This window comes from Nicotiana tabacum, chromosome 8, assembly GCF_000715075.1.
Source record: "Nicotiana tabacum cultivar K326 chromosome 8, ASM71507v2, whole genome shotgun sequence".
NCBI lineage: Eukaryota > Viridiplantae > Streptophyta > Magnoliopsida > Solanales > Solanaceae > Nicotiana > Nicotiana tabacum.
The window spans coordinates 23,810,193-23,954,371 of NC_134087.1; the positions used below are offsets into that span (position 1 = coordinate 23,810,193).

Here is a 144,179-nt window from a genome sequence, read left to right on the forward strand (position 1 = left end):
AATTAAGGATCCTGATACGAGTCTACTAGATATAATATCTGGTACAACTGTTTGAAGAATATAAAAGTAATAAGATAAGGGAGGCACGAGGGTTGCGGATGCCAACAACTACCTCGTAGTCTCCGAAAACACTGCCTGGACTAGGAGGATCAGCTCTCAAGAGCAGACTCTGCGATGCCAGAATCTACACACACGGTGCAGGGAGTAATGTGAGTACTCCGACCCAGTGAGTAATAAATATAAATAATAGTTGAAGGCAAGAAAATACGTAAAGGCACGAAACAATTCTATATCAAGCAGTAAAATCACTTAAAGCAGTAAATCAGTGAGGAAGTCAAATGAAATTCCTTTAAACCAAGTAAAATAGGAAATTTAGCAGGTAAATAACAAGTAGAAATACGCCCCTTGGGCATAGTAACAATCGCTCAGAACAGTATCAGCCCCTCGGGCTCACTCTCAGATCATGATGGGTACCCGCGCTCACTGTGGGTGTGAAAACTCCGGAGGGGCCCCTTACGGCCCAAGCGCTATATCAAGCCACCTCGTGGCATCATCTCTCGGTACTCGGCCTCACATCACTCGGCACTCGGCCTCACATCACTCAAGCCACCTCGTGGCGTATAAAAGTGTCTCAGGCCTTCGACTTCATATCACTCAGCATATCCTCACATATGGACCTCGGCCTCACTCAGTCCAAAAATCATCACAAGCCCCTCAGGCATTAGTAAAACAATAGTTCTCAGCCCAAAACATCATTTAGAAATATCATTTAAGTTTCAAATATGAGTAACATCGGCTGAGTTTGTAAAGCAGTAAATATCAACAGGACTGAGTTCAAGTAATAAGTCAAAACAGTGCGGAAGTAGTGATAAAATCCCCGAAGTATTCAAATAATTGGCACAAAGCCCAAATATGGCAATCAGCCCAAATAATGATGATAACAAGTAAATTTCAGTCAAATACGCGGTAAAATCATCGATCGGGACGGACCAAGTCAAAATCCCCAATAGTAAACGACCCCACGCTCATCATCAAGCACGTGTCTCACCTCAACATAGCACTACGATGTACAATCCGGGGTTTCAAACCCTCAGGACATCATTTACAATTATTACTCACCTCGAACCGGCTACAACTCTAGCTCGCGACGCCTTTGCCCCTCGAATTGGCCTCCACGTGCGTCGAATCTAACCAAAAGCAGAACGAATACGTCACAATATGCTAAGGGAAAAAAGTCCAAGCGAAAACAATCGAAAAAATATCAAAAATCCCGAAATTAGCAAAACCCGAGCCCCAGACCCACTTCTCGAAACTCAGAAATTTTCACATCATTAGATTCCTTATCACCCCACAAGTTCATACATATCAAAAGTTCTCCAATCCGACCTCAAATGGTCCTTCAAATCCCAATTCAAAAGTTCAAAATCCCAAGCCCTAGTTCTTCCATTTTTAGCTTAAGTTCCATGAATTTCTAGGTTAATTTCACAGTAGAATCATGTTTTAGGTTCAAAAATCTTACCTCCAATCAATTCTCCTCGAATCCTTCTTTAATCGCCCTCAAAAAGCTCTCAAAATGCTCAACTATGGAGGAAAATGACTCAAAATCGCGGATGAAATAACTTATAAACTTCTGCCCAGGTCTGACCTTCCTTCTTCGTGAACGCGGTCAACCTCTCGCGTTCGCGTAGCACAAATTTACGTTGACCAACTTTTACCTTACGCGAACGCGACACGCCAGTCACGAATGCGATGCATCTTCCGCCTTGACCTTCACAAACCCGAGACACCTGATGCAAACGCGAAGAGCAAATTCCACTGGACCCCAAATCCTTATACGCGAACGCGGAGAGCCTCATGCGAATGCGAAGCCCAAACTCCTATCCTTACGCGAACGTGAGACGCCTCTCGCGAACGCAAAGGCTTAATTCTGGCCTTCCTAAAATTCTTCTACGCGAACGCGAGGCTCCGCTCGCGAACGCGAAGAGATAATTCTCTGCAATAGCTGGGCAGATTTTTCTACAACTTTCAAACTCCAAAATGGTCCGATTGACCATCCGAAACTCACCCCAAGCCCCCGGGACCTCAACCAAAAGTACCAACACATCCTAAAACCTCATTCAAACTTGTTCCAATCATCAAACACCTCAAACAACACCAAATCCATCAATTCACATTGAATTCAAGCCTAAGTTTTCTAAAAACTTCCGAAATACGCTTTCGATCAAAACCCCAACCAAACCACGTCCGAATGACCTGAAATTTTGCACACACATCAAAAATGACATAACGAAGCTAAAACAACTCTCAAAATTTCATTCCGATCCTCGGATCAAAATCTCACCTACCAATCGGAAATCGCCAAAATACTAACTTCGCCAATTCAAGCCTAATTCTATACCGGACCTCCAGAACCAATTCCGATCACACTCCTAAGTCATAAATTACCTCCCGAAGCTAACAAAACCATCGGAACTCACATCCGATCTCTCTAACACATAAGTCAACATCCAGTTGACTTTTCCAACTTAAACCTTCTTAAAAGAGACTAGGTGTCTCATTTCTTACCAAATCCACGCCGAACGCAAACTAATCAACTCTATCACATAAAATGAGGATAACGAAGCATAAAGAAGCAGAAATAGGGGAAAACGGAGCGATGACTCATGAGACGACTGGCCGAGTCGTCACAGTTTTTGCATACAATAATTATCATCTATCCAATGACATGTAATTCTCAAATAATCATTTCAATTAACAGCATGGCCAATATCAGAAGTTAGAAAAACTCTACAAGGAAGGTGTCTAAACAAATAACGTATGTATATTTGATATTGTCCATGAAGTCTAAAGATATCAGATCTACAAGTACTTCTAGGGATACCTTTAAATAAAGGATTGTAAATCCTTTGAATATACATAATAAGATATGATGAAGAAGCAAAAGAAAAAGATAGACAACCCAAAGCAATCATTTTTGCTAACTACTCACGATCCTTCATTTTATCATATTTCATAAGACCTCCAGTAGAAGGGTTTAAAGTTGCTTGATTTCCATCTCCATCAGAGCCCCATTCTATAGGATGCTGAATTCTCATATGTCTACTAAGTGTCTCAGTTCCCCCTAATTGTCCTCCAGTCTTATGTTTAAAATTATCATTACAAAGTTTGCATTTAACTCTATCAGTACCTTCTATTTCGTCAAAAAAATTTCAAACCTTACTTCTTTTTCTCCAATTACTAGTCGGGGCCACAGGTGGTCTACTACTAGCACCACGACCACTACCCCTGCTACCAGCTCCAACACTACTAGGTGTAAGTGGTATCTCATCTTTCATTTCTAATTCATTATCTTCTATACCGAAATCTTCCTGGAATTGTTCATAATCTATATTATTATCAGGTAATGTTTCAGAAATATTTGTAGAGTCATTTAAATTACTACCAGATGCTGAAGTACTACCTCTTTTTTTATTTCCTCGATTAGTAACCTTATTACAAAATCTTTTTGCAGCATTAAACATATTGTAAAAATTTAACTACAAGCAACAATTAAATATGCAAATAAAATAGTAAATAAGAGAAAGAGTTGGAGGGAGTGCACCGAATTCGGCAATAAAATGAGCACTTGATGATTTCGCAACTCCAATATTACCACGAAAAAACGTCAATTATTCCAATTTTGAAGTTCAATTGTTCAAACATCAAATAATAAATACTACGATAAATTAAATTCCAAAAAAAGAAGAGCCAAATAGTTGATTGCACTTTAGGTGAACATTGAAGAATGAGAGAATATGAGAATTGAGAGATGAGTGAAGAAATGAAGAAGAGGGGGATGTATTTATAGTTTTTCAAAGGGGTGTTAATTAAAAAAAAACCAAAATGGGATATTTATGAAAATCTGCCATTGGGCAACTACCATAAAAGCAGAAGACCATTGCCAACGATTAGAAATAAGGCCCACTATTAAAAAAAATAAAATAAAATAAAAATTAACTAGCTGTTATACCGGTCTGGGTTGGGCCGGTTAACCGGTTGAACCGTAAAAACCGTTGACCGAGTTTGACCGGTCCGGTTGATCGGTAGAATTTAAGTAGACGGACCAACCCCTCTACCCCTTTAACCCAGCCCCACCCGGCTCCCTTGTACTGGTCCGAGCCGGTTTTGGTTTTAACCGGTCTGGGCCGGTCCGGTTACGGTTAAACCCGGCCCGTTAGACACCCTTAAGATGGAGTGGTCCAAGATATTATAAATTACTTAAGAAATTCGTATAAATTCGATTAAATACAAGTGCATTTTCTAAAATATAAGATGCTCCAACAAATACTTGCCTCGTCAAACCGTGGATATCTTATTTGATTCTGAAACATGATGAGTCGCCCGATTTTGAAACTAGATTTTCCATGTTGTCAAGTTGTTTAACCAAAAAATAGAATTTTAGTCAAAGCTAGAATTTAGAAGAACACGGGTTACTGATAATCGAAAGAATGTAGAAATTGGCTTTCAACAATAACAAGATGAGCAGAAGAAAGCAAAGTAAATCAGTATATTCCAATAGTCTTCTCTGTCCTTACAAATGTTCAGCATTCTCCCTTTTATAATGGTTTTGGAGATATGTTTATTGCTTTTGTCTTAATAAGGCAATTATGAGCAATAAATGACAATAAAAGAAACGTTACTCAATCATTTACATTAAATACAAATTCTCTAACGTATTCAGTATTTAATGTATGTTAAATACTGAATTTAGACTCTCATGCGCTGTCAGATTCATTTCCTTGATTCTTCTTGATCTTTGAGCTTTAAATGATTTAAATAGGTACGGGCGCCAAACTATTTGAATAACTGCCCGTGCCTCTTTCATCATCTTCTCTCGTATCTGTTGTTGCTCGTGCCTCTTGGCTAATTATAACTCTTTCACCATTTGACTAATCCACGTGTCATGACACGTCACCTCCAATATGCAAACTTTAATTTTACCCAATACAGATAGTCCCCCCACTTTCTATTTATTTATCAATTAAATATTTGGGAAGTGGTTTTCATTAAAAAGGGAATTTATGTCATCATTAATGCTATGACAACATGGACGCTTCAATTGTCTCTTCTATTAAATGCTCTATACACGTGTCATTCTCCCATCGGTTCTGCAGTTTTGCAGCCTTTTTTCAAGGCTTTTACAGCTCCACTATTCACGAAGAGCTAGTTGCCTTTATTATAGGCTTTCCATCATTACGCTTCTTGCCTTTGACGGTCGTTTTCTCACATAAATATAACCTTTTTCTCCTGTCCTCTTCTTCATAAAGTTTTATTGAATACTTTACTCTTCAATACTGTCCACTTCTTCTTTAATTCGACCTTCTTCATCATGTCTTCTTCAAACCCTAACCCTAGAAGAGTTCCTATCTTGGATAACTTCCCCAATGCCCCTGTTAGACATAGAAGGGGCAGGGGTGACAAACTCCGTAGTTTAGGATCTGCCCGTGGCGGCAGTTCTTCTGCTGGTTCTTCTACTCAGAAATCATTTTCTAAGGGTAAAAAAACTTCTGAACCTTTGCAAGAACCTTTGATAGAAGAGATAGTTCCTAGCGACTTATCTTTTACCCATGATAGAGAGTCACTTCAAAAACAAGTTTCTGAGTTGAGTCGTGCTGATACCTACCCTACCATGATTACGGAGGTTTTAACCCCCATAGTTTGTAACGATTGTCATTGGAATAGTGACTTCCCAATTGTTGTTCCTAACCCAAATCAAATAATTACTTCTTATATGACTCATTTTTATTTCGTTTATACTTATCCCTTTACTCTAGGATTTAAACCAACCATTGATCCAGTAATTCTTGATTTTTGCCGTTTTTTCCAAGTTTGTTTAGCACAAATCGGCCCGCTTGTTTGGAGAGCTGTGGCTTGCTTAAGACATTTATCAAACAAGGCTGGTGTTGATTTTACTTTCCCTCATCCAATTCATCTTTACTCCCCCAGGCTCTTTCGCATCGGTGTTTTTACTTTAGTAGCCAGGAGTAAAAGGGTTTTGGTAAGCCCAAAAGATGATAAGGATCGTGGCCGGTATGCTCGATTTGTAGCTGCCCCCACTGTTGGTTTGGTGGGTGAATAAAACGTTCTTTTTCCCGAGAAATGGAATTTTGCACGTAAGTCTTTTATTCTTCTCGTACCTTTTTCTTTCAATTTTGACAATTTTTTTTTAATTTTCTCTCCCTCTCCTCTTTGTAGCAATCATGGGAGCTGTGGATAAAGTTCCCAACTTTCGTGGTTGGGTAGAGAAATTATTGAAGGCCGCACCTATGGAGGCCAGGTCTTGGAAATCTATTTCCAATCAGTACGGTTGGAAAGTGAAAACTCATGGTAAGAGTTTTTTTTTCTCGTATGTAAAATCTTCTATTTATTGCCTTAATTTTCATCCTTCTTTTTTGTTAGGATTTTCAATTCGAGGCATTTCTGCTAAAGCAGTTGCGGCCTCTCGAACCTCTACAGGAGCTCAACCCACTTTAAATAGAGCTCAGGACATACTTGTGAAGAGGAAGACCATTGATGAAGATTCTGATGAGGAAGATGAAGATGACTCTTTGATAAAGAGGCCAAGGGCTAGAAGACATGTTATGTTTGATGATGAGGCTGAAGTCTCTCCCCGTGCCTCTTCTGCCAAGCTTGTTCATCTCGTCTCTGATGACGATGTTACCCCCCAAGATACTCGTGAATCCACCGACCAACTTTTTGCTAGTGGTTTTGATAGTGGTGATCTCGGGCCTGTTTTAGATGAAGTGCCTTTATCGTCTTTTTCATCACCCGCCCCTGTGATTCCTTCTTTACCGGCTGTAAGCACGTGATTTTTGCTTCACGGACAATCGCTCCAAAAGAAAATAAAAATAATGACAAATGACTTCGCTGTACAATTTTTCGATTTTTCCGTGACATGTGTTATTAGTCATTTGTAGGTCTGTCCATTTCGCATCTAGTCATTATCAAACAAAATACAAAAAATATGTGTCGTTAAAAGAAAATTCAAAAAATATAAATATATGTGCATCGTTCGTTCTAGGTTGTGATTTAACTTACTTAAATATTTTTGTGATAATTGTGTGAAAATGTTACATTGTTGTTGATTTTAATTTCATTATTTTATTATTATTTCATTTTTGTTTAAAAGAAAAAAAAAAGAAGCAAAAGAGTGAAGGAAAATCGGGTTAGGCCCAGGAAATGAAACAAAGAATGGGCCCAAACCAGCACAAGTCCGGTCCAAACTAGGCCTGTCCAAGTACGAACCCAAACGACGTCGTTTCAGGGACGGTTAATCTGAGCCATTCATCTCCATTGATCCAATGGCCCTTATTAGCCCTCATGACCCGACCCATTCCCATTTTAACCGACCCCCTACTTAACCAAAATGGCACCGTATTGATAAGCCTCCCCAATCTTGACCATCGATTGTGATCAATCCAACGGCCAGGATTGAGTCACCCTCCCCGTATATAAACCTGACCCCTTACCCCCACGCCCCAAGCCACACCCCCCCTTCAACCACTGTTCACCTTCTTCCCCAGGACCCCTTTCCTCTCAAACCCCTAGCAGCCTAGGTTTTTCCCCCGTGAGCCCGGTAACCACAGTTCCGATGACCACCAAAATAACATCCCCGATGCACCCAACCACCCTGAACACAAATCCGTTAACCGTTCACCTCGAATCAACCCGTAGCTTCTCGAATCTTCAAACGAAGATTCGAGCAAAAACCAGATCTACACCGATTGACCCCAAACTCACACCACAGCCCCTCCTGACCTCCCTCACCCCCTGAGTGGCTTTGGTTCCGTTCGAATCTGACTGGAATTGAACGGTTCCCAAATCGAACCTCAAGAGCCCTAAGATTCAGATCTATGGGTTTTGTCCGAATCAGTGGCAGGATCAAAGCCTAGCAGACTTTTACCGAAGCGTTCTCAGTTGAGAACGCTTCGGTTAAAGTCCGTTAGACCCCAAAATCACCTGGCCCGAGTTCGAGCTTGTGTCAATCTTAGTTTCATTTCCCTGAGGTATTTTTCCTTTTTCTTTTGTCCTCCTAAAATCTATCTGTCGTTTATGTTCTAGTTTGTTTTGTTTTGTGACTCGTCTGTCCATGTGTGTATGTTTTAAGTTAATGATGAATGTGTTTGTTGGTTTTATTTGGTTGTTTGCTGTATATTATAGTTTGTATAGCCATCTAAATAAGTGTCGTCAACTGAATTCACTTGAAAGATTGAAAAATCAGGAGTCTGCATTTCAGTACGATTATTGTGCCTGTTTCTTTTATTTTATGATGTTGTTTGTAAGCCTGATATAGGAGCACGTCGATTATAGTGTATACCCTTGACTGCATATTGGATCAATTAGTTGTGAGTTGGTCAGGCTTGGCTCTCAATGTGGCCAACTCATACCATCTGATTGGCACCCCTGTTTGCTTAAAGTTTGAATCATTGCCTGAACTTAGGCAGAGAATTGGCAATTAGCTTTAGAAATCTAACAAATCAGCCTGAAAGCAGTTTGAGTTTAATTAGCTAGTAGTCAGGTATTGGCTGAAATCAGAGAGGTTTATATACTAACTACTAAGAGTTAGGATAATACAGTAATATGCAAGGTATAAGGGTAATCTTGGCATGAGACAGGGTCTGATTAGGGGATAATTTCAGAATATGTCAAGTGGTAATTAAAATATGATTAACCTAGTGCCAATGGGGAACAAGACATAAGAGCATGGGAATTTAAAATGAATACTAAAATGAACCCATAACTCTTGATTAAAGAAAGCCAGGCGTGGGGAACAAAGGGCTGACATCAAAAGATGCTTAGGCATGGGGCTTAAAGGGTATGGGCAGTCTGCCAATTGGCAGGGCAGGCAGCTTAGCTGCACTAGGTCGATTAGCTTATAAATAAGCTGTTTTGGAACATAAGAAAGGGCTGGAATTTTGAGTCTTGAGGCTGGAAAACTTTTAGTCTGAAGAAAGGTCTAGTGAGTTTAAAGAAAACTGGAAAACATAAGGTAGTTTCCAATAAACACTGTAACCAAACACTGTCTGAAAGCTATATAAGAATCCATATTGGTCAAGCTGTCTTGGCCAAGTTCTGTTGTTTGCACTGACTGAGTTGCTTGTGATTGTTGAACTGCTGGTGTTGCTGCATTGAACACTCTTTTACTTCTGGTGTTTCATTACTCTTTTTCTGGGATTACTGGTTTGGTACTCGACTATTTGCTGGTCTTCTTTGTTCTGGGAAATATTGTTGGTTGTCTGAGGGTTGTGGAAAACATTTGGTTTGGTTTGTTGCTGTGTTGTTGCTGTGAATCTGCTGTTGCTGTTGTTTGCTGCGTACTACTCAGCTGATCCTTTTCCTTCTTCTTCTGTTCCTCTACATCAGGTACACAACCAAGGCACTATCAAATGTAATTGGAACATTGAGCATGAATGCAAAAAGAAAAGACCTGAAGTTGATTTTGATACATAGATTGTTATATTAGATATCATGTACTGTATGATAATTTTCATTCTTGTGTTGACAATAGAAGCAGCCTGTATGCCCAGTGTATATCAATATAGGTTAGCTAAATGGTAGCTTACATATGTATGCTGATAGGTGATAATATGCTCAATGAAATAGGTTGCATCTCAGATTTAGTTTACTTTGCAGTATATGCTGTAATGTATGCCAAGTATGAAAACTGTACATCATGGGTTAAGTTCTTCCTTTTCTGAATTAATGGTCTCATATAACTAGTAAACCCCCTGTTAAGACAAAGAACACAAAACTTGCAATCTCAACCTCGTGAAGGTCGAGTTCAGGTCAAAACAGGCCAAGCAGGCCTGCTTCGAGCAAGCAGTGGCCCAGATTTGGCCCATCACGCATGGGTTGGATTTGGGCCCGTGATTATTTATTCGACTGACTGTGCACGTAGCCTCGTTCCTGATTTTTAAGCATTTCCGAATTCTGTTATAAATAACTTGCAAACATTTAATTAATTAGGACTATCTACCGCTTTCAATTGATAGAGACAAACACGACAATAAACGTAGTTGCTATAGGATATCCTTTAAAAATAAGAACGAGATGAGCCTCGACGAAAATAAACAAAACGCGCAGGCTGCGGGGCCCTCGTTAAACGTATGGTATCGAAGCATTCAGTTTCCAGGATGGGTCGTTTAGCAAATCTCACGGCCCTCCCAGAATAATAACGCGATAGTCTCTTTAAGCGCGTATCTAATAATTTTACCTTCTTAAATTCGGGTACGCATTTATGTGACCCAAATCCGAATCTCGACGGATTCGAAATGCGTTTCTAATCACGGGTACATTGATTGTGACGTGGTTCGAAATGTATGTCCATGACGTCGTAAATTCCTTAAAAAAAATAAGAATGAGATGAGCCTCGCCCAAATAAAAATACAAATTTGCGGGGCCCTCAGTAAATATTTGCTTTTAAAAATTGTTTAGACTTCGGGATGGACCGTTTAGTAAAATTCCACGGTCCTACCCAAAATAAATATGCTAGTCGCTTTAGGCGCGCCTTTAATAATTTAATTTCCTTATACTCGGGTGCACATTGATGTGACCCAAATCCAAATCTCAACGGAGTCAAAGTGTGTCGATGACCACGGGTACATTGATTGTAACGCGGTTCGAGATACATTTTATAACGTTGCAATTCTTGATAAAATAACGGTAAATGATAAAAGCGGTTGAAAGATAAAGTTTACACATAAGTTCATATTGTTTTAAAATCAGATAAATAAGCCAAATGTAACAGTTGAGCGACCGTGCTAGAACCACGGAACCCAGGAATGCCTAACACCTTCTCCCGGGTTAACAGAATTCCTTATCCGGATTTCTGGTACGCAGATTGTAATATAGAGTCATTCTTTTCCTCGATTCGGGATTAAAATTGGTGACTTGGGACACCCTAAATCTCCCAAGTGGCGACTCTGAAATAAATAAACCAATCCCGTTTCGATTGTCCTTTAATTGGAAAAAACTCCCTTGCGCCCCTCGGGTGCGGAAAAAGGAGGTGTGACAGCTCTGACGACTCTGCTGGGGATATGACCCAGAACCACTGGTTCAGGGTTAAGAATTCGAGCTTAAAATAATTGTTATTATTTGGCTTTATTTATTATCTGATTTGTTTTTACATGTTTGAGCCCAAGGTGCTAAATGCTGCTTTTATTGCTTTGATATTATTTGAACTGTACATATAAACTGTGCCGAAACCCTTCTCTTCTCTCTTGAGAAGCGCACGCTGGTCGTGGCTTCTTTCTGTTAGTGTCATATGCCAAAATAGAACGAGGATTCGGAGGAGTTGCAAAATCGGATGGCCTTTTGGTTACCGGTACACAGCTCCCATCCTTGGCTCGAGTTGTCCGCTCGGGTAAGCCAGGTCTAGAACAAACACCTAGGTTTTACAGCTTAGCATAACATAACTTCATGCCGGATCCCTAGTAGGAACGCTTATTTACATCACGTGCATTTGACTTATGGGACTCAGCACAGGGGCTGGGTCCGTCTAGGATAAGCAACCTGAGAATAAAGACCATCCAGCTACATCCTGTTTGCTTTATGCATTTACTTGTTTCAAGGCTTGCATGCTGACCGGTTTCTGAATATCGGGAATGTTTGAAAAAGGAAGAGGAATAACGGTTAAGGGGTTAATTATTTATTCTTGAAAAGTCACAAAAAATGGTTAAAGCTCTGCCAAAATTTTGAAAAAAAATAAAAATAAAAAATAAAAATGTGTGTCTTATTAATTTGTTTTAAAAAAAAGAGAGTCTTTGATTCATTTCTAAGAGAAAAATAGTGTGTCCCCAAAATTCGATTTATGCCTGAACTACGTCAGTTTGATTCTCGCAGGGTGCAAGATACGTAGGCAACCCCCATCGGGCTCAACTTGTTTTTCAAAATATAGGTACAACCCAAAGAACGAAAGTTTTTAAGGTGACATCATACTTTTCGGAAACAACCAAATTTCGATTTTTTTAGAGAAAAAAGGGTGTGTCAATTTGGTATTTGAGTCCAATGAGTCTGGGTCTTTGCTTAATCACCCCAATAAACATGCAGAATGAGCATAAGTCCAAGTTTGCCGGTAACAGTTAGAAGCAAAATCCCTCTGGAAGTGCGATTATGGTGGGAGGATTTGGAAAGATCAGAGCAAGACAAGATCAAACTGCACCTGGGAGGTTTGGTTGATTTGTTGAACGTTAGGTTTCGGTGCGACATCATAAAGGCTTTGGTTACATTTTGGGATCCGGCCCACAACGTGTTCCGTTTCTCGAATTTTGAACTCACCCCAACCTTAGAAGAAATGGCGGGTTACATGGACGTCACTGAAGGTTTGAGACATAAATACCTGATCGCTCCAAGAGCTGTGAATTCACACAAATTCATGGATCTGTTGAAGATAAGCAAGGGAGTCCCGTACGCTGAACTAGATAGAGGTTTTTCTACCCTACAATTCATATACCAGAGGTATGGGAGCATAGGAGGATTTAATGATCCAGAAAGTGGTGTTTGCAGCAAGGGAAATCTGGTAAAATGGAATGAGCATAGGCGGTTCGCTTTTATGGTGGCATTTTTGGGCCTTGTGGTGTTTCCCCGAAAAGATAGAAATATCGACCTGAAAGTGGCTGGGATCGTCAAAGTCCTAATTACCAACGATAAAAGCATCCTTGCTCCTATGATAGTGTCAGAATTGTACCGAGCCCTCACGGCTTGTAAGGCCGGAGCAGACTTCTTCGAGGGGTGCAACTTGTTATTACAGATGTGGATGATCGAACACTTGTGTCACCATCCTCAGTATATGCGCTACATGTCTACAAATGGGGGTTGCATCGAGGGTTATAACCTAAGGGTTTCAGGTTTCCGATCATTGGGAGGGTTTGAAGAATGGATATCCTATCTCCGGGTCATCACCGCAGATCAAATAAACTGGACTTTGGGTTGGCTTTCTGTGGAAGAAATCATATACATGCCCGCCACTGGTCCTCACTTCCTTTTGATGGGACTCAAAGGTATTCAACCTTATGCCCCTTACATGGTGATGAGACAGTTAGGAAGATGTCAAGTACTACACCCGGACGAAGATCTCAGCACTTATGCAGTCGAGGTCAGTAGTGACGGCCAATTTCCTGAAAAGACAGTTCGTTGCATATGGAGTGAATGCCAGTACCTGACGGCAAATACTCGGGTAGGTGATGTGTCTAGGGGTGAAGTCTCGCCGGCCTATCTCGCTTGGCATAACAAGAAGAACATTGTGAAATGGCCAACCAAACGGCCTCACCTCCAAGATTTTGTTGAGTCATTGCAAGAACAATGGGACTGGCTCGCAAAAGAGGAAGGTTACCTGGTTGAAATCAGGAAGCTGAAGCGGCAAGTTGAAAGGATTGTATTCGAAAACAACGTACAAGTCGCCCAAGAGCAGGCTGAAAAAGACAAGTTAGCCCAAGAGAACCAAACCCTGAAGGCCCGCCTTCGCCAAGCCAGTAAAAATAACATCGACCGACAGAAGCGTTGCTCCGACGAAAGATTGATAGCCAGTTTGAGAAATCAGGTCATCCAGAGCCAAGTAGAATTAGACCAATCAGAGGCTTGCATAGCAAGGATGAGGGTCAAATGGGCAGAAGGTACAATGGCCCGGAGAAAGCGCCTACAGCAAGTCATGAGGAATTGTGAACTGAGCGTCAAAGCAGCAAAGGAAACAAATTCCGCTTTGCAAGAGCGGATCTTCAAGCAAACACAAGATGCCCAGGCCGACCGGAGACGCTATTACAATGCAATGACAAGGATGGAAAGGCAAATGGATATATTCCAGGATCAGCTCGCCACCAATGCACAAACGCTAGGATTAAAAAGCCGACAGATAAGGCAATTGTTCGCAAAAAGGGACAACATTCGAGCAAGAATTGACGAAATCGGGCATTACATCTACCTAAAATGTTTGGCATGCGAGCAAACACCTCGGGAAACCCTCATTGCTTCTATCATGGGCTGCGTCCACCGGATTATGAACGAGTTGAAGAGCTTGCAAAGAGACCTTACACCTAGGGCCGCGAAAGGGCCGAAAGATGCCTCGTGGGTCCCTAAGTTGGAAAATTAGTTGTTGATCGAGTCCTGGTCGTTTTGTTTGTTGTTTCCCCATATGTTGTTTTCTTTTCCTCAAACCAAGTTTAAAACCGTGGAGTCTGTACTGTTGCTATTTTGTTTGAAGCAATGTGTAATAGCAAATTTTGATAATGAAATTAAGTGACTCCGGAAGAATTTCTATGTGTCTCTACTTTGAGGCAGAACTACGCCTTGTCTGATTCACGCGGGGACGTGATACGTAGGCAATCCCCATAAGATTTGACCACTTTTAATAAAGAAAGAAAATAAAGTACATAATAAAATAAAACACAGAGTTTCCCAAAATACTTTAAAAGGACGAATGAGCAAACCGGGAAGACGCATGTTGTTTGAAGCAAAACATGTAGGAACAGTTAACTGCATAGGTGCATTGCATCCTCTATGTGTTATGGTCAAATCTTTTAAACTCTAACGCTAACGAAGTTTGTTGTTGTCTGATTCAGACAAGTTAGTTGTTAAAGAACTCTGGCAACACACTCATACCAAACCAGATCCAAAGGACCGGTAGCAACAAACATGACTACTTCAGAGAATAGTAATGAGGAAGAAAGGCCAATGAGCCAGTTGCTAAGAGAAGCGATGGAAAAGATTGAAAGGATGGGACTAGAGATGAATGCAATGCAGCTAGCCCTAGCCAAAACACAAAAGAGCCCTGAAACACTGGGACACATACCGGAATACCCTCACTCTGGACCTTCCACAAGCCGTCCAAATCCCCTTTATCATCAAGAAATAAGCCCTCATGATTCCCAAGCTCCACCACCCCATCAACCTCTCCCAACACCCAATATTCCCATTTTTGTGGGACCAACGTCAGCCCCTTTGCAAAGAACGACCAGTGAGCCATTGTTTCAGGCTCACGATACACAATACTATCCCTCTGAGCCTACATTCCATGCACCCGAGCCTCAAGCTTACAATCCACATGTGGAAGTGCCGGCAGAGATTGAAAAGCCGGCTAAGGCCCCTGAACAGGATGAAGTGCTGAGAAAGTTCAAAAGCCTGGAGCAGTCCTTCAGGAACTTACACGGGCTGGGCAACCAAGTCAGCGTAGCATACAAAGATCTGTGCCCTTTTCCAGACGTCCAACTCCCGGTTGGGTTCAAGATGCCTAAGTTTGATTTATATGAAGGACACGGTGATCCCATGGCACATTTGCGGGGATTCTGTAGCAAGATGAGAGGGGCAGGCGGCAAGGATGAGCTGTTGATAGCTTATTTTGGCCAGAGTCTGAGCGGATCTGCACTAGAATGGTACACCAGGCAGGATTCCAATAGGTGGTATACTTGGGATGATCTGGCTCAGGCTTTTGCAGGTCATTTCCAGTACAACCTCGAGATAGTCCCTGATCGCCTCACATTATTAAGAACTGGGAAGAAACCCGGGGAAAGTTTTCGCGAGTTCGGGTTCCGCTGGAGAGAGCAAGCAGCTAGAGACGATCCTCCCATGAGAGAGGGAGAAATGGTGGACTATTTCTTGCAGACGCTGGATCCAACCTACTTTGGTCACTTGGTGACAACAGTTGGAAAATCTTTCAACGAGGTGGTCAAGATAGGGGTCATGATAGAAGAGGGGCTGAGGTCTGACAAAATCTTGAACTATTCGGCACTCAAAGCCACAACCCAGGCTATTCAAAGCGGCACGGGAGGTGCGCTGAGAAGAAAGAAAGAAGAGGTTGCCACGATTGAGGCAGGCAGTTGGTCCAGGGCTGGCAGGCCGCACTACAACCAACCCAGACCGCACAGGTCGGAATACCCATACAACCCACCACAAAATTTCTATCCACCTCGAGAACCACATTGTTCTGTACACCAAGCCCAGACATACACTCAGCCTCCCGTTCGCCCACAATGGCGCGCACCGGCTTCCTAGAATATATATGCACCACCACAAAACACATATCCTCCACCGAGGGCATATAGAAACCCTTCAGGGGCAGGCTTCCGAGGAAATCCAGATGCTAGGAATGACAGGTTGCGGAAGCAGAGAACTTTCACAGAGTTGGGAGAAACCTACACCGCTTTGTTCCACAAGCTGAGGCAATTGGGTTTGGTTAGTCCTGTCCAGACTCGAGAACCAAATCCCCCACCTCAGAACTTGGATCGATCAATCAGTTGTGAATACTGTTCAGGGATGCTCGGGCATGATACCGAGAAGTGCTGGAAATTAAGGCATGCCATACAGGATCTTATTGACACCAATAAGATCGAGGTCCAGACACCAGAAGCTCCTAACATCAACCAAAACCCACTGCCAGCGCACCACGAAACTCACATGATTGAGTTGGTGTGTGAGGGAGGAGAATTGAGAAAACCCTCACAAACAGTGATGATGATCCAAGCCGCCCCGAAAGAAGTCTCAACCAGTGGAGGAACGAGTGTACAGTCGCAGGGAGAAGGCGTCAAGTCGGTAGTGATATTGGGAAAGAGCCCGTCCGCCATAACAAGCAAACCCGAGCCAAGCAAGTTGGTAATACCAGGGATCCCGCCCACACCGGCGGTCGTGTTGAAAGGGGTATGTAGAGAACGGGTGACCATAAAGCCTGTGGTCCAGCTGCCGATGATTGACAGCAGGGCTGTGCCTTGGAAATATGAAAAGGCGGTGGTGATGTACAAAGGAAAACAGGTGGAAGAAGTCAGTTGTGAAGCGCAAGGGCTGACTCGATCAGGTCGATGTTTTGCTCCGGTGGAGCTAAGAAGAACCAACTCAGTTGCAACCAAGAAACCTGTGTCCGAAGAAGAGGCTGAAGATTTCCTAAGGAAGATGAGAGCACAGGACTATTCTGTGGTCGAACAGCTGAGAAAAACATCGGCCCAGATCTCACTGTTGTCATTACTGATCCACTCTGAGGAGCATCGTCGGGCCCTGCTGAAGATATTGAACGAGGCTCATGTACCCAGTGAGATTGCTGTAAACCACCTGGAAACCATTGCCAGCAAGATTTTCGAGGTGAACAGGGTAACATTCTCAGATGATGACCTGCCGGCAGAAGGTACGGAGCATAATAAAGCTCTATACCTAGCTGTCAAATGTGAAGACTCGGTGGTAACTCGAGTATTGGTGGATAATGGCTCAAGCGCCAATATTTGCCCACTATCTACCTTGAACCAGTTAAAGATCGACCACGGAAGAATCCACAAGAACAGTATCTGTGTCCGAGGGTTTGACGGAAACGGAACAGCCACTGTAGGGGATGTTGTACTTGAACTGACCATTGGTCCAGTCCTGTTTACCATGGAATTCCAGGTGTTAGACGCCACAGTATCTTACAACATGCTGTTAGGACGACCATGGATTCATGCAGCCAAGGCGGTGCCTTCCACCCTACATCAGATGGTGAAGTTTGAGTGGGAAAGACAAGAGGTCGTGTTACACGGCGAGGATACAACGTGCACCAGGGGCGGAGCAATTGTACCTTTCATAGAGACTGCTGATGACAAAGGTCCTTGGGTCTACCAGATTTTCGATACAGGGTCGGCCAACAAAATTTCTGAAGGAGAAATCATCCCGCACCCTAGGGTAGCTGCCGCAACAGTCATGATGGTCTCAGAAATGCTGGGTAATGTATTTGTGCCGGGAAAAGGCCTGGGAGTCGAGCTTCAAGGGATTGTCCAGCCTGTCTCCCTTCCTAAAAATCTGGAAACTTTCGGATTGGGGTTCAAACCAACCGCAACAGACAAGAAGCAAGCGCGAAAAATGAAGAAGAGGGTCTGGTTTCTGCCTAAACCAGTGCCACGCCTCTCAAGGTCTTTTGTCAAAGCAAGTGCCAAGGGGTCACCGGTCCCGAAGATTCTAGGACCTTTGATCGGTATAAATGAAGACTTGAATCAGAGTTTTGAGAGGCTATTCGCGGATGTCAGTATGGTGGAAGCTGGAGAAGGTTCTAGCAGAGCAGAGATACAGTTTGTGGGGCCTGAGGCCAAGACCAACAATTGGACAGTTACTCCTCTTCCTGTCCGAGGGGAGTCTTGGTAGTAGGCTTTGATTTATGTTTTGTGTGTTTTGTTTTGTCCGGATTATTCAAGGGTGTAATCCAAATTTTACTTTCGATTTTGTAAAAGTGTGAACCCTTTTATCCCGCAAGTTTAATAAAGTTCTTTTCTTTTGTCCCATTTTAATTTTGTTTTGTTCTTTTTCTTTCTGAACAGTTCTCTTTTTACTGGTTCTAATGACATGGCATGCACAGCGGATCTTCGACCTAGTCTAATAAATCAATCCGAATCTGACTCAATGATGCAAGAGGTCGTTTGTGATGATGAATCTGAATGTGATGAAGGTGAAGCCTTCGAAGAGATAAACCGAGAATTATGCCAATTTGAAGAAAAACCCAAGCCTAACCTAAATGACACTGAGGCTGTAAACCTAGGAGACGCTGATAACGTCCAAGAAACCAAAATCAGCATCCACATTGAGCCGAATGTCAGGGAAGAATTGATCAGAACCCTCATGGAATTCAAAGATGATTTTGCATGGTCCTATGACGATATGCCTGGATTGAGCACCGATTTAGTGGTTCACAAATTGCCCACTGACCCGGCATACCCTCCGGTCAAGCAAAAACTAAGGAAATTTAAAACAGAAATGAGTGTAAAGATCAAAGAAGAAGTAATTAAGCAGTTGCAAGCAAAGGTCATTCGGGTCACTCGATATCCCGAGTGGTTGGCCAATGTGGTACCGGTCCCAAAGAAGGATGGAAAAATCAGGGTGTGTGTCGACTACCGCAACCTCAACAAAGCAAGTCCCAAGGACAATTTTCCGTTACCCAACATTCATATCCTGATCGATAATTGCGCTGGGCGCGAGATCGGATCCTTTGTGGATTGCTATGCGGGTTATCATCAGATCCTAATGGACGAGGAGGATGCTGAGAAGACAGCATTTATTACGCCATGGGCAACCTACTGCTATCGGGTAATGCCATTCGGGTTAAAGAACACCGGGGCAACGTACATGCGAGCAATGACTGCTGTGTTTCATGACATGATACACAAAGAAATCGAGGTGTACGTCGATGATGTGATCATCAAATCTTGGCGTCAGGAGGACCATGTGGCAGACCTAAGAAGATTTTTCCAAAGACTCCGGAGGTATGATATCAAGCTTAACCCGGCCAAATGCGCATTCGGGGTTCCATCAGGAAAGTTGCTAGGATTCATCATCAGTCGACGGGGGATTGAGTTAGACCCATCCAAAATTGAGTCCATCCGAGATTTGCCACCGCCAAGGAACAAAACAGAGGTAATGAGTTTGCTGGGTAGACTCAATTACATCAGCAGGTTCATCGCTCAACTCACAGCGACTTGTGAGCCCATATTTCGGCTGCTGAGAAAGGATGCTGCGGTAGGTTGGACGGCAGAGTGTCAGGAGGCTTTCGACCAAATCAAAGGGTATCTGTCTAATCCACCCGTATTGGTCCCGCCTAAGCCCGGGAAGCCCTTAATTCTTTACCTGACGGTCTTGGAAGATTCATTTGGTTGTGTACTGGGGCAACATGATGACACAGGAAGGAAAGAGCAGGCCATCTACTATCTTAGCAAGAAATTCACAGTGCATGAGGTCAAGTACACTCAACTCGAGAAAACATGCTGCGCCCTAACTTGGGTAGCTTAGAAGTTGAAGCACTACCTGTCTTCATATACTACTTATCTCATATCCCGTTTGGAGCCATTGAAATATATCTTTCAGAAACCTATGCCCACGGGAAGGTTGGCAAAATGGCAAATTCTGCTCACAGAGTTTGATATCGTCTATGTAACGAGGACGGCCATGAAAGCCCAGGCGCTGGCAGACCATTTGGCAGAAAATCCCGTTGATGAAAAATACGAGCCCTTAAGAACGTATTTTCCTGACAAAGAGGTAATGCATACAAATGAGTTGGAATTGACTGAGGAACCGGGTTGGAAGCTTTTCTTCGATGGAGCTGCAAATGCGAAAGGGGTCGGAATAGGAGCAGTACTCATTTCTAAAACAGGACGGCATTATCCTGTTACAGCTCAACTACGCTTCTATTGCACCAACAATATGGCCGAGTATGAGGCTTGCATTCTGGGTCTGCGCTTGGCTGCTGACATGGATGTCCAAGACATCTTGGTCTTAGGAGACTCGGACCTCTTGGTACATCAAATTCAGGGTGAATGGGAAACACGAGATCTAAAGCTCATACCACACCGACAATGCTTGCATGATCTGAGCAAGCAATTTCGATCGGTGAAGTTCAAACACATCCCGAGAGTTCACAATGAGGTGGCGATGCCTTGGCCACCTTAGCATCAATGCTGCACCACCCTGACAAAATGTATGTCGATCCTCTACACATCCAGGTCCGTGATCAGCACGCCTACTGCAATGCCATAGAAGAAGAAGCAGATGGCAAACCCTGGTTTCATGATATCAAGGAATACCTCATAATGGGGATATATCCAGAACATGCCTCTAGAGACCAAAAAAGAGCCCTTCGGCGTTTGTTGAATGGTTTCTTCCTCAGTAGAGGAGTATTGTACAAAAGAACCCCGGATTTGGGATTGTTGAGATGCATAGATGCCAGTCAAGCAACGACGGTTATGGCAGAGGTACATGCTGGAGTTTGCGGGCCACACATGAGCGGATATGTATTGGAAAGAAAGATCCTTCGAACAGGGTGTTATTGGCTCACCATGGAACACGATTGCATCACTTTTGTGAGGAAATGCCATCAGTGCCAGATACATGGAGATTTGATTCATTCTCCGCCAACAGAGTTACATACGATGTCAGCACCCTGGCCGTTTGTGGCATGGGGCATGGATGTCATTGGGCCCATCGAGCCGGCAGCATCCAACGGTCATAGGTTCATCCTAGTGACCATTGATTACTTCACCAAATGGGTTGAGGCTAAAACCTTCAAATCAGTAACCAAGAAGGCAGTGGTGGACTTTGTTCACTCCCATATCATCTGCAGATTTGGGATCCCAAAAGTGATCATCACGGATAACGGTGCAAATCTTAATAGCAGCTTGATGAGAGAGGTATGCCAACAATTCAAGATTACACACCGCAATTCCACCCCATATCGTCCCAAGGCGAATGGAGCAGTCGAAGCAGCCAATAAGAATATCAAGAAGATACTGCGAAAAATGGTGGAAGGGTCCAGACAATGGCACGAGAGATTACCCTTTGCTTTGTTGGGTTACCGCACTACCGTCCGAACTTCCATAGGCACAACTCCTTATTTGTTGGTGTATGGAACTGAGGTCGTAATACCAGCGGAGGTCGAAATTCCATCCCTCCGAATTGTCGCTGAAGCCGGGATTAATGATGATGAATGGGTCAAAGCTCGATTGGAACAGTTGAGCCTGATAGATGAGAAAAGATTGGCAGCAGTGTGCCATGGTCAGCTGTACCAGAAGAGAATGGCAAGAACATATAATAAGAGGGTGCGCCCCAGGAAGTTTGAAGTAGGGCAACAGGTATTGAAGAAGATCCTCCCACATCAGGTCGAGGCAAAAGGCAAATTCGCCCCAAATTGGCAAGGGCCTTATATCGTGACCAGAGTGCTGTCCAACGGTGCTTTGTGTTTGACAGATGTCGAGGGAAGATGTGTCGACATGGCTATCAATTCAGATGCAGTCAAGAGATATTATGCGTAATTTCTTTAATTATGGCAATTTTTGGTTTATTTGTTTGTATTTGGCATTTGTTGGATAATGAGATGACGGAGGCAATTCTTTCTTCTATCCAAACACTTTTAACCCTTGCTTACCCCTTTGAGCCTTAAGTAATTCTTTCATACCCCTCTTTTGGAATCACTAATGGAAAAGACATGAAAAAAAAGAGAGAAAAAGAAAGGAAATGAAAAGAAAAAAAAAGAAGAAGATAAAATCATAAGAAAATACAAAATCGTGGGAACTACGTTTGGCCTGATTCCTCAAAGAGGATACGTAGGCGCCTCACGGCTCGGTCATAGTATGCATCATAGTGAATAATAGGATGCATAAGGTACATAGTGTGCATAATAGGCACATTGTGCGTAACGCACATAACGCAACATAAGTGTAAAAAACAAATTCCCCAAGCAAGAAAACTAGGGCAGAGGTTATGTTTTAAGTTCCAACAAAGATTTGATTCCAAAAGTTGTAGCACACCACCCATCAAATTATTTTCAATTTCATAGCCTTTCTTTAACTCCACACCAAAACCAACATCAACGTCCAAAAGACCTCCCGATCAATGTTCAAGAGATGTCGAGTCAGGCAAATGAGGCCGAGAATAATACACCGATCCCCAGCAAAGAAGAGGATCGTAAGACTGGGAATGAATTGATGGTCAAAGGAATCTCCAGAAGAGAGGGTCGTATCTACAACGCCCCGATTCCTCGAAAGAAATGAAATGAGAGAGTCTTATCGGTGAAAACCTTCACAGGCACCGAGAGGCGATGTAAGATGAGGGATATGAAATGAGAGAGTCTTATCGGTGAAAACCTTCACAGGCACCGAGAGGCGATGTAAGATGAGGGATGTGAAATGAAAGAGTTTTATTGGTGAAAACCTTCACAGGCACCATAAGGCGTCGGGAGATGAGAGAAAAAAGAGAGTCTCATTAGTGAAAACCCCTCGAAGGGCACTATGAGGCGACAAGACAGATCAGAAAAGCTACCACATTCGAAACGAAATGGACACTCCTTTATCATCCCCAGCAAGTCAGACCATCGGGCAAATCGATTGATACAAATAGACTGGGTCGGGAATCTATGGTGCACGTCATGATCACGGGAACCAGTCATGTCCTCCAGATAAGTTCTTCTGAGTTTCTTCTCCCCACCAAATATGGGTTCAGAAAGATTTTCTCCTTCTAGCTTTTATTTTCTCTTCCTAAAATTTGTCTTGAAAAGAATTTTTCAAAGCTTACTACCAGAAACCGGTGGGGAATTCATCCAATGCAGGATAATACAAACAGTCTTAGAAGCCGATCCCAGGCAATGCAGTGATCGTGCCCGACAATTTTGGAGGAAGTAAGCTCCTAAAGGGAGTGGTTTCGGGAGTTAAAAGTAGACTCCCACAGAATATGCTTAAAGAGAAAGCAAAAAAGGGATTAATTGAAAGCCAATCCCCAGCAGGCTAGAGGCCCCCAGCAGGCAACTTTGCCCACTAATCAATTATGGGACATAGAGCAAGAAAAGAGAAGAAAGGAAAATCATCCGCCAGAAAGGCACCCTCTACCACCACGATGAAAACTAATTAAATCCTTTTGTCTGCTGTAGGAAAACAAAGGATTGATGATGGCAGCAAGATGCAATGCCAGGGAAGTCACCAAAACCGGGGCAGAAAATTTTCTGCCGATTGTCAAAAATTTTCTCGGAAGAACGGGGAAACAATTTGGAATACTTTTAAGTTCTAGGTCGCCCACCAGTATAATGCGGGAATACATTTAAGTTCTAGGTCGCCCACCAGTATAATGCGGGAATACTTTTAAGTTCTAGATCGCCCACCAGTATAATGCGGGAATACTTTTAAGTTCTAGGTCGCCCACCAGTATAATGCGGGAATACATTTAAGTTCTAGGTCGCCCACCAGTATAATGCGGGAATACTTTTAAGTTCTAGGTCGCCCACTAGTATAATGCGGGAATACTTTTAAGTTCTAGGTCGCCCACCAGTATAATGCGGGAATACATTTAAGTTCTAGGTCGCCCACCAGTATAATGCAGGAATACTTTTAAGTTCTAGGTCGCCCACCAGTATAATGCGGGAATACTTTTAAGTTCTAGGTCGCCCACCAGTATAATGCGGGAATACATTTAAGTTCTAGGTCGCCCACCAGTATAATGCGGGAATACTTTTAAGTTCTAGGTCGCCCACCAGTATAATGCGGGAATACTTTTAAGTTCTAGGTCGCCCACCAGTATAATGCGGGAATACTTTTAAGTTCTAGGTCGCCCACCAGTATAATGCGGGAATACATTTAAGTTCTAGGTCGCCCACCAGTATAATGCGGGAATACATTTAAGTTCTAGGTCGCCCACCAGTATAATGCGGGAATACTTTTAAGTTCTAGGTCGCCCACCAGTATAATGCGGGAATACTTTTAAGTTCTAGGTCGCCCACCAGTATAATGCGGGAATACATTTAAGTTCTAGGTCGCCCACCAGTATAATGCGGGAATACATTTAAGTTCTAGGTCGCCCACCAGTATAATGCGGGAATACATTTAAGTTCTAGGTCGCCCACCAGTATAATGCGGGAATACATTTAAGTTCTAGGTCACCCACCAGTATAATGCGGGAATACTTTTAAGTTCTAGGTCGCCCACCAGTTATAATGCGGGAATACTTTAAGTTCTAGGTCGCCCACCAGTATAATGCGGGAATACATTTAAGTTCTAGGTCGCCCACCAGTATAATGCGGGAATACTTTTAAGTTCTAGGTCGCCCACCAGTATAATGCGGGAATACATTTAAGTTCTAGGTCGCCCACCAGTATAATGCGGGAATACTTTTAAGTTCTAGGTCGCCCACCAGTATAATGCGGGAATACATTTAAGTTCTAGGTCGCCCACCAGTATAATGCGGGAATACATTTAAGTTCTAGGTCGCCCACCAGTATAATGCGGGAATACATTTAAGTTCTAGGTCGCCCACCAGTATAATGCGGGAATACATTTAAGTTCTAGGTCGCCCACCAGTATAATGCGGGAATACTTTTAAGTTCTAGATTTTGGAATCAGTAACCCCACCTGAAGACGGAAGGTTACAACAGAGGTCCCCCAAGAAGTATACAATAAAGTCCCCAGCACCAAGAAGCAGACAACTGTAGAGGCAAGCGCGCAATTCAAAAGGAAAAGGGAACGCGTCTCAAAAGAAGCAGTTTGGGAACGTTATAGCATGACCAACATAACAATTTTGATAAGGGAAGCCATACCACTGGAGAGGCCATTGAAAGATTTAAAGAAGAAAGCCATGTTCCCAGCAAATCAAGCAAAGTGATGAGAACAGACATTCAGAAAGGGTGAAGTACCAGCATCATCTCCAAAGTTCACAAAATAAGGGCATCAGAGGAAAGCGTAAGCCGACAAGAAAACAAGGCAACGAGAACAAGTTGAAGATAGAAGAGATCTCACACTCTAGCTTAACTTCTTGTTTTTCCTATCAAGAACAATGTAACAAGGAGATCAGTGAGCAGTAGCATCCTACAGCAGCATACAACAGCGCACAACAACAGAAAGCACTACAGTCACACGGTAGTCCCAGCTACCAAAATTTTCCGAACTACATTGACCTGATTCCTGTTCAGCCCAGGATATGTAGGAAACCTCTGAAGCAAAGGTTCGGTCAAATCTTTTTCAAAAAATATTTCACACGGAGTACTCGGACGAGCAAAAATCGTCCGCTTTATCTTTGCGCGAAAACCCTTCGTGTCTTCGGGCAAAGAGGGGCAGCTGTAAGCACGTGATTTTTGCTTCACAGACAATCGCTCCAAAAGAAAATAAAAATAATGACAAATGACTTCGCTGTACAATTTTTCGATTTTTCCGTGACATGTGTTATTAGTCATTTGTAGGTTTGTCCATTTCGCATCTAGTCATTATCAAACAAAATACAAAAAATATGTGTCGTTAAAAGAAAATTCAAAAAATATAAATATATGTGCATCGTTCGTTCTAGGTTGTGATTTAACTTACTTAAATATTTTTGTGATAATTGTGTGAAAATGTTACATTGTTGTTGATTTTAATTTCATTATTTTATTATTATTTCATTTTTGTTTAAAAGAAGAAAAAAAAAAAGCAAAAGAGTGAAGGAAAATCGGGTTAGGCCCAGGAAATGAAACAAAGAATGGGCCCAAACCAGCACAAGTCCGGTCCAAACTAGGCCTGTCCAAGTACGAACCCAAACGACGTCGTTTCAGGGACGGTTAATCTGAGCCATTCATCTCCATTGATCCAATGGCCCTTATTAGCCCTCATGACCCGACCCATTCCCATTTTAACCGACCCCCTACTTAACCAAAACGGCACCGTATTGATAAGCCTCCCCAATCCTGACCATCGATTGTGATCAATCCAACGGCCAGGATTGATTCACCCTCCCCATATATAAACCTGACCCCTTACCCCCACGCCCCAAGTCACACCCCCCCTTCAGCCACTGTTCACCATCTTCCCCAGGACCCCTTTCCTCTCAAACCCCTAGCAGCCTAGGTTTTTCCCCCATGAGCCCGGTAACCACAGTTCCGATGACCACCAAAATAACATCCCCGATGCACCCAACCACCCTGAACACAAATCCGTTAATCATTCACCTCGAATCAACCCGTAGCTTCTCGAATCTTCAAACGAAGATTCGAGCAAAAACCAGATCTACACCGATTGACCCCAAACTCACACCACAGCCCCTCCTGACCTCCCTCACCCCCTGAGTGGCTTTGGTTCCGTTTGAATCTGACTGGAATTGAACGGTTCCCAAATCGAACCTCAAGAGCCCTAAGATTCAAATCTATGGGTTTTGTCCGAATCAGTGGCAGGATCAGGGCCTAGCAGAATTTTACCGAAGCGTTCTCAGTTGGCCCGAGTTCGAGCTTGTGTCAATCTTAGTTTCATTTCCCTGAGGTATTTTTCCTTTTTCTTTTGTCCTCCTAAAATCTATCTGTCGTTCATGTTCTGGTTTGTTTTGTTTTGTGACTCGTCTGTCCATGTGTGTATGTTTTAAGTTAATGATGAATGTGTTTGTTGGTTTTATTTGGTTGTTTGTTGTATTCCCTTGTTATACAGGTGGGCGCCTAATGGTAAAGACATGAAAAATGATATGCCCGCATTATACTGGTTATAGTTTGTATAGCCATCTAAATAAGTGTCGTCAACTGAATTCACTTGAAAGATTGAAAAATTAGGAGTCTGCATTTCAGTACGATTATTGTGCCTGTTTCTTTTATTTTATGATGTTGTTTGTAAGCCTGATATAGGAGCACGTCGATTATAGTGTACACCCTTGACTGCATATTGGATCAATTAGTTGTGAGTTGGTCAGGCTTGGCTCCCAATGTGGCCAACTCATACCATCTGATTGGCACCCCTGTTTGCTTAAAGTTTGAATCATTGCCTGAACTTAGGCAGAGAATTGGCAATTAGCTTTAGAAATCTAACAAATCAGCCTGAAAGCAGTTTGAGTTTAATTAGCTAGTAGTCAGGTATTGGCTGAAATCAGAGAGGTTTATATACTAACTACTAAGAGTTAGGATAATACAGTAATATGCAAGGTATAAGGGTAATCTTGGCATGAGACAGGGTCTGATTAGGGGATAATTTCAGAATATGTCAAGTGGTAATTAAAATATGATTAACCTAGTGCCAATGGGGAATAAGACATAAGAGCATGGGAATTTAAAATGAATACTAAAATGAACCCATAACTCTTGATTAAAGAAAGACAGGCGTGGGGAACAAAGGGCTGACATCAAAAGATGCTTAGGCATGGGGCTTAAATGGTATGGGCAGTCTGCCAATTGGCAGGGCAGGCAGCTTAGCTGCACTAGGTCGATTAGCTTATAAATAAGCTGTTTTGGAACATAAGAAAGGGCTGGAATTTTGAGTCTTGAGGCTGGAAAACTTTTAGTCTGAAGAAAGGTCTAGTGAGTTTAAAGAAAACTGGAAAACATAAGGTAGTTTCCAATAAACACTGTAACCAAACACTGTCTGAAAGCTATATAAGAATCCATATTGGTCAAGCTGTCTTGGCCAAGTTCTGTTGTTTGCACTGACTGAGTTGCTTGTGATTGTTGAACTGCTGGTGTTGCTGCATTGAACACTCTTTTACTTCTGGTGTTTCATTACTCTTTTTCTGGGATTACTGGTTTGGTACTCGACTATTTGCTGGTCTTCTTTGTTCTGGGAAATATTGTTGGTTGTCTGAGGGTTGTGGAAAACATTTGGTTTGGTTTGTTGCTGTGTTGTTGCTGTGAATCTGCTGTTGCTGTTGTTTGCTGCGTACTACTCAGCTGATCCTTTTCCTTCTTCTTCTGTTCCTCTACATCAGGTACACAACCAAGGCACTATCAAATGTAATTGGAACATTGAGCATGAATGCAAAAAGAAAAGACTTGAAGTTGATTTTCATACATAGATTGTTATATTAGATATCATGTACTGTATGATAATTTTCATTCTTGTGTTGACAATAGAAGCAGCCTGTATGCCCAGTGTATATCAATATAGGTTAGCTAAATGGTAGCTTACATATGTATGCTGATAGGTGATAATATGCTCAATGAAATAGGTTGCATCTCAGATTTAGTTTACTTTGCAGTATATGCTGTAATGTATGCCAAGTATGAAAACTGTACATCATGGGTTAAGTTCTTCCTTTTCTGATTAATGGTCTCATATAACTAGTAAACCCCCTGTTAAGACAAAGAACACAAAACTTGCAATCTCAACCTCGTGAAGGTCGAGTTCAGGTCAAAACAGGCCAAGCAGGTCTGCTTCGAGCAAGTAGTGGCCCAGATTTGGCCCATCACGCATGGGTTGGATTTGGGCCCGTGATTATTTATTCGACTGACTGTGCACGTAGCCTCGTTCCTGATTTTTAAGCATTTCCGAATTCTGTTATAAATAACTTGCAAACATTTAATTAATTAGGACTATCTACCGCTTTCAATTAATAGAGACAAACACGACAAGAAACGTAGTTGCTATAGGATATCCTTTAAAAATAAGAACTAGATGAGCCTCGACGAAAATAAACAAAACGCGCAGGCTGCGGGGCCCTCGTTAAACGTATGGTATCGAAGCATTCAGTTTCCAGGATGGGTCGTTTAGCAAATCTCACGGCCCTCCCAGAATAATAACGCGATAGTCTCTTTAAGCGCATATCTAATAATTTTACCTTCTTAAATTCGGGTACGCATTTATGTGACCCAAATCCGAATCTCGACGGATTCGAAATGCGTTTCTAATCACGGGTACATTGATTGTGACGTGGTTCGAAATGTATGTCCATGACGTCGCAAATTCCTTAAAAAAATAAGAATGAGATGAGCCTCGCCCAAATAAAAATACAAATTTGCGGGGCCCTCAGTAAATATTTGATTTTAAAAATTGTTTAGACTTCGGGATGGACCGTTTAGTAAAATTCCACGGTCCTACCCAAAATAAATACGCTAGTCGCTTTAGGCGCGCCTTTAATAATTTAATTTCCTTAAACTCGGGTGCACATTGATGTGACCCAAATCCAAATCTCAACGGAGTCAAAGTGTGTCGATGACCACGGGTACATTGATTGTAACGTGGTTCGAGATACATTTTATAACGTTGCAATTCTTGATAAAAATAACAGTAAATGATAAAAGCGGTTGAAAGATAAAATTTGCACATAAGTTCATATTGTATTTAAAATCAGATAAATAAGCCAAATGTAATAGTTGAGCGACTGTGCTAGAACCACGGAACTCGGGAATGCCTAACACCTTCTCCCGGGTTAACAAAATTCCTTATCCGGATTTCTGGTACGCAGATTGTAATATAGAGTCATTCGTTTCCTCGATTCGGGATTAAAATTGGTGACTTGGGACACCCTAAATCTCCCAAGTGGCGACTCTGAAATAAATAAACCAATCCCGTTTCGATTGTCCTTTAATTGGAAAAAACTCCCTTGCGCCCCTCGGGTGCGGAAAAAGGAGGTGTGACACCGGCCCCTGTTATTTCCGTTCCTTCTTCTACTGCACTCACCTCTTCTCCGGCTCCTCCTTCGATTATTCCCCCTCCTATTGTTCATCATATTGAAGTTGGTTCTACTAGCAGAACTACTGCTATGAGGAGCGTGACTATTGAAGTTCCCGCCAATAACAACCTTTTGAGAAAATCTGGTGAGGCAGACGTTTGGCTTAAGCCTTTGATTGACTCAATTGAAAAAGAGAAGATGAATAGCCATAGCTGCTTGACTTTGATGAACGACATTCTTCATGCCACTTTGAAGGTATTTTCCTCCTTAAAAAAAATTCTTTTTCTCTTTACTTTTGGATTCTTACTTTCCTTCTTCATTATTTTCAGGCCAACCTTATTGGTACAGAGTTGATGGGCAGAATTTCTCTTTTAGAGAAGGTGGCCCGTGACTCTGAGAAAACAATTCTTGAGGCCGAGAAAATGACTCATGAAGCTCAACTAGAAGCGGCTAATTGGAAAGGGCAATTTGATAGTGCACAAATTGCTATTGAAGATATGCAAGAGAATAGGAGTAACATGGAGCAGCAGGAGCGTGCATTGACTTTGGAATTGGCAGTGGCCAAGGCTTCTTCAAGCCAAGCAGAGAAGGACAAAGAATACCTTGAATCTTCTTTCTCAGATCAGCTATCTAAGGCAAATGAAGAGATTAAAGAATTGAAGGCACTTGTGAGTCGAAAGGATGTTTATGAGAAGGATCTTGCACAGAGCTTGACTCAAACGGACTTGAGGGCCTCTACTGATAAAATTTGTGCTTTGGAAAGTTCCAATGCCTCTCTTCAAATCTCTTTCATTTCCACCTTAGTTGAAAATGAAGAGCTCAAAAGTGAAATTGTTGTTTGGGAAAGAGACTACGAGCTTCTCGAGGATAAAATGGCTGTTGAGGTAAGCTGGACTTTTCTGAACTCTCGCCGTGATGCCTTAACCGAGGCTAGCCAAGAGAACTTTAATTTAGAGTTAGAATTGGCTAAAGTCATGGAAACTATTGAGAAGGCTCAACAACCACTGGACTTTCCATCTCCCGCAATTGAGGCTCCCGTGGTTGAAACTCCTGAAACTGATGTAGCCTTAGTTCAAGTTCCTGAAGTTGAAGCTACCGTGGATCAAGCTCCCGAAGGTGAGGCTTCCGTGTCTCTTGCTCACCTCAACGATCCTGCTGTTTCAAGTCAAGTTGACACCGTGCTTGTGGCTGCTCCTTCTGATGTTGACACCGTTATTTCTGATGCTCCTGTCTCCCAGTGACCAGTTTTTATATCTTAACTTTTTTCCCCCTCTTTTTGGAAGATAATGATCAAACCCTTAGTTTGTTTTTAAGGGTTTTTTTAGAAGGAAAAAGTCCCCAGGTCCTATTATGGGGCATCCATATAAAACAATTTTGATGACTAAGTTTATACTTAGTCTTTAGATTTTAAATATATTAAGAAGTTTTTATTACTTCTATTCATTCTATTATTGCCTTTTATATTTAAGGACTTAAAGAATAGCTTACATTTTTATCATTTGAAAATGCTCTATGATTAATCTCATGACTTAATAACATGAGTTTTATAAAAGATGGCCCTTTTATATTTTCGACACTTAATGAAGAAGACGTCTCAACTTCATAATGGTGTTATAATACGATGAAAGGAATAGGAACATACATATTTTGTTTGAAATAACTTTGACAGGTTTTTATTTATGAACTTTGACAAGTTTTTGAATAATACTTTACATGTATTTGGATTACATCTATAGCTTTCTCGTAACTGTTTTTCTTGTAACAGATTTTTACAAAAGAAAAATGATACACACAAGGTTTTTCCTTATGGTTACAGTCATTATCCTAACTCCATGTATTAGGAAGGGTTTGAGAAGTGACTCTGTTGTTCTCATGAGAAGAACACTATGATGGATGAATTCCATAGCTCTTCATTGCCTTAATGGGAAAGAACACTATAGTGAATGCTATGAATATCGTAACTTCGTAACTTTTGCTCTGCACTTGTTTCTTCTAAACTTGATTTTTTCCTCAAATCTTTGCTTGATTTTCACACATATGTCTGTGTATATTATGTAGTCACCCAAGTGTTTGAGCGTTGAAGTTTGAAGCCTTGAGCACTTGTTTGTTTCTCTCATCTTGATCCTTTTCCTAAAAAGGAAAAACATACAGGACTCGGAGGGACGATTATAGATGAAGACTGCATAACCCGTTTTCATTTCTATCAGAATAATTGTAACCCTAGGCCAGGAATTTTGGGTTACTCCATGTGCCTTAAAGGTCGTGACTCATCATTTAGTACGGGCTAGCTTTTTGCCTATCATCTAAAATTGTTAGTAAAATTAATAATTCAAAAATAAAATTTAAAATGGTTATACCTGACCGTGGGTTTTTCTTAGAAATAGTATCTCTTCATGAACAACATTCCAATGTGAAGGCAGTATCTTGCCATCCATTGTTTCCAGTTCATACGCTCCCTTTCCTGCAACATCACTAATTCTGTAGGGTCCTTCCCATGTTGGACTTAATTTCCTTGAGTTAGTTACCTTTGTAGATTGAAAGACCTTTTTAAGTACGAAGTCCCCAATTTTGAAGAATCTGAGATGCGCTTTTCGGTTGTAATATCGTTCAATGACTTGTTTTTGTGCTGCCATCCTTATTAATGCAGCTTCTCTTCTTCCCTCGAGTAAATCAAGATTGACCTGCATCTCTTCGCTATTAGACTCCTCCGTTGCCTGCATGAACCATGTGCTCGGCTCTCCTATCTCAACTGGAATCAAGGCTTCGGCTTCGTAAACCAACAAGAATGGTGTTTCACCCGTACTTGTTTTAGCAGTAGTTCGATATGCCCATAAAACCCCAGGTAACACTTCAGGCCAGTTACCTTTTGCTTCTCGTAAACGCTTTTTCAAATTGTTAATGATAATCTTGTTTGTTGACTCTGCCTGCCCATTACCCACTGGATGGTATGGTGTTGACGTAATCCTTTTAATTTGCCAGCTTTGAAAAAATTCTGTGACCTGAGCTCCAATAAATTGAGGGCCATTATCACATACGATTTCCTTTGATACGCCGAATCGACATATGATATTTCGCCAAATAAAATCTCTAACTTCCTTTTATTGCACCTGTTTGAATGCGCCTGCCTCTACCCATTTAGTAAAATAATCAGTGAGAACAAGCAAAAATTTTACCTGTCCTTTTGCTTGCGGTAATGGACCCATGATATCCATTCCCCATTTCATAAATGGCCATGGTGCAATGACCGGATGTAACAATTCCGTAGGTCTATGCATATTGTTACCGTACCTTTGGCATTTATCATATTTGGCCACGAAACTTTCTGCCTCTTCTTCCATTTTAGGCCAGTAATAACCTGCCCTAATCAAGGTTCTTATCAATGATCTGCCACCTGCGTGATTCCCACAATGACCCTCGTGTACTTCTCTCATTACATACTCTGTTTGCGAAGGTCCAAGACATCTTGCTAATGGACCACCGAACATTTTACGATATATATTGCCTTGTTTTAAGCAGTATCAAGCAGCTTTTCTTCGAAGTGCACAAGCCTTTCTCTTGTCATCAGGAACGGTTCCATACTACAAAAAAGCAACAATTTCGTTCCTCCAATCCCAAGTTAAATTATTAAAATTTACCTCGTTAACATCAGGATCAATAACTGAATGAAATAAATGTATCACTGAGGCATTTGCATCGTTTGCCACATCGGCCGCGGATGCGAGATTAGCTAGGGCGTCTGCTTCAAGATTTTCGTCCCTGGGTATTTGTCTAATTTTCCAATATTGAAATTATTTTATCAATTCCCGTACCTTTTTTAAATACTGTTGCATCCTTGCTTCCCTGGCTGTATAAGTCCCCAGCATTTGATTAACTACGAGTAGTGAATCACTCTTGATTATAATCTAATTTATGTCAAGTTCTCGTGCCAGTTCTAAACCTGCAATCATAGCCTCATATTCTGCCACATTGTTAGTTATGGAATGACATTTAATAGCTTGCCGAATGGTTTCACCCGTAGGTGGTACCATTACTATCCCAAACCTGCTCTTCTCACGTTAGATGAGCCATCAGTGAATAAAGTCCAAGTTCCTAGGTTGGCTCCATTGAACACCAGTAATTCTCTTTCTGCTTCTAACTGTATTCTCTGACTAAAATCAGCCACGAAATCAGCTAATACTTGCGATTTTATAGTAGTTCTAGGTTGGTATGCAATTTCGTATTCACTTAACTCTATTGCCCGTTTACTTAACCTACCTGATAACTCATGCTTATGTAGTATGTTACGTAAAGAGTAGGTAGTTACCACAACGAGGATGACATTGAAAGTAAGGTCTTAACTTCCTAGATGCCATGATTAACGCAAGTGCAAGTTTTTCTAATTGAGGATACCTCGTTTCTGCATCTAACAAAGATTTACTTACGTAATAGATAGGTGATTGTTTACCTTGCTCTTCTCGGACCAAAACAGCACTTATTGCCACCTCCGAAACAGCAAGGTATAAGAGTAGCTTTTCCCCAGCCTTTGGTTTTGCCAATAGAGGCAGATTTGATAAGTACGTTTTCAAATTCCTAAGTGCTTGTTGGCATTCCTCATTCCATTAAAAATGATCCTGCTTTTTAAGAGTTGAGAAGAATTTAAAATACTTCTCTGATGATTTAGAGATGAATCTTCCCAAAGCCGCAATTCTCCTTGTTAACCTTTGAACTTCTTTTTTGTTTGTAAGTATATCAGGGATTTCTTCAATGGCTTTAATCTCTGGTACGTTGCACCTGCATTCTTTAGACCAAAGGGATTTACTTTATAACAATAAGTCCCCCTGTCTGTTATGAATGAAGTTTTTTCTTCATCTGCCGGATCCATTTTAATCTGATTATATCCTGAATATGCATCTAGAAAACTTAACAATTCATGACCTCTCGAATGGAACAAATTTTTAGCAATTTTTGGACTTCTTCTTGAATCACCTGATTCTTGAAAATTCCCTAATTTCTTTTGCTTCACAGGAGTATATGACGGATCTTTATTTAGTTTATGAGTCATCACCTCCGGTGGTATTCCTGTCATGTCGGAGTGGGACCAAGCAAAGCAGTCAATGTTAGTTTTCAAAAATTCGATTAACTTACCTTTCATTCCTTGGTCAAGATTAGCCCCGACATAGACTTTTTTATCAGGCCACTGAGCAAACAACACGACAGGTTCTAATTCCTCTATCGTTGTTTTGATGTCTTCATTCTCTTATGGTTCTTGAATGGTATCAGGTCTTGAGTCTACATCTGTTCACACTTGTTCAGTTGAGGTCTGTGTTGTGGTGTCCTCAACTACCTTCTGTGATTGCTATTTGCCTTCATTTCTAGTGCTTGTATCTGCAACAGAATTAATAGCCCTGGATGTATGATGATCTCCGCGAATTTGACAAATTCGCCATGGCGATAGGAATTTGATAACTTGATGCAAGGTTAAAGGAACAACATCCAGTTCATGGATCCATGGTCTCCCCAGAATCATGTTATAAGCCATCTCCATGTCTACTACCTGGAACTTTGTATCTTTGACGACCCCTTCAGCAAAAGTGGTGAGTGTTAATTCTTCTTTTGTGACGACACTGGAATTATCGAATCCAGATAGAGTATGCGCCTTTGGTATTATTTTCTCTTCAACTTGCATCTCACGTAATACTCTTAGCAAAATAATATTCACGGAACTACCTGGATCAATTAAAACTCGTTTCACATTAGCATCAAAAACAATTAGAGATATTACCAGTGCATCGTTATGAGGGGTTAATACGCCGTCAGCATCTGCATCATTGAATGTAATATTGTCTTCTTCTAGAACCTGCCGCACCCGTTTCCCTTGGGTAATAGTTACTTTGGAAACTTTGTTGGCTGCAGTATATGATACACCATTGATGCATTCACCCCCACTTATAACATTAACAGTTCTTTTGGGATAGGGGGATTTTGAGGCTCCTGCCTGTTTTTCATATAAGCTTGCTTGCCTTTCTCACTGAATAACTCGGTGAGATATCCTTGTTTTAATAAATGATCAATCTCACTTTGTAAAAATCTACAATCTGCTGTTTTATGTCCATGGTCATTATGGAACTCGCACCAATGGTCAGGGTTGCGCCTGTTTGGATTAGACCTCATTTCCTTTGGCCATCGAACCTTATCTCCCATACTCCTCAAAACGGCTACGAGCTCAGAAGTGCTGACATTAAAGTTGTAACCTCCAAACCTCGCTTTTAAACTTCTATCATCGTCCCGTGACTCATAATAGTTTCGCTCGTTCCTGAATTTCGATGAGGAACCTGCTTCTCTGTGCCTTGGCTTGCGATCATGCCTTTGGTCGTCCTGTTTTGATCGTGAGTCTTTTCCCGCAGGTCCCATATAAGGCTCGTACCTGTTTTTATCGGACCTTTTGTCGGTCTCTGCCCATCTCGGGCGTATATTTTCTTCTTTTTGAGATCGTGGCAGAATATCTTCCTCAATCCTCAACTTCGTACTATACCTGTTGTAAACATCATTCCACGTTGTAGCTGGGAATTCACGAAGGCATTCCTTGAGCCTCCTTGTAGCTTCCGAACTTTTTTCATTCAAATTGCTTGTAAAGGCTATAGCTGCCCAGTTGTCAGGTACACACGGCAATGTCATTCTTTCACGTTGAAATCTGTGCACAAACTCTCTAAGCAATTCTGAATCTCCCTGCTTGATTTTGAAAATATCCTCCATTCTTTTTTCCACTTTTTGAGCTCCCGAGTGTGCTTTGATGAAAGAATCTGCAAGCTCAACAAAAGAATTTTAGAATTTTCAGGTAAAAGAGAATACCATGCTAATGCTCCTTTGATGAGTGTTTCACCAAATTTCTTGACTAGAACCGATTCAATCTCCTGCTTAGTCAAATCGTTGCCCTTTACACCCGTTGTGAAGGCAGTCACGTGGTCTCGTGGGTCTGTTGTTCCATCATACTTTGGAATATCAGGCATTTTGAACTTTTTTGGGATTGGGAGCGGAGCAGCACTTGGCTTCCAAGGTTGTTGTGAATACTTATCCATGTCTACCCCCTTGATTATAGGTGGCACCCCAGGTATTTGCTCTATGCGTTCACTTTGCTCCTTAAGCTGTTTCTGCGAGGTTAGTACTAAAGTTTGCAAATCAGAATTAATTGCATTACCTGGTTCTCCCTCCTGTGAGTTATTGGGGGTTCCACCACTGCCTGAGTTAACGAGCCCGGAACAAGGGTTTTCTATAGTGTTATTATTTGGAGTAGGTGCAGGTGTTGCAACAAGTAACCGGTTAACAAGTGTCGCAACGGCTCTGTTGACATGAGCAGTAATTAATTTCTGCAAAGCTTCATCAGCGGCTTCCATGTTTTGAAATTGAGCATACTCGTTTGTTTGAGATTCATCAGGAGAACCCTCGCGAGATTGTCGTGGAGAATCTTGCGGAGCAGGAACTTGAATGTTGATATTTTGTGGATCCCCCTGACTTTGTTGGTTCTCTTGGTTTCCTTGAGTATTGACATAGTTAGTCGACATAGTTGATGCAACAAGGAAGGTTAGGTGAAAAGAAAATAGATTATCAGATTCCCGGTAACGAAGCCAATTTGTTTAACCAAAAAATAGAATTTTAGTCAAAGCTAGAATTTTGAAGAACATGGGTTACTGATAATCGAAAGAATGTAGAAATTGGCTTTCAACAATAACAAGATGAGCAGAAGAAAGCAAAGTAAATCAGTATATTCCAATAGTCTTCTCTGTCCTTACAAATGTTCAGCATTCTCCCTTTTATAATGGTTTTGGAGATATGTTTATTGCCTTTGTCTTAATAAGGCAATTATGAGCAATAAATGACAATAAAAGAAACGTTACTCAATCATTTACATTAAATACAAATTCTCTAACGTATTCAGTATTTAATGTATGTTAAATACTGAATTTGGACTCTCATGCGCTGTCAGATTCATTTCCTTGATTCTTCTTGATCTTTGAGCTTTAAATGATTTAAATAGGTACGGGGGCCAAACTATTTGAATAACTGCCCGTGCCTCTTTCATCACCTTCTCTCATAGTTGTTGTTGCTCGTGCCTCTTGGCTAATTATAACTCTTTGACCATTTGACTAATCCACGTGTCATGAATTTGGACTCTCATGCGCTGTACTATTTGAATAACTGCCCGTACCTCTTTCATCACCTTCTCTCATATCTGTTGTTGCTCGTGCCTCTTGGCTAATTATAACTCTTTGACTAATGCACGTGTCATGACACGTCACCTCCAATATGCAAGTTTTAACTTTACCCAATACACAAGTGTCAACTAAGCTGCTCTGACCACTCAATTAAAAATCTTAAAAATCCTACTTTCCCACATCTAACGGCACGTGAAACCTTAGCTAGACAATGTACACAAAATGCAATGTGCATTTGTCGCGTACATATTGTGGATAAATTAAACAATCACACTAATATTAATTTATCCTAATTTGATGGACATAAAATACCTAATTAGTACTTGTTTTATTGTGATAAAACGCTAGTTTAGGAGACTAACAATATTTCTACAAAGAGAGTGAATACAACTCGAATCACTAGTCGGTGAAAATCCTGTAGTGGTGAGCAATAAACTGATTTTCTCCAAAACATGCCCTTGTTCATGTACCAGATTTGGCAACTACAACCCTTCTAATTTTTCAAAACGAAATTTTAAATTAAAGAGTTACTCGGAATACTGCCAATATATCAATATTGAAAACATGCTCAATGCAAAAGCACTGTACTTGTTCATGTAAATTAAAGAGTTAATCGGAATAACTGTCAATATATAAATATTCTTGGTTTATTACTCAGGAGATTTGGCGAATGTTAATAATTGAAACAACTTATTCATCAAACTGTTGAATTTAAACATGTAATTAATTCTTATGGAATAATTTTTCAATTAGTAGGTTTACATTTTTATTCAGAACACTGTCAGTATAAAGTACAAAGTACGAATCAAATAATCTTGTTAATAAAATTCCAAGTCTAATCAAATACAAGTAATATGAAATGAAAAGGACAATAACCGATACTATTAATTACGTTATTCAAAAATTTGATTAATTGCTGGTATCTCATCTAGTACGGGTTGTCGCGGGAAACAACAGACCGCCGTTCACGGCGGCAGCGTGAAACCCGACGGTCCTGCACTTTATTCCACTCGTATCCTTTGACGGAGATAACCACGCCGGCGAGTTCGCCGACGGCATGATATTAGTTGTCCGTTTGTACGAACCGAGCCACTTGTTCTGCATGAACCGGTGTTTTCTCCACGGAGGAATGTGAAGGCCTCTGCTTTTCAACGACCGTCTCGCGGCGTCACTCATTACTCTCAATATCTGCTTCAAGTCTTCAATTTTGCCAACAAAAACCTTCGGCAATGACAGTAGTAATTTTTCATACTGATTCGTCGGCCTCGCGATTTCGAACTCAGCTGCGAAATCGAGATCGACGAAGTAACGAGTGACGATCCGATTGGCTGAATCTAATCTGATAATATCAATAAACTCATAGTTTCCGGCTGCAAGTCCACCGGAACTCTCCCATTTCGCCTTGCATACCGCCGCATTGTAACCAAAATTTCTCAAATATGCCATTACATTCCTCTGGAGTATCGATTTATTCGATTTTGCACATGAAAACACTTCCAATGCCTTAGCAATACAAGACGCCAATACATTACGGTACAAATCGAGATCGCTTTGGAAAATAGACTTCGGAGTATCTTCAATCGTGTCCGTTGATTCATACCTTGATACGTCGGTCTCAGAATCTGAGTCATTTTCAGGTGACTCGTTTTGGCCATTGTTTTCAGGATAACCGAAAACGAGATCGGAAAAACTAGGAGAAGCGACATCATAATCGGCGTGAGCGCTGTGTTCGCTTCCGCTGCTGAAGTAACCGAGTTCATGTTTATCACAGCCAATGATCTGAGCCTTCACCTTTTCGTCTAACGGGTCAGTAACTCGCTTCCTCCTGCTAAAACCAGAATACATTTTTGTTCCTTCAATAATTAGCAGAACAGAATTAGCTAGTGCAGTTATTTTGAAAAAAGATGTTAGATGTTTGGGGATTAAAAAGAGGAAATTTAATTATTGAAATGCGAATATTCTAATGAAAGTACTCGAATTAGAAAAGAAAAAAGTAGGAGTGGATAATTCAGTTTTATATACTCTGTTTAAAAAAGAGGGGAATGAGTCATGGAACAGGAGGACGAAGAGCATATCCTACAAGTTTATTCACGCATATGCTACTTTGATTGAACGCGTATAAAGTTTCTTGAAGAATGGTTTAGCACGAGAACGGCACGTGATACAACTAGAGGCAGAATGAGTCTATGGCTTCTTACTTTCGATACTGAGTGCTGTCAAACTTTTCTATAAAAGCTTTATTTGTTCCGATATTTTTTGGTTGCTATAGTAAAGTGTTGTTATAAAGGACATATCATCGGTTCCGAGAAAAATATGACTTTTATAGTAAATGAATATTATATAAGAATGTTGTTATAGAGAGGTCTGCATGTATAAACTTATTAAAATTTTAATAAATATTAGATAAGAACTCATAATTATTAGAGTTTAACGAGTTCAATGGAAGTTTAAATCTATTATATTTAAATTTTGGATTCGACTCTGTATACGCTACTCATCGAGAGGCTAATCGAATGCTTAGCTAGAGAGCTAGGGGGTACTGCCTTATTTGTGGTATGCCTCTTCAAGAAGTCGAAAAGGTGATGGAAGAGAGAGAGACAAAGGGGGTAAAGACTAAAGAATACGTAATTGATTATATTGTTGCATGGATTAGATTTTGGAGAATGGATTTGGATTGAAACGGAAAAATGTTTAGTCTTTAATTAGATAACTAACGGGTCAAAAATTGGGATAAACATGTCTGGCGTAGTGCATATATCATGGCATGGCTGATTTATGCACACTAATACTAACGGAGTCAAGAATTTTAAGGTCGGAGTACTCAACTATGTAAATATAAGATTGTTATTATTCAAAGAGCATATCAGGGTGGTCATGACTTGGGTTACAAGAAACCGATGGTCACGAGTTATGTATCTCAAATTTTTTGATGTATCTGGTATAAATGTACAATCTAAAAATCTTGAGCTAATTAGAAAATATTGTTGCTTTTCCTTTGAATATGAGATTACGAACTGATTCTGGATACACATTGGTTATGCGTTCCTATACACTATTTGAAACTTTATTATCCTTAATGTCCATGTTTAGCTAATTATTGGATATAAACAAGTTTTGTTTATAAAATATATAAAATCTACTTTAAAAGCTCCCAAATCCATTATTTGCTCCTTCAATCAAGAAATTTAGTTAAACTCTTTTTCTTTTTTTCTCTTCTCTCCCCTTTCTCTCCGGATCTTCCATTATTTTAAACTATTTATCTAAAACTAGAAAAGTGCCAGTAGTCCCCTCTTCCTTTTCCTATGTAATATAAGTCCCATAGTCCCCTCTTCCTTTTAACAAAAGAAACCAGAAAAGTGTAATATCTATCTGAACAATATTGCCATCACTCTATTGATTCAGTTTGAGACGATAATACAAACAACAAAGGCTGAAAACTCTGATTTTCTGTACAATCCGATACTACCAACCCTAGCCTTTGGCAAGAATTTATCTTTGCAGTAGCAGTTGCAAAAATGCAATAACATAGCAACAGAAAATAATATTAACAAGAAGAAATGAAAATTACACCACCCCCTATTCTGTTTCTTAGTTGAGTTGATGTAATGCCCAAGCAGAAACTTAATATGTACAGGGGTGAAGGTCAATAGAAAACGTTTCAGTAGCATCGCTTTAATCTTGAGATTGTCATGTTTCATTAAGATACAGTTGTTGCTAATTCTTCGGGCAGACATGATATTAGGCTTCTCCTAAGACAAAATGTACAGCAAAACCAGGGAAAAGTTAATATTCAAAACCAGATACAAATTTCTACACAGTTAAATACAACTACAATATCATACACAGTGGCGAAGCCACATATTGATAAGGGTGGTCAACTGACCACCTTTCGCCGAAAAATTACACTGTTTACATAGGTAAAATATTACGTTTTCGAAGTATATAACACATATTTAACACCATTTGTCGGAATTTTTTCCACTTCTTTTAAATTTGAACATCCTTGAAGAAATTCCTAGCTTCGCCACTGATCATACAACTTAAATATAATTTTTATATAAATTTTATACAATATTTTTTGTATATTTTGTATCTGATTATACATAGTAAAAATAAATTTCATACAACTAATTATATATTATACAACTTATCTACAACTTTCACACATTATTTCTACCCAGTTATATACAACTACAATATCATACAACTTAAATACAATTTTTATACAATATTGTTCAACTTTTATACAATATTTAAATAAAAAAAATATAAACAACATAATACAATTTTTCTACAATTTTACTACAACTTTACTACAATTTCTGTAGTATAATGTATGTCATGTCTTCTTCTTCTTCTTCTTCTTCTTCTTCTTCTTCGACGAGTTTCAATCTGAAATTTAGCCAAAATCAAGTCCAATCTTCACCAAAACAACCTCAAAATTGAGATATAAACTCCAAATAATATTCCTAATTGTTTACAACAACACCCAATCCAAACAAATAATGGTTTTTGAAAACCCAAATTCGAATTCAAAGCTACAAAGATTTTTAATGTCTGTCAATAGTGGAATTGCTGCTCTCTTTTCCTTTGCTTTACATTACTGAAATTAGGGATTGAGAGATAGAGAGAGACGTAGAGAGAATTCCCAATTGTTTGCAACAATACCCAATTCAAACAAATAATGTTTTTTGAAAACTCAAATTCGAATTCAAAACTTCAAAGCTTTTTAATGGCTGTCAACGGTGAAATTGCTGCTCTTTTTTCCTTTGCTCTATATTACTGGAATTAGGGATTGAGAGATAGTCAGAGACATATATATATATATATATATATATATATAGAGAGAGAGAGAGAGAGAGAGAGAATAAGGATGAGAAATAATTGATTCCTAAAATAAAGGGATACTCGTTTAATTTTTAAAGTGTATATAATTGGTAAATTTATATATAAGAAGTAATTAAATTAAAATTTGAGTTGGTAGGGTAATAAAGTTTCCAATAGGGTATAAGTATGTAAAATTCCCATATAATAATATGGATTCGAAACTCGTTAACAAACTTTAAGCCCAAACAACAAAGCAAAATTATTTAGTTGCCACACAAGCACTAGGTCTATCATGGGCAGCTTTCCAGCCATGCCGCACGACTCCTTGGACGCACCCCATGGCGTCATGGCAAGTCTCCCAATGCCCAACGCCATGGTCGGCCTCGTGGTCTTGGCAGTGCCAAGTGACAAGCGCGCATGTGCCTCTGTCGCCCCACTGATAGCCCACGCCAACGCCCAGCGGCTGGCAGATGCCACCAGCGCCGCGCGCATAGACAATGTCGGGCGCACAGTTCATGATGATGCCAACAGCGCTGCACGCACAGACAATGCCGTGCGCGCAGATCCTAATGCTTTGCCAGCGGCCAGCCGCAAGCTGACTCCAAATAGTATCGCGCGCGCCGACAGCACCGCGCGCACAGATCCTGATGCGAAAGACAAAGTTGCTGCCAACGGACCTGTTTTCTGTCTTGTGAAAAATTAAGTCATTTTCATTGTAAATATAGAGTAGTTTTATTTCATATACTTCCATTATGTTTCTCTAGCTTAGTTAAGTCTAGTTTTGTAACTTTGGTTTATTTTTTTTAAGCATTATTAGGGAGGATCAAGCATTCAAAACATTCTAGCAAGCAAACATTTCTCTGTTCTAGTGTCACTCCCCCTTGACACCGCGTAGCCTTTTGTAATAGCTTTCATTAATGCAATCAAGATTTCATTCTCAATTCTCATTTCTGTTCTCTCAATTGCTCTTGACATTGGTTTTTCCGTACGACACTGACAATCTCATCTAGCGTACGGAGGGGACCTCAGTTGGCGGACAACGTCGTTTGCTTAGCCTTACGTCGCCCTTCCAAGGAACCTCAGGAAGGCGCCACGTAACAGTTGGTATCAGAGCCTAGGCTCGACATCGGACGAGGGAACACATATGCCATCACCACCATTTCTGACCATGGTGAATTATGGGGAGCGCATCACGTCACTAGAAGAAACGGTCGACGTACTACGACCATCGTGGATATGGTACCTGATGTAAGCACCAACCTAGTGCAAAGGTTGGACGACCTGGACGCAGAATGCGGCAAGCAGAAAATGACATTGCAAACATCAGTCGTGACTCTGAGGATGATCGGCAAATGGCAGCCATTGAAACTGCCAATATTTATGGCAAATTTGAGGACCTCCAACAGGAGCGTGCCGACGATTTAGCCTATCGAGAACAAGAGGCAGACAGACTAACTGCCATGCAGCAAACCATAAACGACTTGACAAGCCAGCTCAATATTGTCAATTTTGCCCTACAAAGCCTACTTCGAAGAGGCGACAACCACATTAGGGGTGCAACAAACCTCACCCCCATTCTACAAAAACTTAAGATACCGGAGCCAAAGCCATACGACGGATCCTGGGATGCTAAAGAAGTGGAAAACTTCATCTTCGAAATCGAACAATACTTCGATGCCGTGGGCCATTTGGAAGAATCCAAGAAGGTAGCGACTGCTGCCATGTATCTTCAGGGCGATGCCAAACTTTGGTGGCGGGTCAAATACGAAGTCATCAGGGCTGGCGAAGATACTCTCCAGACATGGGCAGAACTGAAGGCCGCCATACGCCTACAATTCTTCCCCGAAAACGTGGAATACAATGCACGGAGAAAGTTACGGGATCTCCGCCATACCAGGTCAAGGCGGGAGTACGTGCACGAATTCTCCGGACTCATGCTAAACATACGTGACATGGGGGACAAAGACAAACACTTCGTATTCATAGAAGGTTTGAAACCTCATGCCCGTATGGAACTACAAAGACAAAGGGTAGATACCCTGCCTAAGGCAATTCAAGCTGCAGAATGCCTTGGTGATTATCACATGAAAACTCAGAATGACATGCCCCAATCGCCTGTCCGAGGGGGATACAACGGGAACCATCCTACAATGGTGGTCCAAGCAAAAGTGGGGGAGATCAGAGTACATCCAAAACCAAAACTCCTTCCTCAAGCAGCAACAACTCTGCATCCGTCAACAACTATCATATGAGAAAGCATCCTTCAGAATGCCGTCATTACCGCGGTGCACATTGGAACAATTACTGCCCTCATACAAAGATCAATGCTTATCAGACTGCTGAGGATGAGACAGACTCATCAGACACATTAGATGCAGAACCACTGGGTGCCTTTAATGCAATTGTCGGCTCCTTCTCAGATGTCTTAGTGGGGGTCAGTGCTGGTTCTCCTAAGAAAAAATCCGGCCCAATCATCAAGAAAAGGAAGGAAAAGATGGACAAGATGCCTCCTACACAAGCGAGGACCCTAATGTTCGCCGAACTAAAGGTGAACGACAAACCCATTTAAGCACTAATAGACACGGGTGCAACCCACAACTACTTAGCTTCAACTCAAGTAGAGTGCCTTGGTCTAGCTGTGCAAAAGAGTAAAGGCCGAGTCAAGGCCATCAACTCACCATACCAGACATTGGGTGGAATAGCCATAGGAGTCCCAGTGAAACTTGGCCCATACAAAGGAAGCATCGACCTGCGCATCACAATAATAGATGACTTCGACATGATAATGGGGCTGGAATTCATGAGGCAAACCAACACTATACCGGTACCATATGCCAACATACTATTGATGATGGGAGAAGACAGGGCCAAGCCGTGCACCATACCATGCACTACCAGAAAGATCGCCGCTGAAAACATCTCGGCCCTACAATTAGAAAAAGTAGTCAACAGAAATGAACCCCTGGCTCCACCTACCCTTCGCAACAAGAATCAGCCATTATGTCATCGACCTCAAAAGACTGGTGACGCCCCTCCGCGTGTGAAGACTTTTCAGCCATGCCACAAGGACAAGTCGTAGCACTCATCACAGACGGGACCCTTGCAGTCATTACATGTCCTAGAGAGACTATGGGAAAGTGTTTCCCTCAGCTTCATCATAGGATTGCCCCAAGTCAGGAATCTTGCCTCCATCTTGGTTGTCATAGATCGGTTTTCAAACTATGCAACCTTCATAGCAGCCCCACAAAACATATCAGCAGAAGATATAGCTCGACTCTTCTTCTCGCACATTGTTAAACATTAGGGCCTGCCCAACGACATAGTTAGTGGATCTGACTCACGCTTCACCAACAAATTTTGGACCCATATCTTCAAGTGCTTTGGGTCAACATTGAGTCACAACTCAAGCATCCATCCACCATCGGATGGCCAGGCAGAACAGTTCAATGACATGCTGGAGGAATATCACTGCTACATTGCAACTGGATCACAAAAGCATTGGGTGAAGCTTTTGGATGTTGTTCAACTGTGTTTCAATTCTCAAAAGAGCCCTAATACAAACAAAAGCGCTTTTGAAATTGTTATCGGACAACAACCGTTTCTCTTGCAAATGGTGAATGCATCAACCATGCCGAAATCTCCTCGAGCTACCAACTTCTCGAGGGAATGGGAGCGCAATTTGGAGATAGTGCAGAGCTATCTCGTCAAAGCCTAAGAGCGGGCGAAAAGGCTGATCAGAATCTTTGCTTTGTCCAACACCAAACAAGAGACAAAGTGATGCTTAAACATCCCAAGGCGGTACTTGTTTGCATGAGAGGACCCATGACCCTCGCCTATTGCAAAAACACATTGGGCCCTTGTCCATTGAAAGACGCATTGGGAAAGCCACATACCAGGTTTCCATCCCAGCCTGGTGAAGATCCATCCAGTCTTCCATGTCAGTCGCCTGAGATCTCTTCGAAAAGACATGGAACATCATTCACAAAGCCAACTCACAAGACAAAGGGGAACAAACCTCACAACCAGCAAGAGCCTGATCAATCATCATCTTGCAGGTAAGGCTCCGAGGACGTCGCCAACTCAGGTGGGGGAGAATGTTATGGGCAGCTTTCCAGTCATGCCTCATGACCCCTTGGACGCACCCTATGGCTTCCTGGAAAGTCTCCCAACGCCCAGCGCCATGGTCGGCCCCGTGGTCTCGGCAGCACCAAGTGACAAGTGTGCATGTGCCTCTGTCGCCCCACCAATAGCCCACGCCAGCGCCGAGCGACTGGCAGATGCCAACAGCACCGCGCACACAAACAATGCCGGGCGCACAGTTCATGATGATGCCAAACAACGCCGCGCGTACAGATAATGCCGGGCGCGCAGATCCTAATGCCTTGCTAGCGGCCAGCCGCAGGCTGACTCCAAATAGTGTCGTGCGCGCCGACAACACCGCGTGCAGATCCTGATGCAAAAGACAAAGTTGCTACCAACGGACCTGTTTTCTGCCTTGTAGAAAACTAAGTTCTTTTCATTGTAAATATAGAGTTGTTTTATTTCATGTATTTCCATTATGTTTATCTAGCTTAGTTAAGTCTAGTCTTGTAACTTTGGTTTATTTTTTTTAAGGATTATTAGGGGGGATCAAGCATTCAAAACTTTCTAGCAAGCAAACATTTCTCTGTACTAGTGTCTCTCCCCCTCGATGCCGCGTAGCCTTTTGTAATAGCTTTCATTAATACAATCAAACTTTCATTCTCAATTCTCATTTTTGTTCTCTCAATTGTTCTTGACATTGGTTTTTCCGTACGGCACTGACAATCTCGTCTAGCGTACGGAAGGGATCTCAGTTGGCGGACAACAACCGCACTAACATCGGTTGCTTAGCCTTATGTCGCCCTTCCAAAGAACCTCAGGAAGGCGCCACGTAACAGGTCAAACGGATTGGAACTAGGCCTAGGATGAGTTGGTTCATGGGAAATTCGTGCAATGGAGAATTTACTTATGTAAGGAAAGAAAAAGAGGGGTTTCTTTCATTTTCATGAACTATAATATATTTAATTAGTGAAAATCACCTTTTTATAGAGGTTTCATAGATTTCTTCTGCCTAATTGTCCAATTAGTTCATTTTCATTTTCAAATAAATGTCATAGAATCCTGCTTACACTTAACATTGTATTGGATCTTTTCCTGTTGTGTCACATTTGCTCTTTTCTAGTAACTTGCTATGAATGTGCAGACTTTCTTAGGGATGTCATTGTTTTTGGCTTGATCGGCCGAATATGTAACTTGCCTAATTTCATCACTCAATCACTTCACACATGTATCGTAATCCCATTTAGACTGGCCCATAAAGCTTGATGGACCAAAGTCCAGCACTATGTTCACGTTCTGTCTCATTGGAAGCCCATTAGGAAGTTGAATAATTCTGAAAAGAAAAGAAGATTTTAACCCAAATATCCGCCCATTCAAACACTTAAACTAAAAATAGCCGGTGAAGGTATAATATATGCATAATTTATATATTATATATGTATAATTATGTATAATTTATGTATATGACTAGAAAAACTAAATAATAATTATGGCCAGCTATTTGTGAAAAGATCCCTTCTGAAAGTTGACTCATCAACCTCATCAAATTGTTTATTGTGCAGAATTGTGTAATTATTTCATCTAAAAGTATATACTATACGTAGTTAACTGCCTATACTTTTAGATGAAATAATTACACAATGAATTATAGTTTATACGTTAATTATATATAATTATAGACATATAATATATAAATTATGCATAAGTTATACCTCCACCGGTTATTTTTAATTTAAGCGGTTGGGTGAACAACTATTTGGATTATTATTTATTATTTTTAATTGCTTCATTATGTCTTTAACAAGTCCTTTCTGCCTGCTCTAGTACAAGGTTGAATTATGTAATTGTCTTATTTAAAAGCTTAGTTGTCAGAGAAAGTATACTTATAATTAGTTAATTATGTCTTCAACCTATTGTTCTAAACTTGCAACTTAAATCCATGTCTAAAGAACAACATAAGGATAACCTTAGATAAATCAATAATTTTGGTTGAACTAGGGGTGTTCAAATCGAATCGAAAAGTCACACTAAATCGAAAAATTAAATCAAACGGATTAAAAACATCAATTAAATTTGGTTTGATTTTGTTTGGTATTGAGTAAAAAATCCTGGACTAAACCGACATATAAATATTATATATATATATATATATATATATATATATATATATATATATATATATATATATATATATATATATATATATATATATATACATACTTTTAAGACTTTATATAGAATTTTCTTTTAAAAATATCTAAAAATATTTGGGATCCTCTAATGAGATGTAATATTTAATATTACTGTATATTGCATCCATTTTTATTTACTTTAAATAATGGTTTGATCATCACTTATTAAGTATTATAGAAATGCATCAATCTCTTTGTTCATCCATATTCATATGTCAAAATTTATTAAATTCTTATATTTTTTTCGAATTTGAAATGTTATTTCGATAATTTTAAAACTAAATAGAACATATCATTACTTAGGTTTCATAAGAATTTTTATGTTTAATTATTAAACTCGGTTAATCTTAAAACCGTACATTTGCGAAAAATTATTGTTAGACCACTAAGAAAATAGCTATCATGTATTGCTAAAAAGAAAATCTCCCATAAAAATACTTAATAGATCATATATTTGCCAGTTTTTTTTCAATTTTTAGTAAACATGTATTCACTTGTCAAAACTTTACCTATAAGTTTAAAAAGTAAGATTGAAATAATATGTATATAACAAAAAAACCCGAAAAATTCAAAAAAAAAAAAAAAACAAGAAAACGAACCAATTCAAATCGATATAGCTGATTTGATTTGATTTTTATGAAAACTAAATTAACAGGTCCATATACACCTCTAATTTGAACGTACTTTTGATATGATTGCTTGAAAAGAATTTAACAGTTTGGACAAAATTATAGTCATGTCGGAGAGCTTTTGTCATTGCAAAGGTTGCCTCTTTAACCCCTCGAGAAAATTTGTTCAATAATAGCACCATTCTCATCTCTTAAGACTTGTATTTAATTGGCACAACAAACGCTGACAACTCAATTAAGTAATCTTCTTACTTCTTTTTACGAATAAAACAATCTAAAGCAACCAAGTATATTTTATTCTTCGTAGTAGTATTATTCATTTACATAAATGTGTTATAGCTCCTAGTTGTCACATATTGGGAGCACAGGAAAAGTAAAATAAAGCAATGAAGGGGAAAAGGAAGAAGAAAAAGAAAAAAGAACGTCTCTACCAGCACAGCATTAATGGATTAAGTATTTAATTAGTAATCTGCTTCCTTTCAATCGGCGTTTTATGTATTTCTAATTGTACATTGATTCTTTCTGTCCAGGGTTTAACTACTTATTAAGGTTACTAATCTTGTCATCATTGAAAAGCTTAAATTTCTTGCTTCTGTGCTGTGCACGTACATGACAGGGCACAGACCAAACATTTTATTATAATGTACATATAAAAAATAAATATAAAGATTGTGTAGATTTTATCTGCCCCCTTCCCTTCTCGACTAGCACTTGAATGAAGAAATAGAGAAGAATAGAAGAGGGGGCAACTTTAGAGTTAGAAGCTAATTAATGTTGTTCAATTGTGTGATCACATAAAGGAACATAATTAGAATAGTGTACGTATGTCATTGTACATGCCATCAAGGAACAATTTCTAATATTTAATTTTTATTTTCTGTTTCTTTTGCTGGTTGGCAATGGCTACACTTGATTTATTACCACCTTATTTTATTTCCTTCCAAACACACCTTTATTAATTTATTTATTTGTGTTCCTTGTCTTTTTGTTTATATTGGGGTAGCAATTGTTAGTTTCCTTAGAGAAGCCAATGAGTTAATTACTTCGGTCTTTAAGCTGAAAAGTATTTAAGGAATTATACGAGAACAATGTTATTCTAATTTAGTCTACTTTTTGAGAAAATATGTAAGGAATTTTGTTTTTGTGATGTATATAACTTAAATTCATTGTGGTTTAGGTTTTTACTTTGAACATCACATCAAATTGATAATAAATCTCCTCCTACTTTGCTGTGACAATGAGTGAGCCTATAAATGAGAAATATGAACAAGGAAAAGGCTGCGCAATAGTTGAGTCCAATAGTCAAATATTGCAAAAAGGAAATTAATGCCTGTGAGATACTACAATAATAACTCCATAATTGACCTGGAGTATCAAAAGACTAGCACAGTTCATAGTGTTAGATCCTCCTATTGCATAGCCATGGAAGTTGGTTGAGTTTTGACCAGGAAAAAAAAAAAAGACCCCCAAAATAGGATATTGCATCTAACTTATTTTCTCAACTACTACAGTATTAACTTCTTTAATTAGGTGTTACTATATGAACAATTTTATTTTGGGATCAGGGATGATTAGTCCCAGAATTAAATTTGAAATGAATTTATCTCATGTTTGGTTGGAAAAGAATCGTGGTATAACTAATCCCGAAATTAATTATCGAAAAAATGACATTGTATAGTCGCTCTCAAAATAATAGCTAAACTCTTAGTGTATGCGTTCACGTGAACCCATGCTCTTTTTCCTAAATCAAGTATACCAATATTATATTTCTTCAAAATTACTTATATATTTATGTGTGCGCACTCATGCTCAAAGGAATTCTATGGTGCAATAATTATAGGGTGCACAATTTGAGGTTCAAAACCCACTCTGGACGGTCTTGTTTTCGACATTGAGTATAAATATATATACATGTAAAAATCAATAAAATTTCAAAAAGTATAATTTCGAACCTATAATTTTAAAAGTTTAGTGGGTTCAGGGTAAGAGACTAAAGTTAAACCCGTCATATATAAAATTTATACAAATTGTATTAACTTTTTCAGCTATCGAATGTAAATAGTTTCTGGCGGGGACTAAAAGTGATAATACCCCTTAATTATCCCGGAATAATAGTATTATTTTTATCTCTACAAAAGGGTGGGATAACAATTCCGGGATAACTAATCCCAGGATAATTAATTATGGAATAACTTGTTTTCAATCAATGACTCCTAAGTTGGGTTTTTAAGTTAGACTATCATCTTGAATCTTTTGTAACATAGTATTATCCTCTTTTATGGATTATCAACTTGTTACAGATTGTGGAATAGGTTTTTAAAGTAATTGAAAGTGTATAAATTCTTTACGGTATTAGTATTATATAAAAATTAAGCGCTTGGACGGTATATCAGCCTTGCAATTTTATTACAATTCAATATTTGTCACTGTCTGGTCAAAGTGGGGGAGTTATTAGCCCCTGCCTACTGCATAAATGAAATCTTTAAAAGAAATGTAGTCTTTAATTCAACAAGGAAAGATGGATATATAACTCAAAAAATGAATATGAAGCATCTGTTTTCTTAATTGATAATCACCCCTTTGCCTGAAAAAGGATACCTAACCACATGCTACTGTTTCAAAATCCCTTCGTTTGGACAAAAAATTTATGAAATTTCGAAAAAAAAATAGATTTTTCTTCAAGTGAAATTTGTATTTGAAAATCAGAGTTGTGTTTGAACATGAATACAATTTGAAGCCATTTTTGAATTTTTGTGAGTGATTTGAAGTGAAATTTTGAAAAATAATTTTTTGGAGTTTTATGGCCAAACACTACTTCCGAAAGAAATAAAAATTTTGAGAAAAAAAAGTGATTTTTTTATTGGCCAAACGGGGCCTAAGTTTTGCTTCTAAAATTTTGTTTTCCTCAATTTTTTTCTTGCTAGGGTAGGTACCTCTTGTTGTATGATTGGAAATGAATAGGAGTTGTGAATCTTTGATCAATTTGTTGTCAAAAAATCCTCTTACCTAGGGAACTCCTACTTAAAGACCTATTTATAGATCATAAAAAAGTTTGGCATGCCATGTATTTGGGTTTCATAACATTATAATTTTTTTTTTGGATTTTAACATATGATACTAAAAATATTCTTCCCTAATCCGAGAGTCTACCGGAGACAACTTCTCTGCCTTTTAAAAATAGGGATAAGGTCTACTTACACACTATCCTCCTCAGACTCCATTTGTAAAAATACACAGGTTCTTTGTTGTTGTTGTTGTTGTTGTTGTTGTTGTTGTTGTTGTTGTTGTTGTTGTTGTTGTTGTTGTATACTAAAAATATTGGCTCGTTAATCTGACTTGTGTAAGATAGGCTCACTAAGGAATAAAACATTCATACCTATAGGGGTATACAAAGGAAACCGCTAAACCGCACCAAACCGATAATTCCAGTCAAACCGAGAAAAAAATCCGACTATAGTTTGGTTTTTGATTTGATTTAGTGTTAGAAAAAAAAAAACCAACCATAATTGGTTTGGTTTGGTTTTAACTAAAAAAAAGTCAAATCGAAATCAAACCAACCCGACATTACATGTATACAGGTTTTAAAAATATTTTATACATAAAAATAATTATTGTAATGTAATTTATAAATATAATTTAAACTCTTTAATAGTTCTCTCTTTTAATGTATTATTTCAAACTTGGACTTAGAGCTTTTGAATGGTCAAATATGTTTTATAGCCCATAAAAGTTAGTAACTCAAATAAAGCCCAAAGCAAAATCAAATTAATACTAATGCTAACAAAAAAAATTCATTCAATACTAGAAATGACAATATTGGATATTATTTTTTTAGTTTTGCATTGATTTAGATAGTGAAAATGCATAACTCACTTTTAATATTATTTAGTCATGTAATTAATACTTAGTACTTATTAGTCGTACTTATTTTAACATGACCTAGTACTTTTAGATTATGTTTATTTTTATTATGGCTTATTAATTAGCAATTTATATCTTATGTAATTTGTTGAGTATTTTAGTATTTCATGACTCATCTCCTATTATTTTGTATTGTTTATTGGGTAACATCTTATATAGTTTTATCCGGGACTTAAGAAATATCAGAGTACAAATTATAAATTTTATGCTATGAAGATTTTGTCGAAAAAAAATCCGAGAAAACCGAAAAATCCGAGAAAAAATCGTGATTGAAAAACCCGGCTTTTGTTGGTTTGATTTGATTTATAAATTTAAAAATTCGAGACAATTGATTTAATTTGGTAATTGAAAAATTCGAACCAACCCGACCTATGTACACCCTTACCTACCTATATACAACAGATATTTAGATGCCAAATATCTTCACAAACTAAATGTAAATCCCAAGAAGAAACCAATGGTCTATTAAGCTTTTGTATCACATTTTTCGCATTCGATAAAATGTGAAATTTCTTCGTTAAGGATTAAAAATTCCAACCAATATCTCTTGCATTTGTGGCCAGAACTTGACAACTATAGCTGACATTGCGGCTGCAATTTTGAGCATGACAATGTTAATCTCCAGTCCTCATTCCCACCGCCCAAATGAGAGAGGAAAATACAGCTTTTACAAGTCATTTGTTTTGGCCATATCTGTGCCTATATATTCGAAGTTTCACCACGTTTTTTTCAGAAGAGATTCTTCGACAAGAATACAGCAATATATATTTAGTATCATTGTCACGACCCCAAACCCGGACTTGGTCGTGATGGCGCCTCTCATAAAGACAAGACCAGCCGACTCTTTCCCATTTAAGTTTTAAACAATTACAATAAGAATTAAACCATTAAACATAATATAACCCCAAAAATACGGTGAATAATTCAATTTGCGGAATACAAAACCAACACAGTCCGATACCGGGATGTCACTAGTCATGAGCAACTATAAATCTGGATAAATACAAGAAGGGTCTACATAGTCCAATACAGGTCTAAAACAGAGAAAGATAAGATAAGGGAAGAAGCTCTGGGCTGCGAACACCGACAGCTACATAGAGAATCTTCGAATCCGCTTGAGCTAGAAAGATCAACACTCGCTAGCGGGATCAGCAACGCCTGAATCTGCACACGGGGTGCACGGAGTAAAGTGAGTACTCCAACTCAGTGAGTAATAATCATAAATAAAGATTGAAAGCAAGAAATCATGTAAGGCACAATATAGGCTATAAGGAAGCAGTAAAAGCTAGTAAAGCAATGAAGTAGTAAAAATGTGAAAAATCATTTCAATTCAGTTCAAACTTCATGAAACACATTTTTAACAATTAAGCAGGTAAATGACAGACAAATAAGACAGATAAGCACATAAAGGATTGCCCCTCGGGCACAATGTCAACAATACCAGCCCCTCGGGCTATATCTCACATCACAATGCGTACCCGCGCTCACTAGGGGTGTGCAGACTCCTGGAGGGGCCCCTTACGGCCCAAGCACAATATCAAGCGATCTCGTGGCATCATCACTAGGCTCTCGACCTCATATCAACAAGCCACTTCGTGACGTACATATCTCATGCCCTCGGTCTCATAATCATAATCAGTGTTTCCTCACAAAATAGGCCCTCGGCCTTACTCAGTCAGAATCTCACAACCACTCGGGCAACAGTAAAACATAGTGCTCATCCCAAAATATCATTTAAAATGTCATTTAAGTGTTAAAGCAGAGTAAACCTGGTTGAGTTATGAAAAACAGTAGAATATAACATGACTGAGTTCAAGTATAAACTCAAAACAGTGAGGAAATATAAATAAAAATCCCCTAAGGGTTCAAATAGCTGGCACGAAGCCCAAATATGACATTCAGCCCAAAACATGACAATAGCAAATAGTTTTCAGTCAAATACGCGGTAAAACAGTCATTCGGGATGGACTAAGTCACAATCCCCAATAGTGCACGACCCCACGCTCGTCAACTAGCGTGTGCGTCACCTCAGTATAGCACTACGATGTGCAGTCCAGGGTTTCATACCCTCAGAGCATCATTTACAATCATTACTCACCTCAATCCGGTCCAAACTCTAGCCCACGATGCCTTTGCCCTTTGAATCGGCCTCCACTCGCGTTGAATTTATCCAAAATCAGAATCACGGTATCAAAATATGCTAAGGGAATGAAGCCCAAGCGAAAATATGCAATTTACAACATAAAATCCCGAAATTATCAAAACTCGACCCCCAGGCCCACGTCTCGGATTCCGGTAAAAATCACATCAATGGATTCCTTATCACTCCCCGAGTTCATACATAATAAAAACATCAAAATCCAACCATAAATGATCCCTCAAACACCCATTTCTAGGTCTCCAATTTGAAGCCCTAGTTCTTCCATTTTAGGCTTAATTTCCATGATAAATTAGGTAGATTTCACATTAGAATCAAGTTTTAAGTCCATGAATCTTACCTCCAAGTGTTTCCTCTTGAATCACTCTTCAATCCTCTTCAAAAAGTTCCAAAAACGCTCAATAATGGTAAAAATAAACCCCAAAGTCGCGGACAAGATGACTATTTAAACATTCTGCCCAGGCCTGAAATCCTTCTTCGCGAATGCGGTCAACACCTCGCGTTCGCGAAGCACAAATCAACTTTGACCAAAAATTACTCTTCGCGATCGCGACCTTTCCATCGCAAATGCGATGCTTTCCTCAGACCACTTTTCGCGATCGCGTTACCCCTCTCGCGAACGCGATGAATAAAAATACCTCAAGTCCAGCTAACCAAATTCCTCTATGCGAATGCGGTCCACTTCACACGAACGCGATGACCAAACACCCAGCCCTTAGCGAATGTGGGGCCTTCCTTGCGAACGTGAAGGCTTAATCCCGGCCTTCATCAACTTACCCTTCGCGAACGCGAGGATCCACTCGCAAACGCGAAGGTCATTTCTTTATAACACTGATCTGCAATTTTCTACAATTCCAAACATCATGAAATGGTCCGATTGACCACCCAAAACTCACCCGAGGCCCCTGGGACCTCACCAAAACATGCCAAAATATTTCATAACCTCATTCAAACTTGTTCCAACCTTCGGAATGCTCAAAACACCAAATTCGCATCGGATTCAAGCCTAAGAATTTTAAAATCTTTTAAATTACGCTTTTGATCAAAAACCCAACCAAACCACATCCGAATAACCTGAAATTTTGCACACACATCCTAAATGACATAACAAAACTACTGCAACTCTCGAAATTCCATTCTGACCCCTTATCAAAATTTCACCCATCAACCGGAAATCGCCAAAATACCAACTTTGCCAATTCAAGCCTAAATCTACCCCGGACCTCCAAAATACATTCTAATCACGCTCCTAAGTTCCAAATCACATCCCGAAGTTATTTGAACTATCGTAACTCACATCCGATCCCTCTAACACATAAGTCAACATCCGGCTAACTTTTTCAACTTAAGCTTCCGCAAAAGAGACTAAGTGTCTCAAACCTTACCATATCCTTTATGAACCCGAGCCAACCAACCCGATCACTTATAGAACCGATTGACAAAGCAATAAGAAGTAGAAATGGGGGAAATTGAGCGGTAACTCATGAGACGACTGGCCGGGTCGTCACAACCATACTACCATATAACATCATATTCACTGAATTGCCAACAGAAGTTGGCTATAACATTATTTACGGGTTTAGACAAACCTAATAACTTTTACTTAGACTATATTTATTTATAAAAATTTAATATATATATATATATATATATATATATATATATATATATATATATATATATATATATATATATATATATATATATATATATATATTCCAAAAACTAAAATGAGGTATGAGCAGTGACAAATTCAGAGCTCATAAACTTTAAATCATGGCTCCTCTGATTGATTACTGTTAGTAAACTGTATTTGTAAACTAATTCTGAAAAAATAGAATAACATATAAACAGAAAATGTAAACAAAACAAAAGTTAATCCGAGCCCACTGAATTCACAGTGTTTCCTTAAGGAATTTAATCCCCTCTTAGTACCCAAGTTCATGGATTATTTCCTCCCAGGATAGAACGAATTACACACTGGTGTAGTGGTACTTCAAACTCTAGTATTTCAGCGAACACAAAGTTCGGTAGCAAATCACAGTTACTGTTGATTTCTTTGAAGATAAAACAATACAGAAGAAAGGAGGAGAACTCGGAAAATCGTATGAAAATTCTAAGAGAATTGACTTGTATTTATAGCCAATGTTGGGCTGAAAACTGAAGAAGTGCAACTCTTCAGCATGGTTGTTTATGCAAAACGGCCATAGCATAAATGCCATAACATAAATGGCTATTTACTCAATAATAAATCGGGAGAATTGAAAGGGGGGAGGTTAATTTTCAGTTACAAAACTGAAAAACGAAAAACTAATAACGGAATTGGATTTAATATTAATATTGTTGGATTTAATATTAATATTTTGTTATTAAAATGAATATTTAATAACATTTCTGTTAATATTTACTATTAATAAATAAATTTGGTCAAAAAAATTATTCAATCAATCGATCATTTGACCAAATCCAAATTCGAAGCCGAAGCCGAAGCCGAGCCGAGCGAGCGAGCGACGACGACACGAGGCTTGCCTTCTTCTCAACTCTTTAAGAGCTAGAAGAAGAACAATTGCTTATATACCCATTAAAAACTTCTTCCTCTTCCAATATGGGACAATGTCCTTCATCAAGGAGGGAATCTCAAATGAATCTCAAATATTTCATTTTTCCTCCACTTCCCATTCACGCTCTTTTAAGCTATATTAAACTTAATAACCCAACAATCCCCCACATGAATGGGGAATGACTATATCATGGAAATATGCATGAAAATCTGTGTGATTTGCAAGCAAGGATTAATTGCATCTGGATAAGTAGGTTTCCCTTTGAACTTTCCGTAGTGAACTTATGTCGGATATACTCGATCAATCAGCAGATTTGATATCCTTGAACCGCCGAACTTTGGTGTATAGCTAGACAACCAGGAGGTGTTCATGGTTGAAACGAACACAACCAGTTGGTTGTGTGACTTATGGTTCATAAGTGCGTAGAGAACTGGCCTTACAAAATTCTCCTTGAAGCGGCTAACACTTCACACTTACATAGGTGATTCCTAAATTTGTTATCCCGTAGATACACTATTTGATATACCCCGTATCAAATTTAGAAATCATTAAAAAGCCTTAATACTTTATTCTTGGTACTGAATATTGTCTCATCACGAGAATGGACCAAAATTTTAGTTGACAATATTGAACCATCATTAATGACTTTGTTTGATCTCCTTGAACCAAGATCTTGGGATCTCTAGTCTTCTAGGTAGAGTTACCGCTACAATGACTTGTTCTCGGCCATAGTCCCATTTTCCTTGATGAAATATCAACTACCTCTCTAGTTAGGCCTTTTGTAAGTGGATCCGACATATTATCACTTGACTTTATATAGTCAATCATGATTATTCCTCTAGAGAGTAATTGCCTAACGGTTTTATGTCTTCGTCGTATATGACGAGATTTACCGTTATACATAATGCTCCCAGCCCTTCCAATTGCAGCTTGACTATCGCAATGTATGCATATTGGTGCTAGCGGTTTTGGCCAAAATGGAATGTCTTCCAAGAAATTCTGGAGCCATTCAGTTTCTTCACCGGCTTTATCTAAGGCTATGAATTCAGCCTCCTTTGTAGAGCGGGAAATACAAGTTTGTTTGGACGACTTCCAAGATACTGCTTCTTCACCAATAGTGAATATATATCCACTTGTGGAATTCGAATTAGCTGAACCGGTGATCCAATTTGCATCACAGTATCCCTCAATCACCGCAAGATATTTACTGTAGTGCAAAGCAAAGCCCTGTGTATGTTCTAAATATCCTAAAACTTGTTTCATTGCCATCAAATGAGATTGACCTGGATTGCTCGTGTATCGACTCAATTTAATTATAGCATAAGCTATATCTGATCGTGTACAATTCATGATGTACATTAAGCATCCCAACACACGAGTATAATCCAATTGTGATATGCTTTTGCCTTTGTTCTTTGCTAATGCAAGATTCACGTCAATTTGAGTCTTTGCAACTTTAAACCCTAAGTTCTTGAATTTTTCAAGTACTGTCTTAATATAATGAGATTATGACAATGCCAGACCTTGAGTAGTCTTATGGATCTTAATCCCAAGAATTAAATCAAAAACTCCCAAGTCCTTCATATCAAACTTGCTAGTTAGCATACGCTTAGTAGCATTTATGTTGGCAATGTCATTACTCATTATCAACATATCGTCTATATATAAGCAAAAAGTGACTATGTGATTTGGAACATTTTTAATGTACACACATTTATCACATTCATTTATCTTAAAACCATTTGACAACATTGTTTGGTCAAATTTCACATGTCATTGTTTGGGTGCTTGTTTTAGTCCATAAAGGGACTTAACAAGTCTACTAACCTTCTTTTCTTTACCTGGAGTCACAAACCCTTCAGGTTGTTCCATGTAGATTTCTTCCTCCAAATCTCCATTCAAGAAGGCCATCTTAACGTCCATTTGATGAATTTCAAGAGCATACACTGCAGCTAATGCTACTAACATCCGTATGGACGTAATTCTTGTAACTGGAGAGTATGTATCAAAATGGTCAAGAACTTCTCGTTGTCTAAACCCTTTGACCACAAGTCTTGCCTTATATTTGTCAATAGTGCCATCATCTTTCATTTTCCTCCTAAAGATTCATTTAGAACCCAACGGTTTATTTTCAGGAGGAAGATCAACCAATTGTCATGTATGGTTGTTGAATATGGATTCTATTTCACTAATGACTTCCTCTTTCCAAAATAATGATTCCAAAGAAGACATGGCTTCTTTAAATGTTCGAGGCTCATTTTCCAATAAGAAAGTCACAAAATCTGGTTCAAATAAAGTAGACGTTCTTTGACGTTTACTACGTCTTGGATCCTCCTGATTAAATGTACTTTCTTTTATTTCTTCCTGAGGTCGTTTAGATCCTTCACCAATCGACTCACATTCCTTTTTATATGGATATATATTTTCAAAGAACTCAGCATTATCTGATTCTATAACCGTATTATTATGAATGTCAAGATTTTCTGATTTATGAACCAGAAATCGATATGCTTTACAATTGGTCGCATATCCTATGAAAGCACAATCAACGGTTTTCGGTCCTATTTTTACCCTTTTGGGTTTAGGAACTTGCACTTTTGCCAAACACCCCCACACTTTAAATAATTCAGGCTGTGCTTCTTTCCTTTCCATTTTTCATATGGAATGGATTGTGTTTTGCTATGGGGTACTCGATTTAGTATCCGGTTAGCCGTAAGAATAGCTTCCCCCCACAAGTTCTGTGGAAACCCAGAATTTATCAACAATGCGTTCATCATATACTTTAATAAATGATTCTTTCTTTCCGCAATCCCATTAGATTGGGGCATGTAAGGGGCCGTTGTTTGATGAATAATTCCATATTCTAAACATATTTGTTCAAAGGGAGATTTATATTCACCACCCCCATCACTTCTTATTATTTTGATTTTCTTATTAAGTTGCGTTTCAACTTTATTTTTGTATTGCTTGAATGCGTCTATTGCTTCATCTTTACTATTAAGTAAGTAAACATAGCAATATCGAGTGTTATCATCAATAAAAGTTATGAAGTACTTCTTTCCACCGCGAGATGGTATTGATTTCATGTCTCAAATATCTGTGTGAATTAAGTCTAAAGGATTTGAATTCCTTTCAACTGACTTATAAGGATGTTTAACATACTTAGATTCCACACATATTTGATATTTTGATTTGTCGCATTTAAACTTAAGCAATACTTCTAAGTCAATCATTTTCCGCAAGGTTTTATAATTGATATGATCCAAACGTATATGCCATAATTCATGTTGTTGCGCCCCCTTTTTTCCCTCAGCGGAGAGAAGTCCGGGTTTCGACATTCATGGAGGTAATAACTCATTTCCTTTTGGTATTTGGGTATTTTGAAGAGTCGCCACCTAACAGATTATGGTGCGTTAGGGCACCTAGAGCGATTAACTCTTAGACTAGTTTGCATTACTAGAGATTTAGGGTAAGGGCTCGAAATAACCTTGAGGGAAGGTGTTAGGCACCCCTCTCGGTCCACAACGATGGGTCCCGGCCGAACTTATACTTATGTGAATTAGTCCTTTTAACAAATAAATAGTTTAAACACATACTTGCAAATAAAGGCATGTTAAGCACTTATATGACTCAAGTAATGGAACAAGGGAAAAGGTTTGAACAAGTTGTACATATATAAAGAAAAGTAAAGTTTAAACATCGGGAATTGGGAATGAAGGGTCCTAGGTTGGTTGGCCTACAGGATCACTCTATACAATGCCTGATAATCACTCCTCAATGAGGGGCTACACATGACATTAGCGCGTAGTCATCATATCCTTACTACCCAGTTCCCTCCCCTTGGTCATAGCCTAAAGTGTTCTAATAACCTTGATAGATGTCATATGCGTGCACTACCAGTCCCTTCCTTGTGGACCTGGAGGTATTTAGGACCTCCAATTTAGGTAGTTCTAGAACTCCTAAGGTTTTAAAGGATAAAAGTCTAGGCACAAATCAAAAACAATTAGGACTGTACGTAAAGAAGGGACAAATAAAGGCTCACATTTTCACCTCCACAAGCAGAACAAATAACTGCACGTCTCAAACAATTGTTTCAGGTATTTAATAAAACTTAGAACATGATATCTAGGTGAGCAGGAAGTATACAGTATTGAGTTCGGACCAAGCGTCAAAAACCTATTTAGCTTGGCTACTGATTTTAGACATGTGAATGTGAACAGTCTTAAATAATAAAGCGCGGATTTTATAGTTGCAGGATTTTAATCACCCTAGAGTCTTGCCTAAACGCATAACAATGACGTCCTAAAGGCGTGATATCTATATTGATTAGGAATACAGTAAACTAGTAAAATGATTTTTAAACGACAACTTGAGATCCTATAGGCATGCTTTCTAGCAGTATTCGTTTAAGGCAGTGTTTGAAAACATATTAAAGAAACAAACAGATTAATTAATTAAGCCGATTTAGAATATATAAACACGAATTTGAACTAATTTATTTAACTAAACCGATTTTAAGTTCTATAGGCATGATATCTATTAGAGCTGATTTTAATTCCTATAGGCATGATCTCTATTACTAAAGCCATTTAGATTCAATAGACATGGTTTCTAATTATGTAGAAGTAAAGCAAACATAACAAACGCATTTGAATCAACATGGATCCTATAAGCATGGTATCTACCCAATTTACCCATTATATAACTACCCTTCACTTTTCACTAATCACCCCACTGTTTGTTTACAAAATTATTACAGACCAATTAATTAAATAAAGATACATAAATAAATAGGAGTTAATCTATAGGGAGCCTACAGTAGGCCCAAATGACTTTCCAAGCCTCCAATTGTTACATCTCGCGATTTTCGTACGTTAAAAATTTCGTTTTTAGTTAACCAACGTAGACTCGAGGATGAGATCATCTTGACGTTAACGTACTTACGCTATTTATAACAAGCGATAAATAAGTGTTATGAAGGATAAATGGGTACACAGATTAAATAAAACGAGTTTCGTTGAAAGTGACCAATTTGGAATAAAGTACGGGTCGAGCGATAGTACCCGATAATTATGAACTAGTACCATGCAAGGTACCATATGACCATGGTAGTATAATATATAAAGCATATATGAAGTATTTTAAAAATAAATAGAATTTTAAGTAATTTGTGGTAATTAATTAATTATCGGGTAATAGGACATTACCCGATTAACTAATAAGCGGATAAAAACTTAATAATTATCCCCAAACAACGTGGCAAGAAGCCACCAAGATATAAAGTGACTAAGTAGTCACTTATTGCCACCTAGGCATAAGCAAGAATTGGATAACTAACTTATCTGGTAAAGTGGTATCTGAACCAAAAATGACTCCAAGGAAAATGTGATTCTTTCCAAATTGCAAAGAATCAGAAACATTTTGCTCTTAAAATTTCAAACCAAGAACGTAGGAACATCTTTCCAAAACTTCAAGAATCAAAAACATTTTGCTCTTAAAATTTCAAACCAAGAAAGTAGGAACATAATCCATTTGTCCAAAAAAATTTCAAATCCAAAACCAATTTCGTTCCTCAAGTTCAAAGGCGCAGAAGCTTAAATCCAATTTTTGGGTTCTAAATTCAATCCACGAAGGTTTCCGACGGGATACTTATACGGAGTTGTTCCTACTCCAGGTATGTTAAGGTCCTCCCTTCTTTCTTTTGGCATGGTCCATATGATACGGAAGAAACAAGCAAATACACAGTTTCTATAAATTACTCTATCAATAAAAATAGTAGGGGTGTCTATATTCTTGATTCCCCATGAGAATTATTATTATCTTCTGTTCATGGGTCTTAGAATAATACGTAGTTGGAAAAGTTTATCCGGAAGGAATATTGAGATTTTTACGTATTTTTCATGCATTTCACTCATTTATACATGTGCATTGACCCATGACCAGATGGTGTTATATATGTGTATATATGTAAATATATGTATATGGAATATGGAAAAATGTCACGACGTTATATACGCATCACCACTTGATCAGCTGGTATATGTTGATGATGTTGCCCACAATGGACGAGATGATATGATGGGATGCCTTCAGTGGCTTGATGATATTATATACACCCATACCTATGCATGGCACAACATTTTTACGCACGTGCATGACATTATAAACGTTTCAAAATTTATAAAGTTATTCAGATTTAAAGATGTGTTTCCTTATTCCATGTTTCATCCATGTCTTTTACGTACTAATTTTCATGCCTTACATACTCAGTGCATTTTTTGTATTGAAGCTCTATTTCACGGGGCCTGTGTTTCATGCCCCCAGGTGCAGGTAGGTAAGCTAACGGTCCCTCTTCTTAGGATCCCTGATCAGCGAGAGTTAGCGTGCTCCATTTGATCCGGAGCTGGTTTTGATTTTGGCACGAAACGTTAAATATATGTATATGGGTATGACGTGGCTCAGTCCCATCTTTGTATAGTTATATTTTTGTTCGAGGTATATGGATAGTATGTCTAGTTGGGTTGTATGTGGCCTTGTCGGCTTTCAATTTTGGATGTATAATTGTCTATAGCAGCCTTGCCAGCTTGCCCACTATATCCTGCATGTATACATACATATGCCTTGATGGCAGGTTTCTTTCACCTATGTTATTTTTTGTAATGCAACAGATGTTATTCAGGTTCATATCTTAGACACATGCTTAGGGGTGTTTGACAGGTAGGACTTAGACACTCATCGCGGTCCATCGTTGTGGGTCGTGACAAAAGTGGTATCAGAGTAGTTTTGTCCTAGGGTTGTCAACAGAATGTGTCTAGTAGAGTCTTGTTTATAGGTGTGTCGTACACCACACTTATAAAGGAGGCTACAGGACATATAGGATGTTATCCTCTCTTTTTATCTCAGATCGTGCGATACAAGAATTCATGTTCCTAACGATACGTTATATTTTCAGCGATGCCTCCAAAGAGTACGGCCGCCCAGAAGGGAAAGTCCGTGGCTGGTGAGACTACTAGGGGAGCGCCACTTGTTACCAAGGCTCGGGGAGAGTCTCATGGTGAGGTTCCATCTCATACTTCACATACCCCGCCCTTTCTAGAAGAGCTCCAAGGGGCACCATCTCCAGCGCTCGCCCCTGTACATTCAGCACCTCAGCCGGATGCACTGGATTAGGAGATGAGAGATGATATTCATTTATTGACCCGATTATTAGTTGCACGGGCTCGGTGTCAGGGAGTAGGTATTGGTCATGTAGATAGGCCCGTGAGTGCGAGGGTTCATGACTTTATTAATTTAGACCCTTCGGTGTTCACTAGAGCAGATCCAAACGAGGACCCTCAGGTATTTATTGGTAGAGTGCAGAGGACGTTACGGTAATGAAGGCCATTGCAACTGAGTCAGTTGAGCTAGATTCCTATAGACTCCGAGATGTTGCAGTTAATAGGTATAAGTTTTGGGAATTGTCCAGAGGTGAGGATGCCCCTCCAGCAGTATGGTAGGAGTTTACAGAAGCTTTTCTTCGTCATTATCTGCCATTAAAGCTTAGACGGGCCAGAGTTGATAGGTTCTTGACCCTTCGGTAGGGTAACATGAGTGTTCGGGAGTACAGTCTTCAGTTTGATTCATTGGCTAGGTATGCTCCCAGTATTGTATCTAAGATGGAGGATCGGGTTCATCGGTTCGTGATGGGATTAGAGACTTACTTGCTTAACGATTGTATGTCGGTCTCACTTCAGCCAGACATGGATATTTCTCGTATTCAGGCATATGCTCAGGGTGTAGAGGAGCGTAAACAGAAACAGAGGTCAATCGTGAGCATGATAGGGCCCAGAATAAGAGAGCGAGGTCTTTGGATCTTTCTCGTGAGTTTCGAGGTGGTAAAAGATTTCAGGGCCTCATGTTCTTAGTATAGAGGTGAGTCAATTCAGATGAGGCCACCATTGCCACGATGTACTCAATATGGTAAGCAACACACCGGGTAGTGCCTTATGGGGTTAGGTGTTTGTTATTCTTGTGGTTATCCAGGCCACATTATAAGGGATTGTCCGATGAGGGGTGATGCAAGTATAGCTCAGCCGTCGGGATCTGCAGCTGATTCGTCATCATCAGTACGCCCTCTGGGCAAGGTCCCCAAGCAGTAATGAGTCGTGGTAGAGGTAGAGGTGGAGCATCTAGCTCGAGCAACTCTCAGAACCATATTTATGCGTTGGTAGGACAACAAGTCAGGAGTCATCGCCTGATGTTGTTACAGGTATATTATCAGTCTCCTCATATGATGTATATGCACTGATTGACCCAAGTTCCACCTTATCATACATTACTCCGCTAGTTGCTGGTAAGTTTGGAATAGAACCTGAATTGGTTAAACCTTTTGAGGTATCTACACATGTTAGGGACTCGGTGATAACTAAGCAAGTATATAGGGGTTGTATAATAGTAGTTCATGGTCGACCTACCATAGCAGACATAATCGAGCTAGATATGGTAGAATTTGATGTTATAATGGGTATGGATTGGTTGACTTCTTGTCATGCCAATGTTGATTGTAGATCAAAGATAGTCCGATTTCAATTTCCAGGGGAGCCTGTTTTTGAGTGGAAAGGTAATACGGCATCGCCGAGAGGAAGATTCATTTTCTATCTCAAGGCAAGGAAGATGATCAGAAAGGGTTGTATTTATCACTTAGTTCCGGTTCAGGATGTGGAAGTGGAGTCACCAACCATTAAGTCCATCCCTGTGGTGAATGAGTATCCCGATGTTTTCCCCGATGAGCTTCCGGGTCTCCCGCCAGAGCAAGAAATTGAGTTTTCTATTGATCTACTACCAGATACTCACCCAATATATATTCCTCCCTATAGAATGGCCCCCACAGAGCTGAAAGAGTTGAAAGAACAATTAAAGGACTTACTTGAAAAAGGCTTTATTAGACCTAGTACGTCACCGTGGGGAGCACCTATTTTGTTTGTGAGAAAGAAAGATGGTTCCTTATGAATGTGTATTGATTATAGGCAACTGAATAAGGTGATGATCAAGAATAAGTACTCGCTCCCGAGAATTGATGATTTATTCGATCAGTTGCAAAGTGCCAAGTGTTTTTCAGAGATAGACTTGAGGTCCGGGTACCATCAGGTAAGGGTTAAGGATGAAGATATTCCGAAGACAATATTCAGGACTAGATATGGGCACTTTGAATTTCGGGTTATGTCATTCAGTTTGACCAATGCCCCAGCAGTATTCATGGATTTGATGAACCGTGTGTTCAGGACTTTTTTAGATATGTTCGTAATTGTATTTATTGACAATATATCGGTATATTCTTGTTCAGAGGATGAGCATGCTGGTCATCTACGTATTGTGCTCAGAGTTCTACAAAAAAGGAAGATGTATGCAACATTTTCTAAATATGAATTCTGGTTGACCTCTGTAACTTTCCTTGGGCATATCATTTCGGGTGAAGGCATTTGGGTGGATACACAAAATATTGAGGCAGTAAAGACTTGGCCTAGGCCCACAACACCGACGGAGGTTCGTAGCTTCCTCGGTTTGGCAGGTTATTACAGGAGATTTGTGGAAGGATTTTCTTCCCTTTCAGCACCTTTGACAAAGTTGACTCAGAAGGGAGCAAAGTTTTAATGGAATGATGGTTGTGAACGGAGTTTCCAGGCATTAAAGGACAAATTAACGTCAGCACCAGTTCTAACGCTTCCAGAAGGGACCGATAGTTATGTGATCTATTGTGACGCTTCTGGCATTGGATTGGGTTATGTGTTGATGCAGCATGGTAAGGTTGTGGATTATGCTTCTATACAATTAAGAAAGAGCGAGGAGAACTACTCGATCCGCGATTTAGAGTTAGCTGCGGTGATTCATGCACTAAAGATGTGGAGGAACTACTTGTATGGTGCAGGAATGAAACACATAGGGTTTGGATTTTAAAACTTAACTAGAGACATACCAGTTGAAGAAAAGGGTGCAGAATATAAAGCAGATGAAGTTCCAAGATCTAGCCTTGGCTTTCAGCTAGCTAGAACAAGTAGCAGAAGAGAAAGAAGACTTAGAGTGTAAGTGTGCTTTTGTGAACTAATGTTCTGTCCTCAGAAGTGAGAATAGGAAGGAGTATATATAGTAATCAAAAGCTTAGCAAAATAAGGTAAGGGGTCAATTCAGTAGTAATTAGAGAGATTCAAGGAATCAATCACATATAAAAATCAGCAAGTCTTCCCCTTAATCAAGGGAAAATCAAATCAACGGTAAAATCATACTAGATATTTAAGGAAAAGAATCAAGTAAAGTTCGGGTATAGAGTAGATAATTAGGAGTAAATGAACAAAAGTTTCAATCAAGGTAACAATCAATAAAGATCAGCAAATAAGGCAACAGGAAAGCTAATTAAGGCAAAGGGTTCAATCAAAAAATAAGAATCAAAGTTTGTTAATGAAAAGAGTTCAAATCAAATCAGAGAATAAGAATTTCAAATAGCCAAGGAGAAAATCACGTATAGAGTCACAAGTTTAGCAAATAAAATAAGGTAAGAAATGAATAGTCAGGATTTAACACGTAATTTTAACGAAACAAATAGTTAAATCGACACTGATTCAAGGAGAAAGATATAGGTCTTAACATAAATAGTCAGGATGAACACAAGCATATAGAACCAGTAGCAAAACACCCTTCTCTTCTCTCAAATGCTCTCAAACCTAACTTTAATCAAACCTAATCGTCACTCATCTATGGCTATCTCTAGTGGTCTTTCACCACCCCCAGGACTCTATTAGCCTCTCTCACGTTGATATCGCCATCTCCAAGGTCCTCAAGGGACCAGGATTAGTTGGCTTGCATCTATGGTCCCTTTCTCGCCTGTTTCAGGCCGTTCCAGTGTGATTCCGAGTAAGATCGTCCTATATTGACTATGATCTATGGGTTGCTAAGCATGTTTCTTCACCTTTGTGTTGTTCTCTTCGAAACCCTAATTTCTTTTTATGAATCTCTTAGATCTGTACATATCTGAGATGATTTGAACTTGTTTCATATGAGTTTTACAACAACCTTGAGATTCTTTACAAGAATTGTATGATTTTCTTTACAAGAATTGTATGATTTTCAAATGATTTTCAACTTTTTCTAAACTAGGATTTCCGAAAATTTGTTTTACAAAATGTTTGATGATTTTTGAGTGTTTAATCTTCTGCTTCTTATGTGTTTTGACTAATTTCGTAAGTTTGCTACAACTTTAACTCGTTTATACTAAAAAGCCCTAATTTTTGACATTCTTTGTTTGGTTTATGAGTATTGGTGTACTGATTGTGTTCTTGCCCTGGTTCTTGTGATTTATCGTGGTTTTCTATACTTCCTCTTCAATGAAACCATTTAAAAAGGCACTTTTAACATCCATCTGAAATAACTTGAATCCTTTAAAGGATGCATATGCCAAAAGAATTCGTATAGATTCCAGTCGAGCTACTAGGGAAAAGGTTTCATCATAGTCAACTCCTTCTTGTTGTGAATATCCTTGAGAAACTAATCTGGTTTTGTTTCTTACAACTTTTCCATCCTCATTGAGCTTATTTCTGAAGACCCACTTTGTTCCTATCCCAGGAGCGTTTTCAGGTTTGGGTATCAATTTCCATACTTGATTTTTATCGAATTGATCTAAATCTTCCTGCATCGCTTACATCAAGCTCGAGTCTTTAAGAGCTTCCTCTATTTTCTTTGGCTCAATCTGAGAGATCAGTGCTATGTTTGTTTTCTTCTTGAGAGTTCCCCTGGTTTCATTCCCTCATTTGGATCTCCTATGATTAATTTTTGAGGATATTCAGGTTCACTTCTCCATTCGTTTGGGTGAACTGTATGAGCACTCGACTCCTTCGGTGGTTCTAGTGGATTATTGTTGGTTTCATTAGTTGACTCTATCACAACGTCAGATCCATCAGTCGACTTTTGCGATTTGCTTGTCTCCTGGCTTTCTTGAATTTGATCTTCATCACCTACAATAATACCTTTCTCGACCGAGGAGTTATTTTCATCAAATATAATATGCACAGATTCTTCCACACACATCGTGCGTTTGTTGTATACTCTAAAGGATCTACTGTTTAGTGAATAACCCAGAAAAATAACTTCATCACTTCTTGGATCAAATTTTCCAAGATTGTTCGTACCATTATTGTGAATGAAATACTTACTTCCAAAGGGATGAAAGTAACTAATATTAGGACGTTTATCTTTCCATAGTTCATAAAGGGTTTTCTTCAGAATTGACCTTATGAGACATCGGTTGAGAATGTGACATGTTGTACTTACTCCTTCTGCCCAAAAATGGTTTGGTAGAGAATGATCTAATAGCATCGTTCTTGCCATATCTTGTAGTGTTCTATTTTTCTGTTCCACAACACCATTCTGTTGGGGTGATCTTGGTGCAGAGAAATTATGAGTATATCCTTGATCATTACAAAAATCTTCGAATGCTCTGCTTTCAAATTCTCCTTCATGATCGTTTTGGATTGTTGTAATCAGATACCCTTTTTCTCTTTCGACCTTCTTACAGAAAACCTCAAAGTTTCTTAACGCTTCATCTTTATGAGATAAGAAAATCACCTAGGTAAAACGCGGATAATCATCAATAATAACAAAAACATATCCTTTTCCTCCTATGCTAGCAGTTCTAGTAGGCCCAAATAAATCCATATGAAGCAATTGCAAGCGTTTAGAAGTAGATACAATATCCTTATTTTTGAAAGAGTTTCTATTTTGTTTTCCAATTTGACAAGTATCACATATATGATTTCTAGAGAAATTCAACTTAGGTAAGCCAATAACTAACTCATGCTTGGAAAGTTTTTCTATCAGATGCATGCTTGCATAACCAAGTTTCATATGCCATAACCAGGGATCATCATATATGGAAGTTAAGCAGATATGACCATCAATATTTTCAAAACCATCAAGAATGTAAACATTTTCATACCTTTTACCTGAGAGGATTGTTTTACATGTCTCATTTTCAATAGTACAACCTGTTTTCTTAAACATTACCTCATATCCTGGGTCGCATAGCTGACTTATGCTCAGAAGGTTGTAATTAAGCCCATCAAGTAGATAAACCTCAGTGATATCACAGTTGTTATTGAAGGGGATTGTTCCGGTACCGATTATTTTTCCTTTTGAGTCATCGCCAAACTTAACACTTCCTCCGTCTATTTTTGTAACTTCTTTGAACAGGTTTTTATCACCTGTCATGTGACTAGAACACACACAGTTTAAGTACCATTTTCCTTTGCAATTTCTTCTGTAGTGTTCCTGCAAAACATAGTGATTACTTTCTTTTAAGTACTCAAGCTTGCTTGGGTCCTGGTTGGTTAGTGTTACTAGGTTCAGGATCATTTTTGGGTCTCCAAATCCATCCTGAAATATTTGACTTACGAAAATGACAAAAAGAATATTTATGTCCACTTTTATTGCAGTTGTGACACATAATTCCTGACCCATTTTTGGGTCTTTCAGTTGTGTTAGTACTAGTGAACTCAATTCTGGCTGGTCCTTTTCTAGTTGGCTTGTAAGTCGCCTGGTTTGACTTGATAGAACTATGACTGGTGGATTTGCGCATGCTACTGAGTTACATTTGCAATTCCTCAAACTCTTCTTGAAGTACTTCTTTTTCAATTTCACATACTTTATGTTTGAGTTTCCAGTCTTTTATTTCTTTGTTGAGTCTCTTTAGTTCATCCATCATTTTTTGAGACTCTTTCAAAGTGAGATCAAGAATATCCTGCAATTCTTATATCTTTCACAATTATAAGACCTTACCTCACTTGTTTCACCTAGAGCCATGAAGCATTTTTCAATGTTATCTTTGCATTCGTCATCTGAAGTATCCTCGTCTGTCCAGCATCCTGAAAGTTTGTTCATATTGTTTTCTAGAATTGTCATGAAGCAAAGATTTGCTACTTTTTCGTGTTCTGAACTGTCTTCACCACTCCAGCTTCCAAATGATTTATTTTTGTTGAAACCTTTGGAGATTTTTCTTTTTAGATCTGGACATTCGGCTTAAATATGTCCAAATCTTCCACACTCATAGCATTTTCCATCATTCTTATCTTGTTCGTTGTATTGCCTGGTTCGTCTAGGTGGAATCCTTCCTCTTCTCATATTCCTGAATCTTCTCATTAAGTCAGCCATGTTTTTCGACATCATAGTAATTTCTTCTTGAAGAGCTTTAGGATCATCATTGATATCATTCTCAGCTATCTCAGTTGTGGCCTTGAATGCAACTATTTTGTTCTTTTCTTCTTGGTTTGTTTTCTTGAGATGTGTCTTTTCGAAGGCTATGAGTTCTCCACGAAGTTCATCATAAGATAATTTATTCAGATCCTGTGATTCAAGTATGACTACTTAGTTTGCCAAGTGGTTGGTAAGCTTGTAAGAATCTTTCTAACTTGATCACCACTTGTGTATGGTTTGCCGAAAGCTTTTAGGTCGCTAATGATTTTTCTGAATCTGACAAACATTTCCTCAATGGATTCTCCTTCTTTCATTTGGAAGAGTTCATAATCGTGAACCAACATGTTGATATGTGTTTCCTTCACTTTGTTGGTTCCTTCGTATGTAACTTCAAGCTTATCCCACATTTCTTTGGTCGTATCACAGCTGGAGATTTTTTCATATTCTTCACAACTTATAGCATTATAGAACAAATTTCTTGCCTTGTTGTTGACTTGCACAACTGCCATTTTCTCATCTGTATATGAGTCTATATCTTCAGGATCAGTAAGAGGTTGAGCAGCAGTCGGCAGAGGATAGTTTCCCTTTTTGATGAATCTCCACACTTTAACATCATATGCCTTTGCATATATTTCCATACATACTTTCCAGTGGGAGAAATGTTGTCTATTGAAGTATGGTAGCCTTACTTGGGAATTACCTTCTTGGAAAAGTGCTCCTATGATAAAAAAGAAAAGTGTGAGCCTTGCTCTAATACCAATTGAAAGTACAAGAAGGGGGTGAATTGTTTATTTTTAAACTTAATAGCTATCAGTTGACGAGTTTTACGATTAGTCGACTGGATATAAGAACTTGATACTAGTAAAGACAGAGTTTAAGATGCAGAAATTAAATGCAGGAATTAAAGACACCGGAATTTTTATACTGGTTCGGATTCAATGTGAATCCTAGTTCAGTCCCCTTGGGTTGCAAGGGAGTTCTTTTTCAGTGAATGGGTTTCTTTGAGACTACAGAGAATGGTGTGATCTACACCGATCGCTTAGTTCCTATTTCACTCGTTTCTTTTGATACAATGTCTCACCAGTGTTGTTCTCTCTTTCTTCTCTAACTTGTTACACGGCAGATCTAGTAGAGCTACAATATTTGTTTGTAGTAGAATAAAGAGATGGTATTTGGTTCGATCAAAGTATATGACTCTAGGGTACAGATACAAGTTTAAATACTTTGAGATAGGCTTGGTTTTTGGAGAGATTTGCCAACCCAAGAGATTTGATCCTTGGAGAGAAATTGATTTTTTCGAAGAATAAGGCCATACAACAACGGCTATGATTACAAGAGACTTGAATGATTTTCCATATATGCTTCCCAGATCTTGCACCTTCAAGATTTGGATATGCTCGATTTATTTGATTCCTTAAGTATAGGCATGATTGATTCCGTCTTGGCTTTGATTAATTTCTCTAATTCCGAATTGCTTTCCTTGATTCCTTCCATCTCGTAGCTATCCATTGATTGCTTGATCTTTGCTAATCCCGGATTGCTTTCCTTAATTTCCTTGATTGATTGCTTCCATCTCGTAGCTAACCATTGATTCCTTAATCATCTCTGATTGATTCCTTCAGTCTTTGAGTGTTGTCCATGAGTTCCTGCACATAAAACAAATATATATTATTTGCAACATTAAAATCAGATCTAACATCAGTGATATCTTTGTGACCCACTGTCCATGCATCTTTGTAGAACCCTGCTCCATATCCATCAGGCCCAGGACTCGTATTGACATTAATATTGAACATTGCTTTCCTGACCTCCTGTGCAGTTATATCCTTTATCAGCTCTAATTGTTGTTGCACAGCCAACACACTTCTTTGCTTTAGGAATCCCTGCCATGCCTTTCTCCTAGTTCCTCCATTAGTACCTAATAGCTTCTTATAATAGCTGACAAACATATCAACAATCTTCTCAGGATCAGTTTGCAGTTGTTTCTACTCATCATTAATTTGGGTCATTGATTGCACTAATCTTCTCTGTTTAATAATGGAGAAGAAATACTTGGTATTATCATTCCAAGTCTAATTCATGTGGCCTTACTTCTCTGCATCAAGAAATTTTTTGCCGTAAGTGATGATTCTCTGAACTTATCCCTTGCATCTTTCTCCTTCTATTTAAGATTCTGATCTAGTGGTATTTCATGTAGCATAGCTTGCAGTTTCTGCACTTCCTCCCTATCTTTGTTAGCTTTATTTATGACATTGCTAAAATTTCTCTTGTGTAATGTTCTGAGTTTCTGTTTCAAAGCCTTTAACTTCTTTATTATTTGATACATCTTACACCCCTCCACTTGCATTGCATATCCCTCTTCAACAATGTGTATGAAGTCATGATGTTTTTTCCACATGTTGTAGTATTTGAAAGCTTTCCTTTTCCTTGCATGTGTCTAGATCATCTCTACCACTAATGGACAGTGGTCACTCACCCCTTTTGAAAATGCATGAGTTTTACATTGTTCCATGGTATCTATCCATTCCCTATTAACAAACAGCCAATCTATTTTTGAACAAATTCTATTTGTCCCCTACTTGTCATTCCATGAGTACTTGTATCCATTATTTGGTAACTCCATAAGTATGCATTTATCAATACACTCCTGAAATTCCACCACCTCACTGAGTGCTACTTGGTTCCCTCCAATTCTGTTTTCCTACTGCAGTACTACATTGAAGTCCCCCATGATTATCCATGAAAGCTGGCAGGCTATGCTCATCTGGTGGACAAAGTCACATAATATTTTCTTCTCATCTCTGAGATTATGTGCATACACAAATGTGACCATGAAAGTGACTTGCATAGGAATATACTTTATTTGGCAAGTTACTTCCTGTGCAATTTCATTAATGATCCTCACCCCATACCATTCTGATTTTCACACTACCACAACTCTACCATTATTGTGTGATATGATTTCTAGTATTGCCACCCTACAAATATAGCATTAATAGTATTCTCCACCTTATTACTTTTTAGTCTAGTTTCTAGTAGCCAAACTAGTCCAGCATTCTGATCATTACAGAAGAGTTTAACCTCTTTATGCTTACTGAGGCCATTAAGGCCTCTTGTATTCCAACTCATCAGCTTAACCATCCCCTATAGGGAAGATGGTACCACTCCCTCCTTTCATTCATTCATTAGCAGTACTTATTTTTGCCTTATCTTTCTCCAGGTTCTAAAATGTATTGGCCACAGGCACCACTGAATGTGTCTGCTTGACCATATTGGTTGGTTTATGAGGTTGTACCCATCCCTGAAGCCCCTTTCTGGGATTTGGTCTTTGCCATCTGCCATACATATCCTCCCTCCCTATTTCTTTGACCCCCTTATCCTCCTGTACATTTACTATATTCATCTCATTTTCAGATTCTGTTGTGTAACCTTCTCTGGTTGTTTGCTTCCTTCCTGTTCCTTGCCTTCCATTGTTCTCTTGTTTTTCCTTCAAATATCTTCTATATGCCCATACTTGTTACAACTAGAGCATATAGAAGACTTTCACTCATATGTTACTCTTTGTTCAATCACATTACCTTTCTCATTTCTAAAGTAAATCACCTCTAGCAAATTTTCACCAACTTTCACTTCAACCAATAATTTTGCAAAGTTCAGTCCAAGTTTCTTTTCAATATTCTTGTCCACCATGAGAGGTTTCCCTATTAGGCTACCAATTTTGCTCAAACTCTTTGCACTCCAGTACTTAAAGTCCAACCCCAAGTTTGACCCAAATAAGAACTGAAAATAATTCTCTCGAGTAAATTCCATGTTTGCATTCCAAGCCTTAACTATGAATGGTTTGTTATCAAAATGATATATTCCCCCTTGAATAACTTCATTCTTCCCCTCCTTGTTCTCAAATGGAGGGTGTGCTCCTAATAGATAACACACTATAGCATTCCTCCAATATTCAATCTATGTAACAATATCTTCATCTTCTATTTTCACTATCCTCTGTTCCCCCATAGTAGTAGAGTTAACAAACTCAAGCTTAAAGCCATCGTTCGTTATTTTTGGTATATCAAAATTATCCACACAGATGCCTTAGATTTCGATTCCTTACCTGCATTCTTCTCAACCAAGTTCAACTTCATCAGCCCATGATCATCTTCCCCCTGTACCCAAGCTTTTTGTTGCTTCATTCCAATTCTTCACTCACTCCTTAACCGGTGTACTCCTCTGGACTTGTGAGCTCATTTTGCTCCCCTCTCTATCGGAATTAGTTTCCCGTATCACTAATTCAGCTGAATTTTGTTGAAATTCTGCCGGATTAATCACTTTATCGCTGATTGTTTCAATCTCTGCTGCATTGAGCTTAGGATTGGTAACTTCAGAAATCCTTTTCCCATGGTCACCACCTTGGTTCCCACCCTTCCCTGCATTTGTCGCACCCAAATTCACCGTCGGAATCGCAGTTTTTACTCTCCTCCCAGGCGGCATACGTTTAGGTTAAAGTGCCTTGAGAGAGTTTCAAACCGACCATCCACGAATCTTCTTTGCAGATTTTGATCATGTAATATCGCCTGAAGGTTAATACTATGTCACTACTGCTCTGACTAGATTAACCGAGAAGCGTTGGAGGTTAGAAATGCAGTTACAATAAGTAGATGGTCAAAAGTAAAAATAATCCAACAATGATAGATCCTATACATTCAGAATATATAGTTATTTTTATTTTTATGATTAATATAATATGCTCAACCAGTTTAGAATTTAATATAATTGATTGATTTATTTCCAAGCGTTTCACTTTGAATTTATCTCCATACTTTTAATAGTGTAGAAATAATATTACGCTAAGTTAGGTCATTTATCATTTAAAAGATAATTATACGTAATCGATCATAAAACAAGAAATTAATTCTCTAGTTAATCTAGGTTGCACATCTCCATATGATTGGACAAATGTAAAAATATTGTTGGGTGTGTATGAATAAAGTTTCACATGGGAAGTAGAAAAGAAAAATAAGCTACTTAATAGTACGAGTTTTGAGAAAAAACACGCGAGCTTGACCCAGAGCGGACAGTATCACACCATATTAAGAATATCTTTGGACCATTTTAGCCGAACAGATATTTATAATGCCTTCGGTGACGTTTAGTTTGGAATAAGAATATTTTTTGATTATAAGCCTATAATTTCACATCCTACTATATGGAATAAATAGCATATAATTTATACCCATTTTTACTAATATTACTAATTATCAAATTCGAGATAAATGTAATCCCAAGTTTAAATTTTATACCGAGACCCTCTCCAGATAACCAAACAACCAGTGTTTTAATTTTCACCGTCACATAAAATTCACCACTTAACGAAATAATTACTCCATTAAATATGCTAGTTTGGACTTTGCTCTCAACCTTTAAACCAGCAATCTACTTAATTAATTCTGCTTGGTGCCTATGGGAAGAGATGTGAGAAATACTTGAATTCATGTTTGTCATTAATGAATTTCTAAGATACGAAGTTGAGTGATTGGTAATTATCATTACTATATTAATTACTACTACTACTATTATTATTATTATTATTATTATTATTATTATTATTATTATTATTATTATGATGATGATGATGATGATGATGATGATGAAAATCCAACATTATCCAATTAAACCGGAGAAGTTGGAATAATACAGTGATTGATCTGCCAAAAACACGTTAAATTGTTTTAAAAAATGATTTTCGCATAACATATTATGTAGATTTTGTTCATGACTTAAACGAGAGTAATGTAGGGGAAATTTGTTGCATAAATCGACGAAAGCTTATACCAAGGCATGGATAAAGGGATAACTGGTAATTTTCAACTATCAACAGGGAGATTGGACTTTCGTGTTAGCTTTATGACTCATTATACATATCAAAATGTAGTTACTATATGATATCTTTTTGGTGATTCACAAAAGAACAATAAAATAAATAAATAAAAGATTAATATATAAAAGACAACAGATCTTTATAGAGTCAATTGTTTCCTCTATTTAAATTTATTTTTATTAGAGATTTTTTTAATCTAATTGCAGTTAGAGGCGAATTTAAAGTTTAAAATGTATCCCACAAAATGGGATCCACAAGGATAGTATATACATAGACATTACTCTTACCTTGTGAAGTGAAAAGGCTATTTTAGATAGACTTTCGGCACAAAAAATACATTCTAAGGCAGTTTTAAAAAAGAAAACCAATAGTAAAGAAACCATGGGAAAATAATAAGGAAAGCATTTGAAAAAATGAGACATTAACAACAATAAAATAATAAGATAATCTAAGTACAAGAAACAACATGTAGTAATAAAAATCTAAGAATAAAACAATACCATAATAGTACTAATACTACTGGTATGACGAGCTCCAAACGGCGGCGAAACTTCCCCGTGGGAAAGTGAGACAATACTCGGCTACTTAATAATCTTGTGTCTTAATCCGCGATCTCCATCTCCTTCTATCTGAGATCATATCAATGCATTATGTCAGGTCTAATCACATCTTTCCAATTTGATTATTCTCATATACAAAAATGTCAAAACAAAAACTTTTTCTTTTGGCCTATTTAATCTCAGTCTCTTCCATTTTATTTTCCTTCCCCTCTTTCTTTCTCTCCGCATCTTCTTTCTCCAACATTAACCAATCTCCTCCTTTCTCTCTCTTTTCCAGCTATATATAACTACACATTTACAGAATAAATAGCAGAAAATCAGCCATAACTTAAATCTATTTTCATGGACAAAGACTACTTCTCTAATGGTGGAATTCCACCACCCCTCCAATTTGAACCCAAAATTCCATTAAATTCCCTATTTTCACCTCATGAACTAAACTCCATTTCAGATCAATACACCCAATTTGATTCAGCTTTGAGCTCCATGGTCTCATCTCCTGTTGCCTCCAATTCTATAAATTCCAACGATAATTTCGCACTCCACGAATTAATTGGAAAATTAGGCACAATTTGTAGCTCTCCTTCACCTCAACTCACTGATTATGCTGTGAATTATGATCATATTAATAACAGTGATTCCACTATGACTTCATGTTATACTACACCTTTAAACTCTCCTCCAAAATTACGAGATAATATACCAAATTTTGATATTTCGGTTCCAATAAATCTTCCTCAATTTCCTACATTTTCAGCTAATCCAGAGTTTTCACATAGAGCTGCTAAATTTTCTTATTTTGGTAGCTGTAGTTTTAATGGCAGAACGAGTCAATTTGGGACAGAATTGAGTCATAGATCTAGGAATGAGCCTATGGGAAGTGTAAAATTATCTAGAATATCGAGTAGCCCTTCTCTTGTACTACAGAACAAAAATTCAGGCCAAACACAGGAGGAAATGATGTTTGAAAATTTGGATTTGGGCAAAAATTCAGGTCCTAATAATGCCAATTCCAATGAAGAGTGTTCTATTTCTAAGCAAATCCCAAGTGGTGAAATGGGGTTAAAAACTTCAAATGTAATGAATTCTAGGAAAAGAAAAACAGTTTCAAGAGGAAAAGGAAAGAGCTATAATGGGGCTGAAGAAGCTGAAGATGGTACAAAGGAAAAGAGATCTAAATCAACAGAAGGTAATGGGAAGAAAAATGGAACAGTTAAAATGGAGGAAACAAATGGTAGTGAATGTGATGAAACTGAGAAAGAAGGAAAGGAAGAGCAAAAGCCAACAAAGGATTGGATTCATGTTAGAGCAAGAAGAGGTCAAGCTACTGATAGTCATAGTCTAGCTGAAAGAGTAAGCCTCTTAAATTCTTGATTTCTTTTGTGTTTTTTGTTGAACTGTGTGATATCTTACCGTCACCGTTATAGAGGATACATTTTAATTCAACTTAGATAATCTTTTTAACATATATTGTTCTCACAGTCTATTGTCATGTTGAATTGTGTGACTAATACTTAACTCCCATTTGGCCATAGATTTTGGTTGTTTTTTTCAAAGAAATTAAAAACACCGTTTGTTCATGGAATACGATCCGTTTTTTGAAAAATTTTGATTTTTTTTTGAGTTTTCGCCTATTGGGAACATTCAGGATTTTTTGTTGTTGTTGTTGTTGTTGTTGTTGTTGTTGTTGTTGTTGTTGTTGTTGTTGCTGTTGCTGCTGCTGTTGCTGTTGTTGTTGTTGTTGTTGTTGTTGTTGTTGTTGTAGTTTTCAAAAACTGGTTAGGGCAGTTTTTAAGAGAAATATTTTTTTCCACTCATAATACTTCAACTTTTTTCTAAATAAAATGTATGTCCAAACGAAACTTAACTTCTAAAAATTACTCTTCAGTATAACTTTAAAAACTCTTTTTTCAAGTTTCAACCAAATTTATGTTCAAACGCTAGCTTAAATTGTTAGAAGGGGCTTACTTTTATTTACTAGTGTCGGAGGCGAAATTTTGATCTCTAGTATTATCTAATGATCGCTTTGTTTGCCATTTGCTTAGGTTCGTAGAGAGAAGATCAGTCAAAGAATGAAGTTTTTGCAAGATCTTGTACCAGGCTGTAATAAGGTTTGTCCCAAATGCTTCACTAATTTCTTTGTTTCTCATTTTCTTTAAGATCATATGGAGGTTTAACTTCCATTTTAAATCCAATTCTAACCTAAATAAACAATTTTTACCAGGTGACTGGAAAAGCATTAATGCTCGACGAAATTATAAATTATGTACAGTCACTCCAACGCCAAGTTGAGGTAATTCAAGGTTCTGATAAAGAATATAATGAAAGTGGCCCATGACATTGCTTTTTTCTTCATTTAATTGATCAGTGATTCTTAATGCAACATTTTGTAGTTCCTATCCATGAAGTTGGCTTCAGTGAACCCAAGAATGGATTTTCACATAGATAATTTCCTCTCAAAAGATGTAAGTTTTTGACAAATCAGCTATGTTGGATGGACTCTCCAAAATGCCGCTGCACCCATGTCGGATCCTTCAAAATGCACTACTTTTGAAGGATCTGACACGCACCGAACGCATTTTCGGAGAATCCGAGCAACGTAGCAAATCAATGAATGGCTTCCTTGTAACATTTATATTACATTCTAATTGAATTTTATGGGGTTTTTTTTTTTCTTTCAGATATGTCAACCAAATGGCTCTTTTTCCCAACAAGTGTTCCCGCTAGATGGATTTTGTGAAAATCTTACTCAGGTAATTAACCTATTTCAACTACTCTGCAGATTACTATTCATATATATATATGTCTTGACAGTAAAAATATTTGCATTTTCTAATTTAGTTTTTGTCAACTTTCTTGATTCAGCTTCACACAATCTGTGAGGATGAACTGCAAACAATTGTTCAGATGGGTTTTAGCCACCAGGATTTAACATTACAGTCACAAGCTTTTCCTGGTAAGAAAAGGGGAAGCAAATTTTTGTTTTTTTATTTTATTTTATTTTTGGAGGCGGGGGAAGAAATTATGGGAAAGTGCAGAATTCAGTATTTCGGGGGTTGACTATGCTTGAAAAACAAGCATAAATAGAGTTAGATATGCATTTTAGAGCTCACGACGTCTAAATTCTGAATTTGTCACTGGGACTTGCACTGCTTATACTATGAATTCTAGCTGATAATGAGAAAAAAATTAACTTGTGATTAATACATTTGTTTCTTTTAATGCAGCGCCTAATTCGACGTCTTAACATGAAAATTGAGATGTAATCACCATTCATTTGTCCACAAGACCACAATTTACCCCACAGGAGAAAGAGACTGCTTGTATATAAGCAGAGATTTTTAGTTTAAATCTGCTTCATAAATTACTAATTGACAAGATTAAGTGTAGTCTTAAGGGATTTATTTTCCTACTTACTGTAATCAATAATTGGTTTAAGCATTCTAATTTTTACTTTGGATGAGTTGTAGTATGTACTGTATAATATTAGGAAAAAATAGTTAATTTGGGTGCATAATCTTAACAGCACCTCATGTAAGATACATTTCTCTGTAAAGCAATAAAAATAGAGATATTATTACGAGCTTTCATTTTCCAAATCATTGTCGATTAGTTTTCTTTTACATAATCATATCAATTGACAAGATATATCCCAAATCTTCAAAACATTTGCTTATGGTTGGTGTCAAATTATACAGTGATTAAATCAGAAAATTTCCAACCATTTATGATTATTTAGTTATGTTGTAACCAGCTGTATTAGTGTCCTTTGCTTAAAAGTCTCATATGAAATGATTAATTTGTTACAACTCTGAAGTTAGTGTGAGATGGGAGTCAACCATGAACAACAACAACATACCTAGTGAAATTTTACGAATGGGGTCTGGGGAGGGTAGTGTGTACGTAAAATCGCAGATCTTACCCCTACCTTGTGAAGGTAGATGAACAGTTTTCGATAGATGCTAGGCTGAAAAAATATATAATAGTGGAGTATGAAAAAGAAACAATAACAATAGCAAGAAAAAATATGAAGTAACAACGGCAAGAAAAATAGGGTAACTGAAGCAAACAACATGCACTACTAGAAATCTCGGAATAAGAGAAAGCGGGTGTAATACTAATACTATTGATATTAAAAGAAAAACCTACTAACCCTCTACCCTAATTCTTGACTTTCACATCCTCCCATCAAACATCATGATGGTACATATTTTTTTTGATAATGATGGTGTTTGAATCACCTTGCGTGCATATCGACTACTTTAACTCAGTACCTGTTGTATTTTGCGTGTACCATGTAACTTCACCTAAAACTTAGATAAATTATAAGAAATTACCTTACGTTTTTTTTGTCTTGGCTGAAATTTGAAATGTTCATAATTTTCAAATTAGATGCCATTATAATAGCACATTTTCTTTGGGGGGATAATCTTCAATAGATTAACCAGAAAGAGAAGCTTCTGTTCTTCTGTTTTACAGAGCTGAAAAGTCCAATTAAACAAAAAAGTCGTAAATCACTTATTTTCTTAATGAAATAATGATTAAATTAAGGGGGGACGTCAAAAAAATCCCAGGTTGGCAATTGGTGAGATTCTGACTAGACCCAACGAATCAGAGGACTTTAATAATTTTTTAATTAATTCAAATTAGTTAAATGAACAAGGAAAAAGTTAAATGGAGCAATGGAGTTCATGCATGGAAAGATACCTTAGAAAAAGATGGATTAATCATTTGATGAAAGGTTAGTAAAAATCAAGTTTATGGGGTTTAATAATATATTTCTGCTTTGCAGCCTTATCTTGTTTTAATAAGAAAGATTCTTTCAAAAATGATCTTCTTTTGTTTTTTATTGTTATAATAATATTTTTTAAAATAATGATGTTTGAACCAGCTTACGTGCATGTAAATTGTTTCATCGAATATTTGCTATTTTTCACTAGTATTATATTTGTTATATCTGTCCATTAAAGTTTAAATGGAGGAAAAAATAGCTTAGTATTTTAGGAGTGGACATAGTTTGGGTAAATCCGAAATCTGAATTTATTAGATTTTTGGATTATAGATCGAATTTTGGATTTAATTTTAAAAATTTTTGATTTCAGATTGGATATTGGATTTGATACTTCAGATTTCTGGATATCCGAAAATCCGAAATTTTTATACTTTATATTTAGTCCATTATTCATATACAAATATTAATAAGTTCAATACCCTACCCATTTGATATTATCTCATATATTTAATATTAATTATTAAGGTACTGTTAGAATACTTTCTATTTGGACATGATTTTACTGTTGCTACTTATTATCGGTCGTATTAATGTCTCTATTCTATTTTTTTAATATAATAATTCCATTACTTGAATACTATATTTGGATGATTGCGGCAAGAATGAGTAAAACTTTTCCGGCAATTTAACATGAGTACTTCATTTGGATCATTTTTGTAAAAAGTAGAAGTATCTCAACTTATACACTCAAAATTGAAAATTCATAATATCCAAACCGATAAATCTGAAACCGAACTTAAAAAATTTGATCCAATCCGAACTTATTTGGATTGTCTTTGCTTCAATCCGAAAAGCGAAAATCCAAATCGAAAGTCGCATATCCAATCTGAACTGCCCCTATAGTATTTTTTGTGTCGCGTTAGAATTTGGACTCAGATCTTTAATATTTACACCCACCTTATTTACCACGAGGCTACGTCCGAATTAACAATCACACAACATTTTGCTAATAATACTTCAAGATATTAAGGCGGACAGACTTGTCCCCAGCCATAAAAAGAAATTTTTGAAAAAGAAGAAAACAACAATCATGTAGGGAGATGCTTTTGGAAGTCGAATATTTAACCTAATCCCCTATTATTAGGGTTATTTAGATCTGTGTTCACACTTTAACTATATATAAAATAATTGCATTATTAATTTCCAAGGTTAGATTACTATTTTAAAGGTAATTTTCAAGATGATTTCCAGGCAGAACTTTGATGTCTTGTTCTTAGTCTACACTCTCCTTGTCTGAATAAGATAAATAACATGTGTGCATTTTAATTCTACTTTTCTTTTTCCAATCTAACATCCAAAGACTTCAAAATAATTCTGAAAAATTATAAATCAGCAATAATATATTTCGCATCAATTGATTTAAAATCTTGAATCCATATCTGTCTATATATTTTACTATTTCTCCATCATGCTAATTAGCTGATATAATCTTGAAAATTATGTAGAATTTAGACGTTGTGAGTTTTGAAATGTACTCCCTCCGGTTCACAATAAGTGTCCAATTTGTTTTTAACACGCTCATTAAGAAAATACTAAACTCTATACAAAAATACCTACTACGACTAAACTACCCCTAATTAAACATTTAATGTGAGGAGTAAGAAATTTTTTTAGGGATATGTACATAGGGGTTATTTTGTAAAAACAAATTGAATTCCTTTTTGATTATATAACTGGACACTTATTTTGAACCAAAATAAAAAAGCAAATTAGACACTTATTGTGAACCGGAGGGAGTATATCTAACTCTATTTATATTTTACACATATATACAGTTCTTGACGCCATAACACTAAATTTTGTTGAATACATAAAGACATTGTTCATTAGGTCATAAGCTATTTCATGAGCGCGTCATAAAGCTCAAAAAACAAAAAAGAGCAAAGGTAAGTGGTTTCTTTGCTTCGAGTCATTTTTCTAATTTATTACCATTACTACCAAAAAAATTAACTTAATTGGCAAACTTACAAAGTAAATTGAACCTAGATAAGTTTGTGCTTTTATATGCAGATGAGTTAGATTAGTGAAAAAGATGTTTTAGAAGAGAAATTATTTCCTTGCACGTTTCAAACATTATGCCAATTTGGCAATTGACTTTCTTGGTAACTCAAAATGGGTACAACTATTACAGAGCAAATGTCCAAGCAATTTGGTAAATGAACTGTGTCATTAGGATTTCAACACGTAAAATTGGTTAATATTAAACGATCAAATGGTAGTGTGACATGTGGAAACCGGAGATAGGCAGAAGACAAATCGAATAAGAACTAAAGACCGGAGACAACAGCTGCAGTTGGTATCGGGATTGACCCCTAAGGATGCATAATCAATGAGAGCGGGTCGAATGTTTGTCACCAGATGACATTTAATGAGGAATATTTCCTAGTATTCAATAGGCAGCCGTGCAAAGAATTTTGTTATTCATGGACTGTCGTTACACATTCATCAATGACTCTCTTTATTGTCATTTAGGAGGGACTAGATCCTAGGATCTTGTTTCCTAAGTATAGTTATAAATAGTGACTTCAATAACCATTGCAGAAATACGAAATCTTTGGAAAAACTTATGCTACATTCCATTCTCAAGCTAAATAATACAACTTTACTTTCTGCTTTATATTGTTATTACTTCTATCCTTGGAGGCATCGCTCCTGGAGCCAAATCTGCCATTTCCTGTAATCTTTACGCCAAGTCTTGTCTTTAATCTTATTATTTATCATTTTTGGATCAAATTGGTTTGCTTGTTTATAAACCACATAACAAATTTAAATGTATCATTTTACGGATAAATAAATATATTGTCTACAAATGTGGATTAAAGATTTTAAGTTAAAAAACGGGAGTATCACGCATTAGTTATGATTATTATTATTTTTATTATTTTGGTAACAAGTTGTGCACATTTGTATAATTATACTTTTTCGAAAAAAGTTTCAGCCTCGCGGCACTCAGGTCCTACAAAATCTCACACACACAGACACACAAATATTTTTGAAAGATAGCTGAACGTTCTTTTACCAGGACAAACAACTTAATTATGCTCTGTTATTTTGTGGCTTGAATTATTTCCTTGTATTTTTAGGAAACCCATAATCCCTATAGGTTTAAAAAATTCATTGTCCTAATAGATTTGGGAAAGAAAAAGTTATATTCCTTATCAAATTGGGAAACCTTTCTCTTATAGGTTTGGGACCTTTTTGGGATCTATATATAGGGGTTATAGTTGGGGATTCTAAAGATTGTACTGTGTTTTTCTTCTCTTTCATAATAGAAAACTCTCTCTGGTTTTGCCCCGAGGATTAGGGTTAGCCGAACATTGTTAAATCCTTTTGTTGATTATTCTTCTCTATTTGTTTTGTGTGTGATTATGTGCTAGTTAACCCATGATCTTCCACAACAATTGGTATCAGAGTAAAGTTCGGGTTTCTACATATAATGTAGGGCAAGATGTCCTCTTCATCTTCAACAAAGTACGAATTAGAGAAATTTGACGGGGGTTCTAGTTTCAGTCTATGGAAGATTAGGATGAAATCGTCCTTGGTGTTACAAGGGCTATGGAAGGCAATTGATAAGGATTTTCCTGAAGAGATGAAAGAGACAGAGAAGGCAGACCTAAAGGAGAAGGCTTTGAGTGCGATCTTCATAAGCGTTACAAATAGCGTTCTTTGGAAAATTGCTGAAGAAACTTGTGCAGCAATAGCATGGAGGAAGCTGGAAGATCTGTATTCTAAGAAATCGCTGACAAACCGCCTCTACTTGAAAAAGAGGTTATACTATCTCCGTATGAACGAAGGTACACCTGTTAAAACTCACCTTGATGAGTTTAATTCAATTATAATGGACCTGAAAAATGTGGATATCAAAATTGAGAGTGAGGATCAGGACTTGATTGTATTATGTTCTTTACTACCATCTTATGATACATTTGCTGATATGCTGATGCATGGGAAAGACAATATTTCGCTCGAAAAGTTTAGTAATGCTCTAAAATTTAAAGAGTTGAAAAAGAGCTTTTCGGATAGCAGAATTGAGGGTGAGGGTCTTGTGAGTAGAGGAAGAACACAACAAACAGACTTTAACAGGAAAATGTCAACCGCCAGATCAAAGTCTAGAGTAAGGAAGCAGAACTGCTATGAGTGCGGGGAGCAAGGTCACTACAAGAGAGATTGTCCCGAGTTGAAATAGAAAAGAGGAAAGCAGAAAAGAGATAATTCGGAAATGTTGTTGACACTGGCAATAATTCTGATGATAGTGATTATGTAGGGGAAGGTTGTGCCGTGAGTTCTAGTCATGGGTAGAATTCCTGGGTTCTTGATTCTGGTGCTACTTTTCACATGTGTCCACATAAGAATTGGTTTGCATCTTACAAGTAGATCAGTGGGACTGTCTACATGGGAGATGATAATCCATTACCAGTAGAGGGGATTGGTAACATCAGATTGAGAATGTTCGATGGAATTATCAGAAACATTGAGTGTTGGCATGTTCCTCGGATAAAGAGAAATTTGATTTCTCTTTTGTCTTTGGATGATCAAGGGTATAAATTTTACTCTGAGAATGGAATACTTAAAGTATGTAAAGGATCCATGGTACTCATGAGGGTATATTCTAAATTGTATCATCTTCATGCTAGTGTAGTTGAAAGGGAAGCTGTTGTAGCTTCTTGGAAAAGTGATCTAAATCAGTCTCAGTTGTAGCACTTGAGACTTGGCCATATGAGTGATAATGGATTATCTTTGTTGAGTAAGCAGAATTTGTTCAATGGGTACAAAAATTAAGTTTTAAATTTTTGTAAGCACTGCATGTTTGGTAAACAGATAAGGGTAAAGTTTAGCAAGAAGGCCGAGCATAAGTTTAGAGACAAGTTAGATTATATACATTCAGACTTGTGGGGTCCAAACAGAGTTCCATCCAAGAGTGGTGCCAAGTATTTTATGGCTTTGATTGATGATTATTCAAGGATGGTGTGGGTGTATTTTTTGAAAATAAAAAAGATGAGGCATTTTCGATATTTGTTAAATGGAAGATGATGGTTGAGAGGCAGATGGAAAGAAAAGTTAAACGTCTTCGAACTGACAATGGGTTAGAATTTTGCAATCTGAGTTCGATAATTTCTGCAGTAGAGAGGGCATAGCGAGCCACCACACTTGTGTTTGAACACCACAATAAAATGGTGTTGCAAAACATATGAACAGAACGCTTTGTGATAGGGCACGAAGCATGCTTTCACACTCATATGTTAGCAAGGATTTTTGGGCTGAAGAAATCAATACAACTTATTATTTGGTCAATAGATCTCAATCCATAGCTATTGAGTTCAAAACTCCTTTTAAGGTATGGTCCGGTTCTCCTGCTGATTATTCAAATTTAAGGATACTTAGTTGTCCTGCTTATGCTCATGTAAGGGATAGAAAACTTGAGTCGAGGCCAAAGAAGTGCATAATTTTAGGGTATGCAACTGGAATAAAAGGTTATAAGTTGTGGTGCACAGATCAAAAGACTCCAGGGCTAATTATCAGTAGGGATGTAAAATTCAATGAATCTACCTCACTAGACAGTCATAGGTAAAAGGCAATAGCAGAAACAGATCGTGGTGTCAGTGACCGCATAAAGCTAGAAATTGAATCTCCGCTAGCTCAGCCCAGTAGTTCTAAAGTAGAGAAAGTGGGAGAGGTGCAAAATATTGATCAAGATGCTATTGTTGATGCACATGCGATTATATAGCATTGCAACAGGCAGAAAGAAGAGAGTAATCAATCCACCACAAAGGTTTGCAGACGTAGCTAATGGTAATTTTCCTGGATGTGCAAATTTTGTGGAGTTTGTTCTGTCACTTGCAGAGACCATTAATGCACTTGAGCCTAAGCTATAAAGAAGCTATTTCTAGTCCAGAAGCAGATCAGTGGGTTGGTGCTATGAGTGAAGAAATTGAGTCTCTTCATAAGAATCAGACATGGAAGGTTTTTCCATTGCCAAATGGACAGAAGGTACTAGGCTGGAAATGGATTTTCAAAAGAAAAGAGGGCAATCCAGGGGTTGAAACATCAAGGTATAAGGCAAGATTAGTAGCTAAAGATTTTACACAGAGGGAGGGATAGATTACAATAAAGTGTTCTCTCCAGTGGTAAAGCATAGCTCTATTAGGGTCTTACTGGCTTTGGTGGCTCTTCATGACTTAGAGCTAGAGCAATTATATGTGAAAACTGCATTCTAGCATGGTGAGTTGGATAAGCAGATTTATATAAGTCAACCCGAGGGATTCATTACTCAGGATAAGAATATGTTTGCTTGCTTAAGAAATCTTTATATGGTCTAAAACAGTCACCTAGGCAGTGGTATAAAAGATTTGATACATTCATGATTCAAAATGCATTTTCTCGAAGTGCATGTGATAGTTGTGTGTATTACAAAACGTTTGAAGATGGTTCTAGTATATATTTGTTGTTATATGTGGGCGACATACTTATTGTTGCTAAAAGCATGTCACATATTACACGGTTGAAGAAGCAGCTAGGTGAGGAGTTTGAGATGAAGGATTTGGGTGCTGCAAAGAAGATATTGGGGATGGAGATTACTCGAGATAGAAGGGTTGGAAAGTTGATGTTGTCCCACGGTCCTATATTGAGAAGGTCCTCAAAAAATTTAATATGACAGGTGCTAAATCTGTGTCTGTTCCTTTTGCTTCCCATTTCAAGTTGTCTGCAGACATGTCACCAAAAACAGACGAGAAGATGAAGTAGATGTTTAATGTTTCATATTCGAGTGTCGTAGGTAGCATTATATATGTTACGGTTTGCACTCGCCTTGACATTTCACATATTGTTAGTGTTGTGAGTAGATACATGGCGTGTCCTGGTAAAGAACATTGGCAGGCGATAACTGTATCTTGAGATACTTGAAGAGTACTGCAAATGTAGGCTTGACTTTTACAAAGATAAGTTGAGTGAATCCTTAGTTGGCTATGTTGATTCAGATTATGCAGGGGACTTAGATAAGAGAAAATCTCTGACAGGTTATGTTTTTACTCTTTCTGGTAGTGTCATTAGTTGGAAGGCGACTTTGTAGTCTGTCGTTGCTTTATCTACCACAGAAGCCGAGTATATGGGAATTATGGAAGCAGTGAAAGAGGCTACTTGGCTACAAGGCTTGATAAGTGATCTTGGACTAGCTTAGAAGAAGACACCATTATTTTGTGACAACCAGAGTGCCATTCATCTTACTAAGAATCAGATGTTTCATGATCGGACGAAGCATATTGAAGTCAAACATCACTTTATTCGAGACATTATATCAAAAGGAGTTGTTAATGTGGAGAAAGTATCTACATATGATAATCCGGCTGATATGATGACCAAGGCAGTCCAGACCAACAAGTTTAGGCATTGTCTAGACTTGATTGGTGCGTGCAGTACTCAATAGAGTCCTCATGAGGGCTGAGGGAAAGGTAGAGAGACGTTGTTCCTGTTAATGAAGAGAATTCAAGCCAAGGGGAAGAATTATTATTTTGTGGCTTGAATTATTTCCTTGTATTTTTAGGAAACCCATAATCCCTATAGGTTTAGGAAAACTCATTGTCCTAATAAATTTGGGAAAGGAAAAACTATTATCCTTGTCAAATTGGGAAACTTTTCTCTTATAGGCTTGAGATATTTTTGGGATTTATATATAGGGGGTTGTAGTTGGGGATTCTAAAGATCGTACTGTATTTTTCTTCTCATTCATAGTGGAAAACTCTCTGCTTTTGCCCCGAGGATTAGGCTTAGCCGAACCCCATTAAATCCTTGTGTTGATTTTTCTTCTCTATTTGATTTGTGTGTAATTGTGTGCTAGTTAACCCACGATCTTCCGCAACATGCTCGGTTTTAGCCGAACTCATTAGCTTTAGTCCAAACCTAATATTTATCTTAAAAAATCTATTAAATATGTATCAACTATTAATTTAGAACCTACTAAATTAAATAAACACTAATCCCAAATCAATAAGTTTCAAATCTTGATTCCGCCCTTGGTCGTGTGATAGTGTTTGCACAATGCTAGTAAAGTGTCAAATGACGTACATCAGACATACATGTTAATACCTTCTTGTACATTTAGTTAGTTCTTAAAAAGACGTTTTGTTACATGGTCATAATCATGTGCCAAACTCTGATAATGGTTTTCATACAAGGAAAAAAGCTTAGAGTCTCCGCAAATTGGACACGAGATTAAAGTGAAAAATGACAAGCAAAAAGAAGTGAAGTCTTTATCAAGAAAAGAATGTTTAGACTTTAGACAGATAAAGGTGAATAGACACTGACGCAAATTTGATGTTTTTTTGTAGGACACAAAGTTAGGACTCAAAAAAAATACAACTGAATGACCAAATGGTTGGTCTCCTCAACACCCATTTCGCATCCTTTCTAGTTAAGATGAAATTTTACGTTACATTAAGTGCATCAGAGCAGCAAAAGAACCCCTAGATTTTTTATATTCTTACTAAAGTACACTTGAGACTCAACCAATTTTGAAAGAAAGAGCCGCTAAAATCAGTTTTGAGGACCCCATAACATAAAAAAGTCGTGGAGTTCATAAGCTCCTTTAAAGATAGGGAACTTCTTGTTATAGTAACAAAAAACTGTGCAAGTAAAGGTCGACGACGTGTATTTTATCGAATATTGATATTGATCTAGAATCAGCATATTATATAGAAAAATATACTTGAACTTAAAAAACGTTAAAATGGTGGATGAGAAGAGGTAGCAGAAAATGTGATCTAATCGACCACATTTCATATACATACATAATATGTATATATATATATTACTTCACACTCATTAATTTTAAATTTTGGATCATCGCGTTGTTAGTACAAGTTTGATACGTAAATGTAAAAAGACGTTCTCAAATTTAGAATATGCCAAGCCTAAGGAGGAAGGGGGGACGATCAAAATTCAAAGTTATTATTACTTGATTTACCAACAGGTAACAAAGAGCAATAATGGTGTACAACTAGTAAGATAGTGTAGTTGGAAGATCATTTGATCTCTGTCAATGTCATTCCATCTTTTCCAAGTTAAAGTGGTTGTTAGCATTCACTCATGGTCGCGTTTCCTCGTTTGATGCACGACAAGTTATATCACTTACTACAAGTTTTGCAACCACTAATTTGTACTTAAGCTGATATTTTGGACATCTTGAATTCCACTAATACTGAGGTAAAAGAATATTACTAATCCAAGGCCAAGGGCCACACTTAGTTCTAACTCTAGTTTGATCTTGCTTAGAAGTTAAACAGCAACAACAAACCCAGTGTATTGCCATAAACAAAGTCTGAGGACGATAGTATGTACGCAGACCTTACTCGTACCTCATAAAGATAGAAAGACAGTTCCCAATAGACCCTCGGCTCAAGGATCTTGGTTAGAAGTTGGAAAAAAAAATATCTGAAGGCCTAACAGTATTTGCAACACATGAAACTCACTAAAAAAAAGTTTGAAAGTCAAAGATTTATGAGTGAGAATCAATATTTACTTAAAATGCTCTCAGATGTTTCAGTATTTACAACAATAACATATCCAATGTGATACTATGAATAAGGTATGAGAAGGGTAGAGAGTACACAGACGACTCAAGAAAAGCATTTTCAAAACAAGTTTGAAAATACAAGAGTAAAGAAGCTATGAACCAAGTTTCAGTATTTGCAACAACTAATTACCACCTACCTGATGTGCAAACTGGCTATTTAAAAGATGCTGGAAAACACAATTTCTATAATTTATAGTAGTTAAAAATATGCCAAAAAATATTCAGAAGAAACTGAAACAACTAATCAACGACAACAATAACAGATTGAAGTCCAGGCATCAACGTCAACTCATGGTAAGATTAAAGAATACTGCATATAGAAAAATATCCTCACAAAACCAAGTTGTTGATTAACAGGTAAAAATGAAAAACATATAAATTAGTCTCAAAAATCTAAGAGCTTCAATTAAGCAGCTCCACCAGCTCCAGCCTTGCCCTTCTTCTTCTGTAGCTTCTTCATATAGAACTCAAGTTCTTTGCCCTCCAAGATATACCTGTCAATCGCAATCAAATATCATCACTTGAGTGGAATAGATGCAAAAACATTGTCATAGGTCTTGGGCCGGGAAGCAGGGTTGTTAAGGCGGAACTTACCCATCAGCTCTGCCACACTGACCGGGCCGAGATGAGATGCAGGCCAAGAGCCTACCAGCACCAAATTGTTCTTCAAGGTGAGCATCAAGTTGGCGATCCTTCTGGCGCTTCTCAAGTTTTCGGGCTACATGGTTGCTCTTCTTAGTTTCCTCTGCAGCAGCAGCAGCACCTTCTCCCTCCTGCCATTGTCAACCAAAGAAAAGTCATCAATATATGAGGTAAAGAAGGCATCACTACTTAAACATCACTTTGGACATTCAGATTCCCAACATATGGAAATGCAAGGATACTGCTATGAAAGTTGAATAAAATAGTTGCTGGAGTTTAACACTTGTAGGTAAAGTGGGTAAACCAGTAGTTGGTAAATTAAGAAAAATATCTTCATGTAGATACAGCAGAATGTAACTGAGCAGGGATCAAACAATATGAAAGACAGCCTTTGCTCGCTGCATTGTAAGAGGTCAAGAGTATCCTCAATAAGACCTATTTTTTCCCTTACACTTGTACATTTTCTATCTCTCTCTTTTCTCAATCTTGGGCAAGTTATTTCTGATCATAAAATCATGCGCAAACACGACACTATGTCAAAGCAAGTCACAGATCATGGTCACCAGTAATAACTTGCATGTCATGACGAATTATGATTGATTAGCAAAATGAAAGAGCTGTAGAAGCCAGATAGCAAGGAATCAACAACTACTAGTTAAATGATGATAATCAGGTATTGAAGTAAGATAACAAATTTTGGGTACCTCGGCAGTTTCTTTCTTAGCAGCCCCCTTCTTCTTCCTACCAATGTCAACACCGTAGTGCTGGAGGTACCACTGTTTAAAAGGTGCTGCATCAACCTGAACGATTGCACTCTTAACTAGAGTTTGTGTGCGAACAAGTTCATTGTTGGAGGCATTGTAGACCACATCAAGGATACGAGTCTTACGGGTGGTTGCTTCACTACCCCATGAATAGTTTCCTGTATCCAATCTCAGTGCTCTCCATTTCACATTGCCACCACGAACACGAATTCGTCTGACTGTCTTGTTACTTGAGATCTTAGTATTCGCAGGTTGACGGCCAAGCTCGTACCTTTAACAATAAGAAAAACAGATTCACACAAATTAGCAGTGTGCCCAGATTGCTGTGAGTCTTTCCTCTACAACATCATGTTGCAATAACATAGTTTATCAGATTTTTTTTTCACATCAGCTCTGCTAAGGGTACATTTCATAGCAGTCATTATGTTATAACTATTTATGTCCTTTATTTTGCTTCCCTATAGATATCAGTTATCACCCTTCTTTGTTTTATTATACCAAATCAACCAAAAGACCATTCAATCAATCTCTTTTACTGCACTAATTAGTTTTGACATGGATTTACAAATCAATTTTGCTCCATTATCTTACTTTATCTAATAATTGTTCCTATCGTCGACCCCAACTAATTTGGATGACACGTAGTTGGTTGTTTGATTGATATAGATCTCCCAAAAGATTCTTGAGAAGTAGAAAATATACAGAACTACTATTGCTATGCAGTAGAGATACATAAATCATGAGCAGCAAAGCATATTATTCCTTACCCTGGTAAGATTACCAATAAATCACTAAATCATGAGCAACAAAGTAGTAATTGCTGTTTCTAATCACTAATTAGAAACAGCAATAACCACTTCTACCTTAGAAACAACAAATACGAATAGGAAGGAATATGACTGTTGCCGGAAATGGAGTCATTTTCTGCACCAAAATGGAAAAATGACTTTCTCACTTATGCATGGAAACCATTTCTCTTTACCACAATCCCAACATTTACTCCATATCATTTGCTCCAACTAACACTCAATTATCATTATCAATCAATACAACTCAAAAAATTCCGTCCAAACACTATCCTATTTCACTGAAAAAGCATTTCCTTCGTGCCAAACACATCCTAAGCAGACAGAGACCTACATTAATTGGACTAGTTTACGCATTGTGTTCATAACCGTAGGGTTAAATGCAGCTTTTTCGCTAAATATACGAACTTAGAACCGAAAATGAAAGATCCGTGTAACAGAGATAGAGACAGATAATTAGGAAAAAGAAAAAGGCAGCAGAACCAACTTTCGCTTCTTCCTCCAAGCTTTCTTCTTGCCACCAGTGGCACGTCTTTTGTGCATAGAATCTCGTGAGATACCTTCAAATCCATAAATAACGTAAAATTAATAAAACCGTCTCTTTTTTAAGGCAAATTGTAAATTATAGTAGAGAAGGGAGGAGCAGGTTCAGATTCATACCCATGGTTGCTGAGAGCTAAAAGCAGCCAAGAGACACTCCCTCACAACTCTCTTCTACTTCGAACGAGCGCACTAAAACCCTAACGTTTTGAATGGACAAGTGTAGGCCATAATATTTGGGCTGGGCTGGGCTGAACTTCTATCATTCTTGGGCTTTTCAATATTGGTCATGTATCTTGCATCTCTGTACCAGACAAAAGTTTCATATAGGAATTTTTACCTCCGGTAGCAAATGTTAACACCTTATTTATTTTAAATAAATACCATTTAAAAAAATATATTCTATAGATATCTTTTAATGTTTATAGCAAAATATCTGATTTTGGTTACCTCCTATCCTTAAGCCACTAAATACGTTATTCAGTTACATTATTTTCTTTCTCCCTCTACTTTGATACATGCCATTTTCTTCCCCCGTTCCCTGAAAACACGATGCTCAATCTCAAAATTCCTCTCACCCACATCACTTATCACTAGTCACAAACGGTGATTTTGCCTTCTCTTTATTCTTATGGTAAGCTGCTGAGAATGGGTATATTAAGGATTTAATTAGTTGAAACTCATTGTTCCTGAAGAATCTATCGATGGCCTAGGTTCTTACTTTAACCTATGGGTGTTTAACGGGCTAACTAGGCCGGGCCGGGCCTCCCTTTTTTGAACCCGTATGGGTTACGGTCCGGGCCGGTTCCGGGTTGGTTCTTAACGGGTTTAATGGGTTCGGGTTCAACCGGATAAAAACTAAACCGTACGGGTTACGGGTTGAGAGGGTCGGGCCGGTCCGGGTTTAGTGTAATTTTATTTTATTTTTTTTGAAATTTTGTATAAATATTGCAATAAGTGCATTACAAAGTACTAACATAAAGAATACAAGGAAGATGGGGAAAAAATGCACTTATTGCAAGTGCTACTTTTATTTCTTAATTCAAATTTCAAAGTTTCAAACTTACAAATTGAAAGGTTTACATTTTTTTCAACAAGTAAAATAGTAAATTCAAAGGTTTTGCATTGCCTTAGTAAGTTCATCATAATCAATATGAACCGATTGACCTTCTTCTGGAGTGTTAAATTCGGATGGGTTTCCATGTGTTAATATATCTCCAAGTTCCTCGTCTTCTGGGCTATCAACATCTTCACGTCCTTGATTTCTTCGTTCTGATCTAATCCAATCTCTGAAACATACTAAAACTTCCAAAGCATTGCTTCCCAATGAGTGGCGGGTGTCTCTAAGTTGTTGTCTTGCTTGGCTAAATGCACTCTCCGATGCAACAGTAGAAATTGGTACATTCAGCACGTCGCTAGCCATAGCGAAAAGAACAGAAAATTGCTTTTCATTCTCATGCCACCATCCCAACGGTGAAAATTCCTTTGTGCGAGGCTCTTTTTGCTTCTGCAAGTAGAATTGAAGTTCATCAATGTTCCTGCTACTGGTTTGAGTGTTAGAAAATGTAGAAAAAATATTAAAACTATCAAGGCCTTCTTCATCATCCACAGTAGCAGAAGTGGTACAATGCATAGTTGGATTAACATTGCATACATTAAGAGCAGCATCATCAATTACATTTGCATAATAATTATATAATTGTTGTAAATATTCATTTAGCTTGTTCATACAAGTATATAAATCTGGGGTTTCAGTTGGTCCAATCTCCATATAAGTATATAAAGCATTCATTAATTGGTGACAATCAGACATCTTAATAGAAGGATTTAAAACAGCACCAATTAAGTAAATCGGAGGAATTGGAAAGAAATATTTTTTGAATTTTGCTTGCATTTTTTCAACAACATCCCTATATTTTTCTTTCTTTCTTCTTAAATTCAAAGAGTAGAAAAGAAATTTCAGCTATATGTACTAAAGTCATAGTAACAGTAGGGTAATATGCTCTAGAAAACACAACAGTAGTTGTATAAAATTTATGTAAAAATTTAATAACATCATTAATGACCTCCCAAGTACCACTTGTTAGCATACGGTTTGGATCAGTACAATGCGCATTAGCAACTTCAGTTATTGGAAAACTATATTTGTAGCAACATTTTAAAAATATATATGTATAATTCCATCTAGTAACAACTTCGTCTGGCATGAATTTGGGTTTAAGGTTATACTGGACACACTTATTCTTAAATTCCTTTATTCTAGATTGTCTATTATTTTCTTGAATAACACCAACTGCTCTAACATGAGTAATCTCAGTCGAAAATAAATCAAGGCCACTTTTAACAATTAAATTATAAACATGACATGCACACCTAACATGAAAAATTTCCTCAAGAGGCGGTTGCAAATGTAGTTTTAATATTGAAATTGCGGCATTATTGTTAGAAGCATTATCAAAAGACATACACAATACTTTTTGCTTGAGATTATAAAATTCAACAACTTCACAAATAGTACTACTTATAAACGTAGCAGTATGACTCTGATCTTCATCATATTTAAAAGCGATAATACATTTTTGCATACAAGTAGTATCATCTATCCAATGACATGTAATTGTCAAATAATCATTTCCATTAACAACATGGCTAATATCAGAAGTTAGAGAAACTCTACAAGGAAGGTGGCTAAACAAATAATATATGTATGTTTGATATTGTCCATGAAGTCTAAATATATCAGCTCTACAAGTACTTCTAGGGATACCTTTAAATAAAGGATTGTAAATCCTTTGAATATACATAATAAGATATGATGAAGAAGCAAAAGAAAAAGGTAGACAACCCAAAACAATCATTTTTGCTAACTCCTCACGATCCTTCATTTTATCATATTTCACTAGACCTCCAGTAGTAGGGTTAAGAGTTGTTTGATTTCCATCACCATCAGCGCCCCATTCTATGGGATGCTCAGTTCTCATATGTCTACTAAGCGTCTCAGTCCCCCCTAAATTTCCTCCAGTCAAATGTTTAAAATCGCCTTTACAAAGTTTGCATTTAACTCTATCAATACCTTCTATTATTTCAAAAAAATTCCAAACCTTACTTCTTTTTCTACGATTAGAAGTCGGAGCCACAGGTGGTCTACTTCTAGTGTCACGACCACCACCCCTTGTAGCAACCCCAATACTACCAACTCCAACACTAGTAGGTGTAGCTGGTATCTCATCTTCCATTCCTATTTCATTATCTTCTATTCCAAAATCTTCTTGTAATTGTTCATAATCTATATCTAAATTATCATTAGGCGATGATTCGGAAACATGTGTAAATGATAATGGATTATTACTATTACTACCAGATGCTGAAGGACTATCTCTTTTTCTATTTCCCCTACCAGTAACTCTTTTACATGCTCTTTTAGCATCATTAAACATATTGTAAAAATTAAAGTATAAGCTAAAATTAAATATGCAATTAAAATAGTAAATAAGAGAAAGAGTTGGAGGGAGTGCACCGAATTCGCCAATAAATTGAGCACTTGATTAGGCAATCCCGAGGTTACCACGAACAAATGTCAAGAAAGTATTTCAATTTTGAACTTCAATTGTTCAAAGTTCAAACTGTAAGCACATGATTTTTGCCCTATATGAGAATTACTCCCAAAAAATTCAAAATCAAATGATTTTCCTTGGTGTGCAATTTTGTGAGATTTTGTGATATTTTTGGATAATTATTTGTATTTGTCTGTGCATGTTTATTTGTTAAATTAATAAGAAATATAAAAATATGTCGCATTTTGCATGTAGGATTTAATTCTACAATTTGTTAGTGATTAAGTTTGTTTCCAAAAAATGAAAACTACAAAAATAGGCATCTTTTGCATTTTTTAGCATTTAATGTCCAAATATACAATTTTTTGCTTAATTATTACTTAATTGTGCGTTAATTGTTATTGGGAGTTAATTTGCGCTTTTATAACTTAATTTAGTTCTTAATAATAATTTAAGTATTCTTATAATTTAGTTTTAGAAAAATAAAAGAAGAAAAGATAACAAAAATACAAAGAAAAATCGGATTGGGCCACTTCTTCAAATTTCAACCTCAGGCCCAAATAATTGCTCAATCTTCCCCATGACCCGGTCCACTTCAAACCGGGTCGACCCGGTCCACTTCAAACCGGGTCGACCCGGTCCGCCCCATTAACCCAATACCCAACCCCCTTCTTCATTTTTGTGAAAACACAAAACAAAACAAAAAATAAAAAAATAAAAACAAAAAACCCTAAAAACTAAGAAACCATCAGCCCCCCACACCCTTTTTGCTTCTTCTTCTCCAAAAATATCAAACACCCCAAGCATCCATGGCAGCCCCTCTGCCTCCCCACCACTTAAACACCACCATCGTCCAGCCCCGTCACTGCTGCCCCGTCTTCTTCGCGATGTCCTTCACCTCCGGCGACTATGGCTGCCCTTTCTATGCTTTGCTTTCATCTTCGTCGGAGTAACCATCTTTCATCTTCGTCGGAGTAACCAGTCGTCGCTGCTTCACCATAAAAGACCACAAGCAGTCCGCCATGGCTGCTGATACTGCCTTCGACCTCGCCATGATCGGACGCTCCTGCTTCTGCTTGCAACGTCCATGGCTGCTCGAGTTGGAGCTCGACGAACTGTTGTTGCTGCTCACGCAGCTGCTTCAGCTTCCTTCGTCCCCGTCGGCTTCGTCGTCCGCTTCAAGCTCGAACAACCGAACGCACGAACAGCTGCTTCTGTTTCGCGAGTTGCTGCCTCACTTCGTCTTCTTCAAAGCTTGAGCATCGCCATGGCCAAGCCGTCTCCGAGCTGCTGCCTCACCTTCATCTTCTTCGCGTACACGACCAGTCGCCGCTGCTTCGTCTTCTTCAATCGCACCCCAGCTGCTCATGTTCTGCCGCGTCAACTGTGGCTAGTGCTTCGGCATGGCTTCAGTTGCTAATAAGGTTCGAGTTCGTCGTCATTTGGTCGAGGTTTGGTCGAGGTTTGTCGGAACAGTCCGTACATATTTCGTGTCGATCCGGTTAGTAGATTTTGAGTTTTATTTTGTCCGTTAGTTCGTTTTGATATTCTCGAATCTAAGATCGACAAATGTTTGTTTTGTTCATGTCTATCGTTTGAATTAATTAGTTTGTTCATGTGCTTTGTTAAATTAATTTTCAGATTTCAAATGGAAGTTAATTAGTTGTTTTCATGTTTATTTCATGTTTGTATTATTGTTTAGGTAAATATTTGTTAGTTTAATGTTTGTTAGATTCAAATTGAAATTTAATTCAATTTGTTTCATGTTGTTATGTATTTTCCAGAAATTATTAATGTTGTTTGAATCATGTGAATCCGTCATGTTTTGTTGCTTAAAAACAGATTTAGTTCATGTTCATCTTTGTTTGAAGTTCATGTTTAATCCAGTGATTTAATGTGAGTTTATGTTTGTTTTTGATTTGTTGATTTAATTTGAATCATGCGTATTGTTGTTTGTATTGTTGTCTCTTTGCTCATCCATTGATGGTCTAAATTAACCAGGATTGGTTCCCGATATGGTTAATTTATTTCCATTAATTTGGAGTTGTGTTGTTCATCGTGTTCATATGATTTGCTGTTCGGAGATTGTTGAGAAATTGGTCATCTTGGCTATATTTTGGTTAAGTTATGATTAATTGATTGTTTAGAGCTGATGTGGTTAGTTTGATAAATTGCATTGCATTCAGGGGTAAAATGGTAATTGCAATAAGGCCGGAGGGGTATTTTGGTAATTGAACATTATTTTGATTCTTTATGTTAAGCATGGGGGACAAAATATAATGGGGTGAGTTTTTTGATATACTTGTTTAACATAATGGGGAACAAAACATAATGTAGTGGAGGGGAATATTGCATTTGTTTATGTTAAGCATGGGGGACAAAATATAATTGGGTGTGGGTGATATAATTGTTTAACATAATGGGGGACAGGACATAATGTAGTGGAGGGGAATATTGTATTTGTTTATGTTAGGCATGAGGGACAAATTGTAATGGTTTGAGGTTGATGTATTTATTTAATGTAGTGGGGGACAAAGCATGCCATTAAGGAATATTTGGGGCTAGGGTCTTGCTATATATAGAGTCATTCTTGACATTAACGAAGACGAAGATTTAAGAGAGGGAGACTTGAACATTCAAAAAAGACAAGACTTGAGAGAGGAAGATTTAAGAGAGAAGAACTTGAAGATTAAGGGGGACTTAGAGATTATTGGGAGAATATTTTTGAGAGTAATACATTCTGGAAAATTTCAAGAGTGTTAGAGAGTAAAAGAGAAAGACAACTTGAACTTCTACTTGAATAAATTTCGTTTTTCTTTTCTCGAGTGTTATTGAAAATCAGTAAACTACTGCATCTTGTATCCGTCTCTCTTCTGCTTTGATTACAATTGCACTTTGGTATTGCTGAGTTTTCAATCCGTTGCTGGGTTATTCTACTGGTTCTTACTGGTTTGCGGTGTTGCTGGACCTGCTGTTGATGTGTTATTATTGCTGCTGACTTCTCCTTCTTTTGTTCTTGTACTGCCATTTCCAGGTACACATTTGTATACTCTCGGATTGAAGAGAAATGAAATATTAATCAGGCTTTATTCCTGTTGAATCCCTCCTGTTTAGATTTGTGTTTGAATATAATTTTCCTTTCTTTGTATAAAATGTAGTTGATTGATTTAAATGAGTAATGATGTCGCATATGTATAACTTCTTCATTTAATAATGTTAGTTTAAATTAATCAAAGAATAGTTAATCTGTTTTGATATTATGATGTGTCAATCTCACGTTTTAGTATTATTGAATAATAGAATATAGAATGAAAGCAGTTTTTCTTCGTACAAACTCGGTCGCAATTTTCCATTCGCATTAGCCGTAAACTAATAACTAATAAGTTACGTTTTAGCATGTAATTAATTAAGAGATTTTCTTTTATTTTAGAGATGAACTTAATAGAAAATATAGTCACTGTAGGTTTATCCTTTTAAATAAAAATGAGACGAGCCTCGACAAACAAACATGCACAAGCTGCGGGGCCCTCTAAATGTATATATTAAAATACTTAGAATTCGGGACATGCCGTTTAGCGAATTTTACGGCCTTCCCAAAATAACAATACGCTAGTTGCTTTAGGCGCACCTTTAATAATTTAACCTTCTTAAACACGGGTGCATATTGATGTGACCCAAATCCAAATCTCAACGGAGTCAAAATGTATCGACGACCACGGGTGCATTGATTGTGACGTGGTTCGAGATGCATTTTTCACGACGTTGCAATTCTATAAAAATAAATGATAATAATAAAAGTGGTTTAAACTTAATAAAAGCACGTAAGTCATAACATGTATTTAAATCAGATATTTAGCCATTATAACAATTTAAGCGACCGTGCTAGAACCACGGGATTCGAGGGTGCCTAACACCTTCCCTCGGGTCAACAGAATTCCTTACTTAGAATTTCTGGTTCGCAGACTTCATTTGGAAAAGTCGAAAATTTCCTCGATTTGGGATTCAAGATAAACCGGTGACTTGGGACACCAAAAGCCAAACCTTTCCCAAGTGGCGACTCTGAATTAAATAAATAATCCCATTTCGAATATTGTCACTTAAATTGAAAAAACTCCCTCGCGCATTTATCCCTCCGGGGCGGGCGCACAAAAAGGAGGTGTGACACAAACTTCAAATTCCGAATGACAAAACACGATAATTAAATTCAAGAAAAGAGAGCCAAATAAAATTAGATTGAAAACTTGAATTCTTGCAAATTGGAGGATGAGAGAATGAGAGAAATTGAGATTGAGAAATGAGTAATGAGTGAAGAAATGAAGAAGGGGGGGGGGGGTATTTATAGTTTTAGAGAAGGTTAGTTTTGTAAATTGAAAAAGGGTTAAAAAAAAGGCTATTTGTGCAATTTTTCCGTTGGCCAACAGACCAAAACATGTTCTGACCGTTGCCAACGGTCTATGGGGCCCACAAGTCAGAAAAATTTAAAAATTAAAAAAAAAACTAGCCGTTTGAACCGGGCCGGTTAACCCGGTAAGAGTTACTGTTCACTCTACTGGGTTCAACCGGTTCCGGTTACCCGTTTGGGCCAGATGAACCGTGCAAACCCCCCAAACCCCCTACCCAGCCCAACCCAGCCCCCTATTATGGGTATATTAAGGATTTAATTAGTTAAAACTCATTGTTTCTGAAGAATCTATCGATGGCCTAGGTTCTTACTTTAACCGTGTTGGTTCTTATATTCCTCTTTTTCTCATTCAGTATTCTAAGATGCAACATTATCAAAAACGATATGCTACGTCTTGCCGTGATTTTTGCTCGGCTACTGTACAGGATGCGTGAGAACAATGAGATTCAGGATTTTTGCTCGACGACGGATTCATCGGAAATTAGGGTTTGTTCTTGAACAAAGACGACGGAGTTTGGGGCTGAGCAACTTGATTTTCTATTAATATATTTCAATATATTTTCAACGTATCACGCTGTATTTTCATGTATTTCATTGTATTCATTGTCTTTTTTTCATTGTAATTCAATGTATCTCGCTGTATTCCATGTATTTCATTGTATTCACTGTATTGTTTTCCCTGTTTCATCAAATTCAAAGATAATATATCATCTTCAAGAAGCTGCACCGTTGCCAACAAAGGACGAAAACGCCTTTTTTTTTTTAATGTATTTAACTATATTCAATGTAATTAAATAATCTTTTTGAAGATTGCTATATTTTTGGGGTGTTTTTCAGTTGAGAATCTTTTTTATAACTAGAAATACAAAATTTGTGTGTTATAATTGAGTTTGTTGAGTTATATTAGGAGTCTATTATGTTAATTGATTCATTTTTCGTTTAAAAATAGTGTAATCCCCTGTTTCACGCCATGAATACAGTCGAATACACTCGAATACAACAACTGATTAGCTGGACTTCCCTAATTCATGCATATTTTTGCTACTATATTCATGAATACAATAGCTTAAATACATCTAATACATCTTATAACAACAAAAAACATACCTACAATCCGTAATATAGCAAATGATATCTATAGATAGCTAATTACCAATAAAAGATAGTGCTTTATGAAAATTTCTCTTTCATATATATCCTGAGATCTTTACATAAATAACCGGCGATATTTATTATTTACTTTTTCTAGTCATATACATAAATTATATATTGATTATACATAATTATACACATATAATACATAAATTATGAAAATATTATACCTCAATTGGCTATTTTTAGTTTAAATAATTTGATAAACGATTGTTTGGGTTAATTCCTCTTTCTCCTCTCTCTCTTCGTTGGCTTACTGATAAAGACACCCTTCCTCCGTACTATGCACGAAGTTTACGGGAAAAAAATAATTAAAACTTATATTTTAAACACAAGCTATAGAGATTTATAAAATTATAAATTAACTTATTAAGAATAAATTAAGAAGTGATTATTATTTTTTGAATTGCTGTTCCAATCTCTATTCAAATACATTTTCTGATTATTGTAAAAGGAAGTAATGTTTGAATTTGCAATTGAACTATACGAAATTGTCTCACTTTTCTCTCAGTAACAACTAACAATTGGGGTCAAATGAGACCATGCCTACAGCAAAATAACTCAAATTTTCCCTCTGTCCTAATCTAAGTGTCTACTTTCTCTGTAGTAGTTTGTCCTAAGAAGAATATTATAATTTTTAAGAAAATAATTTAACTTTAAACTTCTAAATCCGTTGTTTGAAAGAGGAAAAGGAGTCACTATTTAATAGAATTGGCTTTAGAAACAGTAGAAATAAGGATGCAAACTAGTGTGATAATAAGGTTACATCTTACGATTATGTGTCAATCATGAATTCATTGTACGATCCTAGCCAGAAATATTTTTATTTAGCAATTTGAGCTCCTAACTTGTTGAGTTGCCAATATACTAACATGTAATAAGAAAAGGTGTTTTGCGACTTAAAATTGACGTAAAAAAACTCACTGCTGAATGGAAGTCTCATTGCTGATGAGATCTAGATACTAAGAGGTATCAAGTTTAAATCTTATCCAAGTTGCACGGGGTAACTCTTCTTACTTGCGTACAACTGTTCTAACATTATCATACTCTAAGGAGTCGTTTGGTAGGGTGTATAAGAATAGTGCGGAATAATATGTATTAGTAATGCAAGCATTAGTTATGCAAATATTATTTCTTAACTATTGTTTGGTGTGGTGTATTAAAATTATATGTATTGCATAATTTTTTTAAAAAAAACAGTTGCTTACAAAAATGCCGTCCATATTCTCTAGCTTTAAGAGACTTTAAGGACAATTTTGTCTTTAACCATGCTAAAGCATCATTAAAGCCTTAGTATTATTAATGCCATGGTTTTCTATGCATTACTTATGCATAGGATAATTCCAAGTATGATGTATAACTAATACTTATATACAAGTTGAAAAAAGGTACCAAACAAGGTATTAGTAATGCATAGAGCTAATGCTTGCATTATTTTTTCTAATACCTCCTACCAAACGACCCCTAAAGGCTTACGGTCAAACCTCGCTATAATAGTCTCTTTTGTTCCGAATATTTTTGAATGCTACAGAGAAGTGCTATTATAGAGAAATATATTATATCACAACATAAAAATTGATTTCGGAAAAAACTTAACTTTTATAGTAAAGTGGCTATTATAGAGATCTGCCTGTATTTGATATTATTCCATACGTAAGAATTGTAAAATCTTACATTGCTAATACATTGTATGGCTTGTGGTGCATAATTCTGCATTCTTAAACAGCAATAAGGGGCCTTAGGCTATCTCCAAGGCTGCACCAAATTTTGCACCAAATTCAAATTTAGTATTTTTTTGCTCCAATGAAATATCAAATCTTGCACCATTATAGAGCATGAATAGTGTTGCAACACTATTCATCACACTAAATTTGATTTATTATTATTTTATTCATTTTATTTTTATTTTTTGGACTTTTAATATTGTGTATATAATTAATTTTTATATTAAGATATTTATAATTTTAATTTTATATCCTATTTTTTTGATATATTAATTTTTGTATATATTATATTTATATAAAATTATAAGTTAATTTTATTATCTAATGTTGCTAAAATTGAAAAGTGAAAACTAAAATTATAAAAAGAAAATATAAAAATAAGTAATTATATATTTGTTTGAAGGAAATAAAAAATGAAATTTAAATAGAATATAATAATATAATAAAAAAGAGAGAAGAAATATTATTTTTTGGTGTAAAAAATAATGTAATGGTTGAAGTAAATTTGGTGTTACACTATTTTGGTGTGAAATTTGGTGATGTCTTAATGCTTAGGTATTTTACAGTTTGACTCTTCAGCCGACGCTTAAATATGCATGTTATCAGCAACATCCAACCAGCTGCCAGCATCTTTGCTTGCAGTTCACGAATCAACAGGTGAATGAACCGGTTTTTTACTTCCATCTAAATTAATTTCATTACTCCACTTAATAAAAGGATTAACACACCACAAATAAATTGTGGAACACGAATTTACCTTAAAAGACTATTACAGGGGGATCCACTTAATATCGGAAATAACCAATACAAAGTCCGAAATTTCAGTCAGCTTATTCAGCAAACACTTTTTCCTAATGTCCACTATAACGACTCGGATTACACATATCAAAGCTCGTCATCTCATGGAAACTATCCCTATGCCAGAAAATAATGATGATTCTTTTATGTGATATCTCATGTCCAAGTCAAGTTATGCTTTGCTATCTATGCTCATTGGTTCTGGTTCCTTCGAAGCAGATTTCTGCACAACACAATGTCATGGGTCAATATTAGAACAAGGGGTAAAGCTAGGCAAAGTCGAGGGGTTATATAGTCTGAAACTTACAGATGAATTTGCCGTTTCCAGCTTATTTAACTTGGCAAACATGTTTCCATAGAACTTCGCGTCCTTCTTATTGAATTCCTTGACTTTATCCTTCAGAGCTTTGTATTCAAGCTTCACATCCCTTCACATCATCAACGAGTAACAAGCTTCAGCATCATGACCAACAGATATGACACATTGGGCATCGTAATAAAGTAGACTTGGTTATTATATACCTGTTGTCAGGATCAATCTCAAGAGCTTTCTTGATGTCAAATTCAGCCAGATCCAGATCAGCCATGTTCATATATGCTTGAGCTCTGCGGTAAAGAGCTTTGACATTGGTGCTCTCCAGTTCCAACACCTGCCGCTCTCACACACAAATCAGTGAGAGAAAAAAAGAAATGCCTAGAATCTATACTTCAAGGATGAGTTTTTCAGGAAAGGGGAGGGGGATGATTTCTGCGTTTCAAGTTCTAATACCTTGGTACACAGTTTCTCAGCCTGCTTGTAGTCTTTCAATTTCAACTTGCAAGCAGCATTATTCAAGTTGCAGCTGATTTTCAACGCTTTAGACTGTTTCTTCTCCTCCTCACTGAAGGAAGTATCATACTCGATGAATTTGGCAGCCTGCACTTATTAAATTGTACAGTTAGGCAAACCAGGCAGACATAGCTTCTCGCTGCTTGAGAGAATAAAGACCCAGTAATCTTGCTCCGAACTACTGTAAAAGCTAAATATCTACCTTCTCGTATCTCTTAGATGCTCTTGTGTATTTACCAGCCTTAAACAGTGCATTCCCTTCTTCTTTCTTCTTGCCAGCAGCCTCAATTTTCTCCTGAGTATTCATATCCCATGATTCCTTGTCCTACAGACACCAATGAGAGAATATGATATACATATATATCCAGACACGTTGCCAAATAGCTTACAGTTAGAAATAAAAAGAAAGAAAACATCACATACCTTGACAAAGGAAACAAGTTCAACCTCATAATGCACGGTTGAATTAGGAGGAATAACAACTAAATCTTGCTTTGACTCAGAAGAACCAAAGGCATATTCGGGTGCAATTGTAAGCAGTGCCACTTCACCCTTCTTCATTGTCATTACAGCTCTATCTAGCCCATCTATAACTTGCTCTGTTCAGGGTAAATCAGAGCTCAATCAATACTAGTCAGAGAATAATAGAACAGTGAAAATCACAAAGCAATGATCTCCGGAGAGATAACAATGTATTGGAAATCATACCTTCATCTGTCTTAAACTCAAAAAGTTCATCTTCATTTTCCCCATCATGGCCCTTCTTTATGAAGACTGTGCCATCTTGCAGCTTGCCGATCAGTTTTACTGCAATATGCAAACCGAAACAACTGTCATATCAGAGTATTCATGTATCTTACAAGCACAAACTATTAAGATTTTCCCGTGACTTACATTTAACTACAGCTCCTTCATTGGGTTTCTCATATCCTTCCCCTTCTTTCAAGATCTTCTTTACTACTTTCTTGTCATCAGTAACACTTGAAACAATTTTCCACGAGACCAACTCCAAGTTGATTTGTAGTGTAGCATTAGGTGGGACTGCTCCTCCATCACTCGAGGCTGGTTTTCCTTTCTCTCCAAAGCCATCTGCAGCAAAAGAAATCAGACATGTTAATGAGATCCCTCTTATTGGAAAACGACTACAAAAGTCACTTATCAGCAAGCGTCACTTACATTGTGGCTTCACTGTCAACTGGACCTTTTCACCTTTCTTCATAGTTTTCACAGCCTTAGCAAGAGCAGGGCAGAAATAACCTGTTCCATTAAGGATGTCAGAGCACAAACTGCATTATTTTACCTAATAAAACATTGCAGGGCATATGAAGTCAAAGATTACCATCTTGAACAGTGAACTCCACACCATCTGATTTTCCCACCACTGTGCCATTTTCGAGCAGAGCTTCGTACTTGACTAAATTATGAGGCAAAAGAAAATGCTTAATCCATGTTCCAAAAAGATATAAGCATAGACCCCTCTGAATTGAAAATGATAAAACATACCCAGTACTTCGTCAAGATCCTTTGGGTTTTCCCATTTCTCTCCCTCAGCAAGGATCTTCTTGAAAATTCCACCGTCCTTACAAATGTCTTTTACGCTCGCCCATGATAGCAATTCAACATCAAATTGCAGAGTGGCATTTGGTGGGATAGTTGGAGGAGAACCACTCTCTCCATAAGCCAGCTCCGGAGGAATAGTGAAAATAGCATTTTCACCTTTCTTCATGGTCTTTATACCTTGATCCCATCCTTTAATTACTTGTCCTATTATAAGTTGGAAAAAAATCAGCATGTCAGCTTTAGATTGAAGAAAAGACTTTCTCATCTAATGGAAAAACTAATTACCTACACATCAGAGACTTGCTCATAATGAAGAATTCTGTATTTTCTTGGTGTTAATAGGATTTCATATACAATTCAATTTCAAACAAATCCACTATCGGTTAACATTCTTTAATAACCATCAGTCGTCTCAACCCTTAATATCTAGGATTGAGGATGATAATTGAGATCTAACTTGACATGCTAGAGTCGTCCATTACAATCATCTTTCACAGAAACATGAAAACTAATCACGGAGGAAGCTATAAAAGTGTTAATGAATCACTGTCACTGCATTTTCAGATTTTCATTTATCAAAATTTTACTGTCGTAAAGTTCAGACCTATTTAACGAGCTAAAAAGAACCTACATTACATTATAAAATTGAGGACAGGCTTTACAGGTTACCATATGAACTCCGCTTCACTAAAACCCCTATGCACATTCTGCTCTGATCAAGCCTCTTTCACTTCAATGATAGAAAATGTCTTAACGATTTGTCTTTTATAGCAATTTAGAGGCTCTGAAATAGAACAGGTCCCTCGAACTCATAATATCTCTAACAGTTCAACTGGTGCATTTTCTGGCTTCATAATACAGTAAATGCCTAAAACAGACTAATTCTAAGAGACTCCTTTAAGCAGAGCAGCCAATGCAACATAAACATGCCGCATCTTGCAAATAAAATTCATTTATTATATCAAATCACTGACAATTACTCACCGACCATTAACCAGCAACTACCAAAAAAAAAAAAAAAAGAAAGAAAGAAAAAGTTAAGGAGACTTTCACTAACCTTGACCAAGAGTGAACTTGAACGGGTCCCCCCTATCGCGACTGGAATCGAACTTGGTTCCGTCAAGCAGAGTACCAGTGTAATGAACTGACAGTTAATGCAAAAACCACGTGAGCTCAAACTACACAATAGCACGAACAAATTCAAACTTATGGCAAGGTAGATGATACAGTTGGAACTAATTCATCCAAATACCATAGCAATGAGCTAAAATTAATCCAAATATCCTTGTAAGTGCACAAAAACACAATAAATTGAACTAATTCAGATTTATAGCAAGTTAGATCAAACAATTACAACTTAATTAATCCAAAATCCATAGCAATGAGCTCGGAATCAATCCAATGACTCTTGCAAGCGCAAATAAACATTAACATGAACAACTTCAGTGTTCTAGCATGGCAAATAATACAATTGCAACTAATTAATCCAGCGACCATTTTAAGAAATTATGATTTAATACAACGAGCATTGTAACTTGTAAGCACAAAAAACACATTAACATGAAAAGAAACAGGTCTTTTTGGAACTGCAGATAATACTAATGCAATTAATTATCTTCGACTTCATTTCGAGGACAAATAACACATTAACATGAAAAAAAATCAGATTTTTTGGCATCACAAAATAAAACTGCAGTTAATTAATTACCTTCAACTTCATCACCAGACTCAGGAGTCTCCCATCCTTCACCTTCCTTGACAAGCTTCTTCTTCAGACCTTGATTTCCGATTTCCTTCTCCTCCCCGACTTTCATTATCGGGTCGTCGGGGAGATCCATATCCTCGTCCATTCCTTCTGCCGGTGGAATATCAAAATCCTCTTCCATTTTTCCGCCAAATACAAAATGCAATTACAATGAATTGAGAGAAAGAGAGAATCGAACTCGGTGAAGCAAATAATGGCGTTGTTGTGAAGGGAGAAGATGGGGGAGGCTTAAATGGTGTGAAAAAAAAGGGGGTTTAGGTTCTAGAGTGTTCTAAGGTTTTAGAATGAGCTTTAGCGTGACGAAGGGTCAGGATGCTTCTGGATATCTTCAATTTTGTTAACTAATTATGGATTTAGTTTATACTTCACATAATTATGGGGACCACTGCTTGTACGATTCTTATTGATCTAACGGCTGCTCTTTAAAGTTAGAGACACGTGTGTAGCAAATGAGGTTGAGTTCGGGCGAATTTAAAAACGGGTCGGGTAAGAAATACAAGGGTCATTTACATCTATACCCGCTTTTTGGGTAATGTTTTAACTTGTGTCTGCTTTGCAAAAAAAAATTACAAGTGTACCCACTTTTTCGCGTAACTTCAGCATACAGGGCTGAAGTAGCAAAGGCAATCACACAAAACTTCAGCATTCTAGTAGACGGGCCTGAAGTAGCAAGTGTGCTGAACCAAGTGTGCTAAAATTTTTGTTTGTAATTGCTTAACTTAAGCATAGTAGCTTAAGTTTTGTTCTCTATTTGCTGAAGTTTTTGTTTGTAATTGTACTAAATAAGCTGATGTTTTTTTGTCCTAGATTCATTAGTTTTGTCATTAAGTTTTTTCAAAAACTTCAGCAGAAGATGCTTAAATTATTTAGTTCATTTATAAAAACTTCAGCACTAAAAAACTGAAGTTTTTTTGTCCTAGATATGTTTTTCAAAAACTTCAGCAGAAGATGCTGAAATTATTTAGTTCATTTGTAAAAACTTCAGCACTAAAAGCTGAAGTTTTTTTGTCCTGAATTCATTAGTTTTGTCCATAAAGTTTTTTCAAAAACTTCAGCAGAAGATGTTGAAATTATTTTGTTCATTTGTAAAAACATCAGCACTATATAAGTTGAAATTTTTGAAAAAGCTTTCTAATATACTAGATAAATAATCAGATTGACAATAGTATCTAAATCATAAATTTTGGAAACAATAAACGTGAAAAGAACAGAATTATCATTGTCTACTAACTTACGTACGTGGAAATATTCACAAATTATTGTCTACTAACTTGCATAATTATTTATAATTTATTTTTAAATACTCTGATAAACATATTTATGGCAATCATCCCATGAACTGAAGTTTCATAGCAGCACCAACAACAGTAGAAGAAAGAAGAAGAAGAAGAAGAAAACGAAGGAGGAGAAAGAGGAGGAGAAAAGTGACTGAAGTTGTTTAAAAAGTACGTACAAGTTAAAACTTTTTTAAAAAAATGGTATAGGTTAAATGGGGGCGACCAAATAGGGCGCCCCGTGCAATTTTTACGAAATACAATTCAATTGGTTCATTTTGGAAATTTGTATTAACTGTACAAGGAAAACTTATTTAAATTTAAATTTTGTTTAAATAATACAATCATTAATTTGCGACATAAAATTCGGCATTACTAATTGGGAATATAGTGGTCATTTTTGTAATCGTTTTATTTCAATTTTAGTTCCTATGTTGTTTTTCACCAAAGATAATGTAAAAATTACACGGGGCGTCTTATTTGGTCGCTCTCATTTAACATATATCCACATTTTTAAAATTATTTAACTTATATCCTAATTTTAACACTTCTGACGCCTCCTCTTCTTCCTCCTAACCTATGCGTTCGCCAATAGCAGCACCTAACTTCAGACTCAAATGTCTGAAGTTTATACTTTAGTATCTGAAGTATATACCCCATATGTTTGACAATCTTAGCCAAATATCTGAAGTTCATAACCAAATGTGTGAAGTGAATGTCAAAATATCTGAAGTTTATATCAAAATGACTGAAGTTCATAGAAAAATATATGAAGTACATAATTGAACTGAAGTTTGCCCTTGCTTATGAACTGAAGTTTGTTTGATTGCCTTTGCAAGTCAGGCCAAACTTCAGGCGAAAATATCTGAAATTTTGCTTTGATAAGGCTACACTTCAGGCAAAAAATTCTGAAGTTCAAACTTCACACATACACAATTGAACCGAAATTTGCGTGGTGGCCTTTGCAAGTCAGGCCAAACTTCAGGCAAAAACATCTGAAATTTTTGCTACTTCAGGTCGTATGTCTGAAGTTACGCGAAAAGTCGATACGCTTGCAATATTTTTTGCAAAACTAGTATAAGTTAAAAGGTGACCCAAAAAGGGGGTATAAATGCAAATGCCCAAAGATATTTGACCTTCAATTGCCATTAAGATATACCTTTTAAATTCAATTATACTGGGAGTTAATGATGACTGGCGAGATCAGTTTTATGGAGGAGCGTTCCGACGAATTTTGTGGCTTAAAACCAAACTTTAATAAAGGGCCTTAACATTTTTTTTTAAATTATTATCTTATTTTAAGTCTATTTTTCTACCTTTTTAGATGCAAAATTATTAATAATTATCTTATAATCAATTTCTTTTAACAAGTCTTTCTCAATTGACAATATATGTCAAATTTATTTTCCCTTTTTATACAACTTCCCATGTAATTTTACTTTTTCACTTCACAAAATTTCTTTTTAACTTATATATAACATATTAGGTATAACAAAAAATAGGGTCCCTACAAATGTGAGGCCTAAAACAGTTGCTTTACCTGCTTTAGGGAAGGGCCGTCCCTGATTTTATGCTTCATTACAAATATTTTATTAGTCATATGGTTACTTGCATATTTTTTTGCAAAATTACTTTATTCTATGCAAATTATAGCAGACCATAAAAGATCAATCACATTCGAAGTTTACATACGATTTGCTTATGCAAGGGAAAGTTTACTTTTTGCTCCTTAACTTTTCTATTACATATAAATCCTAAACTCTAAACTTTTAGTTTAATAATTACGGCGCGAGAATAACATTAGCATATCTGTCAACAATGCAGCGGAAGAATTGTTGAACTCACCATCAAAATAATAGCACCAAGTCGTATTCTAAATCTCCAGAAAACAAAGTTTTTGTTCCACCAATTAGATGCCCTAACTTGTGCGTGTTTTTCGTATAGAAAGGATTAGTCAGAGAAAATTCTTAATACTTGAAAGTTCTGTGTTTTCTCCTTAATATAAATAGGCAGAGTAATAACGGTTAAGCAAGATAACCCACCACTCCCCTTTTTGCACGTTCACTTTAGTAGGAGTTTGTGATTTATTGGTAACTTTCCTTAACCTCTTTCACTTATCTCTCCTAACTAGGTTGGGTCAGCCCACACGGAGAGACCCATGACCCATAATCCAACATCTCCCACTTCCAACATCTCCCATTTCGCTCATAGTGGGCTTGACTGATGTCTTTGACACACAGTTCATACTAGCAAATAGTTGGTGCGACCTGCGAGCACAAAGAGCTGTAACATTACAAAACCAATTAAAGGTTGTACTAAAGCTCTATGTAGAAATCTAATCACATACAGAAAGGATTCACTACTAGCATGAGGATATTATTTACTCGCAATACCCCAGACATCATTCGCTATTCCAGTAGCTACTTATTTGATTCTTCATCCTCGAAAGAGGCAAACTCGAGTTCTCATATAACATTGTATCCCCAATTATACCCAATGCCCTCATGGTAAGTGTAATGGTCAATCTATGTGATTGGTTTTCAATATCTTGGCCTTATGTTTCTTATGTTTTGATGATCTAACAAACTTATTGTGAAGAACTAGATAAAGAACCTGGCCCACAGGGTATACATTTCATGTGACCTGGTCGAAGTCTGAAATCAACAAATGGATGAACGACCACAGGGAGGAACATAACAGGAACCTGGTGATTTGGTTCCTCAGGGTTCTCCGACACAAGCACAAGACAGTGACTGTACGCAAACATTATAAAGAGAAATACAACAGGGACCTAGTCTCTTAGGGTTCTCTAACAGAAGTATAAGTCAAATGAACAGCTGGAACGTAGCAGAAAAAAGTGACCATCTAGCAACTGTCACAGAAGAGGAACACAACTAGGACCTGGTCCGTTGGTGTGTCCTGACAGAAGTACAAAGTCGACTATCCAGCTGGAACGCAACTGCCTAGAAGTGGCTGTGCAGACAGTACATCAGTCACTTCTCATTGGGAAGAAGCATACACTAAGAGTTGACATCACTATCTATTGTGATATCTTTTGTGATATGCAAGACACACCATTCTTTGTGCATTAAGTGATATTCTCTCAAGCAATAATAGTATTCGTCTAGCATTGAAGTCACTGGTGTATTAAGAATAAGAAGACAACTCCACTAAGGATCACTTTCTTAATGAGTTTATGTATATCCGTAGTTGAGTTATAATTTTGTTATTTGTTCGTCATTGTAATTCCTAGTTTGCTTTCTTAGAAGCGTTTTCTTAGGAACAAACCAAAATTCGTAAACTTCTGAGTTTATATTGTGACTAGGGATAGTCATAAGTTTAAATCCTTTGTAACTAGGATATTTATAGAGTGGCTTGTGGTGGGTGCATCACAAGTTAGTTGAAGTCTTTGCAATAGGGTTTTTGCAAAGTGACTTGTAATAAGGAGATTGCAAGTTAGTGAAGTTAAAAGCCTACAAGAGTAGGTTGTGGTTTTTTGATCCCCTTGTGTGGGATTTTTCCACGTAAAAATCCCTTGGTTTCTTTACTTTCAATCTTTACAGCATTCTAAGCATCATCTCATATAGGACCAAGTACTCTATAGTTTGGTGGACTCATATAAACTAACAATTGGTATCAGAGTGAGGTTTCTCCTATCAGGCTAACACCTAGGAAGGATCCTTAATGGCTGCTCCACCAAACTTTGAAGAAGGACAATCAATCTATAGACCTTCCAGTTTCAAAGGTCAATACTATGGCTGGTGGAAAACCCGCATGCATGATTTTATGATAGCAGAAGATTCAGAAATGTGGGACATCATTTGTGATGGTCCACATGTTCCCATGAAGAAGCTTGAAGAAACAGGACCAATGGTGCCGAAAGGGAGAAAAAAGTACAGCGACATTGACAGAAAAGCTGTAGAAAAGAACTATCGTGCTAAGAAAATCTTGTTGTGTGGAATAGGACCCGATGAGTACAATAGAGTCTTAGCTTGTGATACTGCCAAAGAAATATGTGAAGCTTTACAAATCGCACACGAAGGAACTACTCAGGTTAAATAGTCCAAGATCGACATGCTCACCACTGAATATGAGTTCTTTAGGATGAAGGATGATGAGTCCATACAAGATATGCACACCAGATTCACCTCCATCATAAATGAGCTTCACTCACTTGGAGATGTCATTCCTAGAAATAAGCTTGTAAGGAAAATCTTCAGTGTTCTACCTGGGTCTTGGGAAAGTAAGGTAAATGCCATCACTGAAGCTAAAGATCTACAAACTCTGACCATGGATGAGTTGATTGGTAATCTGAAGACATACGAAATGGAAAGAAAGAAAGACAGTGAAAGAAGAGAGCCCAAGAAGGAAAAGAACCTGGTACTTAAGGATGAAAGCAGTGACTCAAGTGATGAAGATAGTGACAATACCCTATCTTACTAAGAGATTTCAAAAGATGTTCAAAGAAATGGTGGTATACCAAGTGGGGCGGTTCAAGTAAAACAAGGAACAACGATCTCTATCACAGATATAGAAAGTCGGGGTATTTCATCAAATACTGCCCACTCGCAGGAGCAATACAAGCAAAATCCTGACAAAGCGGGAAAAAGGAACCTGGTTCCAGATGAACGATTCAATCGAAAAAGTGCTGCTGATAATATTGTTAAGCAGGCTCTTGCTGCTTGGGGAGACTCCTCGAGTGAATTTGAAAGGAAATCAGATGCAGAAAAAAGTTCCATGATGGCAGTGGAAACTGAAGCAACGAAGTACGATTCACTGTTCGCGCTGATGACTCAGTCAGATGATGATGATGAAGAAAATGAAGTAAACTTTAGGGATGTTCAGAGAAATCTGAAATCCTACTTTTCTAAGAAGATAAGGTCTTTATCTAATGTCCTAATTGATGCCTATTATAGCCTTATAAATGATAAGGAGATCCTGACCATAGAGCTAGGAGAGGCCGAACAATCTAGAGATGATCTAGTGGTCTATGTAACGGACTTAAATGAGACCGTAGTTAATCTTGAAAAAGAAAAGGAAGCCTTGAATGAAAGAATAACTAGTGTGGAAAATGAGAGAGACGATTTGATGGTAGTGGTTGTTGATCTAAAAGAAAAAATAGAAGGCCTTAACAATGAGAAACACACCTTAGAAGAAAAAATTGCATCTACTGAAGAAGAAAGGGATGACCTGTTAGTAATATGCACTAATATAGAGGAAACCATTGAGGGACTCAATAGAGAACACAGGAATGTAAGTCTTGGAAAAGAAAAGGAAGTAGCCAGTAAGACTCATGTCATGCTTGAAAAGGAGTTAACTGTTGTGAAAACCAGTCTTTGTAGTAAACTCGAGAAGAATCAACAACTTCAATCTAAAGTGAAGAAAGTAAGAATTGATCTTGAGAAATTTTTGAAGTGGACCTGGTCCTTAGATGCTGTCACTACCATGTATCATAACAATAGTGGGAACAAGCAGGGCATCGGGTTCCAAAGGGAGAAAACTCCTTACAACCCTCACAGCAAGTATGTCACTGTACTTGATAACTGGCTATGTACCCACTGTGGGAACAATGGGCATTTTAAAGAAAATTGCCAGGCCAGGGTTCAGTCTGTTCAGAAAAACAAAATGTTTACTGATAAAGTGACTACTAACAAAGGACCAGGTACCACTCGCAAGAAGCGGATGTTGCCTGCATGGACTAGGAAAGCCCTCATTCATCCTTTCTATCATAACAAGGGACTCAAACTAGTTTGAGTTCCTAAATCTAACCCTTGATTTGTATGTGTAGGGAATAGTGAGAGGAAACGGACTGCGATGGACTATGGTCTGTGGATGCTTAAAAGCATGCAACTAAAAAACATCATGAATCTCTTCTCACTAAAAGCCTTGCAGGAAGGGAATGTATCCTTAAAAAGGAAGTAGAGGGTACATTCTCAGTGAATGAAAAGTTGGAAAGGTTCGTTTGGCACTTAGGTGGGAACGTGTACTATGTGAATGGCCTAAAAAGTACAGTCACCAATCTGATAACTGGCCAAGTGGTCTCAGCGGACAAAGGAAACAAGAACATCTATTCCGATTAATTATGAATCTCCATAAGCTGGTGGTATGAGATGGGTGAAGTCGCATGAAGGATTGGTATATACAAGCTTCTCACCTCCGAATAAATTAACTCAGCAGGATCTGGTCCGTGGTTTGCCAAACTCAAGAGTCACCTGGACACGGGTTCACAAAACAAAGGAGAAGACTCTCGAGGTGTTAATGGTTCTTGCCAAAGGGATTCAAACAAAAAAAGGGGGGGGGGGAAGGGATCACGCACAATTTCCCAACACCAAGGATTCCACAGCAAAATGGTATTGTTGAAAGAAAGAACGGAACTGGAAAATGCGACATGGACGATACTCATCGACTATGGAATCACCAAGAAATTCTGGGCAAAGGCAATAAATACTGCTTCTACTTGGTGAATAGGTGTCTGATCAGGTCCCTCCTGAATCAAAACCCACCATGAGCTGCCAAATGGAAGAAAATGCCCTCTTGACTAAAATACAACCCATCTGAGAACCATCTTGACTGAAAATAACATGCTCTCGACAACAGGAAAGATCAGCTTGAAAGTTTAATGCAAATGACGAACGAAGGAATCCTTCTGGGGTACTCTCCACAAAGCAAAGCCTCAAAGTCTCCAACAGGGCACACTAAATGGAAGGACGTGCTCATAGGGTATTCAACAAGACACCTCCTCTAGCCAAGGAAGAAACGGTGATGATCAATATAATGAACCAACTCTGGTCCTTGGGAAATGACTGAGGCTTCAAATAGGGAGGCTGATAAAATGAGTAGATGAAGGAGACTGACGAAACACAATGCAACATTATCCTCCACGTCTCACAAGGAACCTGGTACTTCACATACTACCATTGAAGCTGAAGGAGAGTAGAGATGCAACTCATGACATTCCACAAGCAACAGAACACAGAGTGTGGGAAAATCAAATTAACCTCCAAATTTCCCCTACCAATCAAACTTCAGTTTCAAATTGGAAACACAAAGGCTCCCATCTGCGTGACAAGTCAATCACCTTCCTTTATTCTTTAGTTAGATGAGTATTCAAAAAAAATCTTTTTCTTTAGTCCCTTCTATATCTCCACTCCTGAATAGAATCCAAGGTGTAAGTCCATAGGAATCCTACTTGAAGGCTGCCCACAGAAGTTTGAGATACCTTAAGGGAACTCAGGACCTGGTCCTATGTTACCCCTCAGGTGTCAGTGTCTTTAATCCTGTTGGGTATGATGATGTTAACTATGCAGGTTTTTCTGTGGAAAGGAAAAGCACTTCTGGAATGATTCACTTGTCATGATTCATGCCTCATCCTTTGGGAAACAAGGAAGCATAACTCAATGGCCTCGTCAAAAACTGAAGAAAAATCTCAAAACAAGAGGACCAAGCACATTAAGGGGTGAGATTATCTTCTGAGGGTCAAAATAAAGAAAGGGTTGATCTGTGGAAAGTCTTGCAGAACAGAAGACCAAATTCTAGATATTTGTATCAAAGCCTTGAGTAGAGAACATTCTGGATCAAACAAGGTGAAGAGGGGGTCATAAAGAGTCTAATGAAGAACCCGATCCTCCATCAACTGGATATACAAGACACCGTCAGGTAAAGTTAGCTAAAGTATTTTCTGACCAAGCCTAACTCACATCAATACCGTTATAGGTAAACACGCATGACAATCATAGAAGCTAAAGGTACAGTTATGAACTATGAGAGATGAGCTGCTAAAACCTTTATCAAAATATTGTTCAGGCATCAGGTTCCTGTACCTCAGGTTAGTAGTAATGTGCTTATTCTGCATGCCTTCTCAAAAAAAAAAATTAAATGTGTTTAACAAAATTAACTCAACTGCCACATCGTCCGACTTTTCAAAGTCTGCATGACATGTCTTGTCTTTCAAATCCCTTAATCCCCTCTTCACGGTAACACTTACCCATAAACCTATCACCATTTCTAGAACCATTTAGAACCTGTTTCTCTCTCTTTCTCTTCATTAGCCCTTCTTCCAATAAAACTTTCTCTCTCTCTCACGACAAGTCATGAACCTTCATCTCCTTTGTATTGCTGGGATCTTTTCTCCATCTCTGTCTCTCACTCTACTCATCTACCAAGTACTCCTCTAATGGCGATCGAACAATCGTCTCCTTCTCCCACCGTTAACACCGCCCCCACTTTCTTATTATCTTTGAAATCATCCCCAGAGCGTCACTATTTCGCACCTTCTATTACCTTACCCACTCCTGGCTCCTTCTTAGTTCCTACAGTTTTCCCTTTTCTGATAAATCCTGTTTACCATCATTTTGAAAACCCTATGTCTAGTCACTCCTATGATCTCATCAAAGAACACTCATGAGGTTTTACTCCTCAAGTGTCAGATGCCCCTAAAGATGATCCTGATCAGTATCTGAACTCCTCCATGTTGGACTTTGTGACTCTCAAAGAGTCACCAGAAAAAGAAGTAGCACATAACTCATCGCTATAGCTGCTGAGAGTCTGATGAATGAAGGTGCATATCTCTCGTCTGAGTACCAGGGGGAAGAAATTCCATTCCTAGGAGATGGAATAACCACAACACTTCTCGAGTCTTTGGCTCATGAGATATTCTTAGAAAAACCTTCTAATGAACCTGTTTCTCTTCCATACAAACTCACTCTTGCACCTCCTTATCACTCCAGGCTCATAGAGTCTTCCTCCAAATCTCCCACTATCAGGTCACAACAGCAAGAAAGTTTTGAATCCATATTGCTTAAAAGTAAGAGGAGTGTTAAGACAAGGAAAAAGAGAAAAGTGAATCTAAGGGATTTTGTCACTCATAAGAGTATGCCAGTAAACTGGATTGACAAAAAAGCTCCAAGGGAACCCGGTTCCTTAGTACAACAATCTGTGAAAGCTCAAAAGTCTATGAAAAAGGCCTCCGATGAAACTATTGAGGAACATAAAGGGTCATCCGTGAAGGACAACAACAAGTCTAAACAGAGTCAAACTGAGCTAGTCGTGTCTAAGGACAATACTGTGGAGATAGCAAACTGGAAAGGAAAGTCTGCTGAAGAGTCTAGCAAATGAAAACGGGAAACTATTAAAGAAACTGGTTCACTGAGGCCCATGCCCTATGATAGTAGTCTTTGGCAGCAGAGATTAAGAACTCAAAAAGTGTTGTGGGGTCGTACATTTGATCCAGCAATTTCTAAGATGGCAGGCATGAGACAAATTCTGGAGATTGTGAAATTTCAACAATGGGAACACTTGTTTTATGGGAGCATGCCTCTGGTGTACGAAGATGCGGTACAAACTTTCTACGCATCTCTCTTCACTGTTGAGGGGGATCACATTTGTGCGCTCGTAAATGGAGTAGACATTGTACTCGACGCTTCAGCATTGGGAAAGGTTCTCAAAATTCCATGTGAAGGGATGTCCTCAGTCAAGGGTGTCTGTGGTGTCAACTTTAGGAGAGCCATCATAAAAGAGCAAGCTATTCAGTAGGGGGAACATGTGCATAAGAAGGTATTACTTCCTGAATATTAGCTTCTTTTTGAACGGGTCAATAAGGTGCTCTTACCTCGTTCTGAGAGGCGATCTATTGCTATAAAATCGGATATGGTCTTAATGGAAGCGCTTGATGAGTTTGTTCCTATCAATTTGCTAGCGATTATGATAGATCATATGCAAAAAGTGGCAAACTTCAAAGGTGGGAATCATGGGCTACCATATGGCTTTCTCCTCACTCAAGTGTTTAGATTCTACAAGGTCCCCTTAGGGAATCCCAGAGTATGCACCCGCAACCAGACCTTCTCTAAGACCACTTTAGAATAATGTGAATGTGTAGAAAGAGTTGGTGGAAGCATCTCGACCATTTCTCAGCTGATCAACACTTAAAATGTAGCTTCTGAAGAGATCAGAAGGTTGAGGGCTCGAAATGCCATACTAAAAACTCAGCTTAGTCAAGCAGTTAAAGGACCTGAGTCTGTCAATGAGGAAGTTGCATGACTGACAAAGGAAAATGATAAACTTCAGGCATAATTACCTGAAGAACAACTATATGTAAATGCTCGACTGGACCTGGTTCTCAAAACCATTGCTGTCTCTTCCTTCAAGCCTCCTTCTTCTAGTGTCCCCTAGGATCCTCTTAGTGTCCAACTATTTTTGCTTCAAACTTTTGTGACTACTATTTTATTTTTTTTTGCTTTTTGTGTGATGGAATGTTGATATTATCCATTACTGCTCCTGACTTGCTCAATCCAATGTAAACATTAACAAAACATCTCCCCTTTTTTGCGTGTACAATGCTGTGTTCCTCTGGCTTTTATTTTTTGTGATGTTGTGTGCACATGTGGCATGAGCTAGTTGTGTTACACTTCTTTATGCTAATTACTTGCTTGTACTCTTTTTAATGATGCCAAAAGGGGGAAGAATATTGTTAGGATATTTCAGGTGAGTGGAGGAGCTCTAAGATTACGGGGGAACCAGTTTTTGGAAAATCTGAAATTAAGGGGAAATCAAAACTAAAAAGAGATCTGAGATTAAGGTAGAACTATGTGTAGTTCTGGTATCTTATCTGGTTATTTCTGCTCTAAACTAATACTATCCATGCCTAAGTTTGTCATCATCAAAAAAGGGAAAATTGATGGATTTTCAATGTCTTGGACTTATATTTCTTATGTTTTGATGATCTAAAAAACTTGTTGTGAAGAACCAGATAAAGAACCTGACCAACAGGGTATGCATTTCATGTGACCTGGTCGAAGTCTGAAATCAGCAAATGGATGAACGACTATAGGGAGGAACACAACAGGGACCTGGTGATTTGGTTCCTCAGGGTTCTCCGACACAAGCACAAGGCAGTGACTATATGCAAACATTATAAAGAGAAACACAACAGGGACCTGGTCTCTTAGGGTTCTCTGACAGAAGTACAAGTCAAATGAACAGCTGGAACGTAGCAGAAGAAAGTGACCATCTAGAAACTGTCACAGAAGAGGAACACAACTTGGACCTGGTCCGTTGGTGTGTCATGGCAGAAGTACAAAGTCAACTATCCAGTTAGAACGCAACTGCCCAAAAGTGGTTGTGCAGACAATATACCAGTCACTTCTCTTTGAGAAGAAACGTACACCAAGAGTTGACATCACTATCTATTGTGATATCTTTGTGATAAAACAACCTGGTGCAAGACACACCATCCTTTGTACATTCAATGATATTCTCTCAAGCAACAATTGTATTCATCTGGCATTGAAGTCACTGGTGTGTCAAGAACAAGAAGACAACTCCACTAAGGATCAGTTTCTTAATGAGTTTATGTACATCCGTAGTTGAGTTGTAATCTTATTATTTGTTCATCATTGTAATTCCTAGTTTGCTTTCTTAGAAGCGTTGTCTTAGGAACAAACCAAAATTCGTAAACTTCTGAGTTTATGTTGTGACTAAGGATACTCAAAGTTTAAAGCCTTTATAACTAGGATAGTTATAGAGTGGCTTGTGGTGGGTGCATCACAAGTTAGTTGAAGTCTTTACAATAGGGTTTTTGCAAAGTGGCTTGTAATAGGGAGATTGCAAGTTAGTGAAGTTAAAAGCCTACAAGAGTAGGTTGTGATTTTTTGATCCCCTTGTGTGGGATTTTTCTACGTAAAAATCCCTTGCCTTCTTTACTTTCAGCCTTTACAGCATTCTAAGCATCATCTCATATAGGACCAGGTACTCTATAGTTTGGTGGACTCATATAAACTAACAATTGGTATCAGAGAGAGGTTTCTCCTATCAGGCTAACACCTAGGAAGGATCCTCAATGGCTGCTCCACCAAACTTTGAAGAAGGACAATCAACCTATAGACCTCCCAGATTCAATAGTCAATACTATGGCTGGTGGAAGACCCGAATACATGGTTTTATGATGGCAGAAGATTCAGAACTGTGGGACATCATTTGTGATGGTCCACATGTTCCCATGAAGAAGCTTGAAGAAATAGGACCAATAGTGCCGAAAGGGAGAAAAGAGTACCACGACATTGACAGAAAAGCTGCAGAAAAGAACTATCGTGCCAAGAAAATCTTGATGTGTGGCATAGGTTCTGTTGAGTACAACAAAGTCTCAACTTGTGATACTACCAAAGAAATATGGGAAGCTTTACAAACTGCACATGAAGGAACTACTCAGGTCAAACAATCCAAAATCGACATGCTCACCACTGAATATGAGCTCTTTAGGATGAAGGATGATGAGTTCATACAAGATATGCACACCAGATTCACCTCCATCATAAATGAGCTTCACTCACTTGGAGATGTCATTACCAGAAACAAGCTTGTAAAGAAAATCCTTAGTGTTCTACCTGGGTCTTGGGAAAGTAAGGTAAATGCCATCACTGAAGCTAAAGATCTACAAACTCTGACCATGGATGAGTTGATTGGTAATCTAAAGACATACGAGATGAAAAGAAAGAAAGACAGTGAAAGAAGAGAGCCCAAGAAGGAAAAGAACCTGGTACTTAAGGCTAAAAGCGGCGACTCAAGTGATGAAGATAGTGACATGGCATGTCTTACTATTCTGCTTTCTTAGAAGCTTTGTCTTAGGAAAAAAAACAAAATCCGTAAACTTCCGATTTTATGTTGTGACTAGGATTAGTCATAAATTTAAAGTCTTTGTAACAAGAAGAGTCACAGAGTGGCTTGTGGTGAGAGCATCGCAAGTTAGTTGAAGTCTTTGTAATAGGGTTATTACAAAGTGGCTTGTAATAGTGAGATTGCAAGTTAGTGAAGTTAAAAGCCTACAAATGTAGGTCGTAATTTTTTGATCCCCTTATATGGGATTTTCCTCTTAAAAATCCCTTGTCTTCTTTACTTAAAATTTTATTAGCATTCTCTGCTTAACCTCATAGAGGACCAGGTGTCACACCTCCTTTTTCCGCACCCGCGAGGGGGCAGGGGAGTTTTTCCAATTAAAGGACAATCAAAACGGGATTTATTTATTTATTTCAGAGTCGCCACTTGGGAGATTTAGGGTGTCCCAAGTCACCAATTTTAATCCCGAATCGAGGAAAAGAATGACTCCATATTATAGTCTGCGTACCAGAAATCCGGATAAGGAATTCTGTTAACCCGGGAGAAGGTGTTAGGCATTCCCGAGTTCCGTGGTTCTAGCACGGTCGCTCAACTGTTATATTCGGCTTGATTATCTAATTTTATACAAATATGAACCATGTGCAAATTTTATCTTTTACCGCTTTATTATCATTATTTTAAGGAATGTGAACATCGCTTAAAACATGTCTTTGGACTGCGTCACATGAAATGCACCCACAATCCGGAACATATTTTATTTGACGTTTTGGGATTTTGATTTGGGTCGCATGAAATGCACACCCAAGTTTAAGAAAGTAGATTATTAAACACGCACCTAGAGAGACTATCGTGTTATTATTTTGGGAAGGCCGTGAAGTTCGCTGAACGGCCCTCCTGAATTCTAAGTAATTGAAAACAAGTATTTACTGAGGGCCCCGCAATTTTGTATTTTTATTTGGCGAGGCTCATCTCATTCTTATTATTTTTTTTAAAAGGAATTTGCAACGTCATGGAAATGCATCTCCAACCACGTCACAATCAATGTACCCGTGATTAGAGACACATTTCGACTCCGTTGAGATTTGGATTTGGGTCACATAAATGTGCACCCGAGTTTAAGAAAATTAAATTATTAAAGGCGCGCCTAAAGCAACTAGCTCATTATTATTTTGGGTAGGGCCGTGAAATTCGCTAAACGGCCCGACCCTGAATCTAAGTATTTAATACATATATTGTGTGAGGGCTCCACAATCTGTACATTTATTTTGGTGAAGCTAGTCTCGTTTTTTTTTATTTCTTTTTTTTTTTAGAAAAAGGACAAGGCTAAAATGACTACATTTCTTTGCTACTTCGTGAGGTCATGGGTTGTAGATTAAACTTATTTGATGAAACAAGTATTTTTTCCGCGGGATTAAATTACTACTATGATTTTAACATTACTACTACATGTATAAATAACTATTAAGACAAACATTTAGATAACAATAATCTGTGCATGAAGAAACAAAATGCCGAATAACTACTTAACATGACGAAACAAAGGAAATGCATTCACGACCAAATTTCAATATCATACGGAGTTAATTAACAAGAAATAGCGATTTACAAACATCATATGAATATGTCTCGCTCATTTACATACTATTCGCATGAACTAGGATTTTATTTCAACAAACACATGTACATGTTACTAAACAGCAAATATGAAGGACACGGACAGAGATGACCTACTTGATATTATCGTCCGATGCGTTGGACCTGCGACGAAACCTCGGACAACAACCTCAACGTACCGGACTTCGACGAACCAAAGTCGACCTCGACGGAAAACAGAAAACTAGGCCAAGCAGGATCGCAGCAACCCACAGCTGCTCGTGAAAGATGAAACAACGTCGACAGCAGTAAGGTCGACGCGAGGGGGGGCTGCTGACGGGCGTTTGGACGGTGTCGACGCGAGGAGGATGAAGCAGAAAAAGGGGTCGTTTGGATGCGAGGAAGGAACAGCTGTGCGTTGCTTGTCGGGCTGGGGGATAGGGACAGTGACGGGTGGCGGATTTGGGGTTGTTTGTAGCAACGATGGAGGGAGCTAGGAGGAGGAGGAGTGACGATGGTTATGGGTGACGGAGTGGTTGTTTTCGTGGTGGTTTTGGGTTAGGGTTGAGGGTGGTTTTCGGACATGGTGTTTGGGTGGTGGCGATGACAGTAAGGTCGAGGGGGTGTCAGACTGGTTGGTTTTGGGTAGTGGTCGACGGAGTGATGGAACTAGGAGGAGACGGGGTGGTCGTTTGGTTTGCTGTTTCGGACGTGAAGGCGTGAAGGTTTTGGAGTAGGGTTTTTGTTTTGATTTTCAGGTTTTCCAAAGGAGGAGGAAGGTGATGAACAGTAGATGCCGGGTTTAATGGAGGATCGCCGGACTGGTTTGACGGAGCTAGGAGGAGGAGGAATGGTCGTGTTTTTCCGGCGTTCGTTTGGACAGTGGTCGACGGAGGTGGCGAGACGGAGAGGGGTTAGCTGGACGGGACGTAAGGAATGGTGGTTTTGGGTGGTCTGCTAGGGTCGTTTGGTTCTTCTTCCTTTGAAGAAGAAGATCAACAGTGCATCTTTTCCTTAAAAAAAATTTCCAAGTCCTCTTTGTGTAGCTTTGCCCGTGCATTTGTAAGCTTCTGCCAAGAAAAATGAGCCCCACGCGTGGTGGGGTTCGAGACTTGTGTCCCCCATGCGTGGTGGGGTTCCCCGTGTACGGTGTTCCGTCCGTGTTCCCCACGCGTGTCCCCTCACGTGTGGTGGACTCAAATTATTATAGGCTAGGTCCGAAATTAGGCCTAAAACCGGGTAGTTTGAACCCGAATATTATTCTTTTGCCCGGACCCGCAAAATAGGAACACGACGTTGCTCAACTGATTATGTAAGCAAAATAACTACAAAAATAAAGCTAATAATTAACACAAAACTAGATCTTTTTTAATATTTTTTCAAGATTAAAATAACTACAAAATACTAATAAAACTATTTTTTGTAATTTTCGTTTTTAATATAAAGATAAAATATAAAGTAACATTTTTTGTATTTTTCAAAATTAAAATGACTATAAAACATTAATAGAACTATATTTTTGGTAATTTTCGAAATTATATAAAGTACAAAAATAAAGTACAATTTTTGTATTTTTTCAAGTTTATGAGAAATACATAAACTAAAATTTGTATATATATTTTTGTAATTTTCCTCTTTTGCGACGAAAATAAAGTAAAAATAGTCAAAATAGTTATATTAGACCTAAATTAAATATTTAAGCTAAAAATGTGAAAATTCTCGGGGAGGGTCAAAAATCAGGTGTCTACAGCTGCCCCTCTTTGACTGGAAACACGAAGAGTTTTCCGACAAAGAACGACTAGACATGTTTTTGACCCGACCATTACTTGGAGGGACTACACTAAGGAAAGGGAGGGAATGTGACCGAGCCCTGGTATCTGAGCTGCCTACATATCCTTGGTTTTACAGGAATCAGGCTACGTGTAGTTCGGAAATGAGAGAGAGATGGTAGAGTGTACCGAGGTGAAGAGCCGATCGAGGTGCCGTTCCGTTGAGGTTCCGGTCCGCGGTCCTGTCATTACATCAAAATGATAACTGAAAAAGACTAACTAAGCCTATCAGCTACTAGTTACAAGGATTCCTATCTTTAAGTCTTCTGAAACTTGATCTTGACTCTTGAATGGTGCTTCATACAGACTTTGGATTTGAACCTTGATACTTGCTAGTTGTAGGTGCTAGTTCTTGAGAAGACCACATCTGTTCTCCACTTCCGTGCTTTGGATTCGTTTTTTCCTCTTTTTTTTTCTTTTCTTGTTTTTTTTGTTTTTGTTTTTGTGACCAGCTTTTCTTGACCATCTCAGCCTGTTGACTCGCATTCTTGAGGCGAGCTTCTGCTATTTATAACTTGGTTGAATGTTGGGGATTTTTGTTGTAACCTTCTGCTTCCCGGTGCTGGGGATCTTTATTGTTTCCTGCTAGGGATTCCTGTTGTAACCTTCTACCTTCCAGTGGGGTTACTGATTTCCAAAATCTGCAGTATAAGACTAAAAAGTATTCCTCTTGTTATACAGGTGGGCGCCTGAAACATGAAATGTAAAGACTGAAATGTATTCCTCTCGTTATACAGGTGGGCGCCTGACATGAAATGTAAAGACTGAAAAGTATTCCTCTCGTTATACAGGTGGGCGCTTGGCTTCAACACTAGAAATCTAAAGACTGAATGTATGCCTCTGTTATATGGGCGGGCTCCCAACTTCAACACTTGAAAGTAAAGACTGAATGTTTTCCTCTGTTATTATGGGCGGGCTCCCAATTTCAACACTTGAAAAGTAAAGACTGGAATGTATTCCTCTGTTATTATGGGCGGGCTCCCAATTTCAACACTTGAAAAGTAAAGACTGGAATGTATTCCTCTCATTATACAGGTGGGCGCCTGGCAAGAATTTTAAAGACTGAAAAGCATTCCTCTCGTTATGCAGGTGGGCGCCTGACTTTAGGAAAACTAAACATTGATAATCTTAAGACAACTAAAAGTGACTCTCTTTTTTTCTTTTCTTTCTTCAATCGTTGTTTTTTTTAAATTCAAACGTTGTTTTTTTTTGGTATCTTAGGAGAAAGATTCATCAGACTAAGATTTAGATCCTAGGAGAAGGTTCATCAGACTAGGTCTTTTCTTTTTGGTATCTTAGGAGAAAGATTCGTCAGACTAAGATTTTGATCCTAGGAGAAGGTTCATCAGACTAGGTCTCTATCTTAGGAGAAAAATTCGTCAGACTAAGATTTTGATCCTAGGAGAAGGTTCATCAGAACTAGGTCTCTATCTTAGGAGAAAAATTCGTCAGACTAAGATTTTGATCCTAGGAGAAGGTTCATCAGACTAGGTCTTTTCTTTTTTGGTATCTTAGGAGAAAGATTCATCAGACTAAGATTTTGATCCTAGGAGAAGGTTTGTCAGACTAGGTCTTTTTTTTTTGGTATCGTAGGAGAAAGATTCATCAGACTAAGATTTTGATCCTAGGAGAAGGTTCGTCAAACTAGGTCTCTATCTTAGGAGAAATATTCGTCAGACTAAGATTTTGATCCTAGGAGAAGGTTCATCAGACTAGGTCTTGTTTTTTTAGTATCTTAGGAGAAAGATTCATCAGACTGAGATTTTGATCCCAGGAGAAGGTTCGTCAGACTAGGTCTCTATCTTAGGAGAAAAATTCGTCAGACTAAGCTTTTGATCCTAGGAGAAGGTTCATCAGACTAGGTCTTGTTTTTTTGGTATCTTAGGAGAAAGATTCATCAGACTAAGATTTTGATCCTAGGAGAAGGTTCGTCAGACTAGGTCTCTATCTTAGGAGAAAAACTCGTCAGACTAAGATTTTGATCCTAGGAGAAGGTTCATCAGACTAGGTCTTGTTTTTTGGTATCTTAGGAGAAAGATTCATCAGACTAAGATTTTGATCCTAGGAGAAGGTTCGTCGGACTAGGTCTCTATCTTAGGAGAAAAATTCGTCAGACTAAGATTTTGATCCTAGGAGAAGGTTCATCAGACTAGGTCTTTTCTTTTTTGGTATCTTAGGAGAAAGATTCATCAGACTAAGATTTTGATCCTAGGAGAAGGTTCGTCAGACTAGGTCTCTATCTTAGGAGAAAAATTCGTCAGACTAAGATTTTGATCCTAGGAGAAGGTTCATCAGACTAGGTCTTTTCTTTTTGGTATCTTAGGAGAAAGATTCATCAGACTAAGATTTTGATCCTAGGAGAAGGTTCGTCAGACTAGGTCTCTATCTTAGGAGAAAAATTCGTCAGACTAAGATTTTGATCCTAGGAGAAGGTTCATCAGACTAGGTCTTGTTTTTTGGTATCTTAGGAGAAAGAGATTCATCAGACTAAGATTTTGATCCTAGGAGAAGGTTCATCAGACTAGGTCTTGTTTTTTTGGTATCTTAGGAGAAAGATTCATCAGACTAAGATTTTGATCCTAGGAGAAGGTTCGTCAGACTAGGTCTCTATCTTAGGAGAAAAATTCGTCAGACTAAGATTTTGATCCTAGGAGAAGGTTCGTCAGACTAGGTCTTGTTTTTTTGGTATCTTAGGAGAAAGATTCATCAAACTAAGATTTTGATCCTAGGAGAAGGTTCGTCAGACTAGGTCTCTATCTTAGGAGAAAAATTCGTCAGACTAAGATTTTGATCCTAGGAGAAGGTTCATCAGACTAGGTCTTTTCTTTTTGGTATCTTAGGAGAAAGATTCATCAGACTAAGATTTTGATCCTAGGAGAAGGTTCGTCAGACTAGGTCTCTATCTTAGGAGAAAAATTCGTCAGACTAAGATTTTGATCCTAGGAGAAGGTTCATCAGACTAGGTCTTGTTTTTTGGTATCTTAGGAGAAAGATTCATCAGACTAAGATTTTGATCCTAGGAGAAGGTTCATCAGAATAGGTCTCTATCTTAGGAGAAAAATTCATCGGACTAAGATTTTGATCCTAGGAGAAGGTTCATCAGACTAGGTCTCTATCTTAGGAGAAAAATTCGTCAGACTAAGAGAAGGTTCATCAGACTAGGTCTTGTTTTTTTGGTATCTTAGGAGAAAGATTCATCAAACTAAGATTTTGATCCTAGGAGAAGGTTCGTCAGACTAGGTCTCTATCTTAGGAGAAAAATTCGTCAGACTAAGATTTTGATCCTAGGAGAAGGTTCATCAGACTAGGTCTTGTTTTTTTTGGTATCTTAGGAGAAAGATTCAACAGACTAAGATTTTGATCCTAGGAGAAGGTTCGTCAGACTAGGTCTCTATCTTAGGAGAAAAATTCGTCAGACTAAGATTTTGATCCTAGGAGAAGGTTCATCAGACTAGGTCATTTTTTGTTTTTGGTATCTTAGGAGAAAGATTCATCAGACTAAGATTTTGATCCTAGGAGAAGGTTCATCAGACTAGGTCTCTATCTTAGGAGAAAAATTCATCGGACTAAGATTTTGATCCTAGGAGAAGGTTCATCAGACTAGGTCTCTATCTTAGGAGAAAAATTCATCGGACTAAGATTTTGATCCTAGGAGAAGGTTCATCAGACTAGGTCTCTATCTTAGGAGAAAAATTCGTCAGACTAAGATTTTGATCCTAGGAGAAGGTTCATCAGACTAGGTCTTGTTTTTTTTGGTATCTTAGGAGAAAGATTCATCAGACTAAGATTTGGATCCTAGGAGAAGGTTCGTCAGACTAGGTCTCTATCTTAGGAGAAAAATTCGTCAGACTAAGATTTTGATCCTAGGAGAAGGTTCATCAGACTAGGTCTTGTTTTTTTTGGTATCTTAGGAGAAAGATTCATCAGACTAAGATTTTGATCCTAGGAGAAGGTTCGTCAGACTAGGTCTCTATCTTAGGAAAAAAATTCGTCAGACTAAGATTTTAATCCTAGGAGAAGGTTCATCAGACTAGGTCTTGTTTTTTTTTTATCTTTAACAACCACTTAGGAGGAAATGCATCTCCTACGGGTGAAACTAAAACGAACTTAAGAGGAAATGCGTCTCCTAGGGGGTAAAACTTAAACTTAGGAGGAAATGCGTCTCCTATGGGTAAAACTTAAACTTAGGAGGAAATGCGTCTCCTATGGGTAAAAGTGAACTTAGGAGGAAATGCGTCTCCTATGGGTAAAACTTAAACTTAGGAGGAAATGCATCTCCTATGGGTGAAACTAAAACAAACCTAGGAGGAAATGCGTCTCCTATGGGGTGAAACTAAAACAATCTTAGGAGGAAATGCATCTCCTATGGGTAAAACTCAATCTTAGGAGGAAATGCATCTCCTATGGGTGAAACTAAAACGAACTTAGGAGGAAATGCATCTCCTATGGGTAGAACTCTAATGATTTCAAACTAGGAAGTGCGTCTCCTATTAATGAAACCTTCGCTTTCTTTTTTTTTTTGAATTATTTACTTACCTGTGTTGTCCTCCCTCGAAACTGTTGGGGATTATTTAGATGGGGATGACTTTTTACCCTTTTTTTTCATTATTATCTTTTTATTCTTTTTTGTTATTCTTTTTTTTTTGCATAGCTTCCTCCCTGGAGAGTCGTTTTGCCTTTCCCCGAAAGGAACCGCTGAGGATACCGACTTTCCAACCTTGTGTTGGACTCCTCGCAACTGCTAGGGATAACACTGTTAGGGAATTATTTACTTACCTGTTGGGGGGTAAAATGTTATCAGCTGGGGGTACCTGACTTCCAGAAAATTTTCTAAATGGAAGGAAAAATTTCTGCCCCAGTTTGATAATATCCCTTGTGGCATTCGTTTCTGCATCAATGCCATTTCCTTTACCTGTTTCAAATCAAATAAAATTTGTTAGTTTAAAACATGGTGGTTGGCTGTGATACTCCTATTGGGATGACTTTCCCTTTCTCCTTCATTGCGCTGTGCTCCACGACTTGTTGGGGATGATATTATATGCTGGGGATAATCCCTTCCTGCTGGGGATATCCCTCTTCTTTTGTGGCATAGCTTGGAAACTAGCATTTCCCCGACCTTTTAGTCTAGTATGGATTTCGCCTAAATCATGCTCACTGCTCTCCTTGCTTTGTTCACGGGCCTTGTCTTTGAGGTTTATAACCTTGGTTTTGGCAAGGATATCCCTTTTGATGCTCGTCAATCCTTTTGTCAATTCCCTTTTGCTGGGGATATCTTTATTGACACTGGCCTCGCGCTTGTTCCTTGCTGACTATACCATTTGTACAATTGGAAAGCTGATGGCATATTTTGAAGTCAATTCACACTTGTTCTGACTAGACAGACTCTATTGGGGAATGTTTCTATGAAAGGAGAAAAATAAACAAAAGGGGAACCGAATAAAAGACAAAGGAAAAAGATGACTCTTTAACAAAAGGAACTATAAATAAAAACCTATCAAACATAGATACCGACTCTAATGGTCGTGACATGCACATGTGGCCTATCCTCTACCACCAATCATCATTCAAGATCTTCAATTGGCAATTCCCCATCTGATTCTCAATCCTATTCGACTTGTAGTGCTCGACGGGTTTTCACTATCAAGTCTCTCTCATTTTGGCTTTTCTCTCAGCTTTCATCGCCTTATGGTGCCCGTGAAGGTTTTCACCAATAAGACTCTCTCGTAAAATATCTCTCTCCAGCTGGGGATTTGGAGTGTTGCCGATATGACTCTTTCTGTTGGAGATTAGAGTCCTTTCTGCTGTGGAACAGAATGTTATGTACGCCGGTAAGACTCTTCATTTGTCTGACTTGGCATCTTTTGAAGACTGATCAGAAGGTCTTTCTTTGGACCGTAATGTGGGTTTTGGATAGGCTAGAAAGAAAGGGTATTAAAGGCTCAAAAAATGCATTAATTTTGGGTTATTAGTTACAACATTCGGAATTAGATTTATTTACAACAAACACAACTTTTGCCCCAGTTTCTTGCTTGGGGATATTTTACTTGATTTTTTTTTCATTTTCTAAAACTATGACCGAGCCGTGAAGCGCCTACGTATCCTCTTTGAGGAATCAGGTCAAACGTAGTTCCCAATTCCTCTTTTTTCATTTGACTCTCCTTTTTTTTTGTTTTTGTTTTTGTTATCATTTTTCTTTTCTTTTTTTTTCATTTTGTTGTTTTCTTTTCTTTCTTCTCTTTTTTTCTTTTGTTTACCTGCCACGCTTATGTTTTCTAGTCGTTGCTACTGATTCCGAACGAGGGGTATGAAAGAAAATAAATAAGGCTCAAAAGGGGTAACGAAGGATAGAGTGTTTGGGTAGCAGAACAAAATGCCTTCGTCATTCCAGTCTTTAAAACATGCCAAGTGCAAACAACACAATTAAACGATAGATTTATAGTCTCTTCCGATGGTGCTGGTCTTGACAATTATATTCAACATCTGTTTGTTCATTTGTCACTTCTAAAGCACCGTTGGGCGACACTCTCTTTCTCATTATTATGAACGACCCTCATGCCAATTTGGCGAATCTTGCATTTAACGGTTTATGTTTTACTTGCCCCAGTTCTACATGACTCGGGCTCCAGATAATCTTGAACCGTTCCTATTCCCTTTAAATGCTTTGATCACCTTCCCAGGGTTTCATGATTAACTTTTAAGATTAGGCCCAAACTGGGTGCGCATGTCATGTCCCTAGAATCGGCTTTGAACAAAAATGATAAAAGGACTAAACAGAAAGATGACTGGAAATAATAAAACACCGGATTTTGTATTAGACTACCGGTGAAATGGTTTAAATAACGAAACAAACAAAACAATCCAGAACAAAATCCTAAAACAAACTGGACAAGACAACATCCGACTTATACCCTAATAATCCGAACAACAGAAATGACAACAAAATGAGCCACCACAAGCTTTTCTCTTGCTGACCAAGGAACGAAACGTCCTCCCACTTTATCAAAATTGGCATTTTAGCCACTGAGCTTTGCATCAATACTGCCGAGACCATTACCAGCTTCAACCTCATCAACCTCCGTCGGCCAGTTCTCGAGGGGGTTCGAGTGCTCCATGTCACTGTTATTAATCACAATCCGCCCTTCTTGGATCATTTTCTCCACTTCCCTTTTCAAAGTACGACAGCTCTCAACGTTGTGCCCTACGACATTGGAGTGGTATGCGCATCGCGCTGCCGGATCAAAGTTCCTTGCAAGTGGATCTGGAGTACATGCGGGGAGTGGCTCAATCAAGCCAGCATGCCTTAGCCTTCCAAACAGACTGGCATAAGATACTCCGATAGGGGTGGGAGTCTTCATTCTTGCATGTTGACAGGGCCAGAAACCTGATCCAGGTGGCTTTTGGTAGGCTTGTGTAGGTGGGTAGGCATTTTGTGGAGCCGGGTGCCTGGAAAGTGAAGTATGGCGGGGAAAGAAGTGGTGTTGGGGAGCGGAGAAGCATTGAGGAGTGATGGAGCTACTCGGGTAGCTGGGAAAGCTGCCATAAGTGGGTTGGATGGAGAGTATGGGGGATCTTCCATTATGGTGTTGGGAAATGACCGAGCTCAAGAGACTTGGCGGTGGAGGGGGTGGTGCTTTTCCCGTTATCCATGCCTGATACATGTCTGCCACATGCTGTCTCAGCATTCTCACTTCTTCTACCAACCCGCTGTTCCGTTCGATCAATTGTTGTCGGTCATCAGTACCGACCCACTCGGTTCTGCGGTTCTGAGCCATTGTCCTTTGATTTTGCTTTGCAGGGAGGAGTTACCACAACCAACCACTTTCTATATATGGACACATCAAAGGGAAGCCATCACGTTAGTGTTAGGGCATTGGACAGACAATCATATATCAGAGATACAATGTACCTAAGCAGTTAGACAATTGTGCCCCCTGAAAATCTTCCACACTCTCTTTTATTTATTTATTATTATATTTTTTTATTTTTATTTTTATTTTTTTTATTTTAGTGGTGGTCGAATCTTATGGAGATTGCCTACGTATCACGTCCCCGCGTGAATCAGACCTTGCGTAGTTCGGACCAATAAGAGATAAATAATAACAAACAATTTTTTTCAATTTTCATATTAAAACAAACTGGGTTTCAAAGGTTTGAAGATGACCTACAAACTCGAAAATCAAATAACCCATATACTTTAATCAAGAGATTTATAAACTCAAAAACAAAAGGCTAACTCCCTTTCTCTGTTCGACAAATGCAACCAAATGGTTATTTTTGCAAATGTGGCCCCTTCCGAATTTCACATGAATTTTGAGGCCGGAGAGGATTATTTTATGACACTTTACCAACTTGTCCATTCTTTTACGAAAATAACCTTTCGACAACATGAAAGATACTCTAAGGCTATTTCGGCAAGAACAGTTTAAGACGCGGCCGAAGCTGACTCGGCTTATTATGACAAAATTCAAACGGTATTCACCTGACCGCCGACTCTTTGTTTTTTTTCTTTTCAAATTATAACAAAAACTTGGTGTTGCAAACACGGCCCTTCAGCGCCTCGGGGACGAAGATTTTTTAAGGCTGTGTGGGTCAACTGGACCAAATCTTTTTAAAAAAATGACCCGAAGGTGGCTGTTTATGCAAAGTCAGCCTTCCGACGTCCCTTTCGGGAACATTTAGCTATTTATGACAAAACAACATCACCCTGACTTGTTTATGACTCTTTTATCATTTTTCAAAAATAGAAAATTCAACATTGCAAACACGTCCTTTCAACGCCTCGGGGACGAAGATTTTTAAGGCTGTGGGGGTCAACTGCACCAAATCTTAAACATGACCCAAAGGTGGCTGTTAATGCAAAGTCAGCCTTCCGGCGTCCTTTTCGGGAACATTCGGCTATGTCTTGATAAAACAGCGTCATCCGATTTCTTAAAAATTTGACATATTATTATTTATTTGTTTTTGGCTTTTTAGCAAAAGGTGGGGTTGGACCCGATGAGGGTTGCCTACGTATCTCACATCCGGTGAGAATCAAACCCGCGTAGTTCGGAAAATCAAGAATAAGTAGATGAACTAACTTCTCCTTTTTTTGAATTTGTGAAAGAACTACTTTAAAAGGAGAAAGGAAGTATTTTATTTTTTTGGATTTTTGATTGATTTTCTTTTTTAAAATTGTTTTTTTTTGGATTTTTGATTGATTTTCCCTTTTTTAAAAGAAAGACTTCTAAGATATTTTTTTTTAATTTCCATTTATTTTTTTTTCTCATTCTAAAGGAAGAAAATATTTTTCGGAATTTTACCTTTAATAAAAGAAATGCTTCTAAAAATGTTTTTTTTTTGAATTTTGAATTTTCTTTTCAATTTTGAAAGAGGAATCAAAATATTTTTGGATTTTTTTCTTCTTCTTATTATACATTTATTTTTAAAAAAAAAATTAAAAGACTTTCTAAAGAAGTTAATAATGGAAAATATTTTTGGATTTTTTTTGTTTTTGAAAATTTGGAGTCTAAACTCTTTTTTTTTTATTATTTTTTGAATTTTCATAAAAAAAACCATTTTAAAAATAAGACTCTTTTTAATTTTTATTTTTATAACAAGACAAACTATATATTTCTATATTTTTTCTGAAAAACAAAACAGAACAACGATTTTTTCCTATTTTTCCTTTGCTTTTAATAAAACAAACTAATAAGACGTTTTTTTTTCATTTTCTCAGAATTTCGGCAGAGTTTTGACAGTATTTGGGTATTGGTTTTTTCAAAAATAAACAATCAATTCCTTAACCGCTATTTTCCTTTTTTCAATTTCACAATATTCATAATATTCAAACACCGGTCAGCATGCGGGCACGAGACAAATAAATGCATGGAAAACAAATAGGATGCATCAGGATGGCCTTTTCATATCAGGTCGCTAGTCCTAGACGGACCCAACCCCTGTGTTGAGTCCCCTAAGTCAAATGCAACGTGATGCGAATAAGCGTTCCTACTGGGGATCCGGCATGAAGTCACGTTATTCTATGTTCAAAACCTGGGTCGGTGTTCTAGACAGTGTACCCGAGTGGACAACTCGAGCTGAGGAAGGAGCTCATTTCCGGGAACCAAAAGGCCAACCGGCTTAGAAACTTTCCGAGCCTCTTTTATTTAGGGTACGACACTAACAGAATAGGGAGTCTCAACCAGTAAGCACATCCCCAGAGGTAAGAAGAGAAGGGTTTCGGCACAGTTTATATACAGTTCAAATAATATCAAAGCGGTAAAAGTAACATTTAGCACATAGGCTCAAACATGTAAAAATCAAATAAAACCAAATATAACAATTTATCTAAGCTCGAATTTCTAACCCTGAACCAGTGGTTCTGGGTTGTTCATCCCCAGCAGAATCGCTAGAGCTGTTACACCTCCTTTTTCCGCACCCGCGAGGGGGCAGGGGAGTTTTTCCAATTAAAGGACAATCGAAACGGGATTTATTTATTTATTTCAGAGTCGCCACTTGGGAAATTTAGGGTGTCCCAAGTCACCAATTTTAATCCCGAATCGAGGAAAAGAATGACTCCATATTATAGTCTGCGTACCAGAAATTCGGATAAGGAATTCTGTTAACCCGGGAGAAGGTGTTAGGCATTCCCGAGTTCCGTGGTTCTAGCACGGTCGCTCAACTGTTATATTCGGCTTGATTATCTGATTTTATACAAATATGAACCATGTGCAAATTTTATCTTTTACCGCTTTATTATCATTATTTTAAGGAATGTGAACATCGCTTAAAACATGTCTTTGGACTGCGTCACATGAAATGCACCCACAATCCAGAACATATTTTATTTGACGTTTTGGGATTTTGATTTGGGTCGCATGAAATGCACACCCAAGTTTAAGAAAGTAGATTATTAAACACGCACCTAGAGAGACTATCGTGTTATTATTTTGGGAAGGCCGTGAAGTTCGCTGAACGGCCCTCCTGAATTCTAAGTAATTGAAAACAAGTATTTACTGAGGGCCCCACAATTTTTTATTTTTATTTGGCGAGGCTCATCTCATTCTTATTATTTTTTTTAAAAGGAATTTGCAACGTCATGGAAATGCATCTCCAACCACGTCACAATCAATGTACCCGTGATTAGAGACACATTTCGACTCCGTTGAGATTTGGATTTGGGTCACATAAATGTGCACCCGAGTTTAAGAAAATTAAATTATTAAAGGCGCGCCTAAAGCAACTAGCGCATTATTATTTTGGGTAGGGCCGTGAAATTCGCTAAACGGCCCGACCCGGAATCTAAGTATTTAATACATATATTGTGTAAAGGCTCCACAATCTGTACATTTATTTTGGTGAAGCTAGTCTCGTTTTTTTTTTATTTCTTTTTTTTCTTTTCTTTTTTTTTAGAAAAAGGACAAGGCGAAAATGACTACATTTCTTTGCTACTTCGTGAGGTCATGGGTTGTAGATTAAACTTATTTGATGAAACGAGTATTTTTTCCGCGGGATTAAATTACTACTATGATTTTAACATTACTACTACATGTACAAATAACTATTAAGACAAACATTTAGATAACAATAATCTGAGCATGAAGAAACAAAATGCCGAATAACTACTTAACATGACGAAACAAAGGAAATGCATTCACGACCAAATTTCAATATCATATGGAGTTAATTAACAAGAAATAGCGATTTACAAACATCATATGAATATGTCTCGCTCATTTGCATACTATTCGCATGAACTAGGATTGTATTTCAACAAACACATAATCATATTACTAAACAGCAAATATGAAGGACACAGACAGAGATGACCTACTTGATATTATCGTCCGATGCGTTGGACCTGCGATGAAACCTCGGACAACAACCTCGACGTACCGGACTTCGACGAACCAAAGTCGACCTCGACGAAAAACAGAAAACTCGGCCAAGCAGGATCGCAGCAACCCACAGCTGCTCGCGAAAGATGAAACAACGTCGACAACAGTAAGGTCGACGCGAGGGGGGGCTGCTGACGGGCGTTTGGACGGTGTCGACGCGAGGAGGATGAAGCAGAAAAAGGGGTCGTTTGGATGCGAGGAAGGAGCAGCTGTGCGTTGCTTGCCGGGCTGGGGGATAGGGACAGTGACGGGTGGCGGATTTGGGGTTGTTTGTAGCGACGATGGAGGGAGCTAGGAGGAGGAGGAGTGACGATGGTTATGGGTGACGGAGTGGTTGTTTTCGTGGTGGTTTTGGGTTAGGGTTGAGGGTGGTTTTCGGACATGGTGTTTGGGTGGTGGCGATGACAGTAAGGTTGAGGGGGTGTCGGACTGGTTGGTTTTGGGTAGTGGTCGACGGAGTGATGGAACTAGGAGGAGACGGGGTGGTCGTTTGGTTTGCTGTTTCGGACGTGAAGGCGTGAAGGTTTTGGAGTAGGGTTTTTGTTTTGATTTTCAGGTTTTCCAAAGGAGGAGGAAGGTGATGAACAGTGGATGCCGGGTTTAATGGAGGATCGCCGGACTGGTTTGACGGAGCTAGGAGGAGGAGGAATGGTCGTGTTTTTCCGGCGTTCGTTTGGACAGTGGTCGACGGACCTGTTTGGTTGTTGACGGAGGTGGCGAGACGGAGAGGGGTTAGCTGGACGGGATGTAAGGAATGGTGGTTTTGGGTGGTCTGCTAGGGTCGTTTGGTTCTTCTTCCTTTGAAGAAGAATATCAACAGTGCATCTTTTCCTTAAAAAAAATTTCCAAGTCCTCTTTGTGTAGCTTTGCCCGTGCATTTGTAAGCTTCTGCCAAGAAAAATGAGCCCCACGCGTGGTGGGGTTCGAGACTTGTGTCCCCCATGCGTGGTGGGGTTCCCCGTGTACGGTGTTCCGTCCGTGTTCCCCACGCGTGTCCCCTCACGTGTGGTGGACTCAAATTATTATAGGCTAGGTCCGAAAGTAGGCCTAAAACCGGGTAGTTTGAACCCGAATATTATTCTTTTGCCCGGACCCGCGAAATAGGAACACGGCGTTGCTCAACTGATTATGTAAGCAAAATAACTACAAAAATAAGGCTAATAATTAACACAAAACTAGATCTTTTTTAATATTTTTCAAGATTAAAATAACTACAAAATACTAATAAAACTATTTTTTGTAATTTTAGTTTTTAATATAAAGATAAAATATAAAGTAACATTTTTTGTATTTTTCAAAATTAAAATGACTATAAAACATTAATAGAACTATATTTTTGGTAATTTTCGAAATTATATAAAGTATAAAAATAAAGTACAATTTTTGTATTTTTTCAAGTTTATGAGAAATACATAAACTAAAATTTATATATATATTTTTATAATTTTCCTCTTTTGCGACGAAAATAAAGTAAAAATAGTCAAAATAGTTATATTAGACCTAAATTAAATATTTAAGCTAAAAATGTGAAAATTCTCGGGGAGGGTCAAAAATCAGGTGTCTACACCAGGTACTCTACTATTTGGTGGACTCATACATTCTAATAATTGGTATCAGATCAGGTTCTTTCTAAAAGGCTAACACCTAAAAAGGATCTCAATGGCTGCTCCACCCAACTTTGAGGAAGGACAATCAACCTACAGACCTCCTAGATTTAATGGTCAATACTACGGTTAGTGGAAGACTCGTATGCATGATTTTATAATGGCCAAAGACTCAGAACTGTAGGATATCATCTGTGATGGTCCACATGTTCCTATGAATAAGCCTGAAGAAACTGGACCAATGGTACCGAAAGACAGAAAAGAGTACAACGACATTGACAGAAAAGCCATAGAAAAGAACTATTGTGCCAAGAAAATCTTGGTGTGTGGCATAGGAACCGATGAGTACAACAGAGTCTCAGCTTGTGATACTTCCAACAAAATATGGGAAGCGTTGCAAATTGCTCACAAAGGAACTACTCAGGTTAAACAGACTAAGATGGACATGCTCACCATAGAGTATGAGCTCTTTAGGATGAAGGATGATGAGTCTATACAAGATATGCACACCAGATTCACCTCCATCATAAATGAGCTTCATTCACTTGGAGATGTTATTCCCAGAACAAGCTTGTAAGGAAAATCCTCAATGTTCTACCTAGTTCTTGGGAAAGTAAGGTAAATGCTATCACTGAAGCTAAAGATCTACAAACTCTAACCATGGATGAGTTGATTGGAAATCTGAAGACATACGAGATAAAAAGAAAGAAAGACAGTGAAAGGAAAGAGCCGAAGAAGGAAAGAACCTGGTACTCAAAACTAAAAGCAGTGACTCAAGTGATGAAGATAGTGACATGGCTTACCTTACTAAAAAATTTCAAAAGATGGTTAGAAGAAATGGTGGTATACCAAAGAGGGGCAGTTTAAGTAAAGCAAGGAACAATGATCTCTATCACAGGTGCGGAAAGCTAGGGCATTTCATCAAAGACTTCCCACTCGCGAAACAGGAGCAATACAAACAAAATCCTAACAAAGCAGCAAAAAGGAACCTGGTTCCAGACAAATGATTCAATCGAAAAAGTGATGCTGACAATATTGTGAAGCAGGCTCTTGTTGCTTGGGGAGACTCCTCCAGTGAATCAGAAAGGGAACCGGATGCAGAAAACAATTCCATGATAGCAGTGGAAACTGAAGCAACGAAGTATGACTCACTGTTCACGCTGATGGCTTAGTCTGATAAGGATGAAGAAGATGAAGACGATGAGGTAAATTTCAGGGATGTTCAGAGAAATTTGAAATCCTACTATTCTAAGAAGTTAAGGTCATTATCCAATGTTTTAATTGATGCTTATTATAGCCTTGATAATGATAAGGAGATCCTGACCTTAGAACTAGGAGAAACTGAACAATCTAGAGATGATCTGGTGGTCTGTGTAGTGGACCTAAATGAGACCATAACTAATCTTGAAAAAGAAAAGGAAACTCTAAATGAAATGATAAACAGTGTAGAAAATGAGAGACATGACCTGATGGTT

The 144,179-nt window shown here is 38.0% G+C and overlaps 6 protein-coding genes across 7 annotated transcripts; 1 reads left to right on the forward strand and 5 right to left on the reverse strand.

Moving 5' to 3' along the window:
• Positions 1 to 38,807: 38,807 nt before the first annotated feature.
• Positions 38,808 to 40,196, reverse strand: LOC107820621 (uncharacterized). Its single transcript, XM_016646936.2, has one exon. It carries the CDS (start codon positions 39,864 to 39,866, stop codon positions 38,946 to 38,948), a length of 921 nt encoding a protein of 306 aa, XP_016502422.2. The 5' UTR covers positions 39,867 to 40,196; the 3' UTR covers positions 38,808 to 38,945.
• A 29,531-nt stretch (positions 40,197 to 69,727) lies between these two features.
• On the reverse strand, positions 69,728 to 70,051 carry LOC142163000 (putative mitochondrial protein AtMg00820). The gene has a single exon (XM_075220244.1). The coding sequence runs from the start codon at positions 70,049 to 70,051 to the stop codon at positions 69,728 to 69,730; it is 324 nt and encodes a 107-aa protein (XP_075076345.1).
• Positions 70,052 to 72,429: 2,378 nt separating this feature from the next.
• LOC142163001 (uncharacterized) lies at positions 72,430 to 73,241 on the reverse strand. The gene is made up of 2 exons (XM_075220245.1): positions 72,819 to 73,241; positions 72,430 to 72,753 (listed from the first exon to the last, which is right to left on the reverse strand). Exons 1-2 carry the CDS (start codon positions 73,239 to 73,241, stop codon positions 72,430 to 72,432), a joined length of 747 nt encoding a protein of 248 aa, XP_075076346.1.
• Positions 73,242 to 79,197: 5,956 nt separating this feature from the next.
• Positions 79,198 to 82,615, forward strand: LOC107820619 (transcription factor bHLH62). Its single transcript, XM_016646934.2, has 7 exons — positions 79,198 to 80,385; positions 81,078 to 81,143; positions 81,257 to 81,325; positions 81,426 to 81,497; positions 81,714 to 81,785; positions 81,898 to 81,988; positions 82,260 to 82,615. The coding sequence occupies exons 1-7, from the start codon at positions 79,375 to 79,377 to the stop codon at positions 82,277 to 82,279; spliced, it is 1,401 nt and encodes a 466-aa protein (XP_016502420.1). The 5' UTR covers positions 79,198 to 79,374; the 3' UTR covers positions 82,280 to 82,615.
• Positions 82,616 to 93,667: 11,052 nt separating this feature from the next.
• On the reverse strand, positions 93,668 to 96,382 carry LOC107820620 (small ribosomal subunit protein eS8). Its single transcript, XM_016646935.2, has 5 exons — positions 96,262 to 96,382; positions 96,089 to 96,161; positions 94,736 to 95,066; positions 93,984 to 94,162; positions 93,668 to 93,883 (listed from the first exon to the last, which is right to left on the reverse strand). Exons 1-5 carry the CDS (start codon positions 96,263 to 96,265, stop codon positions 93,796 to 93,798), a joined length of 675 nt encoding a protein of 224 aa, XP_016502421.1. The 5' UTR covers positions 96,266 to 96,382; the 3' UTR covers positions 93,668 to 93,795.
• A 10,983-nt stretch (positions 96,383 to 107,365) lies between these two features.
• On the reverse strand, positions 107,366 to 112,256 carry LOC107832790 (peptidyl-prolyl cis-trans isomerase FKBP62). Of its 2 annotated transcripts, none has more exons than XM_016660667.2 (13): positions 111,869 to 112,256; positions 111,218 to 111,304; positions 110,104 to 110,364; positions 109,940 to 110,014; positions 109,777 to 109,857; positions 109,495 to 109,689; positions 109,309 to 109,407; positions 109,024 to 109,199; positions 108,803 to 108,925; positions 108,541 to 108,687; positions 108,294 to 108,421; positions 108,079 to 108,199; positions 107,366 to 107,994 (listed from the first exon to the last, which is right to left on the reverse strand). In XM_016660667.2, exons 1-13 carry the CDS (start codon positions 112,044 to 112,046, stop codon positions 107,944 to 107,946), a joined length of 1,722 nt encoding a protein of 573 aa, XP_016516153.1. In that variant the 5' UTR covers positions 112,047 to 112,256; the 3' UTR covers positions 107,366 to 107,943. The 2 variants fall into 2 exon arrangements, with proteins under 2 accessions (XP_016516153.1, XP_075075193.1); XM_075219092.1 differs by having other exon boundaries at positions 111,218 to 111,365; positions 111,842 to 112,129.
• Between the last annotated feature and the right edge of the window lie 31,923 nt (positions 112,257 to 144,179).

Bases quoted from the DNA above. Each gene is read 5' to 3' on its own strand.
- LOC107820619 (XM_016646934.2), top strand. From the start codon at position 79,375: ATGGACAAAGACTACTTCTCTAATGGTGGAATTCCACCACCCCTCCAA. The intron at 81,786-81,897 runs GTAATTAACCTA...TTCTTGATTCAG, and splicing joins TTTGTGAAAATCTTACTCAG to CTTCACACAATCTGTGAGGA. The intron at 81,989-82,259 runs GTAAGAAAAGGG...CTTTTAATGCAG, and splicing joins ACAGTCACAAGCTTTTCCTG to CGCCTAATTCGACGTCTTAA.
- LOC107820621 (XM_016646936.2), bottom strand. From the start codon at position 39,866: ATGTATTCTGGTTTTAGCAGGAGGAAGCGAGTTACTGACCCGTTAGAC.
- LOC142163000 (XM_075220244.1), bottom strand. From the start codon at position 70,051: ATGCAGGAAGATTTAGATCAATTCGATAAAAATCAAGTATGGAAATTG.
- LOC107820620 (XM_016646935.2), bottom strand. The intron at 95,067-96,088 runs GTTGGTTCTGCT...TTATTGTTAAAG, and splicing joins GCTTGGAGGAAGAAGCGAAA to GTACGAGCTTGGCCGTCAAC. The intron at 93,884-93,983 runs GTAAGTTCCGCC...TGCGATTGACAG, and splicing joins CAGTGTGGCAGAGCTGATGG to GTATATCTTGGAGGGCAAAG.
- LOC142163001 (XM_075220245.1), bottom strand. From the start codon at position 73,241: ATGGAAATATATGCAAAGGCATATGATGTTAAAGTGTGGAGATTCATC. The intron at 72,754-72,818 runs GTTAGAAAGATT...CTTGAATCACAG, and splicing joins CATACACAAGTGGTGATCAA to GATCTGAATAAATTATCTTA.
- LOC107832790 (XM_016660667.2), bottom strand. From the start codon at position 112,046: ATGGAAGAGGATTTTGATATTCCACCGGCAGAAGGAATGGACGAGGAT. The intron at 110,365-111,217 runs GTTAGTGAAAGT...AACTTATAATAG, and splicing joins CAAGTTCACTCTTGGTCAAG to GACAAGTAATTAAAGGATGG. The intron at 108,688-108,802 runs GTAGATATTTAG...TAATAAGTGCAG, and splicing joins CATCTAAGAGATACGAGAAG to GCTGCCAAATTCATCGAGTA.